Genomic DNA, 124,729 nt, shown 5'->3' with positions numbered 1-124,729 from the left:
CCAGGAAGAAGAATCCTCAACCCCGACATGTTCCTGTTCCTCCTCGGTACCGGAATCACAGGAGATCTCCATCTCCTCCATACCGAAGAGATGTCGGGTTCGCCATGTACGGAGCATTGAAGACTCCGTTCTCGGACGATATCACCCGAACTCCCCTTCCACAGAACTACCGAACTCCGTCGATGACTTATGACGGGTTGGTGGATCCTCATGACTTCCTGGGACGCTATCAGTATAACATGGCGAACCAGGGTCTCAATGAGGTCCATATGTGCAAGCTGTTCCCCGAGCTGCTTATCGGGAACGCGAGAAGGTGGTTCGATAGCCTCCCCCAAGGCAGCATTAGATCTTACCGAGATCTAATGGATGCTTTCCACAGGAGGTTCTTTCAGAAAGCGGAAGCCCGGATCACTTCGGCTCAGCTGCTTTCTATACGTCAAGGTCGCGACGAAAAGATCAGCGACTTCATGACGAGATTTTACAAGGAATGCCTACAAGTAGATGATCTCAACGATCTACTTGTCATTTCGGCATTCCAAAATGGAATCCTGCCCGGAGCTCTCTACAGAAAGCTCGTGGAATGCAGTCCGCAAACAGCTCAAGAGATGTGGGACATTGCGGACAAGTTTTCTCGTGCCGATGAGGCAGACCGTCGAAAACGGTCTTTAGACAGCTCATCTAGAGAAGACAAAAAGAAGCCCGATCATAGCGATCAGAGGCTTCCTCGCCGAACACCTTCCCCACCAAAGGAGGGATAGCGGTCATCCGAGGTGATCGAAAAAGAGCAAGTGTGTTCGCAGATTGCGCTTAAAAGTGCCGAGCAATCAGTTCGGCACCATCAAGCATAGCAATCACAGCAGCCGGAGTCAGAGGCAGGCGAAATGACCGAAGTCACACCGGAGCCGAACTCGATGGTGTACGGCACTGAAGCCGTGATTCCGGTTGAGATCGGCATACCCAGTCCCCGAACTCAATTTCTCCTCAGAAATGAATGGTGACGGACTGAGAGCCGAACTAGATCTTGCCGAAGAAAGAAGAGAATTGGCCTGCATAAAAGCAGCCAAGTACAAGGAGCAAGTAGCCCGGTATTATAACCAAAGGGTGAAAAAGCTGCAATTTCAAGTGGGAGATCTCGTCTTGAGAAACAACGAAGTAAGCCGAGCAGAAAAGCTGGGCGAACTCGAACCCACATGGGAAGGTCCATATCGGGTGTCAGAAGTCCTCGGCAAAGGGTCTTACAAATTGACCCACGTGTCAGGAGCACAAGTACCCCGAACATGGTACGTTTCCAACCTCAAAAAGTTCCATTTGTAAGAGACAGTCCGGTCAGTCAGTCTTGAGTCCTGTTCGGTCAATGTGCTTTCTTTGGTTTGCTTGGTCTTTGTTTGTCTCTGTGCGTTTTGTCTGTGTGTTTTGTCTGTCTCTGTGCGTGTCGTCTCTTACAAATGTTATTGAGGTATCTTGTTCTTCGAAGGCTGATCCCCTTCTTAGAACATATACAAGCCAACGATTGTGAGTCAAAGCTTCTAAAGAGGATACAAGACCACAATTCAGCTTAAACAAGCAGTTCGTCTGAAACGAACTGCAATAAGCCAACGATTGTGAAGTCCAAGCTTCTAAAGAGGATACAAGACCACAATTCAGCTTAAACAAGCAGTCCGTCTGAAACGAACTGCAACAAGCCAACGACTGTGAGTCCAAGCTTCCAAGGAGGATACAAGACCACAATTCAGCTTAACAAGCACTTCGTCTGAAACGAACTGCAATAAGCCAACGATTGTGAGTCCAAGCTTCTCAGGAAGATACAAGACCACAATTCGGCTTAAGAAATAAGCACTTCGTCTGAAACGAACTGCAATAAGGGAAAGTCCGATCCACGCGATAAACCTCGCCGAATTAGGACGACCAAGTTCGGTCAAAGAAGTTTACCTCATGAGACCGAGGACGACCATGTCTAGTCAAAGAGGTTTACTGCATAAGACCACTTCGGTTAACTGGGAAAGTCCGATCCACGCGATAAAACTCGCCGAATTAGGACAAGGGAAAGTTCGATCCCGGCGACAAAAATCGTCAAATTAGAACACAAACCAAGTCCGGTCAAAGAAGTTTCCTTCATAAGATCAAAGACGAGTCCGGTCAAAGAAGCTTACTTCAAAGTCCAAATACGAGTCCGATCAAAGAAGCTCACTTCATAAGACCGATGACGAGCACGATGAAATTGTTTCGCAGAGCTGTAAGTAAGCAGTGATAAAAGCGAAAGGAAAAAATTTCATTTATTAAATCTCGTTCGGCTGACAATTCAGCTCCCCTACGAGAAGGCATTACGCCATTACAAAGGACTATTCTACTGTCCTCGGTTGCTAAAGTTAAGCCACCTATCTGCAAAATCCTCTGGAAGCCGAGTTCGGTTGTTCCGAGCAGATGAAGAATAAGCAGGTCGACGAGATGTTATCCTCGACCCAACACCTCTTCCGCGAGCCCCAGAAGCTCTAACCCCTCGGCGATGAAGAGTCTCTGCAATAAGCATCTGCTGATCTTGCTCGCTCATAGTCACAACTCCTCGGCGAATTTCAGTCCGTCCCTGTCTTGACGATTCCGGTTGCTCCTGAGCCCGTTCTCGTCTTGACGTTTCCGGCTGTTCCGGAGTTCGTTGTTGACTTGGAGTAGGATTTTGAACAAGGGAACCAGAGGCTTGATCTGGAGTGCGAGCATCTGTTGGCGGGAAATGCCTAAGGAATCTCTCGATTGAGGGACGCCGGGAAAGAATGATGTCGTACCGAGAAGCCCAGCGCCGTAATGATTTCACAACTTGTTGGCAAGCCGAGCTCTCCAGCGCATTGTTCCTCCGGAGTACATGATATTCCTCCCACAGTTCGTCAACTCGACTCTGAACATCTGATATGGTCAATCCCCCGCGCACACGGATGTAATCCTCGTACGCAGTCCTCTCAGCAATGGTCGTATTCAGCTCGGCCTCCAGATCCTTCTTATCGGACTCTAAGTCCTTATTATCGGCCTCCAGCTTCACTAAACGAGCCAGAAGCTCGTCATTCTTCGTCTGATCGGCTATAGCTCTTTTCTCAGCTTCGTCTAAAGCCGAAGAGCACAGCCGTTTCCAGTGAAGTATCTCCATCTCCTTGAGTACAAAGCAGCTATATTAGTTCGGCAGCTGTACCGAGCAGATAGTAAAATACAACAGGAATAAAGGCGAGTACGAAAAGCTATACGAAGACAAGTGTAGAGAATTTTTCATTCACAAGGAAAATTTTTTACACTAGGAGGGCTTCAAGGCCATTTTACAAGGAAGAAACTAGACTAAGAGAAGGGAGACGAAATCATACTCCGCCAGCTTCGTCTCCGGCTCCTCGGTCTGGTTCAGCTTCTTTCTCCTGAGCTACCTCAGCCTCGGCCTCGCATCCTGCCGGCCTCGCCTCCGCCTCCTGATCGGCTTCCTTCTCCGGATGCCCGGCCCGCTCGACTTCGGCCCCCTGCTCCAGCGGCTCGGCCTCACCCTCTCCGTTGTAAGTCGAAGCGGGTGAAACGGGTCCCACGGAGGCAAAGATAGCCTCCAGGTTCTCGTCCCGATCAGCTCGACAACTCCGGACTCGGTCTGCAGAAAGCAGGACCGAGGATGAAGCGAGCTCCTCAAGGAGCGGCAGATTCTGAAGCCGAGCTGCTATCTCTCGGCTGTACAGAGGCAGCACGACGTCGGCCCCCTGCTCGCCCTTATCGGTAATTAGCCTTACCAGACTACCGACAAAGGCCGAGAACTGGCTGCTCAAAAAGAGTTTCTCCGTGTAAACACGGAGAGCCTCCCCCTGGGCAGCCACGGCGGCAGCCTCCTTCTGAGCCTCCCGGTGCTTCGTCTGCTCTTGCAGGATGATGAGCTGGTTTTTGGCTGACCGGGCTTCATCCTGAGCCGAGATCCTAGCAGCTCGGGCCCTCTCAAATTTGGCCTCAGCCTGTTCGGCCAGACTACGAGCAAGATGCAACTTCTTCTGCATCTCCTCGTAGTCGTGGGATGCTTTGGAGAGCTCCACGGAGACGAGCTTGGCTCTCTGAAGATGAACAAGGAAAAAACTCAACAGAATGGCCATCAAAAAATGTGGAAAAGAAGCCAAATCAGAAAGCTTACCTCCACAAAATTCGTCGGCCATTGAAAAGGCTCAGGGACGTGTTCCGGGATGTCTGCAACCACCTCGGAGATGACCAGGTCTTTCCCCGGCACTCTTGGGGACTCAGGAAATTTCCCCTTCCCTTTAGCCGAACACGACTCCGGCACTTTCGGATCCGAAGAAGAGGTTTTTTGCCTCTTCGGATTCTTCTCGGCTTCAGACGCCGAGCGAGGGGCTCTCTGCCTCTCCGGCTCCACAAGATCGGAGGACTTTCGGATAGCCTTATTCAGCAAGTTCACTGTCAAAAAACAAAAAAAAAAAAAAAAAAACAACAAAGTCAGATTTTCTTCGTTAAAGCAGTAGAGCATAAAGATAAAGAGAAATCCTCACCCTCGGCCTCTTCGTCCGAAGACGAGATGTCGAACACAACGTCGCCCTTGACGAGCTCAGACTCCGTGTATTGTTTCCTAACTATGGGAATCTTGTTGAGCTCGCCATCGAGCTCGTCCAACGGTTCAGGCCGAGGATGACGGATAACGGACTTCGGCCCTCTCCAGGGAAAACTAGGAGCCGCGGTCCTATCATAGTAGAAGAAGCGGTTTTGCCACTTCGGCCACTTCGTTTTACAAAAGGCCCTAAAGGGCTGTACAGGGATCAAGTAAAACCAAGACCCCTTCCTCTTAAATTGAAAGAATTTAAGGATCGCCTTCAAAGACAAATCCCTTCCTAAATTACGGAGTTCGGCAGCGAAGGCCGACAAGTGCCTCCAAGAGTTCGGAGTCACCTGGCCTAAAGGAAGCTGAAAAAAATCTAGTAAATCTATAAAGGCAGAAGGGAGGGGGAAACGAAGCCCGCATTCTAAGCAGGCCTCGTACACGGTGGCGTAACCCTCCGGCGGGGAGTCAGCCCTATGATCACCGTCAGGTACCACCGCCTTCCCCCCAGGAAAAAAGTATTTTTCGGGTAGGGATATCACAGTATCCTTACTCAAAATACTATGGAAATACTCTACGGTCTTCTCCCCGGACTCTTTCCGGCCAGAAGACCCCTTACCGCCTCTCCTACCGCTACCCGACTCCGAAGAAGAAGAAGAAGACATTTTTCTTACTTTTTGAAGGTGAAGAAAGTCTGAAGAAATTCTTGAAAGCGGAGAGAGAATTTTCGCAAAAAAGAGAGAGTGCAGAAGAAGCAGTCGCAAAAGTGCTTCAATGATGAAGAAAGGAGGTATTTATCAGATTCGGCGAAGATTTCAAAATCGTCGCACCGTTTCGAATCCCACCTTTTCAGGATTCAACGGCCGGATTTTACTGTCGCATTTAATGCAAGGCACGTCCCCTGACATCAGCCTCCCCCTTGCCTTTATCCAGAATGCCGAAGTGACTCACTTCGCCGAAGTGATTCACTTCGCCCTTCGGGGGGGGGGTAGTGATGGGGTGCGTACTAAACAAGCCCAACAGCAATGACGGCCCATCAGCCCAAAGCCCAAGGAAGAGTATGAGTTCGGCATTACCAAAGAGTTCGGCCTCAGCCTACAGCTCGGTAAAAGCCAACCAATCAAGCTCTGCTCTCAGGTCGGCATCAAGCTCTACTCTCAGATCGGCAACCAAAGCAGTTCGGTCTCAGTATTCGACCGAACAAGGAGTTAGTGGACCCATACAGGATTTCCACAACTTCCAACACACCCACTACCACGTGGTGTCAACTCAGGCCACGATCGTAGGCCATGACCTACGCTACATCCACGATCTTAGGCCATGACCTCCACGACATCCACAACCATCATTAGTGGTGATGCAAGCCACGATCTTAGTTCAATGTATAAATAGAACTTAGATCAGATAGAAAAGGGTTAAGCTCTCTAGAGATAAAATATCATATAGCAAGTCTGTGTTGTAAGCTGTAATCCCAGATCAAGCAATACAATCTTGCCCTCCCTTCTTCCCGTGGACGTAGATTTACTTCAGTAAATCGAACCACGTAAATCTCTGTGTCGTGATCTGTGTTTTCCTGCATTCATCACCATCAAAAATTCGCGGATTCATCATATTACTCCATTATACGAATGATCACATATATTAATAGTGATTGGAGTGTAAAGGATGAATATTTGTCATACGAGTACATAGTAACATGGAAGAAGAACGTAAAACTAGTCATAATATAAACTATCCAGATTAAATACGTAAAAATGAAGTTATTTCACTTATAGAAGAGTGAAAATGTTATTTATCATTATTTCACATGTGAAAAATGACGTGTTCCAGATTATATATGTACATTCTTTAGTCATAATTGGAACAATAATTAATCTTCTTACTCTGCATCAATGTATTACTTAGAATATTTGCATCACATTAATTAATATTGGTACATATAATTATTGGTAGATTGCGTGTGAAAGAGTGAAGAGATTATTACTGAATTGATGGTTGGATGAAGCAATGTAGCATAGTTAAATCAACCCTTATTTAAATGGAAAAACAAACCTAAGATTTTATAGATGTCGTCTATTCCAATCAGAGATATCTCAATTCGCAAGAGCTTTAAGTTCAAATACAAAAGGAACTTTTGATGAATTGTTTTTTAATTCGTAAACTATTAAATCCTATTATATGATATGAATCCCCACGAGTTGATTGAACCATTTTTTTTGCTTGACAGGCATTTTCCTTCTTACTAACCCAAATAAAATGTTAATGGTATGTTTGATAGTGTATGGATAAAGTTAGGCACTCCAATTTATGATTAATTCTTCTATTCTTACACACAAAACAATACAGTAACTCATTTTTAAAAACCCAAAAACAATTATCGTGTAAGAGACGATAATATGATCTTCTTGGATTAGATAATTTAGAACTCTTCTCAACTCAATAAATAATTCATAGTTTAGGGCTAATAATAATATAGTAGTATCTTTTTTCTCAAAAAATAATTAAAAAATAACATCATGAAACACAATTTAATGACTGTAAACACACATAATGTCGATAGAGGTGAAGGTAAGAATTCCTTTTCTCAAAATTTAGAAAACGTGGTTTGAAAAAATGGTTGTTTAGTGGGATTGAGTGGACATGATTTACATAATTAGCGGTGAAGAATAAGATATATTGCTGTCAGATAAATTGTTAATTATCTTTACTTCATCTTTACTTTTATCATATATAAAATGGTTTCCTCTGTCTACATCTGGCTTTAACCACCTATATTGCCTTCAACTTCAACCCTTTAATTCTCTATTCATTAATCGCTACTACAACCTTTTGTGCTAGTACATATTTTATGTGAAAAACGATACAACAGCACAAAATACATATGCTAAATAAATGAATAAATTAATAAACCGAGCTTTAAACTTTTGTATAATCTATAAAATTAATAATATTATACTATCACTTATTTAGATATTACTACAATCAATTTTTAATGTGTAAACCAAAAATAATAACGCTAATCATTGACGAACCAAGAACAATGTCACAAATAGTACTTATTTAGAGAGTATGTAACATACTGAAGTAACATTTATCTCTATATAAAACACTAAACTAAACTATAACTAATAGTATTTCGAAGAACGTCATAATTTCGAGTATGTATACAATGACAGAGAATAAAAGATCAACTCGAACTTTTCCATGTTATCACGATATTTTGGGTTAATAAATTTTCGGGACCCCAAACAATATGGCAAACACGATATTTATTTTGGGTAAAGAAAGTAAAATATTATGAATTTATTCAAATAGTATATAAATGGATAATATAACTCTTACATGTTCCCATTGTTTCAAAAATCTATCTAAATACCTCTATTCTATTTCATTCTCTTTTTTTCAGATGTTATAAATTATGATTAAAGGTTCCAATTTCCCTTCCATTTATTTTTATTTTTTATTTTATGGACATGAAAAATCAATAAATCCAATCTGGAAGAGTAGCTGTGGTTTACTTAGCTTTCGCTTTCATTATCCTATGGTTTCTCATGCATGCATTGTTTCTAAGTTCTAAATCAACCAGTCAGCTAAAGAGACTACATACCTGTGGCCTATTGAAGCAATGTCGACCGTCAACGGCTTCCTCACTCCACCCACGGCCAATCTATTGAGACGGGCCGCTGCATTCCAGCCTGTTGCCTCAGCGAAGCTCAGCTCCTCATCCCCTTCTCCACCGCCCAGCCTCATCCGGGACAAGCCGGTTTTCGCAGCTCCAGCTCCCATCATCCACCGCGCTCCGGTATAGTTTCCCATTTCAAGAATCAATTCAAATGCGAGAGAACTCATAAGGTGAAGAACTCATATTTTATTTTCGTGTTCTATTTTTCTGAAGCATTTGAAATTTTGATGCAGAGAGAGGACTTGGGAGAATACTCATACGAAGAAGCCATAGCTGAACTCGAAAGACTACTAAGGTTAACTTTATTTAAATGGATATTGGTACCTAAAATTACAAATTTTGGTTCATATTTGATTGCAACTTAACCCTTGTAGTAAATCTCCCACAAATTTGGTTTTTCTTTAAATTATAACCGAACTCGTGGGAAATTCACTAAAAGTCCTAAGTTCATGATTTTTACAACCAAATTTTGGTAGTGGAAATACTACATTAGGCCAAAGGTTGTGATATATGGACCTATAGTTTTATCAAAAATTTATTCTTTATCAAATCTCACACAAAGTTTCCTATTTAAAAGCTATTCATTTCATTTTTTATTTCTCATAACGTTAAGTGTGTGTAATCAAATACTTTATGTTACCATTACATTTCAGATCCAAATAATCTTCATATGATGGAATGACATTGTTCATGTAGTGTTAAGGGAGAGCTAGCACCTGCTGCAGCAGCAAAAATCGATCAAATCACGGCCGAGCTGCAGACAGAAAACGGCAGCGCCACTCTTTCACCCTCCGTTGAAAGATTGAAGACCGGTTTCCTCACCTTCAAACATAAGAAGTACAAGTAAGTTACCAAATGAAAGCATGCAAAGAACAGTCTAAAGATTATGAATTCTAACAACTTTTTGGTCTCAACATTTCAGCTTGAGACCAGGATTGTACAGCGAGCTCGCCAGAGGCCAGACTCCCAAGGTACATATTTCTCGAGTCTTGACTCAACCCATGTGGTGTAAATGATTCGTATTGATCAGTTATCCGCTGCAGTATATGATCTTTGCATGCTCGGATTCACGCGTGTGCCCATCCCATGTGCTGGACATCCAACCGGGGGAGGCGTTTGTGGTTCGTAATGTTGCTAACATGGTCCCTCCATATGACAAGGTCTTATGAATAAATAAATACTCTATAGTCTATACCAGTTTTATAAATCATAAGGTTCTTCTTTGACAGTCTGTGTAACTCTGTTTCTGCTGCTTCAGACCCAATATTCCGGAGCAGGGTCTGCTATAGAGTATGCTGTCCTGCACCTCAAGGTGAATCTACGTAAAAAAATTTCGGAATTACTTTGCCATTTCCAAGATTAGTATGAGGTTTTCAGTTGGTAGTAAACAAGGAAAACAATCTCACAGGTACAAGAGATAGTAGTGATGGGGCACAGCGCCTGCGGTGGAATCAAGGGGCTCATGTCCTTCCCATACAACGGAACATACTCAACGTTAGTAGCCTGCTTTCTTAGTTAGAATGAGCTCATTACGTTAGGCAGAGTAACAGAATAAGGACCAAGCAGAAAGAAAATACTACTTATAATTTATATGCCTCTTACTTGTATAATTTGGTGACTAATAGAATCATTTGCTTGAGTTGTTCAGCGATTTCATCGAAGACTGGGTGAAAATCGGCTTACCTGCAAAGGCCAAGGTGACAGCTGAGAATGGAGACACGGCTTTTGGTGATCAGTGCGTGCTGTGTGAGAAGGTAAAAGAACGTTGAACTTTCACCAACAATGGCAAAGATAATCTTACAGCATTGTGGAGAATCAACCTATTTACACTGCTTTCTTTCCAACTGTTTCAGGAGGCAGTGAATGTGTCGCTTGAAAACCTGTTATCGTATCCATTTGTTCGACAGGGAGTGGTGAATGGAACTCTAGCCCTCAAGGGTGCTCATTATGATTTCATCAAAGGAGGTTTGGAGCTCTGGGCACTCGATTTCAGCCTTTCCCCACCTGTATCTCTATGAACCTGTTAATATCGCCCTTGCTTTCCACAATTCGACTGGTAGTTTCTACTGCTAAATGCAAGCCCGGTGATTCCTCATTTTGTTGTACAGTGCTTCCTGCAAAGCATATTTAATCATGTAAAATTGTACATCAGTTATAAGATATTCAATTCCTCTACGAGTCCCTAACTCTTCTGGTAACAAGGCTGCTTCTCGTACTGCAGTATCTATACCCAGAAAATTATGTACACGTTGAAGTTAAACATGCAAATAAGATTGAGGATTAAATAGTTTAGTGTCAAGTAATTTAACATGAATATAATCTAGTACGACCGTAAGAAACTGAAACTATAATTCATCTCCTTCACAAGGATTATAGCTTTAGAGTACAGGGATAGTGCTTGGAACAGTAGCTTCGCTCCGTGATTATGTACAAAGTTGGGGGATAAATCAGATCAATTATTTACAATGCGTGTTACATCAGGATGAGTCAGGCTTTGGTTCAAGGATTACTGGGATCTTTTCCAATTTATCACCACGAAGAACTTCTACTTCTACCTGCAAAGTGAAACATTTGAAAATGAAGTTAGTTCTCATAGTTTTCTTACTTTTTCATCTTTATATTGCTTCTAAATGGTTCATTCCAAACACTCTGAACATTCCTACGCAGCAACCTTTTGAACTACAATATGCATACACCTTGGCAAGCTTTTAAACGATGATTGTAAAATATGGCAAAATTCAATAAATGAGATTCCGATTTCTACATATCCAGTATTAGGTAATAAAGACCACAAGTTCTCCCTGGACATGCTAAACTTTTAGACAATGCATAGTAGCAGTAACTATTAACACTTACCGTATCCCCGACTTTGCATTGGTCAAGGATTCTGTACAAATCACTACCATTTGCAACTTTCTTTCCATTAACGGATGTAATTATGTCACCTAATATAAGTCGCCCATAGGCATCGCGTTTTGTTGATTGAAGACCCTGCAGCACCAAGAATATCAGAACATGATTTTAGAGTCACCAGATTTTATAAATCTTATAAAGCATAATGAAATTTCAAACCAAAATGTATGATTTAGAAATTGGACATACTGCTTTGCCTGCTGGCCCATTTGGAGGAGCATCCAGGACAAGAACCCCACTAACTCCGAGTTGCTCCACCGACTGGTCAGGAGCAAACTTAATCCCTAAAATTGGTCCAGTGACTTTCCCAAACTTGACCAATTGATCCACAATACTGCTTACCTGAACATAGAAGGAAACATTAAAGTTAAAGCTTATATAGTAAACCATTAATATGAAATCGTGTTACAACCCAATACTTGGATGACGAGCCCAAGAAGGACAAAGTTCTAACTAAAGCAGTCACTCACTGTATCAATTGGAATAGAAAAGCCCACTCCGGATGAAGCACCAGAAGGAGAATATATAGCTGTGTTTATCCCAATAAGATTGCCTGCACTGTCAATCAACGGTCCTCCACTGTTGCCAGGATTAATCGCAGCATCTGTCTGGATGACATCCTGGATTGGACGGCCAGTTGCAGCTGAGCTGATTTCTCTCCGGAGCCCACTAAAAAATCAGAATAAATTTGTTAGAGACTCTGATTCAATACGGATACGAGATTAGCCAGTTTACTGAAGGCTGGCATTATCTAAAGGTTGGATAACAACTGATCTGATACACATTAATATATATAAGCTTCACTCGTGCTCCAGGTGTTGACAATCTTGATAAAGCAAAGTAAACAACGTAATCTGGGATACTTTGGAAGTTAACATCTACATTGAGGTGCTGTAAACAATATTAGTATAAATTTTCCAGTGTGATAACTATATGTGTAATGCTTTACAAGTACTGTTAGTACCTGATAATACCAGTTGTAAGTGTATGGTCTAGTCCAAACTGCCAAGGAGACAAAAGTGGAACACATACATATTGTCAGCGAAAGGTAAATGATAGGTACAGTACGAAAGAAGCTTTCTACTTCAGTGCCAATAAATACCATGGTGTTCCTAATTGAGTCACTCCAAGAGAATAACTATCAACAATGACAAAGCATAACAAACTGAAAGGACCACTGTGTAGTTATAAAGACATTTAAGGGGGGAACTTAATGAAAGGATAGAACGTCTATGAAAAAAAGGAATTGATTGGAATTGTGGGATCTGTAAACTTTGTCCAACAGTATCAATCAGATGAAAGCATGTCATTCAGTTTATAACAACGAGAACTATGGGCTGCTCCAGAATGGGAGATCAAGAATGGACTTAGTCAAAAGACACATTCGAAACTTTCCACTTGTCTATGATTGAATATGTATATTTAATAAGAAACCAGAAAAGGCATAACAGAATGAAGACAATTCAGTGGGAATAGCACTTACAGGATTTCCAATTGCATATACTTTTTGACCAACAAGCAAATCGGCAGATACACCAATCGGTATTGGTCTCAACTTGCCTTTTGGTGCCTCAATACTCAAAACCGCAACATCTTTATCCTGGTCAAACCCAACAACTTTTGCATCGTATGTACTCTGATCTGAAAGAGTGACCCTGAACACAACCATCACTTCATCAAAACACTTAAACAGTAGTATATCAAAATGGACATATTTTATAAAATGGCAGACAAAGACTACACTGATTCAACGGTGAACTTGGCCAACGTACTAACCATCAATATGATGGAGTACTACTATTCAACATAACAACTCTCATGTCATCATTCATCACAAACTCTTACCACAGATCACAGAAAGTAAGTTAGTAGTCCTACTTAGAGATCGCATCTTTGAGTATGAACTGTACTAGAAACTAAAGTATAAGAAACCAACCAGGTAATGCTTAACAAGCCTAGAAGGAAACAATTAATTAACTGATCCAATAACTTTGTAGTTGGAAAGAACTAAGTAATTGAATACGGGGCCATAAAACACAAGAGAGGTTAATAGTACTTGAGATCAGATGCACCACGAATCACATGATAATTTGTGACAATGCGGCCCTGCGTGTCCCATACCAAACCAGATCCTGATCCTTGCGGCACCTCCAACACATCCAACGTAAAAGCATCCTGCCTAAAACAAAACGCACACTATGAGTTCATTATATCAGCAACTCATTCCAAACTCAAAATCTGTTGCAAACATAACCTATAACATACACAAATGCTCAACACCCTAACAAGTGCAAAGTCTGCTATATTAAGCAGCGTATTTATTCTAAATCATATCGGTCATTCGAGCTGCACGAGAAATATTTAGTTGATTAATTTGTAACTTCCCTACGATCAATTTGCTTTGACTTACTAATATATTACTCCTAACTAGTTAGTTGATTAAGAACAAGCGGATGAAGTTGCAAAGATACTCCGATGATAAGGACCACAAGGTATTAAAGCACAGATAATAACCAAACAGTATTAAGTTAGTTAAAACTGACTATGCAATTAACACATCCAAATCTAGATACACATAATGTGAAAATCTGAGTACCTCGCAGCTAGATTAGTAATGTAAACAACAGAAGGAGTGTTCTCCTGAAACAGGCGAACTGTAGCCAACTCATCGGACTGCAACTTCCGCGGCGTAGTAACAACGAAAGCCGAAGCCGAATCAATATCGGCGAAGAACAGAGCCGCCGAAAGAGCGACCGATGTGCACAGCACGAACAGCGATTCAACGAGCTTCTTCACTCCATTGCCGGAATCGAGCTCCGATTCGGAATCGCTCCGTGCAAACTCGGCGCCGAGAGCGGAAACGACGATCGGAGCGATCAAAGTAGCTCGGTTGAGCTGAGGAAGAGATCTCGCGAGCGGCAATTTGCGGACTGAATTCGAGCGCGGTAGTTTTGTAGAGGTAGCGAGGAACGTGGAATCGAGTGCAGCTGAAGACATTGAGGGTGAGAGAGGGAGTTGGATTTCGGTAATTGGTCAAATTCTTCTCCCTTCCAGAATTTTATGTGGGTGAGTTTTTTCGTGGGTGATTTAACGGTTGCCATAGTTTTGAAAACTGTTGGGTATTTTATTTTCGGCCCATCTTTATGAAGTTGGGCCTGAGATAATCAATAGGTTGTAAATTGAAAATGTTCCTAAATAATTAAATATTCACCCAAATTAATCATCCCTTAACAAAAAGGAATAAAGTATAGATAAAATATTTTTATTTTTAGTAATAAGTTATTTTGGGTGAAACAAATAAAAAAGTAAAGTGGGTCATCCGGGGTCATCCTATTTTATATTGTAGTAATATAATGTATTAATCTCTACGTCGTTAAAGCCATATATACACATAAAAAAATACTTTATGCATTGTAAACCGACTTTAGTGATCAGCTCCAACGCTTTTAGAACTACTAGCCAGCTTATTTCAGATATCACGCTTTTAGCACTACAAAACCACTTCATTTCAGCTCTCACGAACCAACGGCGGAGATCTGCTGAGAATTATGGCAGATCAACGGTGCAAAACTTGATCAACTTTTTCCTTTCATAAAGCCACTTCGACGGTCTCGTCACTAGAACGAATTCGCTCGAAAAAGATCCCACTTCTCTGTTCTTGTTGCCAAGGTAATTCGAATTCTTCGATTTTGTATGTTTATTTTTGTGTATTTGTGTGAATTCTGAAATGAATTTTCGTTTTCATCAGTATTTGATCTGATAATTAGGGTTTTAATCTGTTGTTGTTTGGTTTTAGTATCGCTACTAGTGTAGAGTGTTGGTCTTATCGATTCATATCGATTCAGATAATATTTGTTATTATTCCGTTCGATTTCGATTCATCAATTTGATCAGTGATGGCTGAGTAGACTTCCAACGTGCTTTCATTTTCCTTTCTATTTTTTGTTTTTGTTTGTTGCCGATTAATCATTTGCTGGATTTTTGGTTCCGATCATGATAATACTTCCACATGTGTGTGAGTTATGCGTGGAATTTTAGCCTCTAAATGTGTTGGCTGTGGTGATTCTGATGATATTATTTTGATGAGAGCTTATGAAATTCCTCATTTTCTGGCTAATGTGGATTTTATTATTACAGGTTTTGATTTAAATGGCTGAAAAGAAAGCATCCATGAGGAAGCCAGTTTTTGTCAAGGTTGATGAGCTGCGCCCCGGCACGAATGGGCACAATCTCGTCGTGAAAGTTTTGAGTTCGAAGATGGTATTGCAGAAGGGTAGGGCAGATGGGCCTCAAGTTCATCAGATGCGGATTGCTGAGTGTCTGGTTGGGGATGAAACGGGGGTGATTTTGTTCACGGCTAGGAATGAACAAGGTATTGTGCTTTGTGCTTGAGTGATGGGAATGGTATGTGTTAGTCATTTTATAAGTGAACTCCATAAAATTGTCATCATGTTTATGCTGAGCTTAAAATGGTGGATTTGTTTGTGATTCGAATTCAATATATCGCCTCGTGATCTCGATGGTTTTCATAACAATTTGTTAGATGGTGCCAATAAAAGGATAAAGTAATCACAATTCACAACTCATGAGGTACATGAATTTATGCCTATGTGTGTTCATATTTTGCTAGGTGTTCACAAAGTTTGAATTTGACACAATGATATTTGGTATTTTACTATTAGGACATAAGATAGGAAAATTATATAACGTTAATCACCAACTGGTCTGGCTAAATAGGTTCTTGTACTTTTCTTTTCTAACCATACACATGAAAGGTTTCATAATTATTGGCCTTACCCCCTTCATTACGAATTCATTATCTTGATGTGAGCTCCAATGTGCAGTGGAAACCATGAAGCTCGAAACAACTGTTGAAATGCAAAAATTGACATGTTCAGTATCTTGTTTTGTGATCTTGATAGGGTGCTAGTAGAACATATTTTTTGAGATTAGGCTGTTGTTTTACATATCAATTTGGTCGATGGTGCCAATAAAAGGATTAAGTAATCTCAAGGTACCATGGTACATGACTGTGCGTGTGTATGTGTTCATATTTTGCTCAGTGTTCACAGAGTCTGAATGTGACAATGTTATTTGTATTTTACTATTAGGCATCAAAATATGAAGTGGATACCACGACTAATCACCGATTGGTCTGGGCTAATAGTTTGTTGGTTCTGTCCTTTCTAAACATTAAGTGCAGTTTTATCCCTACTACGTGAAATGCCTCATAGTTATTGGCCTTATCCCATTCGTTACAAATCCATGATCTTGATTTGAGCTCCAATGTGCAGTGGAAACCATGAAGCCTGAAGCAACTGTAATTCTGAGGAATGCCAAAATCGACATGTTCAAAGGCTCAATGAGACTAGCTGTGGACAAATGGGGGCGTGTGGAAGCAGCGGCTGATCCTGCCACCTTCACTGTCAAAGAAGACAATAACCTTTCGTTGGTTGAATATGAACTAGTAAACATCGAGGAGTGAAGCTGCCAGTATCCTCCTCTGCTTAGATTTATGCTCATAAAGAAATGCTGGGGAATGAAGTGTGTTTAGGAGACTGCTTGTCGTTTTGTGATGAAGTTCTGGTTTAGAAAGAAGCTCTTCTTGAAGCCGTCTGTACGAAAGAAGATCATAAGTATTACTCGATGGTAAGTTAAGCATTGCAGCTGGACGTAAAAAGCAGGTATCATCGCACGGTCCAGACTTGCTTTAGTTTGTCTATCCTAACGGCATGAATTTTCTGTAGTCAAGAAATCATGTCTTCTTTGTACGGATCAGATGAATAATTTGGCACTGCTTCATAAAACAAACTACTACTTCATAAAACAAACTACTACTACAATATGATGCTTATTCTATATATAATATTATGAATATTTTTCAAATTGTTGTCCAAGCTAGACTAGTATTGTCAATGCAGAAACCTCTGTTGATTCTTTGATCATGCCAATGAAATTCTCTTCTTCGAATAAATTCAAAGTACTGAGGGCTCCACTGAGACGTTCCTCTTTTGTACTGGATTTAAGAAAATAGTGTTTAGTGAAAGTGCAATAAGGTATGAGAGATAATAGAATCGAGAATCGAATAGTTTTTCTTTGAATAATGATTTGTTTCAATACAAACAAAATTGATGCAGAAAAGTGTTAACGGGAATACGGGATGTTCGATTTTGTTGATGCTAATGTGCGAGTAACAACGAGTCTTCCTTTCCGTGGCAAGTTGTGGCGAATTCAGGGGATATTCTAACCTTATGATTATTGTTGGAACTTAGCTCCCTAAGTTAATGCCCTATTTATTTCCCATGTATCAAGCCATGTGGTGCTATTCTGGCATGTAGCTATGTTTCATTGAATTGGGCACTGTTGCATTAGTCATTGCTCCATCTCTAGAACATGGGATCCGACATTGAAATGTGTTTCCCACACGCAACTCCAATAATAGTGGACTCAAGTAGGGTCGGGGTAGATAATCTATCATCAGCCTATAAGAATCGGAAAACTTTATTAAATTCAGTCTTTTGAGTTGTCGCTGACACACCGAGAGTCTGTTCACTTCTGTTCTTCGTTTGTCATCCGTTGTTAGCGACAGTCACAACACCGCCTCTGCATTCGACACTAGTGCACCTTGTTGTACCCAAATCGTAAGTTTTGTTTTCCTGATAAGTCATTTGCTCCAAATCTAAACTTTGCTTCTGTTTTTGTCTCAAGCATTGGACATAAAGTTTAAATCATAAGAGGACTAACTTTTCGTTTTTTCATTGAAGAGTATGGACCTTTATTATTTGTTGATACTCAAAAGGGTGGGATAATTTATCGAAAAATTTAAGTTTGACTCCTACATATTCTCCGTCTATAATTAATGGTTTCACTTTCAATTTTCAGTCATTCACAAAATTTAGTCATATTCTATTTTTTTCAACTTTTCTCGATAATAAGGTGAATTCCATTTTCATTAATAATATTTCAATTATTTTTTTCTCTACTTATTTCCTACTCCTACTTACCAATTATAAATTATGAATCGTATGGGTAGAGGGAGTATATATGATTATTAATGGATGGTTTTCATTTATTTTCTTCTGAGTTTTCAAACCTACCAATAAATGTACTTCTTTTTGTGGGTAGAATGATTAACCTTTTTGTTAAACGGATTTAATTAAGTAATATATGCGATACAGTATAATGGATGGGCTTCATTTATTTTCTTCAAATCTCAAACCTACCAAGAAATGTACTTGCTTCTTTTTGTTGGTCGAATGATTAACATTTTTGTTAAAACGGATTTAATTAGGTAATATAGTACTCCCCCGTCCCACATTTGGAGTCACTTATTGTTATGGCTCGGGTTTTAAGGAAGAGTTGGTTGGTGTACTAAATGAAGTGAGATGGTGGAATGTGTAATAAATGAAGTGAAATGGTGGAGTGTGTAATAAATGAAGTGAGTTGGTGGAAGGTGAGTCCCAATTTATTTTAAATGTTGATAATGGCATTTTGATGTAATTTTGATGAAGAATGGGGTAAAATTGTATGTCCAAATATGGAAAATTCTAAAAGTGACTCTTAAACTGGGACAGACTTTTATGGCAAAAAGTGACTCTTAATCTGGGACGGATGGAGTATGATATAACAATGATTGATTCATGAACTAAACAGCACAAAGGTCTGGTTCAAAACTGATATAACATCAATTCAAATTTGTAGCGTTGCAGCGTCACCTCAACACTATTTAAACTTTTAAGTTTGAAAACTCCATCTTTGAATATCCAATTTTTTGCCTAATCAAACTTCTACTTATGAATATCTAAGTCAAACTTTTGAGGGATAATATTTGTAATCAAGTCTCTAGATTAATTCTTAATATATGTTATACGTTAATAAGTATAACTGTAGCAAGACGATAATTACGCCAACTTAACGATATGTAAAAATAAATACAATCTTCAACATGATATTAGTGTTTAAGGAGCATTTATAATTTGGAAACATACCATTTTTTTTATCAAGGAAAACATATCATTTTTGCAATATACTGTATAAAATTAGATGAAAAAATTGCTATGTCTACTAGCACAATTATTTTTCTTATTCATTGTTTGTTTTGTTCTAACACAAATTGATAGTATTATTTTTATTTCTCTCTAAAAATAATCAGTAATAATTCTTTATTCAGCTCCTAACACAGATCATGCGACTCCAAGATTATTTAACCGGAGCAAACAAACATAAAATAATGACCGAATCAATCAATTTAAACCTGACCAATCGGGGCTAAATTTTTTTATTTCAATTATTCAATATAAAGTATTTTGTTTTCCTTGATTAAATTTTAATTGCAGAGATTTATTATTCATTTTCCTTTGATTTGTATATTTTGTACTGATTTCTTTTAAAAAAACTCAAAATTAATTTAAATTGATCCAACAGTTCAATAGATTTTATTTTCCAGACATGACGATGCTGACCTTATTTTAATACTGTGCTCAGTGTTCACTACTTCACCTGCACGAAGGGAGGCAAGGATACCGCGTCATCCTAGAGGTCGCGTGTTCGATCCCTGGGAGGCCTATCTTGGGGATTAATTTCCCTGTGGCCTAGTGGATTCACTGGCCTGACTCCAGAGCTTTGGGAGGTGATTAAGCCTGTACCCGTGCCTGGACCCAGGAGCTGAGGGAGGTGAAAAATCCTGGACCCGTTCCTGCGGGGCTGGTGGACCCATTGGGTCCCACCTGTAGGTGGGGAACCACCGTCGATCCTCCTTTAAACAAAAAAAAAACCATGCACGATAAAATAATACGGCCACAGAGATGGCAGATTTGACTATTGGGAGAAACTCAGGGGCAGACCCGTCATTTAAATACTCCGACCTCGATTTCTTTTGCAATAGAATTAGTAGCGAATTAATTACAAATTCATAAATTTCTAACTACTTTTTAAAAAAAGATAAGAGATGGATTAGAATTTTACAAAATTTTGTGATATTTTTTTTACTAATATTTAACATACGATAGTTTCGGAAGCAAATTTTGCCCTTTTAGTTTCGGGATTCTGAATTTGTTTTTAAATTCACACGCCTTTTATTTTTTTTTATAAATTCACATGCCTTGTAGGATATGAAATTGAAGAATGCCAAGTTTGTCATTTTTCTCTTCTTTTTCTCTTTTCTAACAAAATACTGGAATAGATTAAACTATCTAATGAGATATTTCATGAGGCATGCGAACTTTTCATTTTAGGAGGCTTTTACATTTTTATCTTATTTTAAAAAAATTATCACAAAATACAAGAATTGACCTAACTATTTAACAAAAAAATCAATTTTATTATTGTTTTCCTTTATAAAATACAAGAACAAACTACCCAACAAACTATTTCAGGTTTATAAAAACTGAAATTTCTTATTGAATAATTTGGTCCATTCTTATAGGAGTATTTTGCAAGAGAAAAAAACTATAAAAATTTCCCATTATAAAGAAAAAATGTTGTAAAACTTAATATAAAAAAACTACTACTACTACGAATTTAATACTGTAAAAAACTTCTACTTCTTGTAATATAATCCCAAATTCTGAAATCTTTCTTTAAACCTGCCCCTTTCCCTTTGCTGACGATATTCCACTCGTTTCACACTTGCACTCTCACAGAGAGATACACACACTGACACACACACATCTATATAGAGGGAGAGATTCCTGCTGCTGTCATTGAAGATTTAACGACTGCGGAGGTCTACAATAAATACTTTCACCATTTTCACGCCGTTGCCGCGGCCACAGTTCGATTCCTTTCCTTATTCTCGTGGTAATTACTCTCATCTACCGACGCATTTTAGGTATTGACTGCAAATTCATCGCGCAGCATTTTGAATCGGCTCCGGAACAGATCGAAATTCGAAGTTATTAAGGTTGATGGTAGTGAATGCGTGAGATCTTAACGCAATTGTACTTAATTCAGCTGTGTATCTGTTCGTTCGTACCTGCATTTTGCTGCTGTCTAATGTTTTAAATCTTCTGTGCTGGATCGCTGTGCTAATTAGAATTTGTTAGTTTGCTAGTGGCAGCATTTTCGTTGTTTGATTAGTTTCTTTGCCTTTGGCTTGGTGTGATTTTGGGGCTCGATTTTGAGCGATCTGCTTGTTTTCATTTGTCTCTGGTGACATACTGCGTAGTTTTCATTTGTTTTGATGGGCTTAGAGGAAGCTGGATGTGAATTAGGGTTTTGAGGGAGGTTTTTAATTGAGTAGCCTTCGTCCTTATACTTGAGAGTCCTGCAGCTGCAGCATGAGCTCTTTTGATCTAGTAAATTTGCTTTCTGTAGCTAGATTGTGATGAATTGTTACTAATTTGAAGATGGTATATAACTTAAGTGTTGATATGTTCACTGAATCTTCTGGAAATTTTGGGATAGGCATCATCATGTAGTAAAATTGGTGGTGAAAATTTTCTGGTTCCGAAACTTGTGTAACTGTGTTTGCATCATAGTGATTAGATTGCCTGATTATGAATTGATGTATATTCAGTTAGCTCTACCATTTGAACTTTGGTAAAACAACATCCTCTTTCAATAATTGTTAATTAGGCTTTGTTGTGCTTATCTGGTAAATAATATGGGGCGGTTGGGTATATTATCAAGAAACTGAGGAACAAAAGAATTGAACACCATTGAATTTGTAGCCTCAGTTTTAGTTGTTGCATTTGTCTCTTTGGTGCTTCTATGTAGCTCGAACGTCTTGATTACTAGTGAGCTCGTGAACAATCTGTCTATCGGAAAATAAGTCTAGAAATTAAAGTGATTCACCTGATGAACTCTGAAGAAGCAGATTTTTGCTTTACATGTCGGTCAATAGTTCCATAGTCCATACTGCTTACCACATGACCTGAATAATTATTACATTTCCACTTGCTGTACCTTTCGTCATTACTAGTTTGGATTAAAATTCCTGTTAGCAATTCAAAGTTCTGACAAAGATATCTATTGATTTTTGTTAGCACTGTCATTAAAACTTTGACTTGCCTACATATTGACGTATGATCAATCATATTTCTGATGTATACTTTTCTGAAACTCCACTGAATTCTTATTTATTATTGCTTCAGGCTTCCATAATGTCTGAGATAGCTGTCAGAGATAATAATGTACCCGACTCTCAAAGGATAAATGGAGGCTTCAGTAAAGGAAAAGTAGTAAAAGCTCAGGTTGAAGGTGTGAACGAAAACACTGAAGAAATGCAAAGGAAAGGGATGGCTGCAGTTGTTGGTACTTCAGCTAAGATAGACGAAACAGAAAACTCTGAAGCAGTGATAACCAGTATAGAGGTAGAGTACATTGAGTCTGAGGATTTGAAGGATGTAGAAGACGTGGATGATTGTCTGAAGGTAATGGTGTTCTCTACTACTCTTTACGAGCAATGTCAAAACTGTGTTTCAGTGGAAGTGAAGTACCGAGATGTCTTTATATCACGATGCCATTTTTGAATCTTGAATGTTTGTTGATACTTATCTTGCACTCTGGTTCTAGGCACTCTTGTCAGGACTTGGCTCCAAAGACTGGGTTACAGTGTGTGATGCACTCAACAATGTTCGTCGATTGTCTATATTTCACAAGGAAGCTATTGTTAGCATGCTGTAAGTATCATATTCTATTTGTTTTTTTTTTCGGAAGAAAAATGTTATCTCATCATTTTAACTGCATTTGCTGAGCTGCGTATTGTATGACATTGGTTCTTAACACCAGGGAAGAAGTCATCTCCTTAGTCGTGAAATCCCTAAAGAATCCAAGAAGTGCTGTCTGCAAAACTGCAATTATGACTGCCTCGGACCTTTTTAAAGCATATAAGGACAGCATCATTGATTCATTGGATCCTTTGGTAATACATATTCTACTCAATTTTTGTATTATATTTATGCTATTACTCTCCACCTGTGCTTCTTGTGAACCGTCCTTTTCTTAATATCATTTCTTTATAGATTTCAATTGGAGTATAAAATATCCATTTGTTCCTTTTAGCTTGTTCAACTTCTCCTCAAATCTTCACAAGACAAGAAATTCGTTTGTGAGGCAGCTGAAAGTGCATTAGTAGCCTTGACTAGCTCGGTTTCTCCTGTTCTGTTGCTACCCAAGTTGCAGCCTTATGTTACAAATAGGAATCCTCGAATTCGAGCCAAGGCTTCTATCTGTATTTCCCTAAGTGTCCCAAGGCTGGTAAGAACTCTTAGACATGTTTTTATTCTCAACTTTCCCCATAAATTTGTAAAAGTCCTTCCGTGGCACCTCAATTGTCTCGGTGTGGGATTATTTGCAGGGAATGGATGGAATTCAAGAATTCGGGATAGACAAACTGATCGTAATAGGTGCGTCCCAGCTCAGTGACCGGCTTCCCGAGTCCAGGGACGCAGCTCGTGCGCTGTTGTTAGAGTTGCAGTCTGCTTACGAAAAATCTCAAGCTCCAGAACCAACTGCTGTACCCGAGCAACCTCAAGTCCCGAAACCTACTGCTGGACCCGAGCAGCCTGCTATAGTATCTTGGGAGGACTTCTGCCAATCAAAGCTGCCGCCTTTAAGTGCTCAAGCCGTCCTTCGCGTAACCAGCTCTGCTAGGGAGGTAGGCTCATAGCATAAACGTACACGAGGTTTAGCCGGTAATATTTTCCCCGGTCCATCATTGTCGTCGTGGTGAGATCTAAAAAGTTTTATACTTGTATATACCATGAAAGTTTGCAGTGCCTTCAGAGAGGGATGAGATGAAGCACATATTTGTGCTATAGATCCTATGATTTTACGCGTGTGGCGAAATTTGAGACTAGCAATATTTCATATTATCGTGTGTTATTTTTTCTAATGATTTTTGCTTTGATTGTATATTTGTTATGTGGAGCTATTGACATATTTTTCTTTACTGTTATATTTCAAATTCTAGTATAAAAGTAAATGTTATTTTTTTAGATGAAAGTTCAGATGTTGGTTGGTGTCAATGTTACGTTAAATCTGATGATCTCTTTCTGATAAGAAGAATATTGATTATTCCATTGGCAATATTAGGTAATAAAGGAAATTATGGGAAAAAGTAGTACCTATGAAAAAACTAGAGGATAACATTCTTAGAAAGATGCATTATTTTCATTATTTTGAAGATTTTTTATTATTTCACTTATTAAATAAAAATTCTAAAAAACACGTAAATAAAAAATTTAAGAATTAAATTACTTTCAATTAACGAATGGAGTATTGTAAGCCTTCCGTGATTCTTATTTTTTTTGGATAATTTCAACTAAAGTGATTCAATTTTTTAATAAAATTAATATTTTTTAAAATCTCATGTCAAAAAAGATCGCCTCACTTGAGTCGAGGAGTAGGGATATATACCTTTTTTTTAATGATGTAAACGTAGAGAAGGATAAATATTTTAAATTTGATTTATGGTAACAAAGCATTTAAACTTTCGCCAGCAATACGACATTCCCCCTTATATAAGAACTAGTAATACCGAATTAACACAGAGAGAGCCACACAACGCGAGAAAGCGACAGCTAGACCGCATTAGGGTTTTGCGTCTTCACTTCACACCTCTCTCTCCCCCCCTCATGGCGTCGCAATTGCACGCAACCACGCTGCAATCCAACCGGAAACTCGACGTTTCACCCGACGAATCCGAGGAATCCGCATTCCTCCGGCGCCGCTGCTGCTGGCCGTGGAAATTCCGCAGCTCCAGCGCGCCGAAACCGAAGGATTGGGAGCGAATTTCGACGTCTGATCAGAGCGAGCACCGCGACGGCGGCGATCGGAGGTGGTGGAGCGGCGGAGTGGAGGCGTTTATGAAGGTGAGGGAATGGTCGGAGCTGGTGGCGGGGCCGAAGTGGAAGACGTTCATCCGGCGGTTCAATCGGTCGCCGGCGCGGGCGAAATTCAACTACGATCCGTGCAGCTACGCGCTAAATTTCGATCAAGGAGAGGGGCATAACGGCCAATTCGACGACGGCGGTGTTTTCCGGGACTTTCCGTCGCGGTATGCGGCGGTTCCGGCGCAGAGTAGCATGTTGAAGGACGGTCACTAATGTGCGCCGCTGGGAGTGTGATCGGCGCTGACGTGGCATTCTGGGTTTACCGGTTTAATCACTTGTAATCTTGTAGATATCACATACATTGAAAGATTTTATCAATTTTATTTCGGTTTTCAAATTTCATTGGTTTATTTTATTAATATTTCAAATTTTCAATCATTCAAACTTAAAAGTTTAATCAATTTTTTGTATGATTATTAAAAGATAATTAAAGTAAATATGTAGTAGTACAAAATAATGGATCATCCTATTGCAAGAGTCAACCATCAAAGTAAATTTTGATAATTAAACTTGATACAACTTTGAAAGACGAAAATAAATTGTAAAGATTGAGGTAAAATTAAAACAATAGTTGTTACTATGGATTAGATAAGTAACCAAATAGATATTTAAGTCGGTCGAATTTCTTTAAAATAATTATTCTCTCCGTCCACGATCATTAATCAATTTAACATAAAAGTTCGCATTGTTCACTACCCAAAATTATATGATGGGAGTATCTATTTTGGCAGTAATACACTTGCTTCTATGAATGAACGTATCTTCTTTTATATATAACATGCATTTTACTAGTAGTAGTATTTAGAATAATTCCTTTTTAGTGCATATTGTCGTTGCGCATGCTTCTACAATTAATTAATACTCCAAAATTGCATATTTCACTATATCACGTTTCTCCCAATTTCCCACTAATTTAAAATTTTTCCAAAACTCTATTGAAAATTGAATTAATTGATTTGATCCTTGCTGAATAAAGGTTTTTCGAGGTAAAACAAGCACCCAAATTTATTATGATAGTCAGGTTCCAAAAATTAATAAATTGCTATAAACATTGTGTCATTACAACTTTGGGCTTATCGTTGTTAACGGGCTAGTGGGCTTTCCGATGAGCTAACCAAACTTAATAGCCACTTTTAAAAAAAAATTTCTCTTTGTTAAAGATTACTAGTAATGATATTCTCGTTGTCATGAATCATGATTACTCGAATATTCGACTCATTGATCGGAGGATAAGGGCATCCACAATGGGGCGCCCTATAGTCCGTCCTATAGGGCGCCCTATAGGGTGCCCTATGCTCCGCCACATCAGCATTTCATCCCACTACCCTTCCACCTGCAGTGAGGATGCCATATAGGCCGCTATAAGCATTTTATTTATTTGAATATTTAAAACACTACAAAAATTGGAAAAAAAACTTCACTTCATTAAAATTCAGACATTACACTACGAAATAAAAAAAATTACAAATTCTCAACGGCGGTTACGGTCTCAAACTTCTTCAATCATGTCGTTCATGAGATGAGCATGGTCTTGTTGGTTGCGCATTGAGGTCTGTCTAGATAGAACCTCATTGAAGCCCATAGGTAATCCTCGAACGTGGGGCGGGGCCGCCGTGCTGGAGCTAGATTCACCTTCATGTTCGACTATCATGTTATGCAAGATGATGCACGCATACATGACATCGGCGATGACGTCCTTGTACCAGAACCGCGTCGGACCCTTCACTATTGCCCAACGCGCTTAGAGCACACCAAATGCCCGCTCCACATCCTTCTGCGCAGCCTCCTGCTTTTGCGCGAATAAAACTCTCTTCTCACCCATTGGGCAACTGATCGTCTTCAAAAAAACAGGCCACCTCGGGTATATGTCATCGGCCAAGTAGTACCCCATATGATATTGGTGTCCGTTGGCAGTGAAGTCGATGGCCGGGCTGATGCGAAGCTTATTTCCTATTCTTTACCCCGGATTTCATGTTAATTATAACTCACCAAGTCGTGCTTTGAGTGTAGTTTCGGGTGTTAGAAGCTGGAAGTTCGTCGGAAATGCATAGCTGAGATTCCAGAGAGTTCGCCCGGTCGGGCGTTTTGATGTTGCTAAACGCCCGATCGGGCGTTTCCATTTTGTGCATGCGGAGTCCAGAAAGTTCGCCCGGTCGGGCGTTCTGATTTCAACTAAACGCCCGGTCGGGCGTCTCCCGCGAAGCCATGCAGAAGCATATCGCCCGGTCGGGCGATTGGTCCTTCTAAGTTCGCCCGGTCGGGCGTTACGCATGAGGATTCCAGAAAGTTCGCCCGGTCGGGCGATTATTGACGACACAAAATGCCCGGTCGGGCGTTTCCCCACGATACCTCCAGAAGCCTTTCGCCCGGTCGGGCGATTATCCCTTCTAATTTCGCCCGGTCGGGCGTTTGGTGGTTCAACTGCATTTCAGCAGTTTTCTCGGCAGTTTTGCTGGGGAAATAAAAATAGAAAGGAATTTACAGAGAGGGGGAAGACAGAAGGGAGAAGAAGGAAGAAGAGAAGAGAAGGAGGAAAATCTACCCGACACTCCGACGATCCGACTCCGCCATCCAATTCTACTCCGAAAGAGCATGCCTTCTACGGTTTTAATCATTGAATTTATCATGTATCAAGGCTAGGCTCATTTGTTGCTCCAAGTTGTGAATTAGACTCGTTAGAATGCTTCTACACTTTTGAACTCACGTTTGATATCATTGATTGTGTTTAATGCGTAATTCTATTACTTTAGAGGCATCTGTTGTGATAGATATCTAATCCTTGTTTATTGTCTCTTTAACATAGACATGGATGGATTAATCAATTGTTATGCTATCAAATTAAAATTGTTCAGAGGATAATTTGATAGTGGATTAGGTAAGCTCGTATAGTAGTTGATGTTAGATTCCCGCGCTTCCGCAGGAGTTGAATGCCTTCGAAAATTAATTCATGGAACAAGTGTTCAGCTGACTGTGAATTATACGTCGCAAACATGTTCAGTGCAAGCGATTAGGTTGATAAGTTAATCCCAAATTTGTGTGTGATAAATGTGTAGAATGATTCGAGTCTAAGGAGCAACTTGGAGTGACCTGTTTTTCTCGTGTTTAAAATCCTTGCGTAGTTAGTTTGTTAACTTAGTGTCATTAATCATCAAAACCAAAATCGAACCTTTTTATGCTTTGTTTAGCGTTGAGTTTTAATAATCATTCCCTTCCCTGTGGATCGACACCTAAAATACTACACACGAAGCTGTATTCTTGCAGTTAGTGATAATATTTGGGTAATTAAATTGAACTTGCGTGCGAAATTGATTTGTTTTACAAACCAGTATTATCCACATCAAGTTTTGGCGCCGTTGCCGGGGAAGGCAATCGATTATTTAGCTTATAGTTTTTGTTTGTTTTTATTTTGTTTGATTTTACTTTTTGAGTTTTATAGGTACATTGTTCGTGTTCTACGGTGTGATAGCCATCTACCACGTCCGGACTTGAAGACGAAGGAGTGTATTATTTTAGGTAATATTTAGCTAACTCTTAGTTTAGTTTTAGGTAGTTTTGTTCGCACTCTAGCACACACTTTTTATAGTACTTACCCCGAAGTTGTCGAGAGGTCTCGCTTTCGGTAATAGGAATTATATTGTGCTTGTGCTTGGTGTATTTTCTGTTGTGTAGGTAAAAATAAAAAAAATAAAAATAAAAAAAGTGAATGCACACGCGATCACAGGGTACACCACCGTTTGGGTTGCTCTGTTATCAAAGAAGAAGAGTTAGAGGATCGCCTACTGAAATCTTCCCGGACTATCCGAGTCCAATCAGAGGCAACTTGTTCAGCGAGCCGAGTACAGAAAGAGATTCAGAATCAGAAAGTGAGATGGCAGATAACAATGAGATACCACCACCTGTTGTGAGGTTTGGCGATACACTGAGATCGGGAATTGAGTACCCCGGAGAGTTTGCTTATGCGAACAACAACATCAACATTCCACCTCACTATATTAGTTTGGTGAATGGGGGGAATCTTTTCCATGGACGGGATGATGAGGACCCGGTGAGCCACCTCAATGCCTTCTACGAGTTGACGAACTCTCACAGACCCCCGAATGTGGAACACAATCTAATCAAGAGGGTCTTATTCCCATTTTCTCTGAGGGAGAAAGCAAGAGCTTGGTATGACTCTATCCCGGGCTACAACATAGCAACGTTCCAAGAGTTGAAGACGTTGTTCCTCTTGGAATACAATTCTCCTATGAAGATTGAGAAGTTGAGAGAGGAGATCACCTCTTTCCGACAAAAGTATGACGAGTCCTTCGCGGAAGCATGGAAGAGATTCACGGAATTGATAAGGAAATGCCCAAGTCACGGACTAGCTCCGGGGCATGACCTTTTGAAATTCTACAAGGGACTCAATAATGAAGGCACGGGACTAGTTACTGCAGGCTCTAATGGAAACCTGGATGACTTAACGCATGAGGAGGTGAGAGCCTTATTCCAAAGGTTGGCTAACAATCAACGGAACTGGCACAACCCAAGGAGAGCAGCGGAGAAAGGAGGAGACACATTCGGTGCTACAAAGGATGCAGAGAGAGTATCTGCAATTGAAGCTCAACTGGCGGACATTAGCACTCAAATGTCGTCGATGACAAAGGCAGTTAAATCTCTTCAACTGACTCCTCAACCCCAAGCTGTGACGGTGATGAGATGTGGGTTGTGCCAAGGCGGGCATCATACTGATCAGTGCCCAAGTCTTCAAGGACCACCTGTGGAAGATGTGAACTATATTGGCAACAATCGCCAAGGGTTCAATCAAGGCAACCAATTCAACAATCAGCAAAATTGGAGACCTCAACAAACGGGATGGAATCAGGCTGGTCCTAGCAACAACTCGGGAAATCAATGGAGGAACAACACTCAACCGCTGGGTTATGAGAAGAAGCCAACCGTCGAGGATCAGTTGGGGCAGATTCTCTCTTTCATGACTAAGAGTCAAAAGGAGAACGAAAATTTCAAGGAAAGGACGGTGGAAAAGTTTGGGCAGATGGATGCGACAATGAGGAATCTTGAGACGCAGATAGGGCAGCTTGCCACGGCATCACACACGAGGATTCCTAACACCATCCCGAGCAATACCGTACCTAATCCGAGAGGCAATGAACAGTGTAAGGCAGTGGTCTTGAGAAGTGGTCGTGAGTTGGATTCGACACCATCAATGGACGGCCAAGGTACTTCCGGCATCTCACACGCAGGGGCGGATGAGATGTTAGGCTTGCATTCCTCGCACGCAGGGGCGGACGAGGCATGTAAGGGAAGTCCCGCGTTGGTGCAGGGTGCCCAACATGGTCAAGAACAGGCTGCATCCGGCAGCAAGGAAAATGGTGTAGAAGCCGAGTTAAGTGAGAAGTTTTTGGCAGAAAAGAAGGGAAAGCAGAAAGTAGAGATGGGATCAAATGGACAGCTGATGACAAGTCCGGCATTAGACCCGAAAAGCAAGTTCAACTTCCCTGATCACATTCCTCCTCCACCATATCCACCGAAGAGGAAGAACAGAGCTCCAAAGGAGAAAAGCTTCGAGTGGATGATGAACGTGATTCGAAAAGTGAATGTGGATGTATCGTTGGTGGACCTCTTCACTAATTTCCCCAAGTTCTCCAAGTTCTTTAAGGACATGATGGCAAACAAGGAGAAACTTCAAGACGAGGGAATAGTGGCATTGAGCATGAATTGCTCACAATTGATTTCGGGAATGATGCCCATGAAGAAGAGGGATCCGGGAAGTTGTGTGATTCCTTGTGAGATAGGCAACACAATTTTTACCAAATGTCTATTGGATCAAGGATCGGGGATCTCACTGATGGCATTGAAAACAGCACGTGCCATTGGACTGGAGAACAGAATGGAGCCCATCGACATTGCTCTACAACTGGCTGATCATTCCATTGTGAAGCCCACTGGAATAGTAGAGGATGTCTTGGTCAAGGTAGACAAGTTCGTCATCCCCGTTGATTTCATAGTATTGGATATGCTCGAGGACAAAGAGGTACCTATTCTGTTTGGTAGACCGTTTCTTGCCACGGGAGATGTGTTGTTAGGAGCTAAAGACAACTCTGTCACGTTTAGAATTAATGGTGAGCAAGTGACCATTAATGTGGAGAAAGCGATGAAGCATCCTAGTGATGCAAAAGCGTGCTTTAGAGTTGATGTCCTCGACAAGTGTATCTTTGACAAGATGCGTTGCTCGGCAAGTATAGAAGGAAGCGTTTATGATAAGGGGAGCTTGGAAAGAGACTTTGGTTCGACAATTAAAGTTGATTTTGATTTTGATGAAAGTGAGGATGCTCAAATTGATCAACCAAGTCTAGAGAATGAATGTGTGGTGGATACTTTCGTGGCGGATGTGCAGCCCTCAATTGAAGTACCACCAAAGCTAGAATTGAAGCCACTCCCGACAAATCTGAAATACGCATTCCTTGGTGAGGATGAATCTTTACCGGTTGTGATATCGGCGATGTTGAATGATGAAGAGGAGTTGAAGTTGATAGAGCTACTGAAGTCACACAAGAAAGCTCTAGGTTGGTCCATTGCCGACATCAAAGGAATTAGCCCCGCAATATGCATGCATAAAATCTTGATGGAAGATGGAGCTAAGCCGGTAAGAGAGAGACAAAGGAGGTTGAACCCACTTATGCAGGAAGTGGTTGAAAAAGAAGTGAAGAAATTGCTGAAATATGGGATGATCTATCCCATTTCCGATAGTGAGTGGGTTAGCCCGGTACAATGTGTACCAAAGAAAGGGGGAATAACCGTGACCGTCAATGAGAAGAATGAGGTTTTGGCAACTCGATTGGTGAACTCATGGAGAGTTTGCATGGATTATAGAAAGTTGAATACGGCGACGAGAAAAGATCACTTCCCGTTGCCATTTCTGGATCAGTTGCTCGATAGGATTGCGGGTTATTCCCATTATTGCTTTCTTGATGGATATTCGGGGTACAATCAGATTGCAATTGCCCCGGAAGATCAAGAAAAGACGACATTCACATGTCCTATTGGAACTTATGCCTTCCGCCGGATGCCTTTTGGTTTGTGTAATGCACCGGCTACATTCCAACGTTGCATGATGGCAATTTTTTCTGATATGAATGAAGACATCATGGAGATCTTCATGGATGATTTCTCCGTCTTTGGATCCTCATTTGACTTTTGCTTAGAAAACTTGAGACGGGTCCTACAAAGATGTGAAGAATCAAATCTCGTGCTCAATTGGGAAAAGTGTCAGTTCATGGTCAAGGAAGGCATAGTGTTGGGACACAAGGTGTCAGAGTTGGGGTTGGAGATGGATAAGGCGAAGATTGATGTGATCTCAAAGTTACCTCCCCCGACGAATGTGAAGGGCATCCGTAGTTTCCTTGGACACGCGGGATTCTACCGACGTTTTATAAAGGATTTTTCAAAGATTGCAAAGCCACTTTGCAACTTGCTTGAAAAGGATGCCAAGTTCGTCTTTGATGGGAAATGCCTTGAGGCATTTGAATTGCTGAAGAAAAAGCTAGTCGAAGCTCCTATTATTATCACACCCGACTGGTCAAAGCCGTTTGAGCTGATGTGTGATGCTTCGGACTATGCTGTGGGGGCCGTTCTAGGCCAAAGGAGAGACAAGGTTCTACACGCTGTCTACTATGCTAGCAAAGTACTCAACGAAGCTCAACTGAATTACACCACGACAGAGAAGGAAATGCTAGCAGTAGTGTATGCTTTTGAGAAGTTTCGTGCTTACTTACTTGGCACGAAGGTGGTAGTGTTTACGGATCATTCGGCTATCAAGTACTTGATGAACAAGAAAGATGCAAAGCCTCGGTTGGTGAGGTGGATCCTTTTACTACAAGAGTTTGATGTGGAAATCAAAGACAAAAAGGGGACCGAGAATTTGGTAGCCGATCATCTGTCTAGATTAGAGGGATTGGAAGAGACGGAAGATGAAAGAAAGAAAAGGATAAATGAGAAATTTCCCGACGAGCAAGTGTTGCAAGTGGAGGCTCGGGAAACATATGTGCCGTGGTTTGCCAATTTGGCAAACTACCTTGTCACGGGCATTATACCAGAAGGGTTGTCATCTAACCAAAAGAAGAAGTTTTTGAGTGACACCCGCACATATGTTTGGGAAGATCCGTTTCTCTTCCGGATTTGTAGTGATGGAGTGATTCGAAGGTGCGTTGGAGAGCATGAGCACCTTCAGATTTTGTCTGCATGCCATGATTCGTTGTATGGCGGCCACTTTGGAGCACGACGAACTGCTTTTAAAGTGCTTCAGTCCGGATTCTTTTGGCCATCGATCTTCAAGGATGCAAAAGCCTATGTAGAACGATGTGACAGTTGCCAAAGAGCCGGCAATATCTCGTGGAGGAATGAAATGCCGATGAATAATATTCACGAGGTAGAACTTTTCGATGTTTGGGGAATAGACTTCATGGGACCGTTTCCCAAGTCTAATGGGCAGCAATACATTCTCGTTGCTGTCGACTACGTATCTAAGTGGGTAGAGGCAGTGGCCTCGGCAACCAATGATGCCAAAGTGGTGTTGAAATTTATCAAGAATCACATCTTTAACCGCTTTGGGACACCACGAGCCATTATCAGTGATGGAGGAACTCATTTTTGCAACAAATTGTTTGAAAACCTCCTAGGAAAGTATGGTGTCCAACACAAGGTTGCTACCCCTTATCATCCCCAAACAAGTGGTCAAGTTGAAGTCTCCAATCGTGAGATAAAGCGGGTGCTTGAGAAAGTTGTAAGGCCGTCTCGGAAGGATTGGGCTCAAAAGCTAGATGATGCTTTGTGGGCCTATCGAACGGCGTATAAGACCCCGATTGGAACTTCACCATACAAATTGGTATTTGGGAAGGCTTGCCATTTGCCGGTAGAGCTTGAGCATAAAGCTTTTTGGGCTTTGCAAAAGCTTAATTTGGATTATGATGCTGCAGCCGAGAAGAGGATGTGCGATATGAATGAGATGGATGAGTTTAGGCTTCATGCATATGAGAGCGTTGATCTCTACAAAGAGCGTGCTAAGAGGGTACATGATGCAGCCATTAAGCCTCGTCAATTCCATGAGGGACAACTGGTCCTTTTGTACAACTCTCGGCTTAGACTGTTTCCGGGCAAGCTCAAGTCAAGATGGTGGGGTCCCTATGTGGTGCACAAGGTATACCCCTATGGTGCTGTGGATGTTCGGGATCAGAAGAATGGTAGCATTTGGAAGGTGAATGGCCAACGCTTGAAGGCCTATGTTGGAGTTGAAAGTGGCACGGAGACAGAAGAGGTGGTCACACTAGAGAATCCGAAAGTGTAGACCAAAGATGAAGAAGGTCGAGCCAACGACTATAAACAAAGGCGCTGATTGGGAGGCAACCCAAGTTTTTTTCTTTCTTTTATCTTTTGGTTTCATATGTTGGAGGTTTTGTTTGCTCAATTCTTTCCTCCAACATTTATTTTGAATTGAGTGTTCTTTTTGTAGTTTTTGTTTTTTTTTGTAGGAGCAACTGGGAGTTAGGATTGGAGCTTAGGAGGAAGCACACCTGCAAAGGATTTTTACACCCACCCTCCCACCCGAATGCACTATGGACGTCATGCCAAGTTTGGGGGAGTTTCCTTTCCCTTTACTTTATTTGTCTTCTTTGCATGCATTGAGGACAATGATGCATTCAAGTTTGGGGGGGTTATGATTGATTTGTGATGTATGTTTTTTGGGTGTTTTGCGTGATAAAGATGTTTTGAATCTATGTAGTTGACGGGTGCATGCTTTATCTTCGGCTTTCTGGTTGGGAAATCTTGCTTGATTTTACTTCATCTTTGAAGCTTAGGATGAATGGAATGGGTGCATGAATCTATTTGAAAAAGCATGTTGTGATTACATCCGATTTCTTAAGTTGAGGAGAGTATGAAAATCGCATGACTTGTGGAAATTATTTTGGATTGATTTGTTTTATCGAGTGAAGTGCTTGCGTTCGTTTGTGTTAACGATATGGGAGGACAAGGCACTAGGATGAACTCCATGGCCAAATGATCACATGCCTAGTCCTACACATGATCCCCTAGAAGCCACTTTGAGCTTAATTTCCTATTATTTGTGTAAACACTTAGCCAAACACTTAGCCACTGAAATAAGCCTAATTTTAGCCTCATCGAAAGACCTTGCTACTGTTTGGGTGCTAAATACTAGTTTGAGCTTGGTGGTTGAATGTTGAGTGTTGGGTGGTGTATTGCAAAAGTGTAGACATTTCTAGACTTGATAGAAGGTGAAAAGAATGAAGTTCTAAGAGAAAAAAAAAAAAACAAGAAAAAGAAAAAGACGACCTCCAAATTCACAAAAGTCGAGGTCTTTACAAAAAAAAAAAAAAAAAAAAAAAAAAAAATAAGTTGATGAAATAAAGATAGAGCTTCTATGTTTGTTTGTGTAATCTCGTCTGGAATAGATCTCAAGTTTGGGGGAGTGTGGGTTTGGTTGTAATTTTGTGTTGTTCGATCTTTGGAAGGATGTTGTAGGAGGGAAGATTTTGGCACTCAAATGTGTAGCCTTTGAGCTCACTATCCATACTTATCCTACCTCGTCCCTAGCCCCATTACAACCTTGAAATAAGACCTTGGACCTTATCGTTGATGCTTGTGGATGTTGTGTAAAGAACTTGGTAGAGTTAAAGAGGTTCGATTTGAAATCTGTGAGTCTATGTGGTTAGTATTGCTTAATGAGTCAATGATGATGGTTTGAGTTGTTTGATCGCATGCTTGGACTTATTTTGAAGTGCACCTTAACTTGACGTTCTAGGGGGATGAGTGATTGTTCTTGAGAGTGGGAAATCTCGATTGGAAATGTTGGGGGTTTAGATTTTGTCACTCACGTCCCTACATGATTCTTTGTGATGAAAATTTCTCTGCGGGGTAGACTTGCGTTGAGTTTTTGTGCTAAAAAATGTACCTTGCTCGGGGCGAGCAAGAGCTTAAGTTTGGGGGTATTTGATGCGAAGCTTATTTCCTATTCTTTACCCCGGATTTCATGTTAATTATAACTCACCAAGTCGTGCTTTGAGTGTAGTTTCGGGTGTTAGAAGCTGGAAGTTCGTCGGAAATGCATAGCTGAGATTCCAGAGAGTTCGCCCGGTCGGGCGTTTTGATGTTGCTAAACGCCCGATCGGGCGTTTCCATTTTGTGCATGCGGAGTCCAGAAAGTTCGCCCGGTCGGGCGTTCTGATTTCAACTAAACGCCCGGTCGGGCGTCTCCCGCGAAGCCATGCAGAAGCATATCGCCCGGTCGGGCGATTGGTCCTTCTAAGTTCGCCCGGTCGGGCGTTACGCATGAGGATTCCAGAAAGTTCGCCCGGTCGGGCGATTATTGACGACACAAAATGCCCGGTCGGGCGTTTCCCCACGATACCTCCAGAAGCCTTTCGCCCGGTCGGGCGATTATCCCTTCTAATTTCGCCCGGTCGGGCGTTTGGTGGTTCAACTGCATTTCAGCAGTTTTCTCGGCAGTTTTGCTGGGGAAATAAAAATAGAAAGGAATTTACAGAGAGGGGGAAGACAGAAGGGAGAAGAAGGAAGAAGAGAAGAGAAGGAGGAAAATCTACCCGACACTCCGACGATCCGACTCCGCCATCCAATTCTACTCCGAAAGAGCATGCCTTCTACGGTTTTAATCATTGAATTTATCATGTATCAAGGCTAGGCTCATTTGTTGCTCCAAGTTGTGAATTAGACTCGTTAGAATGCTTCTACACTTTTGAACTCACGTTTGATATCATTGATTGTGTTTAATGCGTAATTCTATTACTTTAGAGGCATCTGTTGTGATAGATATCTAATCCTTGTTTATTGTCTCTTTAACATAGACATGGATGGATTAATCAATTGTTATGCTATCAAATTAAAATTGTTCAGAGGATAATTTGATAGTGGATTAGGTAAGCTCGTATAGTAGTTGATGTTAGATTCCCGCGCTTCCGCAGGAGTTGAATGCCTTCGAAAATTAATTCATGGAACAAGTGTTCAGCTGACTGTGAATTATACGTCGCAAACATGTTCAGTGCAAGCGATTAGGTTGATAAGTTAATCCCAAATTTGTGTGTGATAAATGTGTAGAATGATTCGAGTCTAAGGAGCAACTTGGAGTGACCTGTTTTTCTCGTGTTTAAAATCCTTGCGTAGTTAGTTTGTTAACTTAGTGTCATTAATCATCAAAACCAAAAATCGAACCTTTTTATGCTTTGTTTAGCGTTGAGTTTTAATAATCATTCCCTTCCCTGTGGATCGACACCTAAAATACTACACACGAAGCTGTATTCTTGCAGTTAGTGATAATATTTGGGTAATTAAATTGAACTTGCGTGCGAAATTGATTTGTTTTACAAACCAGTATTATCCACATCACGGGCCGTTGCCATTGCATTGCTCGGTGAAGAGGTTGGATGAGTTGAGGACGTTAATGTCGTTGTTCGACCCCGCTACACCGAAGTAAGCATGCCAGAGTCAAGGCCCGAGTAATGCCCTCCGAGGTCTCCAGTCGTCGCCGGGTCTAATTTTTTTAGTGAGAAAGATTGAGAGTGAAATATTGGTGTGTGGGGAAGTGAGAGATGTGAGAGACTTATTGGTGTGAGAAATGGAAGAGAAATGGGGGTTTAAATAGATAAAAATATCGAAAAAAGGAAAACGCATTGCATCGTCCGTGTGACCCGCAGTGGGGCAGACGATACTGCCCCATGGATTGCTAAACCCAAAGGGTATGGATTCAAATCCCACTAAACATTAAATCCTGCCATAGGTACATCATTTAGTATGATGCATGTACATTAATGCCAATTTCCCTACATTATTTACAGTATGAAATCCTAAATACATATAAAAAACGAAATTCAATGCATGTGGTGGTACTATACCCCAGCTCTATAGATTGCTAAACCCCTAGAGGAATGATTCAAACTCCCTACCCTTGGTGATGATTTCATTTTGTGAGTGGTTACTACAACCTAGCCTCATGGATCGCTAAACCCAAACAGTATGGATTCAACTTCCACTAAACATTAAATCCTTACTTAATACATTATTTAGTATGATGCATTTACATTAAAGACCAATTTTCGTATATTATTTACTGTATGAAATCCTAAATATACATAAAAATCGAAATTCAATGCATGTGGTGGTACTATATACCCTAACCCTATGGATTACCAAACCCCAAGGGGAACAAAAGTTTAATTTAATCTCCAAGGGTTTAATGATCAATGGGGTTAGAGTGTAGTACCAACTTAGTAAAGTTATATAAGTACATTACTCACTTATTTAATGTACATAAAAAACAAATCGAATTCATATTCCAGTCAGGGAACATAATTGTAACATAGTATAAATATGTCCATGTTTAGATAATATTTAATAGTCAAGGAACATATCAAATATAAGAATTGTGGATTAAGGAATTGACGATTAATTTAATATAATATGCATGGCTCTATATCAAGTTATCAACCATAAGGTTGTCCGCACATAACTTATATAGAAAGGAGGAAATTTATGTTGTCCGCACATCAAGTTTTTTTAATAAATAAACTCATATATTAAGGAGAAATTACAAATAAATTTTATAAATAAACTCCTATATTAATGAGAAATTACAAATAAACTTCTATAGAAAGGAGAAAATAACAACTGATGTCAAGAGGGCCCGAACTCGGCACCTCATACAATAATGTCTAAGCTCTTTGCCGCTAGGACAAAGACTTTGGACTTATCCGCATATCAAGTTAGGTCTTTTGACGATGCTCAACATGACTTCTGTTTCATTATAGTAATAAGTATTTTTAAATTTTTCTGTTTATTTTATTTTCTTATTTGATTGAAATAACATTATTTTGAACATCACTGTTTGTATACAAACAAGACAATTACAAAAAATTAAAATATCATATCATAATATTTGAATTTCAAAGTTACAAATCGAACAAAATCTAACAATATTTCATTATTTAACACTCCTATTTCTATTTAATTTAGAAATAAAAAAGAAGTTGAATTAATAATGGTTAGGGTATTCATCAGTACTTCACAAAAAAAATTCACTTTCTTTGTAAAGTCTTTATCCTCCCAGTCTCAATCAAAAGCAAAACTTCAACATCTTCACAGACTGTTAATCACATGCTCTCTCTCTCTTCTCAACATCAACTCTTCACATCCTATTTTCTCCATAATTTCACTCTCCTATTTTATCTCTGCTCACTCGTGTGAATCAGCTCTCATTCTGCTTGCCTCACCTATCTTTATCTCAATTGGGTATGTGCCATTTTCGCTTATTTCAGTGAAAGATTGTTTTTTTAGGCAGTAATTCATCTCCAATTATTGAATTTTGAGTTGATTTTGGTAATCACATGTCTTGATGTTTGTGTGCTTTCTTTAATTTTTTATCTTGTAATTGTAGATCTTAATTATTGGTTAGTTAATTTATGTAGTTTTGATTCAATTTCCACTGTTTATTGGTTAACCTATGTAGTTTTGAATCATTTTCTACTGTTGATTGGTTAATTTATGTAGTTTTGAATCAGTTGTTTATCTATTGTTGTTGAATATTTCTTGATTCTTTGTCTATGTTTGTTTAGTTTGATCCTATGCTTCATTTCCCAGTGTTGTTTTGCTGAATGGTTGATTTATTTAGTGTTAAATCACTTCACTTGTTTAGCTCTCTAGTTCTGTTTTTGAAACTATATTGATTCTGTCTCATTTTATGCATATTTTAAGACAATGTCGCAAAGCTATGCGGTTGAGCTCTACTTCGATCCCGCGCTGGAGAATCAGGTCTTGAAGGCGTGGAACGTGCTGGCTCGGCGCCAAATCAGCACGCAGCTGATTGAGATCGAGTCGAGGCCGCACCTCACCTTATTCTGGAGTGACTTTGTTGATGTTACCAAGTTAGAGAATGTGCTGAGATTGATCGGTTCGAAGCAGGAGCCTCTGCCTCTGTCGTTCTCTTCGATTGGAAGCCTCCCGAACGACAACAACGTCCTGTTTCTTGGCCCCACCCCGTCTGCTTCGCTCCTCCAGTTCCACTCGCAGCTTTGTGATGCCATGAAGAAAGAGGGAGTGGAAATCGGGGAGGAGTACCGGCCGGATAAGTGGATTCCTCACTGCCTGGTGGCTCAGGAGGTGCCAAAGGCGCGTATGGCCGAGGCATTTACTCTCTTGCGGGATTTGAAGCTGCCGGTTAGTGGATATGCGATGGAGATCTCGTTGGTCGAGTATCAGCCAGTTCGTGAGCTCTTCTCGTTGACTCTGGGTACACATTATCTTAGCGAGGCTTAATGTGGTGAATTTTTCCGTGCTTTTAGAAACTTGTCGTAGATTGATTGTGACAATGGTACATATAGCGTCTGATTAGGATTTATTGCAGTTGGCGGCCGTATGATTCTCATGAACTTTATGTCAGCTCGCGCCCTTAGTCAAGAAACGTTTCGCATGTGTAGGACTCGTTTATAAATCTTAGTTAAACTCGTTTGAGAGAATGCATTTGCCATGTTTATCGATTTTTTTTGCCTCGGATATATGATGTGAACTGCAATTGCTTCTGATGTAACTTAGTTTTGAATCTTGATCTCTTAATGATGCATATATACATGTTTCTTGAAATGTTGTTGTTCTTCGCGATGGATCATCATTGTGATCAACGCGGAGAGAATTTACGAGGAATAGTTGCAGGCGAACATACACCTCAAGAGGTTCGATCAGGTAATCTATATGGATTAAAGCATGCATCTATGATTCGAGTCGTTGCAAAGTTGAGATCTTACATAATGCTAGATAGATTCATGGTGAGAGATTATGAAAGCATTTCCCACCGGCTCCCTAGCTTCGCGTTTTTGTTGTGTCTGAATTCGTGGTGAATAGAAAGGAGTTCAGTCTGAATCCATGGTTGCTTGGGAATCCATGATTGTGCACACTGTGTTTGATCTTTATCTCCCTCTGCTAACCATTTTTTTCGTACAATTGTGTTTCGTGTTTCTTGAGTCTCTGGATTCAAAACATTCCGATTTCTTGGTGGTGTTTACGCGTTGTTAACGAGAAATGATCATAGGTTATGTATATGCACTCTTGATCACAGACGAGTGAGGTTCTTCTTGAAAGGATATACATGGTCGTTTCTACGTTTTCTTGGCCCGTTGATCATAAACGACCGTTGTTCTTCTTGATCCGTTGATCGTAGTTTATGTATATGCATTCCATGAGATGTGTTCTTTCTTGATTTGCTCTTGTTCTAGAGAAAAACACCATTGTTGCTCACATCATTTAGTTTGATACTATTGTGATGTATAACCATGGCGCTTTATTTGTGGTGTGACATGTAATGTGATTTTAATCCTTTCATCTCAAATTCAAATCCGAATGTAAATTAGATGTAACAAGGCAAAGTCTGCTTAATTTTTGTGAACCAATTTTATTCATTAACAAAATTAAGCAAAACAATTTTCTCTTGCTTAATGTATGTTTTAATATATTCAAGCTCAATATTCAGTCAAATTGATCACTAATATAACCCGACGTATTACTTATTTGGAATTGAGAAGGTAATCAAATGCAAACTCTAAATATTGTACAAACTATGATCTGGATCGTCAGAAAATGTCAACAGATGACAAAATAATAATAACAACAAATATCAACACAGTTTTAGCGGTTGATGCTGTGTTGAAATCGTGTTGATATTGTGTTGACATTGTGTTGACCTCAAAATCTTAAAATTTTATATTGTCTGGGCATTGTGTTGACGTTGTGTTGAAAAGTTTGGAGTTTGTATAATATATGAGTTTGCATTTTATCTTAGAACTGAAACTAGATTAACAAATTCAATATGCCGTGTCAAAGATTTATTATTATATAATCAAATTTAAACGAAATTAATCGAGAGTTAAATATTAACCAATCATATGGAAAATAGATAACTATAAATATGGATAAAATATGAAAAAATTGACAATAACAGAAGCTTTGCTTTTGCCGCTGAATCGCCATGGCCACGAATCTCCACTCTTCTCCCCCAAACAAACGTCTCAAAACCCTATCCCCAAATTCCGAAATCCCCATCGAAAAAGGCAAAGCAAAATCCCTAGGAGACGACGAGCCTCCGCCGCCAATCTCCGGAGATGAATCCGCCGATTGCTGCGGGATTTGCTTGTCGGAAGGTGGAGCCAGCAGGGGGCAGATCGAGTGCTGCGACCATTACTACTGCTTCGTCTGCATCATGGAGTGGGCCAAGGTCGAGTCCAAATGCCCTCTCTGCAAGCGCCGCTTCTCCACCATCCGCCGCCCTCCCAAGCCGCCGGTTTTCGCCTCCGAGCGCGTCGTCCGCGTCCCTGTCCGCGATCAGGTTATTGTGTTGTCAATTTCCCTTAATTTCCGGTGGCTCCACTTGAATGAGCTAATCGTGTAAACAAACACACTGCAAAACACTAAAATGTGAATTTGTTAGTGCGTTTATTTGGGGGGAAAATTGATCGGTGTATAAGCCAGGTATGATTAGAAAGAGGTGTTTGCGGAATTAGCTGATCGTATAAACACACACTACAAAACACTGAATTAGTGAAATGTGAATTTATTAGTGCGTCTATTTGGGGGAAAGAAAGTGATTAGCATAGAAGCTAGGTATGATCAGAGAGAGGTGTTTGTTAATTGCTTCTGAATGAGCTCGTTCAATGCCACACGATGAATGAGAATATTAGCCAATTTCCCCCTCTTTTACATCTGATTGTGGGTGACTGCTACCTACTGTAAACCTTCTCTGTATGCAATGTTGATCTGAGAATTTAAGTTATTTTTGTCATTTTTTGCAGTAGCCTAAATCTTATTCTACACTTATCTGTATTTTGATTCTTTCACGACTAGTTTGGGTAAAAGAGTTGGAACATCCCAAGAAGTCCAATTGAAGTGAGACACATGTTTTTAGAGATCAGTACAAAAGTATATGTTTAGTATCCACAAAGAACATACTTTATGAGTTTATGTGCAAGATAAAATGGAAAGCATTGAGTTTGAACATCCAAATTTGACTATATTGGTTAGAGTCAAGAATCTACCTTGCAACTCCAGTTTGTTCTTTTTTCTCTTGTTCCTTTTCCAATTGAGATGCAGTAGCCCATGTTTTTGGACTAACCAGCCATAAAAACGACTCAACTATAATTTAATAGATCTAAAATAGCTAGCCCTTTTAGATGCCAAAATATTGCTTACTTTTGGATCCATTTCTGGATAGTGAAATAGTAGGTAATCGCCAAGTTTCATTAAACCAATTCATTAGTTTCTATAACTAGTTATTTGGCTTTGTATCATTGTCTTTGACTGCAACTTTAAGCATTTTGTTGCCTTGTTGGTCTAAAAGAACAAGGCCTAAGCACTTTAAGGGAATCATTGTTCCAGAACTATAACATTTTCGTGTCTTTTGAAGAATAAAGAATCTTCTTTAAAGGAAGTGTGTGATATAGTTAGGTTTAGAGTTGCTTGGTGGGCCTCAAATCACAAAGTGTGTAAGGCCCTTCTTTTTGTTTGTTATTGCTAGACTTTTAGTGTATTTGCTGTTAGGTTGATCTAACCTTTGGGGATTTCTTATATCCCCTTGTATTTTTCACCTTTTGTTTTTCTAATAAAATTCATTTCTTATTGAAAAGAAATTCTGCCCTATAAACTTCAATGCCATGTTGTACAAAGCACTTCTGTGCTAATTCCGGTTAGAATATGCTTTCAGACCTGTCTTTCGTAAGTTGTTTAGTAAAAGTGAATCCTCAATTCCCTATATTTTTGATCTTGGTGTCACAAAGAATATTTTAACATTTTTTCAAGAGAACTTCTGTTTTTACTTACATCTTGGTTCATTTCCTAAATGCTCTTTAGTGTGAGCATTGAATTGGGATTCTTGTTTTATATATAACATTCTTTCAGAAAAGAACTGCGCAACCAATGATATTTCCTTTACCAATAAATAAATAGGAGCCTCTGCTATTCATGTTCCTAATAGTTCATGTCAATCCATCTATGATCATGCAGGCTTGTCATTATTCTGGAAATTTGGCAAATGGCCCTCGAAATATGTATTCCGAAGCTAAGTGTGCCACATGTCAGGGCGTATCAGATGAAAGCCTTTTACTCTTGTGTGATCTTTGCGACTCTGCTGCTCATACATACTGTGTTGGCCTAGGTTACACAGTTCCGGAAGGTGATTGGTTTTGTCAGGATTGCGCACTTCTGAGGGAGGAACAATTGAAGAGTGAATCAAATATTGATCCTGATGTTCAAAAGAATGTGTCATCGGTCGACAGAATATCTACAGAGGAACACATTTCTATTATGGATATCGTGCGAGAATCTCCTAGCCATGCAGCTCGGAGTTCTGTAAGGGTCTCATCAAATCAGTCTGACTTGCCACTTAGTACTTCTACTGATGGAGTTGTTACGAGAAACGGCATTGAGCGATCAAGTTCAACAACCCAAGGAGTTATTGGGACGCAGGCACCAACGTCGAATGCTAGAACTCTACAACATTGTCGTAATCTTCATGACCGCATACATGCATTACGTCAAAACTGGAATGGACTTCGAAATGGCGTTTTTCATTTCTCTTCCAACCGAGGCAAGGGAAACATTTCCCAGAATTCCGTGGCTTCCAGAAGTGGAGACTGCGTAAATCAGCAATCAATGGCTCAGTGCAGTTCTCCTGATGTAAAGAATGACCGAAGAGACCATGAGATACAGAAAGCCTGGGAGATGTTTGATAAAGCAAAGTCCAAAAGACGAGACCGTGAACGGTCCAATATTGTGCCTCAAGCCTCAAAATTCCAGACAAGAAAACCCGACCCCCCTAAAAGTGCTAATTTTGTGAGCAATAGGCCAGTATCACTAGATAGCCAACCTAATGGAGCAAAGGATTGCTATGCACAACCATCTTCATCTTCTGGAAAAGGGATGCGGAAATTGCATGTGGTGAAGGAAGTCACCTATAGCCGTGACGATTCAATAACTGGTCATTCACTAGCACACCAAGAATTGGGATCTTCTAAGGAGACTCCCTCACACGTGCACAAGGCTAATACAAGAAGCAAGAAATCACCAGCTACAGAAACATTAGAAAGACCACGTTGTGTTGGATCAGATGCAGCAGGACGAGTTATTCCAAATCTCGATCAGATTAATGGGGTTAATCACATGTCTTCCTCCCATAGCAAGGTCAAACATGTGAAGGAGAAAAGGGATTCGGAGAAAATTTGTGTTGACAGCCAGCAATATAATGCTGCCAAGAGTGAGATTCAATCCCTAGTAAAGCTCAACTTAAAACTTCAGACTAAAGAGGAGAAACTAGGTATGTCAGCAAATATGTTCTGCATTTCCATTTACCAGATGCTTCATATTTATAATAGTCTTTTCACATCAACCAGCTTCTTTTGCTTGTTATCTTGTAAAATTGAGGTTTAACCTAATTATGGTTTCTTGGTATTGTTAAGAAATTAAGGAAAAATACATTCTTCAAGTAAATCTATTCCCTCTCCAAGCTCTAACCCCCCCCCCCCCAAAATAATAATAATAATAATAATAATAATAATAATAATAATAATAATAATAATAAAAAAAAAAAAAGAGTCAAGCCAATGCATTTTTCCGCATCAGCCCTGGTTTTAGAACTTGTGTTGAAAGCTTTCTTTTAGTTGCTCAAGACTAATGTGGTTAAAGAAATTATGGAATTTTAAATATACTGACATTCCCGGTTCTGGTACTTGCTCTTGACTCACTAGCATGCATAATAACTACATTCGATTCCCTTTCATATGGTTGATATATGTTGTGTGAGTTGGATACTTGGATGTATATAAAACCAGCTGTACTCTCGACAGATGTGGACGCATTCAAAGAAATCGCGAGAGTCTCCACTCATTCCATACTAGCTGCATGTGGTTTGGAGCATCCACGGCCTTGTTTGCCTTCAATTCCAGGTATCATATGCTCCCATATCAGCAGCGTCGAACAGCATCAGAAATCTAGTTTAATGCCTTGTTCTTGCCGAGAATGTTTCTATGCATTTGTGAAGGATGTTGTCAATCGTGTAGTGTTGCAGAAGAAGGAAAGAACTCGCAAAAATCCATGATATCTTCAGGTTTGTAATACTAATAATTTATCAGATGTCGTTCTTGTAAATTAGGTGTAGCTGGTAATAATGTACTTGTACTCTCTCAGTTCATGAAAAATAAGAGTAGTATTCTTTTAATTGATTTAAGTTACTTATTTAACATGAGAGCCAAGAAAATAAAAAAGGGTCAATGCTGATGTTGATGAGTGAAGGAAAAAGGCAAAGATGGGCCCACTTATTGGATTCCAATCTTGACCACCACGTGACTCCCTCACGAGATTGAGAGCGACCCACCGCCCGTAGCCTTTCAATCACGTGCTCTTATCCCCCAACCCCCTAACCCGCAAATCTTAATCTTCGACTTTGTACTATACTATCTAAATTTTCTTTATTCACCAATAAGTATTTTGGTCATAATAATTTCGTCTCTAAAAACTGTGATATTTCAGAAATCTCAATTTTCAATTTTTTTGCTTTATCCCCTATCAAAGACTTTCTTTTATAAAGACAATTTAATTAAGTACTCTCTCCGTCCACACCATTAGGAGCCTCATTTATGGGCGGCATGAGTTTTAAGAGAAATGTTAGGAAAAATGTGCAAAAAAAAGTTCGTGGAATAACGGTCTCACTTGTATATATATTAATTTTAAATAAAATGTGAGATGAATGAGTTAGTGGAAGGTGAGACCCTATTACCATTTATGATAAAAGTGAACCGGGATTCCTATTCGCGGACGAACTAACATGGAAAAACATGACTCATATTCGCTGACGGTGGGAGTATATCTTTCCTCCCCGTCTTAGTATAAGTGACACAATTTTGTGGACACATAGAATCAACGAGTGTTTAATAAATTAAGTGAGAAAATTAAGAAGAATCAGTAGATAAACAAAAATAATACTCCATCCGTCTCACAAGAATATGCACTTTCTAATTTTGGAAAGTCATTTCTCTTTAATGAGATGAGACCCATTCTCCACTAACAATACTTTAATTATTTTTTCTCTCTATATCTCTCTTACTTTACTAATTTTACATTAAAACCCATGCCGACCCGAACTAGTATGAGATTACAAAACGACCCCTCAAATTAAACACCTTGAAAAAATATGACTAAATAACAACAAGATGGATAAAGTATTATAATGAAATCAACCAAACTTGTATAAATTAAATCATATATCTAAATGAATAACCAATTCAAACATAAGTCGCAATATTTTCAAAATAAGTTGTGTGTTATAATAGTAGAAATTGGACGGGCCCTATGTTAATGGGCTCAGTCCGGGTCGGATATAGCCCAATACGTTTCTATCTCTCCATTTTCCTTATCGGACTATCTAAAGGTCTAAATCCATAGCTAGAACTCAAAGATAAGATAATTAGATAAGCGCATGGCATTTCACTTGAAGCACCACCACACATCCCCCTTCAAACACCTCCGCCCCGCCGCCCCTCCGCCGCGGAAGCGCCTCCCCGTCCATGCAGCGCTAGGCAGCCGAGCTCAGGAGCTCATCCAATCCGGCGTGGTCACCCCCATTCCGCCCAAGGATGCAGCCGCGGCACTGGAGTCCCGCGGCTACAGATTGCTGGACATCCGGCCGGAATGGGAGAGGAGCAAGGCACGTGTATCGGGATCGATGCACGTGCCGTTGTTCGTGGAGGACAAGGACAATAGCCCCGTCACGCTGTTGAAGAAGTGGGTGCATTTCGGTTACATTGGGTTGTGGACGGGGCAGTTGTTTACGATGATCAATCCTAGTTTTGTTCAGGAAGTGGAGGAGGTTGTTCCAGATAAGGATTCGAAGCTGCTCGTGGCGTGCGGGGAGGGACTAAGGTACGCGTGAGATTAAGAATCCTTGATCCGATGTTTTAATACGAAATTGATAAAATATGTACGATTGGATGAAAAAGTAGTTAAAGGTAATGTTAGGGGATAATGATTCTAAGTTGCTAGGGGAATGTGGAGAGGGAATAAGTAGTGTGTGTGAAATTTCTAATCCCGGATCAACTGCTTTAACGTACTTCTATTTCCTAAAAATAGAGACTTTGAGGACGATATGGGTTTTGATATGAAATTGATTAAGTGTTAATGAATACTAATTTTAAGTTGCTTGTGGAATTTGGGGGGCACGTGAAATTTTGAATCGAGGATCTCTGCTATTTTCAAGTACTCCATCAGTCCCCTGAAAATAGAGATTCTGGAGACATCAAGATTTAAATGCGAAATTGGTATAGTATACAGAAAAGTAGTGTTAGTTTAATTTGTGGTGAAAGGTTTTCGAAAATGGAAATTGGACTAATTATGGGGATGGATAAAATGGTAAAAAAGAAACTATTTTTTGGGATGAAGAAAAATAGTAGTACTACGGAGTAGTATATACGTAGAACGAATTTTCTCTTATTTTGGATTTTCATGTTTTCCATTCTAGAGAACACGTGATTAGTAAAGTTATGTGATCAAATTTTCAAATTTGTTCAATTTCTCATGATTTATAACGAGAAAGAGAAGATGTAGTGAAATAGTCTAGTTGTTTCCATATTTGGTAGTATGTGAGAAAACTTACTCTGATTATTGATAACATGTCATGCACATAAAGATCCTTGATGGCTGTTGCAAAACTGCATAATGGAGGATACAAGAACTTGGGGTGGCTAGCCGGAGGATTCACCCGAGCGACCGACGGCGATTTTCCGGCCGTCGAAGGTAGTGAGAAGTTGGAGTATGCCACAATTGGCGGTGCATCTTACTACTTCCTTAAATTGCTTCTTTTGTTACAAGCTGTGGGGAAGAAAACTTGAGCCCATGGAAGTATTTGGAGTTGCATATTTGAACCTTCATATCTACTTTAGGTTGAAAGGCATTTGTTCATATAATGACACTTCATCCATCAACAAATGTCGTATACTCCCCCGTCTCATGCTACTCGCACTTTTCACTTTGATAGCGTAAATTTGAACATGACAAATTAGTGTAATTAAATTAAAATTTTAAGTGCAATATGGCAACACTTGATAAAGGAAATACGAACTAACTCTGATATCTTAATTAAATACCATAATTTTTTTATCTAAAATAGAAATAATGCAAATAGTTTGGGACAGTCTGAAAATGAATGTGGGGACGGAGGGAGTAGTACTTATTAAACTGACATTAATGTTTAAGAAATTATTTAATTTCATTAAAAATGAATGAAAAGTTAAATTCTTCTTTTATATACTAATAATTTTACACTCCATAGTAAATATATTAATTAAATATGAATAATATCTATTAAAAATAAAATAAAATATGTAACTGAACATCATAAAACGAGCTGGATAAATAATCTCTCAATCTCTTCAACGCTAATAATTCGGTCACGCGTCATATTTACAACTATTAAAAACAATTTTTTGGGGGATCCATTTTATTCAATTTAAACCGAGACAGAGGGGGTGGGACCCACCGCACGCGAAGTCTTGCAGGGCATGGACGCACGTGATTCTATCCTCTCGCCTCACGTGTCTGTTATAAATCCACAAATATTTACTCCATTTTTTATGCCAATTTAATAAAGGTATAGTTTCTTTTATTATAGTACTAGAAAATTTAAGTTACTCCTATTTATTTTCTTTTTCTTCGCAAAGTGCTTTTTTTTATATGTTTTCTCCAATTTAACTCTCTGAATACCATTTTCGCCGAAAAGAAATATTCGACTAATTTGGACATAGTTTATAAAGATTAATTCAAGTAATTCACGACACATCATTAATTATTACTCTAAAATCAGACCACGAGACGACTCACGTTTTGAAATATCTTGTCAGCATTCTACCCCATTATTTCCCTGATTTTATTTAATTTTTGTTATTTTCAAAATAAACATGAATGACGATTAAATATAAAATGAAACTTGCACTTCTATAAGCTAGGATAACACACGAATTATTATTGAAAATTTGTAATAATCGATACTTGTAAATATAATAATCCTCCAACATGCCCGCAGGGGCGTAGCGCAGTTGGCAACGGAGGGGCAGATCTTGCTGCAATAATAATCCTCCAACATACTGTCCCACAACCTTCACGTAACCTTAATTGTATAACTAACCTTCGTCACATCCAATTAATTAGATGTGTGTTGGTTTACATTCGTGGAATCTGTTGTTTTTTTTAATCTCATGTCTTAGTATTTTTATTTTTATTAGTGGTGCCTTCGGCTTGTCTAGAATGTGAAGGAGGTTTTTTTGGCTTCATATATGTGGAACAATTCTTTTTTGGGTAATGCATGTTAATGGAATTTCATTTTAATGAAGAAGTTTAGTTGTATTCCGACTCAGGGAGTGACGCACAACCCTTATGCGTCGTTATTAATGAACGACGCACAACCCTTATGCGTCTTTGGTTAATGACGCACAAGGGTTATGCGTCGTTCAAAGACGCATAAGAATTATGCGTCTTACCCTATTGACGCATAACCCTTATGCGTCACACTGGTAAGCATTCCCGCCTGTCACCCGGGTGACCCGGGTTCGATCCCCGGCAAAGACGCATAAGGGTTATGCGTCACTAGGGTAAGACGCATAATTCTTATGCGTCTTTGAACGACGCATAACCCTTGTGCGTCATTAACCAAAGACGCATAAGGGTTGTGCGTCGTTCATTAATAACGACGCATAATTGTTGTGCGTCACTCCCTGAGTCGGAATACATCTAAACCTCTTCATTAAAATGGAATTCCATTACTAGACTAGAACAAAAGTAGAAAGAGCTCTCATATATGTATGGTTGGTGTTTTTGTTATTGACGATATTTGTCGACGGCTTTGGTAAACACTCACTACCAAAATACTTCGAGCATTTTATGCTACATAACAAAAATCACAAACACAGCACAACACAATAATTCTAAATTCTAACGCGTGCCAAGTGAAAAATCTTTTTTACTTGTATAATACTACTACATTTTAGTATTTACTAATCAATATCTAACTTTAATAGTTTCATTATGAGCATCAGCAGTGGCGCAGAATTCCCGATGGAATTCTCCGTGGAATTCCCAAAAACACCTCATGTCACGTCATACAGACTTCTCACTGCACTGCCACGTCATAAGGACTTCCCATTGCACAGTGGCGGACATCCCCAAGGACTTCCTGAAAGATTTTTCACAATTAAAAAAACCACAAATTCACAAATTAAACAATTTCCGGAATTAAAATTTCGACACAAATAGAGAAAAAAATTCCATTAAATAAAAAAAAAGAAAAGTACATTTCACCAAATAAAAAAAACTATTTCAATAATTAAAAACTACATCAACGACGACCCCTCCGCTGCCATACTTAAAACTATGTAAAAATGAAACATTTCAATAATTAAATTTTAAATAAAATTAATGCAATAAACGATAATTCCGCGCGGACATCCGTGAGAGTCAACGCAATGACAGACGTCTGCACGCCCGTCGTGACGGAATTCCGCGTAACGCCGCGTAACTGCGGTGTCCTCGGCGGAATTCCGTATCCATGCATACCATGAACAATGGCGGACGTCCGTCGCTGAATTCCGGCACCCCGGTCGGAATTCTGCCGGGACGAGCGCTATTGCTGATGCTCTAAGCGCCTCTAAGCCTATCTAAAACACCACAAATCTGCGAATCGAAAATGACTCTAATACCCTTATAGGAACTTTATACTAAAATAATGAATATGCGATGTAAACGGGATGGCGGGTCCCACCACATCAAGACATTAGTTGGCCACGTGATCGGGGAGTCTTAGGCAGATATCACGTGACTTTCCCGTTTTTCACGGATTTTACGCCACCTGTCCATCTACGTAAAGAATAGTTAATTGTGTTTTTGTGTTTAAATTAATTAATTAATTAATTATGTATCTTAGACAAGAAATAATTATATTTAACTGATCCCTAAGCTGATACGATAACTCTGTAATGGAAGAGAATGTCCATGTTTTAGGGTCCACTAACACCCTCCTCTATTTTTTATTTTAATATAAATAAATATGGATTTTGATTATTTTATATGGTTAACTTAAACTCTTGTTGTCACCATTTATTTAATCTGCAAATAAGAAGGGGTATTTGATTTCATCATTTTTAATAGATCACTTTTTAGTAATATTATCACTTAAAATTTTGGAGACTTTCAATATAATGAAATTGGAGTAGTTATTTAAATCACAATTTTTGTTTGGCATCTTGTCTAGTCTATAACTTTCAAATATTGCAAATTAAATCATAACTTTATTACGATATGTAATTGTTTGAAAAGAAAGTCTAAATCGTAATGCCCGAATTGAGATTTACTATAGTCGTGAATCAAAGTTACAAACTTCAAATAACGAACTCCCTCAAATTCAGATGCTAGAGATGTGAATGAACAAATATCCTCAAATTGATTAAAAAAATGGAAATGAAATCGATTCAAGTCAACCTAGACGATATCGTATTAAAGAGTCCGTATATTTTCGAAGTCGTAAAATCCAGTTTTCACGCTATCACCAATTTCATCGGAAAACTATAGTCTCATAGATCATACATGATGATGTAAAAATGTGAATTATTCGCATGATTTTAAATTAGATTGAGCAGAAGTTAGCCAAATACTTGTGATTTAAATGAAATGTAGTCTTAGTATTTATAATTGGTGATGCTCTTATTTATTTTTGTGGCAAGATTGTGACTAGCTAGTGACATGGTTGTATGGTGAAATGTACACCAATTAAGGTGGGATAGAGAATATATGCTTATTCCAATTTCGCATAGGAATGTACGAAAATGACATTACAAAAATATTTCCATCACATATAATTCGTCACGTTGCATAGTAGATGCTATTTTGCAAAATATAATTGAAATGGATGTGACTTTATAGCATGTCACAACTCACACGACACGAGTCTTGCATAAAAGTATCAGTGAGATCAAGATTGTAAACAATTGAAAATGTGTGTTTTAATTGCTTCGATTGATTTGAACCATTGATATTTTTTAAAGGTAAATATTTACATGCATTGAAAAAATATTTATTAATAGCATTTACAAATTGAAACTACAAAATTGAGAATAAGATCAAATTTTGGTATTTAATTAAAAAATAATCCCACTTTTTACCCCATACCTCGTGTATGAGACATAGTTGGATAAGTTTTATTGATTTATGTATTTTTGCTGTGGATGAAGGAAGAAAAAAAAGCAACCCATATATTATTATTATTATATAAATTAAACTATTGAATACAGTTAAATAATACTAGTACCATAATATTATGTGGATATTGGAATAACAAAGTGTTTATGAGCCATTGATGAATCCGCGAATTTCTGGTGGTGATGAATGCAGGAAAAACGCAGATCACGACACAGAGAATTTACGTGGTTCGATTTACTGAGGTAAATCTACGTCCACGGGAAGAAAAGAGGGCAGAGTTGTATTGCTTGATCTGTTTTCTACAGCTTACAATACAGACTTGCTATTTTGTATTTGATCTCTAGAAAGCGAGAGAGTCTAACCCTATCTATCTGATCTAGGTTCTATTTATACATTGAACCAAGATCGTGGCATGCAGCTATTTACTAGGTAGTGGATGTCGTGGAGATCGTGGCGATCTTGCATGGGTCCACTATCCTGCATGAGTTAATGACTGCTTGACACCACTAAATAGATCGTGGGTGTAGTGGAGGTGGAAATCCTGCATGAGTCCACTATCTCCTAGTTCGGTCGAATACTGAGACCGAACTGCTGAATTATTGCCGAGCAGCTTTTGCCGATCTGAGAGTAGAGCTTGATGCCGACCTGAGAGCAGAGTTTGATTGGTTGGCTTTTACCGAGCTGTAGGCTGGGGCCGAACTCTTTGGTTGTGCCGAACTGAACTCTTTAGTCATGCCGGACTGATACTCTTTAGTCATGCCGAACTGATACTCTTTCTTGGGCTTTAGGCTGATGGGCTTTACTGCTGTTGGGCTTGTTTAGTACGTACTCCATCACTACCCCCCCCGGAAAGCGAAGTGAATCACTTCGGCATTCTGGATAAAGGTACGGGGTAAGTTGATGTTTGTCCTCGGTCTTATGAAGTGAACTCTTCTTTGACCGAACTCGTCTTTGGTCTGATGAAATAAACACCTTTGACCGGACTAAGCTTGTGTCCTAATTTGGCGAGTTTTATCGCTCGGATCGGACTTTCCGTTGTCCTAATTTGGGGATCGGACTTTCCCTTGTCCTAATTCGGCGAGTTTTATCGCGTGGATCGGACTTTCCCTTGTCCTAATTCAGGCAAGTTTTATCGCGAGAATCGGACTTTCGTTGCAGTTCGTTTCAGACGAAGTGCTTGATTCTTAAGCCGAATTGTGGTCTTGTATCCTCTTTAGAAGCTTGGACTTCACAATCGTTGGCTTATTGCAGCTCGTTTCAGACGAACTGCTTGTTTAAGCTGAATTGTGGTCTTGTATCTTCTGTAGAAGCTTTGACTCAATCGTTGGCTTGTTGCAGCTCGTTTCAGACGAACTGCTTGTTTAAGCTGAATTGTGGTCTTGTATCTTCTGTAGAAGCTTTGACTCACAATCGTTGGCTTGTTGCAGCTCGTTTCAGACGAACTGCTTGTTTAAGCTGAATTGTGGTCTTGTATCTTCTGTAGAAGCTTTGACTCACAATCGTTGGCTTGTTGCAGCTCGTTTCAGACGAACTGCTTGTTTAAGCTGAATTGTGGTCTTGTATCTTCTGTAGAAGCTTTGACTCAATCGTTGGCTTGTTGCAGCTCGTTTCAGACGAACTGCTTGTTTAAGCTGAATTGTGGTCTTGTATCTTCTGTAGAAGCTTTGACTCACAATCGTTGGCTTGTATATGTTCTAAGAAGGGGATCAGCCTTCGAAGAACAAGATACCTCAGTAACATTTGTAAGAGACGACACGCACATAGACAGACAAAACGCATATAGATAAATAAAAAGCACATAGAGACAAAGACCAAGCAAACCAAATAAAGCACATTGACCGAACAGGACTCAAGACTGACTGACCGGACTGTCTCTTACAAATGGAACTTTTTGAGGTTGGAAATGTGCCATGTTCGGGGTACCTGTTCTCCTGACATGTGAGCCACTTTGTAAGACCCTTTGCCGAGGACTTCTGACACCCGATACGGACCTTCCCATGTGGGTTCGAGCTTGCCCAGCTTTTCTGCTCGGCTTACTTCGTTGTTTCTCAAAACGAGATCTCCCACTTGAAATTGCAGCTTCTTCACCCTTTGGTTGTAATACCGGGCTACTTGCTCCTTGTACTTGGCTGCTTTTATGCATGCCAATTCTCTTCTTTCTTCGGCAAGATCTAGCTCGGCTCTCAGTCCGTCGTCATTCATTTCTGCCGAGAAATTTAGAGTTCGGGGACTGGGTATACCGATCTCCACCGGAATCACGGCTTCAGTGCCGTACACAAGACTGTACGGAGTTTCACCGTTGGAGGTTGTGGGTGTAGTTCGGTAGGACCATAGGACTTGAGGGAGATTTTCTACCCATTGTCCTTTGGCTTGTTCTAACCGAGCTTTTAACCCTTTCACCAGGATACGATTTGTTACCTCCGTTTGTCCGTTTGCTTGTGGATGAGAGACCGAAGTGAACCGCTGTTGAATATTCAGCTCTTGGCACCAATTCTTGAACGTCTTGTCGGTGAACTGAGTCCCGTTATCCGAGATGAGGATGTGGGGTATGCCAAATCGACACACTATGTTCTTCCAGACGAAATCCAATGCCTTCGAGCTCGTTATCGTAGCTAATGGTTCAGCTTCCACCCACTTCGTAAAGTAGTCCACGGCAACGATTAGGAATTTCATTTGCCGAGGAGCTTGAGGAAGTGGTCCCACTATGTCTATGCCCCATTGCATGAAAGGCCAAGGGCTTTGCATAGTGGATAGATCGGTCTGCGGCATCCTTGGGATATTTGCATGGATTTGGCACTTCGGGCATGTCTTGACGAGCTGCACTGCTTCTTGTACCAAGGTTGGCCAATAATATCCCCATCTTAGAACTTTTTTAGCTAAAGCTCTGGCTCCGATGTGGCTACCGCACGATCCTTCATGAACTTCTCTGAGGATGTAGTCCGTCTCTTCTGGTCCTACGCACCGCAATAACGGCTGGAGGTAAGACTTTCTAAAGAGGACTCCTTCATGAAGTTCGTACCGAAGTGCTCGGCACGTGATCTTCCGAGCTTCTCTCTTATCCTCGGGCAATTGTCCTTGATCCAGATACTGCAAAATCGGCGTCATCCAGTTCGGCGAGCTGGATACTGAATGTACCTCGGCTTCATCAATGCTTCGATGCATTAATTCTTCCGCATTTGAGCTCGGATCTGAGGCCAACTTACTTAAGGTATCTGCTCGGCTATTTTCCGCTCTGGGAACGCGGATTATCCGAAAATAGGAGAAACTTCGGCTGATGCTTTGCGCTTTGTCCAAATACTTCTTCATTCTCTCGTCACGAGCTTCACTTGTACCCAACATGTGATTCACTATGACTTGTGAATCACAATGGACTTTGAGAGATTTGACGAGCAGACTTTGCGCTAACTGGAGTCCGGCCAGGAGAGCTTCGTACTCGGCTTCATTATTAGTAGTGGGGAATAGGAACCGAAGTGAGTAGGTTACCTCGTGTCCGTCGGGAGCGACAAGTAAAATACCAGCTCCACTTCCCATCTTGTTTGAAGCTCCATCTACGAATCCGCTCCAGCAGTCCGGCGGCTCTACTTCGGATTCCAAGGGCTGTGCTAGTTCGGCATTGGCAGAATTTTTCTGTTCGGCAATAACAGGGATTGTTTGATCGAACTTGGCCTCTGCAAGAAAATCTGCCAAGGCTTGTCCCTTGATGGCTTTCCGAGGTAGGTACTCGATTGAGTGTTCTCCCAGCTCTATGGCCCATTTGGCGATTCTGCCTGATGCTTCTGGCTTGGTCAAAACTTGCCGAAGAGGCAGATCGGTTAAGACGCATACCTTGTGAGCATAGAAGTATGGCCGCAGTCTCCTTGCTGCATTTACTAACGCCAGAGCAATTTTTTCCAGAGGTTGATACCTTGTTTCTGGACCTCTTAATGCTCGGCTTGTAAAGTAGATGGGAAACTGCTTTAGGCCTTCTTCTCGTACAAGCACCGCGCTGATGGTTTGATCCGATGCCGCTAAGTATAAGAATATTACTTCGGCTTCGGTTGGAGCAGAGAGAATAGGAAGCTCGGCTAGATAACTTTTGAGCTCGTCAAAGGCCTTTTTCTGCTCGGCTCCCCACTCGAACTTTGGTGCCTTTTTTAACACTTTGAAGAACGGCAGTTGCTTTTCGGCTGCTTGGGAAAGGAATCTATTCAATGCGGCTAGACATCCAGTTAGTCTTTGCACATCGTGTATGGACTTCGGCATCGCCATGTTCTGAACGACTTGAACTTTTGAGGGGTTTGCCTTGAGTCCGTCCTTTGAAACCCAACAACCCAGAAACTTTCCCGAATCTACCAAAAAGGTACATTTTTGGGGGTTGAGTTTGAGGTTGGCTTTTCGGAGCACGTTGAGAGTGGATTTGAGGTTGTCTTCGTACTCCGAAGTGCTTTTGCTTTTGACAACTATGTCGTCGACATACACTTCAACCTGTTTTCCGATTAGGTGCCGAAAAAGCTTGTCTACCATCCTTTGATAAGTGGCTCCGGCATTCTTTAAACCGAATGGCATCTTTTTATAAGCGAAAATGCCGAAATCGGTAATGAAAGCTGTTTTCGGAGCGTCACTCTCATCCATCAACACTTGGTGATATCCTTTGTATAAATCAAGAAAACAGAAAATTTCGAAGCCGATCAAAGCTTCTACTTTTTTATCTATATTCGGAAGGGGATAGCAATCTTTAGGACAGTGCTTGTTTAGATCGGTAAAATCTATGCACATCCGCCATCCTCCTTCTTTTTTCTTGATCATCACAGGATTGGCCACCCAGGAAGGATATTTCACCTCGAATAGTACATCCGCTTTTAGTAATTGGCGGACTTCGTCATGGATGACTTGGCTTCTTTCTGCCGCAAAGAGTCTTTGCTTCTGTTTTACTGGCCGGATTGAAGGATCAATATTTAACCGATGAGTGATTACCTCGGGGGGCACTCCGGTCATGTCCAACGGAGACCATGCAAAGACATCTTTGTACTCCTTGAGGAGCTGAATGGTCTTTTCCCGGAGTAGAGGCGTTCCTGCGAAGCCGATCTTGACCGTTCTGGATGGGTCATCTTCGTATAACTGAACGGTCATTGAGTTCGGCTCTGAAGTGACTTCGGTCATCTCGCTTGCCTTTGACTCCGGTTGCTGTGATTGCTATGCTTGATGGTGCCGAACTGATTGCTCGGCACTTTTAAGCGCAATCTGCAGACATTCTTTTGCTCTCTTTTGATCACCTCGGATGACCGCTATCCCACCTTTAGTGGGGATCTTGATGGTGAGGTGATAAGTAGAGCAAACGGCCCGAACTGTGTTGAGCCAGTCTCTCCCCAGGATGATGTTGTACGGGGACCGAGCTTTCACCACAAAGAACTCGATCATCGTATTGGAGCTTGTAGGCGCTTTTCCCACCGTGATCGGAAGGCTGATAATACCTTCAGGGCGGGTGTCCTCCTGGGCGAAACTTTTCAGAGGAAGTGGGGCCGGACTGAGCCGAGCTGGATCCACTTCCATTTTATCGAAACATTCTTTAAAAAGAATGCTGACTGACGCTCCTGTATCCACAAATACTCTGTGGATCAGTTTGTTTGCCACTCCGGCTTGAATGACAATAGCGTCTTGGTGAGGAGAGATGGCTGGGACGGGATCGGCATCTGAAAATGTAATCACTTCGTCTTTCTTCAGCCTTTTATGTGTTGGCTCCTCTTGATTGGAACCTCTGCGTTCTGCTTTTAGGGACGACTTAGTCTTCCCGGCAGGGAGAGCATCAATAGTCTGGATTACTCCATCATATTGCGGCTCGTCGTCGTCTTCGGGATCCTCATGCTTTTTCGGATCCTGAGGATTGCAGTTCGCACCTCTCTGCCTTTTGTTCTTTTTCGGCTGCTTGCTTTGGTATTTTTTTAACGTTCCTGTTTTCACAAGAACATCAATACCTGCAGCCAAATTTCGGCACTCCTCGGTATCGTGACCGTGGGTTTGATGGAAGGAGCAATATTGATCCTGAGGTCGCCGCGCGGCTGATTTCGTCATCCGCTTTGGTCTTTCGAACATATCGGAATGTAGTTCGAAAATTTCCGCTCTTGACTTGTTCAGCGGTACGAACTGAGCGGGCGGCTTCTCGGGATTGAGACGGGGTCCCAATCTGTCTTGCACCGGAGCCCTTTGAATTCTTTCAAATGGAGTCCGGCGAGGATGTCCCTGATCGCTATGATCGGGCTTCCTTCTGTCTCCTCGGGACGATGAGCTGTCTAACGACCGTTTGCGACGGTCTGCCTCATCGGCCCGGGAGTACTGGTCCACAATGTCCCACATTTCCTGAGCTGTCTGCGGACCGCACTCAACGAGCTTCCTGTAGAGAGCTCCGGGCAGGATTCCATTTTGGAATGCCGAGATGACAAGCAGATCGTTGAGATCGTCTACTTGCAGGCATTCCTTGTGGAATCTTGTCATAAAGTCGCTGATTCTTTCGTCGCGACCTTGACGAATGGAAAGCAGCTGAGCCGAAGTGATTCGGACTTCCGCTTTCTGAAAGAACCTCCTGTGGAAAGCATCCATTAGATCTCGGTATGATCTAATGCTGCCTTGAGGAAGGCTGTCGAACCACCTTCTGGCGTTCCCGATGAGCAGCTCGGGGAACAGCTTGCACATGTGGACCTCGTTGAGACCCTGGTTCGCCATGTTATATTGATAGCGTCCCAAGAAATCATGAGGATCCACGAGTCCGTCATAGGTTATCGACGGAGTTCGGTAGTTCCGCGGCAAAGGAGTTCGGGTGATATCGTCCGAGAACGGAGTCTTTAATGCTCCGTACATGGCGAACCCGACATCTCTTCGGTACGGAGGAGATGGAGTTCTCCTGTGGTTCCGGTACCGAGGAGGAACAGGAACATGTCGGGGTTGAGGATTCTTTCTCCTGGAAGACACGTCACTACTGCGGTAGTGACTTTCATGTCTGGATGAGGAGGGAGAATCCGCCGTTGTCTTCTCCGGCTGTTGGCTCTTCTGCAGGAAGGTTAAGAACTCCTCCTGCTTCTCGGCCAAGAACAGCTTGACAGCTTCATTTAAATCGGGCTGCTGGGAAGACTCGGTGCGATGACTCCTGGAGTGGCTTGTTCCTTCTTCGTGAGAACCGGAGGTAGATGTCTCCCGAGGCCGTTTTTCAGACCTGCGAGCTGGACTAGCTTCCTCACGGTTATCACGAACGGTATTACGGGTAGTGTGTGATCTGGTATGCATTTTTTTTTTTTTTTGGGTGGAAAAAGGGTCAAAAATCCGCTTTATCACAAATTTGGTTCTCTGATTTCCCACAGACGGCGCCAGTGATGAATCCGCGAATTTCTGGTGGTGATGAATGCAGGAAAAACGCAGATCACGACACAGAGAATTTACGTGGTTCGATTTACTGAGGTAAATCTACGTCCACGGGAAGAAAAGAGGGCAGAGTTGTATTGCTTGATCTGTTTTCTACAGCTTACAATACAGACTTGCTATTTTGTATTTGATCTCTAGAAAGCGAGAGAGTCTAACCCTATCTATCTGATCTAGGTTCTATTTATACATTGAACCAAGATCGTGGCATGCAGCTATTTACTAGGTAGTGGATGTCGTGGAGATCGTGGCGATCTTGCATGGGTCCACTATCCTGCATGAGTTAATGACTGCTTGACACCACTAAATAGATCGTGGGTGTAGTGGAGGTGGAAATCCTGCATGAGTCCACTATCTCCTAGTTCGGTCGAATACTGAGACCGAACTGCTGAATTATTGCCGAGCAGCTTTTGCCGATCTGAGAGTAGAGCTTGATGCCGACCTGAGAGCAGAGTTTGATTGGTTGGCTTTTACCGAGCTGTAGGCTGGGGCCGAACTCTTTGGTTGTGCCGAACTGAACTCTTTAGTCATGCCGGACTGATACTCTTTAGTCATGCCGAACTGATACTCTTTCTTGGGCTTTAGGCTGATGGGCTTTACTGCTGTTGGGCTTGTTTAGTACGTACTCCATCAGCCATGTTCTAGCAAACTTTGATTCCAAGAAAGTGTATTTATTTATTTATGCCAGGCTGTTCTAAGTTTCTAACCCTATTCCATTTATACCATTAATTAAATTCTAAAGTATTTGTTAATGTGAAAGCTTAGCTTTATTGTCGGAATTAAACATCCATTTCTCCACCATGCTTTTTTTTCATATAATTGCCTAATTATTGCCGCACAAGATTCCATACAAAGATTATAGTACTAGTATTATAAACATATTTCTCTTTTCAAAATTTTTATTATAAATATTACTACTATTAATAAGTAAAATAATACTTATTCCATATATATTGATTTCTTCATTTCTCGGAAATCAGGAAATAGTAGTACGTAGTAAAATGATTATTACTTAGCCAATATAGCAATATTTTTTGAACTGTAGATGGCTAGACAATTTTACTACTAAAATTTAAATAATACGGAATAATTCTTTGAGATAATGAGACATACATAAATATAGTAAGGTGTATCAATTAACCCAAAAAATGGACGGTGATGGAACATGCCACCTAATTTATTTGATTCATTTATCACCAATTTACTACACATATATTAATGGGAAGCCTAGTAAAATTTATTTGATTCATTTATCACCAATTTACTACACATATATTAATGGGAAGCCTAGTAAAATTTATTTGATTCATTTATCACCAATTTACTACACATATATTAATGGGAAGCCTAGTAAAATTTATTTGATTCATTTATCACCAATTTACTACACATATATTAATGGGAAGCCTAGTAAAATTTGGAGAGGTGTCTTTACATCTATAAATACAAAAGGTAGATAAAAGAAAGATAGAGAAGAGAGGGGAGCACGTGGGTGATGGAAGGAGGCAACACGTGACTTTTCTTCTTTCCTACCAAAATATTCCTATATTTTGCTCCCTCGCATACATAGTGGCACCTTCGTATCATTTTTTTTGTTTTGATTAATTATTTATTTTTAAATTTGTAAAATGAAATTCTAACTTATTAATCTATTGAATTAGATTTATCTGTTAGGTTTAGGGATAAAAAAGTACAATTGTTTTACAGGTTTACAGATTATGTAAATTCGTAATTCAATTGACGCTTAGTTTTTCTCGTCTAATCAGAATTTGAAATTTTCGTCTTTGTTTTCATTTCCGTGTTAATTCAGCATTTGTATTTCATTCTTAGACATGTTATGAATTGTTTTGTGTTTGGATTATTATAGACAAATATTTTGTGGGTTTTCTCCTTGTGAATCCTCTTTATTTTTCCTCAAATTTATTTTATTTTGTCTAAATAAAATGGAGTTTTGAGAGGATTTTTTTTAGAATTCATTAAAAAAAAGCATTGGTGGTTCAACTATTACAGTCAGAATGGCATCTTGTATAGAGTAAGAGGAAAATTTTAATCCCATGAATTCTGTTTCTTGGATTGGTTATAGTAAATGGTCAATTTGTTAAAATTAAATAGGATCGAATCAACTACATAGTGTTGGACTAGGTGAATTAGATATGATAATTAATCTTGAGACAATGTTAAGTAATAGTCATGATAATTTTATTCAATGTGACTAATATATTCCCTCAATTACTGATTAAATACTGTACTAAAATGCTAGATAATTTTTTGAAATATAACATCAATGAAAATAAAAAAGAAACGATCAGAAATTAGATTTATTTTAAGTTGGAAGACAAATGAATGGTACATAAGATAAGACAAGTACTTGAATTTCGAAAACTGGATTCTGAATTAAAATCATAGGATTGAGTAATAATTATGAGTTGTTATTTCTTAAACTATTGTCAGAAATTTGGATTTACTATGAAAGGCACCGACAAGAAATGGAATTAAAACTAATAAGAGTATTATTAAATTAAAAGGAAATAGGATAAATTTGTGAATTGGGATCTGTGCAGTAATGATGTTATGTTTGGGGTTTATTAATGCAAATGTTTAATGAAAGTAATTTGAGGTCAACGACGTTAAGTGTGATTGTAAGTAATTGCCGTGTGTGTAACAGCAGAGAAGTGGCGAGTCACGTGACGGCAGTTTGCACGTGCGAAGATACAAAATGATTGTAGATAATTATATTATTCATACAAAATGATTCACCGATATCTAATTTTGGAACAAAAAGTTTTCGTTTTTACATTTTTGCCATCTTTGTTTAAATATCGGAAACTTATTGCTTCAGTGGAATACAAAATATTTTTTCACCCGATAAAAAATATTGCAGCATTATTTTGTGTTAATGCTAAAATTTTCATTAATGTGTCATAGAGTTGACAATATCTAAACACATGACATAATTTTAAAATAAAATACCAATAATCCTTTTTATGTCATTTATTTAAACTTAATCTTTTGAATAGTAATATACAATAACATCACAGCATTTAATACTAAAAAGTGCAATTATCCCTAACTTTGACATGTGATTTATAAGAATATTTAAATGAAAATTGAAGAATATATAAATGATAGCATCATTAATATGGCTCAAAGTCCAACAGATTTATTTAATTAGGAAACAAAGGTAAATCGGGATCAACAAAATCCCTTACAAACCTCCATTTCCCAATAAAAAAATAATCTGCCAAACGCCGTTTACACCGCCGCAACGCCGTTAACTAAACGCCGTTTATTCCCAAAATACAAAAACGAAGACGAAGCACTATAAAGCCCCACCACCATTTTCTGCTTACATATACACACACACATATATAAATATTATGTGTGTGTTTGTGTGAAATGTGTATAATAAAACAAGGAGACTTCTCCATCTACAGATGAGAAAGTTTTTAGAGAGAGAAACGCACATCCATCTCTCTCTCTTTCTCTAAAAACTCTCTGTACCTCCTTTTGTTAGGGAATTGTGTTTGATTCGAGCTGGACCTACCACCGATCCCGCTTAAAACCACTGTTTTCCAGAATCTGGAGCTGAATTATGCGTTTCTCATCCTAATTTTTTATGTGTGCGTGAATGAATCTGGATTCAAGTTCAGCGCCTCCTCTTTTTGCTGCTTTTTTCATTGTTTTGAGCTGAATTGCGTGTGATTCAGTTGAAATTGTGTCCAGCTGCAGATTCTGTGAAGGCGGAGGAAGTCATGCTGATGATGTTCATCTGAATTGGAGCTGAATTGTCGGAGAGGATTTGTTGAGAGAGAAGCGGCGAATGCGCCTCCGATCTTCGGCGGATCTGATTCGGAGCTCGAATTTTATGCGACAGAAAAAAAGGTGCAGAAGTATACATGGAATTGCCGATTGGAGCTGAAGGTAAAACTGCGAATTCGTAGCTGAAATTCTGGGGGGAATTGGATTGGTTAGTGTGATTGTTTATATTTTGGGGATTTCTGTGATGATTCAGTTTTGTCGCCAACAGGAAGAAAGGCGACTCATGATTTTCTCTCTCTGTATTCGTCATCACCTGCACATAGCCAACAAGATCCGTCTCCCTCGCAAGGTACATACATTATTTTTTCGTCGATTTTCAATCTCAATTTCCGTGGAGAATTTTCGTATATTTTGTTTCTATTTGCATGCTGCAGTTCAAATATTAATTCAGGAAAAAACTCTGGAGATTTTTTATGAGATATTAATTCAGGAAAAAAGCTTCAAAATTAAATAAATAAATCTCGTTCCATATTATACAAAAGCTGATCGGTCCGATCTTATTCATTCTCTATCAATTAAATATATCTTCCAAATTTGACTATCAAACAGTATATTTTCTTTATATTTGAGTAAATTACAAACTTAATTATATTACTACTACTTTTTATAGGCTGATGATGATGGGCAAAACCTAGGTTGTGTGGTTTAAAATTGAAATTAATTGGAGGAAGAAAAAGATATGGAATGGAAAAGTAAAGAGAAAAAGGAATCGGAAAAAAATAAGTGAAAAATTGGTGGGGCAGTGGTAAAATAAGGGGATTAATATTGTTGGTGGGGAAAAGAAAATAGGAAATTATATTGCGAGGGCAACCACGAGTGGCGCAGTAAATGCACCCGTGACCCCATCGGCACATGTTAGATCCGGGCATTTGTCTTTAGGAGTGGGCCATCCCTTGGATTGGCTGACATTGCTAATTCCAAAAAGGCTCACGTTAGAACCTACTCCGTGATGAGCTCATCTTCCTCCCATTTTCGTCAATTCAGAATTTTACAATTTTTTTAATATTTTTTCCATTAAATCTATGTGTAGGATACGTGTATGTGTGTTGAATTGGGTCAGTGTTGTTTATTCGTAAATTTATTTAAAAAATGTGTTGCTGTGAATTTTGATCTGTATAGTTTAAACTGTGGAGTACATGTTTTTACCTTATTAATGGACCCCGATAAGGATTCAGTTTTGATTTTACTGCAGTTATAAAATATCACAGGCAAAAAGTGTAATAAATCAATTTTAAAGTTCGTGGTATTCATGTGTAGCCTTTTTTGAATTTAGTAGTACAAGAATTTAATCTGGTTATAAATAAAAGTATGAGATCATATATACTTTTTCTGTTTTTTCTTTCCATGGAAAGGGCTTTTATTTTAGTGCCATCTCCTCTTCCAAGATAATAAAAATGTGTAATAAATGAATTTAGAAATAAGGGTGTGTGAAAAGGACAGAATTTATTACTAGGCATGGCAGATGTGTTAATATCTTGTAATCTGCAAGACTTCATGGATGCATTTCTATTGATAGATTGATTATTCCAAAACTTCAGCCATTGAATCATACTACCGGTTAATACTTTCCAATCATTTATACGGAAACTGTAGGTGGCTACCTTAAAACGCACGACTTCTTGCAACCGTTGGAATGGGTAGGGAAGCATGTGACAACGACGAAAGAAGATATTAAAGCTGGGGTGGCTGCTGTCGATAGGCCTCCAGCGCCAGCTCCTCCGGCCTCAGGGGAGCATCTTCTTCCCGGTGGCATTGGGACGTACAGCATCTCTTATTTCAATCGAACGGTGTTAAAACCTGAGGGGGGCTTGTTTACTCAGCCGAGTAATACGACCAGGACTGACGAAAACTCAAACTGCAGTTCTCACTCAGGAGGTAGTTTCACTCTATGGGATGAATCTGCGGTTAAAAAGGGAAAGACAGGGAAGGAGAATAGTGTTACTGAAAGACATATTCTGCGAGGTATGTTTAGTTACATTTGGTTGGTTACATTCTTAAAATGCAGATTCAGTGACTACTTTTCAACAAGAAACTGTTAGTACATTTTTTAGTCGGGACTCTTGTGAAATTAGCTGTTTCAACTTGTACTTACTCACTAGTTAGATCATAGCAATCGTAGCGTTCCTTCTTTGGGATGAGAACTTGTTGCTTCATAATAAGGTTATCCAAGCTTGGTGCAATATGGACATGTTCATATAGATATTGGGCTTCCAATTTATGTCAGGACTTATATATGGAAATAATTTTGTTCTACCATGCTTGTAGGTGTCCCTGTCCCTCACCAGTTATAGATTAGATAGGACTCTATTTGATCATTGTGAAAACACTAGTTTGAATTTTTACTGTTGCTGGTATTGTTCATGATTAACAGAAGCAGGTGTTAATGTGGTTGGAGGGAAATGGGCGCCATTCCTCGAAAAGCCATCACAGTCCTCTTCTAACCATAAGCACGCCGCCACAAACTTCAGCTCTTTCTCATCTTCTCAGTCAGTGACTTTTTATTCCAGTTTGTCTTTTTTTTTCCTAATCTCTGGCCATCACTGTTTCGAGCAATTTTTTTCCGATCATATGATACTGTAATTTATAATTCTATCTCATTATTTGGACTTTATTGTGTCTTCTCAGGCCATCATCATCTCAGAAGAACCAGAGTTTCATGGATATGATAATGACATCAGCTAAGAATGACCAAGAAGACGACGATGATGATGAAGAAGAAGAGTTCACCATCAAGAAAGAGCCATCACCCCACTCGAAAGGTTTGTTTTTCTCATTTAAAATAACTTGTAACCTGTCTGCATTATAATAATATTCATATTTTACAGGTAATATGTCTGTGAAAGTTGAAGCAAAGACTATGGATCAGAAGCCTAATACGCCACGCTCTAAACACTCAGCTACAGAGCAACGAAGGAGGAGCAAGATTAATGACAGGCATGTTTCTCTCAGCCCTCGCCATTTCAAGTTTCACTAAATCTATTCACGTCGTCTAGAGTATTATAACAACCTATTATCTCAATGTCCTAAAATTAGACTTATTTTTAACAAAATTTATCATATCTCAGCTTAACATGATTTTCAGTTCCATTCCACATTCTCTGTTCTTATTTCTGAAACTAGGATGTCTGTTTGCTAGTTTGTTACTAAATGGAATTTGAATTCTCAAACATCTTTCTTGAGAAGTACTATTCTATGCTTTTAGGCAGAAAAAATATTTTGAATTTGTTGGAATAAAATGTTCAATCCTTTTGGAAAGTAGAAATATTCATCAGAAGTGTCTCACAAAAACAATCCTGCATCTCTGAAAACCTACATTCTAAGATAGTTTTTGGTGCTCCGCAGATTTCAGAGGCTGAGAGAGATCATTCCTAATAGTGACCAGAAGAGAGATAAGGCATCGTTCCTCTTAGAGGTAAGCGCAGATTAAAAAAAATATCCGTCTATACTAAGATGGGATTCATCAACTTTCAAAACTGAGGTTGTGTACAACGTTTACAGGTTGTCGAGTACATTCAGTTTTTACAAGAGAAAGTAACCAGATATGACAGTTCCTATAACATCTGGAATCATGAGCCATCCAAAATGATGCAATGGGTAAGTTTATATTAACAATCAGCAATTGCAATAACTAAATGGCTTCCTCCTCTCAATTTCTGTGTTTTAAAAGCAATTGCCATTCCAAAATTATAGTGTTTGCAGAGCAAAATAACATGATTGCTGACTTTCAAAACTTTGTAGCAGAGGAACGAAGGTTATGTAGAACGTGTGCGAGGAACAAGCACTGATTCAGCTCCAGCGTCAGTTTATGGCAAGAAGTTCGACGACAGCAAAGCTGCTGTCTCCCCCAGCCTGCCAACCAGCGGTCAAAACCTAGTAGACTCAGACTTAAGCACTGCCACTACTTTGAGAGAAAGAGTGGTTCAACCGCCCGAGTCAACATCCAAGGCCGCGACACTTCATTCACCAATGAACCCAAACATCTTCACTCTTGGTAGTAGGACAGCAAGCGTTCCAGCTTCCCCAATCTCACCAAAACAGGCATCCGGTGTGGAGAAAACTATGACATGGCCTCCACAGGGCATCACCATTGAAAGTGGCACGATCAACATCTCTAGTGTTTATTCCCAAGGGTGAGTGAGCGCTTGCTCTTGACATGCACGTCTTCAGGAAACGATAAATTTTTAAAATCCCGGTTTAACTTAGCATGTTCGACATGCCAGGCTGTTGAACACTCTTACACAAGCGTTACAGAGATCCGGAGTGGATCTATCCCAGGCCAGCATCTCAGTACAAATCGACCTGGGGAAGAAAGCAAACAGCATCACACATTCTTCAACCTTCATCTCCAAGGTAGTAGACGGCTTTCTTTTCTTCTCCTCACGTGTTATTTAAAACTCGAATAGCTTGATAAAACCATAATCATGGCAGGAGGATGAAGTCGATGCCACCTTACCTCGTTCTTCTTCAACCGGGAAGGAGCCAGGTCGTGCTGCGAAGAAACTAAGGACTAGCTGAAGGCCTAGCTGAAGCGGTATAGTATTATTCTTTAGTAGTTGTATTTGTTCATTTTTTTCGGTAATGCCAGATTCAGGAACCATTGTACATGTATTTTTGTTGTTTTCTACATGTTTTTCCACCAGTATCTGGGACAAGATATAATATTTACACTATTTTTCCTTTATATGAAATGAATTAAAATTGATGCATATAACATTGAGTATGGCATATAGCTCGTGGATAATTTGTTTTTTATAATAAATACAACTAGGCAATTTATCGTTGGAAAATGGTGGAGCCTATTTACTTTGAAGTGAAGGTAAAAAATCATTAATTTATTCTCCTTTATTCGAATTGTCGCAATTTTTAAATTAATTTAGCAACGATTTTCATTTCTGATCCAGCTATGGTGTACTCTCAAAGGAACCATTCTACTTAAACCTAATTTAATCATCATATCATATCTTTTTACATAAATTTATTATGATTTGTATACTCGAAGCAAATTTCTTGGATCATACTTCAAATCATAGTTGAATTTCAAGCAAAAACATTTTCTTCTTGGGATCGACCAAGTTAAATTCTCGAATAAACCCACAATCCTATTTAACTAATTTGCACAAAGTTATTTGATCGTTGAGTGGTCCACTAATTTTTTTCCATTTTCAATTAGATTATACTAGTACAGTATTTCTTAAGAATATTTGAAGTTAAAGAAATGTTATTGGTGTTCACGGATTTATCGACAAATGGCAAAGATTTAATCCAAATAATTAAAACAAGTTTTGAATTTATTTATCGACATCTTCACCACCTGTCGTCACACATCCATCTTATTTGAATAAAATTAATTTACTTAAAATTAATACGTTACTAATTCTTGATTACATGAAGAGGTTTGAAAAATCTGTTTTTTAATAATTTTTTAATTGCAAGTTGTAAAAGCCAAATCATGACAAGGATATAGGTCATAGAGCCCAATTATAAAATAATTTTAATAATAACTGAAGACTTTGATCAGCATTAATTACCGGATAAACGAGGCCAATAATTTTATAATCTAGCATCCTCAATTATTTAGCAACAATATAAAATTATATGAGCATGATATTGCACTTCTCCCCTTAACCATTTGTCCTTTCTTTTTCTTTTTATTCTAAAAAATCGTCGTCCTCACCATTCGAATATAAATATTTGGTTAATTATTTTTAGATGTTGCAATAATCAATGTATGTACATTGCACAATGTATTGATGCTTTAAAATATATACCTACACATGTTATTGAAATAGCTTCACTACTCAATATATACACATTGTGTCTATATTTTTTGAATTCTCTTGAGAGTTGTAGGCTTAATAATTATGTAGCATGATCATTATATCTACTACTATAGTATACATGTGTACATATACATAATGCACTTTATATTTATAAAATATCTTAAATATCACGATGACATTTGACATTCTTTGTTGCTTATATATTCAAATTTAATAATTGGAAAATGTCAAGCTGACTTTTTTGCATTGTTTTACATTAAATGTGATCTCATACTCGCTAGATGAAATTCCATGATGAATCATAGCAACATTCTCAAAATGATGTTGACATCATTTGAACTAAAATTATTAGTCAAACTAGAGAATAATAAAATAAATAGATGTGGTTCAGGACAAAAAACAAAAAGATCCCAGATCACAAAAATTAAACGTATAAAATATGTAACAGACACATAGTCAAATTTTACATTACAAAAGAACAAATCAAGATCTTGAAAAGAATAAGAGAATTATGAGAAAAATGAGAGGAAAGAGGGTTGAGAGTTTGGCAGTAAAATCAAATCTATATTTGCTTCTCTGTGTACAAATGCAGAGGAGTCGATATAAACCGCATTGAAATGAGAGGGTGGATTTTCTCTATACAAGAATTGTAATTATTGAGTTGGATAAAAAGAACAACTTCATCAAGTAGCACTTCCCAAACCCCCTCTTGTGGCCTTTCTGTAAGCGCCCTTCCAATCGAAACCCGCCCTTTTGAGATCGATCTTCTCGCTCCGCTCTGATCCCGATCCATCGCACAGCTCCTCATTTGTATCAAGGTTTCAAATACTAGTCAGTTCTTGTGGTTCGTCTTCACTCTGCGTTTCCAAACACTCGTAGGGGTTGGCGTAGAAGTAATCTTCTTCTTTAGGTCGGTCGGGAATCACTAATCTCCTGGTCAGGTTTCCCATGCGTTCAGCGTGAGCATCTTTAACAGCAGTAGAAAATTCATCCCAATTCAGTGACCCGGAGTTATACTTGTCTATCAATTTGACTAGCAGCTTTCTGTCGAGTAAAATGGTCTTCTTGTATCCAAGATGTCTAATACCCGAACGAGAAAACACAACAGTTTCATCAAAGAGTTCAACAGATATTCAACTATAGGCATTGTACAGAAAACAATGACAACCGATCATACCTGCGATGCCCTTCAACGACTTTAGCCATATTGCCATCGTACGTGGGAACAAAGATATCACTCTCCAGGGAAACGAGATAATCAAGAGCCGCCATCTGAGACGAGTGATTCTGGAAATACCTAAGGTCGGAAGAGTCCAACAATGTTTCCTTCCTCACCTATTATATATAGACAAAGGAGATGATGAATACATCAAACCATACAAGTAAAAAACTAATGCTTATAACAGAGCTGGTATATTTCCTCACCAGATTTGGATATGATGCTCTGAGACTAGAAAGTCTTCTTTCTCCTCGATAGATTTCCCCAGCAGCTATGTAAATCTGGATATTACGATCAATGTCCAGTGCCCGTAACGTGAGGGCAGTTTCTTCAGGTGTCAAAGGACATAGACCTTCTCTCCTTTTCATATCAGAATCTATAACCTTCTCTTTCCACCACGGGTAGGCGTATCTTTAAAATAATATGCAAGTTAGCTACGACACAATCAGTATTCCGATACTTTAAGTATGGACCAAATCATTACCTCATTTGTGTTAGTTCCTCCACCTCGTCCGCACCACAACCCTGTGTACAACCAGAGAAGGCTAGCATGTCCATCTCGTATCTCAGGTGAAGCACGATGAATGGACCATTTTGCCTAAGAATTTTAATGACTTTTCTGCCCAGTTCCTCTATCTGAGGTGTAAACCTCAAAACACCAAAATTAACTCTGCAACGGAGCCTCTGAATGTCCATAGGCTGATCGTTATTGGCAAGCCGAGCATCTGTTCTGTTCAAATGGACAACTTTATATTTCTGGATCAGTGGAAGAATCTGCAAGCAAGAAGAAGGAAAGATGAATAAACTTGTAATCTGGAAGAGCAGAAAACAAAGAGCAACACAGACCTGATTGTGATAGTACGAAATATCTGACCAACTAACAGGGGGCATGGTATAGATGATCCCCAGCTCGACCCTCCTCTTGAGCCTCGGAGGCAGCTCCTTGAGTATCCGAACTTCATCTCTCAAGGATGTAATGAAATGGTCGACATCAAATATGTCTTCGAACTCACTGCAAACACTCAAAACATCTCTATTTAGGCTGGCGAAGCATGTTTTCAAGACACGTGAATGAAATAAGCAGCTATAGAATAACTGAATGGATATTCATGTGCGTCAGCAAACAGACCTAGGATCATTCCAGAACGAAGTCTTGTCAAGTTCAGGAACCACCAATGTAACATTAAGATATCTTGCAATGGCAACCATGTCGCATATCTGCAAGCAAAAAAGACGAGGTTACACAGCCATTCGAGGTAGAAGGAACCTAAAAGCCTAAACGAGGCTCGTGGAGCTCAATCTCTATTACTGTCAAGGAAAGTTACCCACCGCAGCACGCATTTGATTAAGCCCTCCGTTGCACGAAACCATCAAGTAACCGTTGTTCTTGTAAACCCCTATAAGAAACATATGGTTTTTGAATCATTTCTGAGTCAATTCATTAGTATAAAACACAGAAAACAAGCTCACAAACTACAAGAGCATGAAGGTGATAATCAAAGCACAGAAACAACAATCAATTTCACCAATGTAAGAAGAAAATAGTTCATCATCTCTGGAAATTAATTAATGAACCAAGTTTTGTGAACTAAATCCATTGAAATTAACGACCTCCTCCATAACTACAAAATCAATAAATGAGGCACAGCAATCAATGCAGCATGGAAGAAAACACAATCAAGCTCCAAATTCATCAACAAACGCATCCACACGGAAATAGAAAACACAAAAAACAATCAAATCCACCATTAAAATCCCTAGATTCACAAAACCCCTTTCCTACCAAATCGAGATAAAACACAACCGACACTCACTCTTTGGAGGCAAAACCCTCGCTAGATGCGACTGAGCATCCAAAGCCGCCGCCGCCGCCGATTCCTGCGAGAAGCAAGACGGCCAGCCCTTCAAAACACGAAGCCCCCGAGTCTCGCTCAATGCCGTCAGCTGAACTAAGCAAGTCCACACCAAAATCGACGTAGTCGCTCTGATTATCCAAAGCTTCATCCTCGATCGCGACACGACGCCACTGTTTCTCAGCTTCTCCAGCTTGTCGCCAGCAAACGCCGCCGTTTTGAGCCCCATTATCCCCCACTTCCTCCTCCGCTTGCTCTCTGATGAGTCGGCGAATTTCTGATGTTAGTGAATGCAGGAAGATGCAGATCACGACACAATGAATTTACGTGGTTCGATTTACTGAGGTAAATCTACGTCCACGGGAAGAAAAGAGGGCAGAGTTGTATTGCTTGATCTGTTTTCTACAGCTTACAATACAGACTTGCTATTTTGTATTTTATCTCTAGAGATCGAGAGAATGTAACCCTATCTATCTGATCTAGGTTCTATTTATACAAAGGACCAAGATCGTGGCATGCAGCTATTTACTAGGTAGTGGATGTCGTGGAGATCGTGGCGATCTTGCATGGGTCCACTATCCTGCATGAGTTAATGACTGCTTGACACCACTAAATAGATCGTGGGTGTAGTGGAGGTCGTGGAGGTTCTGCATGAGTCCACTATCTCCCAGTTCGGTCGAATACTGAGACCGAACTGCTGAATTATTGCCGAGCAGCTTTTGCCGATCTGAGAGTAGAGCTTGATGCCGACCTGAGAGCAGAGTTTGATTGGTTGGCTTTTACCGAGCTGTAGGCTGGGGCCGAACTCTTTGGTTGTGCCGAACTGAACTCTTTAGTCATGCCGAACTGATACTCTTTCTTGGGCTTTACTGCTGTTGGGCTTGTTTAGTACGTACTCCATCACTACCCCCCCCCGGAAAGCGAAGTGAATTAGTTCGGCATTCTGAATAAAGGTACGGGGTAAGTTGATGTTTGTCCTCGGTCTTATGAAGTGAACTCTTCTTTGACCGGACTCGTCTTTGGTCTGATGAAATAAACATCTTTGACTGGACTTGTCTTTGGTCTGATGAAATAAACATCTTTGACTGGACTTGTCTTTGGTCTGATGAAATAAACATCTTTGACCGGACTAAGCTTGTGTCCTAATTTGGCGAGTTTTATCGCGTGGATCGGACTTTCCCTTGTCCTAATTCAGGCAAGTTTTATCGCGAGAATCGGACTTTCGTTGCAGTTCGTTTCAGACGAAGTGCTTGATTTTTAAGCCGAATTGTGGTCTTGTATCCTCTTTAGAAGCTTTGACTTCACAATCGTTGGCTTATTGCAGTTCGTTTCAGACGAAGTGTTTGTTTAAGCTGAATTGTGGTCTTGTATCCTCTTTAGAAGCTTGGACTTCACAATCGTTGGCTTATTGCAGCTCGTTTCAGACGAACTGCTTGTTTAAGCTGAATTGTGGTCATGTATCTTCTGTAGAAGCTTTGACTCACAATTGTTTAGCTTGTATATGTTCAAAGAAGGGGATCAGCCTTCGAAGAACAAGATACCTCAGTAACATTTGTAAGAGACGACACGCACAGAGACAGACAAAACGCATATAGACAAAACGCACAGAGACAAATAAAGACCAAGTAAACCAAATAAAGCACATTGACTGAACAAGACTCAAGACTGACTGACCGGACTGTCTCTTACAAATGGAACTTTTTGAGGTTGGAAATGTGCCATGTTCGGGGTACCTGTTCTCCTGACATGTGAGCCAATTTGTAAGACCCTTTGCCGAGGACTTCTGACACCCGATACGGACCTTCCCATGTGGGTTCGAGCTTGCCCAGCTTTTCTGCTCGGCTTACTTCGTTGTTTCTCAAGACGAGATCTCCCACTTGAAATTGTAGCTTCTTCACCCTTTGGTTGTAATACCGGGCTACTTGCTCCTTGTACTTGGCTGCTTTTATGCATGCCAATTCTCTTCTTTCTTCGGCAAGATCTAGCTCGGCTCTCAGTCCGTCGTCATTCATTTCTGAGGAGAAATTTAGAGTTCGGGGACTGGGTACGCCGATCTCCACCGGAATCACGGCTTCAGTGCCGTACACAAGACTGTACGGAGTTTCACCGTTGGAGGTTGTGGGTGTAGTTCGGTAGGACCATAGGACTTGAGGGAGATTTTCTACCCATTGTCCTTTGGCTTGTTCTAACCGAGCTTTTAACCCTTTCACCAGGATACGATTTGTTACCTCCGTTTGTCCGTTTGCTTGTGGATGAGAGACCGAAGTGAACCGCTGTTGAACATTCAGCTCTTGGCACCAATTCTTGAACGTCTTGTCGGTGAACTGAGTCCCGTTATCCGAGATGAGGATGTGGGGTATGCCAAATCGGCACACTATGTTCTTCCAGACGAAATCCAATGCCTTCGAGCTCGTTATCGTAGCTAATGGTTCAGCTTCCACCCACTTCGTAAAGTAGTCCACGGCAACGATTAGGAATTTCATTTGCCGAGGAGCTTGAGGAAGTGGTCCCACTATGTCTATGCCCCATTGCATGAAAGGCCAAGGGCTTTGCATAGTGAATAGATCGGTCTGCGGCATCCTTGGGATATTTGCATGGATTTGGCACTTCGGGCATGTCTTGACGAGCTGCACTGCTTCTTGTACCAAGGTTGGCCAATAATATCCCCATCTTAGAACTTTTTTAGCTAAAGCTCTAGCTCCGATGTGGCTGCCGCACGATCCTTCATGAACTTCTCTGAGGATGTAGTCCGTCTCTTCTGGTCCTACGCACCGCAATAACGGCTGGAGGTAAGACTTTCTAAAGAGGACTCCTTCATGAAGTTCGTACCGAAGTGCTCGGCATGTGATCTTCCGAGCTTCTCTCTTATCCTCGGGCAATTGTCCTTGATCCAGATACTGCAAGATCGGCGTCATCCAGTTCGGCGAGCTGGATACTGAATGTACCTCGGCTTCATCAATGCTTCGATGCATTAATTCTTCCGCCTTTGAGCTCGGATCTGAGGCCAACTTACTTAAGGTATCTGCTCGGCTATTTTCCGCTCTGGGAACACGGATTATCCGAAAATAGGAGAAACTTCGGCTGAGGTTTTGCGCTTTGTCCAAATACTTCTTCATTCTCTCGTCACGGGCTTCACTTGTACCCAACATGTGATTTACTATGACTTGTGAATCACAATGGACTTTGAGAGATTTGACGAGCAGACTTTGCGCTAACTGGAGTCCGGCCAGGAGGGCTTCGTACTCGGCTTCATTATTAGTAGTGGGGAATAGGAACCGAAGTGAGTAGGTTACCTCGTGTCCGTCGGGAGCGACGAGTAAAATACCAGCTCCACTTCCCATCTTGTTTGAAGCTCCATCTACGAATCCGCTCCAGCAGTCTGGCGGCTCTACTTCGGATTCCGAGGGCTGTGCTAGTTCGGCATTGGTAGAATTTTTCTGTTCGGCAATGACAGGGATTGCTTGATCGAACTTGGCCTCTGCAAGAAAATCTGCCAAGGCTTGTCCCTTGATGGCTTTCCGAGGTAGGTACTCGATTGAGTGTTCTCCCAGCTCTATGGCCCATTTGGCGATTCTGCCTGATGCTTCTGGCTTGGTCAAAACTTGCCGAAGAGGCAGATCGGTTAAGACGCATACCTTGTGAGCATAGAAGTATGGCCGCAGTCTCCTTGCTGCATTTACTAGCGCCAGAGCAATTTTTTCCAGAGGTTGATACCTTGTTTCTGGACCTCTTAATGCTCGGCTTGTAAAGTAGATGGGAAACTGCTTTAGGCCTTCTTCTCGTACAAGCACCGCGCTGATGGTTTGATCTGAAGCCGCTAAGTATAAGAATATTACTTCGGCTTCGGTTGGAGCAGATAGAATAGGAAGCTCGGCTAGATAACTTTTGAGCTCGTCAAAGGCCTTTTTCTGCTCGGCTCCCCACTCGAACTTTGGTGCCTTTTTCAACACCTTGAAGAACGGCAGTTGCTTTTCGGCTGCTTGGGAAAGGAATCGATTCAGTGCGGCTAGACATCCGGTTAGCCTTTGCACGTCATGTATGGACTTCGGCATTGCCATGTTCTGAACGACTTGAACTTTTGAGGGGTTTGCCTTGAGTCCGTCCTTTGAAACCCAACAACCCAGAAACTTTCCCGAATCTACCAAAAAGGTACACTTTTGGGGATTAAGTTTGAGGTTGGCTTTCTTGAGCACGTTGAGAGTGGACTTGAGGTTGTGCTCGTACTCCGAAGTGCTTTTGCTTTTGACGACGATATCGTCAACATACACTTCGACCTCCTTTCCGATCAGGTGCCGAAAAAGCTTGTCTACCATCCTTTGATAAGTGGCTCCGGCATTCTTTAAACCGAATGGCATCTTTTTATAAGCGAAAATGCCGAAATCGGTAATGAAAGCTGTTTTCGGAGCGTCACTCTCATCCATCAATACTTGGTGATATCCTTTGTATAAATCAAGAAAACAGAAAATTTCGAAGCCGATCAAAGCTTCTACTTTTTTATCTATATTCGGAAGGGGATAGCAATCTTTAGGACAGTGCTTGTTTAGATCGGTAAAATCTATGCACATCCGCCATCCTCCTTCTTTTTTCTTGATCATCACAGGATTGGCCACCCAGGAAGGATATTTCACCTCGAATAGTACATCCGCTTCTAGTAATTGGCGGACTTCGTCATGGATGACTTGGCTTCTTTCTGCCGCAAAGAGTCTTTGCTTCTGTTTTACTGGCCGGATTGAAGGATCAATATTTAACCGATGAGTGATTACCTCGGGGGGCACTCCGGTCATGTCCAACGGAGACCATGCAAAGACATCTTTGTACTCCTTGAGGAGCTGAATGGTCTTTTCCCGGAGTAGAGGCGTTCCTGCGAAGCCGATCTTGACCGTTCTGGATGGATCATCTTCGTATAACTGAACGGTCATTGAGTTCGGCTCTGAAGTGACTTCGGTCATCTCGCTTGCCTTTGACTCCGGTTGCTGTGATTGCTATGCTTGATGGTGCCGAACTGATTGCTCGGCACTTTTAAGCGCAATCTGCAGACATTCTTTTGCCCTCTTTTGATCACCTCGGATGACCGCTATCCCACTTTTAGTGGGGATCTTGATGGTGAGGTGATAAGTAGAGCAAACGGCCCGAACTGTGTTGAGCCAGTCTCTCCCCAGGATGATGTTGTACGGGGACCTAGCTTTCACCACAAAGAACTCGATCATCGTATTGGAGCTTGTAGGTGCTTTTCCCACCGTGATCGGAAGGCTGATAATACCTTCAGGGCGGGTGTCCTCCTGGGCGAAACTTTTTAGAGGAAGTGGAGCCGGACTGAGCCGAGCTGGATCCACTTCCATTTTATCGAAACATTCTTTAAAAAGAATGCTGACTGACGCTCCTGTATCCACAAATACTCTGTGGATCAGTTTGTTTGCCACTCCGGCTTGAATGACAATAGCGTCTTGGTGAGGAGAGATGGCTGGGACGGGATCGGCGTCTGAAAATGTAATCACTTCGTCTTTCTTCAGCCTTTTATGTGTTGGCTCCTCTTGATTGGAACCTCTGCGTTCTGCTTTTAGGGACGACTTAGTCTTCCCGGCAGGGAGAGCATCAATAGTCAGGATTACTCCATCATATTGCGGCTCGTCGTCGTCTTCGGGATCCTCATGTCTTTTCGGATCCTGAGGATTGCAGTTCGCACCTCTCTGCCTTTTGTTCTTTTTCGGCTGCTTGCTTTGGTATTTTTTTAACGTTCCTGTTTTCACAAGAACATCAATACCTGCAGCCAAATCTCGGCACTCCTCGGTATCGTGACCGTGGGTTTGATGGAAGGAGCAATATTGATCCTGAGGTCGCCGCGCGGCTGATTTCGTCATCCGCTTTGGTCTTTCGAACATATCGGAATGTAGTTCGAAAATTTCCGCTCTTGACTTGTTCAGCGGTACGAACTGAGCGGGCGGCTTCTCGGGATTGAGACGGGGTCCCAATCTGTCTTGCACCGGAGCCCTTTGAATTCTTTCAAATGGAGTCCGGCGAGGATGCCCCTGATCGCTATGATCGGGCTTCCTTCTGTCTCCTCGGGACGATGAGCTGTCTAACGACCGTTTGCGACGGTCTGCCTCATCGGCCCGGGAGTACTGGTCCACAATGTCCCACATTTCCTGAGCTGTCTGCGGACCGCACTCAACGAGCTTCCTGTAGAGAGCTCCAGGCAGGATTCCATTTTGGAATGCCGAGATGACAAGCAGATCGTTGAGATCGTCTACTTGCAGGCATTCCTTGTGGAATCTTGTCATAAAGTCGCTGATTTTTTCGTCGCGACCTTGACGAATAGAAAGCAGCTGAGCCGAAGTGATCCGGGCTTCCGCTTTCTGAAAGAACCTCCTGTGGAAAGCATCCATTAGATCTCGGTAGGATCTAATGCTGCCTTGAGGAAGGCTGTCGAACCACCTTCTGGCGTTCCCGATGAGCAGCTCGGGGAACAGCTTGCACATGTGGATCTCGTTGAGACCCTGGTTCGCCATGTTATATTGATAGCGCCCCAAGAAATCATGAGGATCCACGAGTCCGTCATAGGTTATCGACGGAGTTTGGTAGTTCCGCGGCAAAGGAGTTCGGGTGATATCGTCCGAGAACGGAGTTTTTAATGCTCCGTACATGGCGAACCCGACATCTCTTCGGTACGGAGGAGATGGAGTTCTCCTGTGGTTCCGGTACCGAGGAGGAACAGGAACATGTCGGGGTTGAGGATTCTTTCTCCTGGAAGACACGTCACTACTGCGGTAGTGACTTTCATGCCTAGATGAGGAGGGAGAATCCGTCGTTGTCTTCTCCGGCTGTTGGCTCTTCTGCAGGAAGGTTAAGAACTCCTCCTGCTTCTCGGCCAAGAACAGCTTGACAGCTTCATTTAAATCGGGCTGCTGGGAAGACTCGGTGCGATGACTCCTGGAGGGGCTTGTTCCTTCTTCGTGAGAACCGGAGGTAGATGTCTCCCGAGGCCGTTTTTCAGACCTGCGAGCTGGACTAGCTTCCTCACGGTTATCACGAACGGTATTATGGGTGTTATGTGATCTGGTATGCATTTTTTTTTTGGGGTGGAAAAAGGGTCAAAAATTCGCTTTATCACAAATTTGGTTCTCTGTTTCCCACAGACGGCGCCAGTGATGAGTCGGCGAATTTCTGATGTTAGTGAATGCAGGAAGATGCAGATCACGACACAATGAATTTACGTGGTTCGATTTACTGAGGTAAATCTACGTCCACGGGAAGAAAAGAGGGCAGAGTTGTATTGCTTGATCTGTTTTCTACAGCTTACAATACAGACTTGCTATTTTGTATTTTATCTCTAGAGATCGAGAGAATGTAACCCTATCTATCTGATCTAGGTTCTATTTATACAAAGGACCAAGATCGTGGCATGCAGCTATTTACTAGGTAGTGGATGTCGTGGAGATCGTGGCGATCTTGCATGGGTCCACTATCCTGCATGAGTTAATGACTGCTTGACACCACTAAATAGATCGTGGGTGTAGTGGAGGTCGTGAAGGTTCTGCATGAGTCCACTATCTCCCAGTTCGGTCGAATACTGAGACCGAACTGCTGAATTATTGCCGAGCAGCTTTTGCCGATCTGAGAGTAGAGCTTGATGCCGACCTGAGAGCAGAGTTTGATTGGTTGGCTTTTACCGAGCTGTAGGCTGGGGCCGAACTCTTTGGTTGTGCCGAACTGAACTCTTTAGTCATGCCGAACTGATACTCTTTCTTGGGCTTTACTGCTGTTGGGCTTGTTTAGTACGTACTCCATCACTCTCTTCGCAGTCCTTCAATCTACACATTCCTTCGAATAGCCTCTCTCCCTCTCTCTCTCTCACAACTGCAATTTGCCTGACCACTTCGTCTATGCACAGTTTGCACCAAAATTGGGGAAGTCTGATTAAATTGCTGGCAGATTCAACTAGATAATTGCTCCAGCCGACGGAAAATCGAGGGGAAATGGTTAAATTAAAGGTGCATTACTGAAGTATGGCGACTGATGAGTCGATCTTCACCAGTAGATCAACGAAAATTGGAGGAGGATTTAGAATAGTCGAAGGTTTTGAAGAGGATTGCAGTGAGAATCGGCGGCGGGAATGCGGCGGAGGCGCAATGGAGGTTGAAGGGAGCTGGCGGAGGAAGCTGCATCTGAAGGCAAGCTCCGAGCTGCGATATATAAGGCGAAACAATGTTGAGAGAGATATATATATATATATATGTAAGTGCGTGTATATGTCTGTGTGTGTGAGAGAGAGAGGGAGAGAGAGGGTGTTGGTGAATTAGTGTGTGGTGCAGATCAGAGGAAAATGGAAATGTTGTGTGATAGAAATGAAATGTGGGCCTTTCCCGATTTAACCTTCCACGAGGCTCTAATCTAATGTGCTAGCCTCCACACTATGTTGCTATATGACTTACATTCTGCAAATTAGAAGTTTCGTTTTGCCGTTTTTCTCCATTCGTTATTAGGAATCGGTTCATTTTTTTCGTTTAATGATAAGTATACTTTACATTCCATTCATAATTTTACTCCATATAAAATTAATATATAAAAAAGAGTCGCATTCCACTATTTTCTTTATTCAAATATACTTTATATTTCTCAAAATTAATATTTCTCAAAATATTAATTTTATAATAAAGTGTGAGTCGAATGAGTTAGTGAAAATGAAATATAATAAACTCTCATATTACACTGGATTTAGGGAGTATTTTGTAATTATATCATCTCACAAGTCTATCAAAAACTTTTTATATTTATTTTCACATTATATTGAATAAAAAATAGGTGTAGATAAAATTGTTAGGATGTTTTAAAGAAATAAGTGAATATATATGGAATGCTTATAACTTTGTTTTCATAATATAGATGAGAGATGGGAGTGAGTTGAATAAAGAATGAGACACGAAAAAAAGAAAGAATAAAATGTTGTTTTTGCGTAGAATGTTATTGACCGATGACCACTCGATGAAAACATGATGTCTAGTGTTACATAGATATATCTTCTAGTTTGTATATAATTATTTCTTACATTGTTGACATATAAATACCATATTAATTTGTTATGTGTTATTATGGCGAACTATTCAATACTATCATATAGCTTCCAGTAGTGTATGATTAATTTCAAACATAATTTGGTTGTTGACATATAAATACCATATTAATTTGTTATGTGTTATTATGGCGAACTATTCAATACTATCATTATAATTATTGATTAACTATGAATTTTTAACTAGTATTTATGTTTAAATATTCTTATGCATTAAAATCATAGTAAGCTTTGATTTCTCAAAATATGTGGTATTATGTAAAAATTAAATTTAAGATGAGCAAGATATCGATCATTTAAAGTTTAAACATAATAGTAATTAATTATCTAAAAAATTAATATCAAGCATTAGGCATTTTGTAGTAATATGGACTAGGGGAGTGTTATTCTCCTATTCATCCCTTAGATCATTTATTGTATTTGTGAATGCTGTGATATTTCCTCATTCATCTGCTTCATACTGAATTGGCTGCTACTTGTTTATTTAATACTAAGTGTGTGTATATGGGGGTGCACCATAAGGACCTGAGATTAAAGAGTTAGACAGAGGTGTTGATATTGTGGTGGCTACGCCTGGTCGATTGAATGATGTTTTGGATGTCCATCAAATTTCTTAAATACACAACCTCTCAGACCATGCGTTCGCCTCAGGTTGGCACGGCATGCTCGCTAAGAACTCCTCCGCCTCACGGAGACGCCTTGCTCGAGACAGCATGCTCACCACGCACGAGTAGTCGGCCTGATGTTGTGTATCTTCCCCATCGAGTCGAAGTAAGCAAGCACTTTTTCGGGTAGACCACAGAGACTCAGAGAGAGCAAGCAACAACACTGACAGAAATAAGAGCACATATGCAAATCCAATATTTATGAAATGAAAAAAGATTGAAAACAAATTACATGGAATCACAATAGCATAAGTAAGAAACACAATGCTTGCTCTTAAAAATTACATCTCTAATACATTCTGAGCTAGCTCGGCCTTGACGGTTTTCGGCATCTTCCAGTTACTCACATGAAGGTCTAATTGCTCTCCATATAGATCCTCATGGTTTTCTACTATCTTTTTCGCTGACACCACAACTGCTTTACTGCATTGATACAATGAAATCGATTTCAACGTTGCTATTTCTCCAACTTCAGATGGGATTTCCTCGAGTTTGAATAAACGATAGAGGCAAAGCTTCTGGAGAAGTGGAAAGTGGGAGCTGTCTGACACAATCCAATTTACTAGACCTCTACAAGCCAGAAACTTAAGAAACTTGAGCTTCTGGAACTGGCCTTCAATTGTTTCCCACTTGCCTGTTGTGAAGACACCCTCTATTAATATGAACTTCTCAAGAAGAGGTAACGAACCGATTTTAGGCAATATGTCTTCCAACTCTATGCCATGCGTGACAGAACGGGGTCGAACAACCAACTTCTTGATAGAATTGGGGAAATTAATCCTCATCCAAACGTCACCACTTTGAAAAAAGGTGGTGCAGCTTAAGCTTTCCAATTTACTGAAGCATTGAAGATAGCTTAGACATCCCTCCATTTGATCCGAATGGAATGTTAAATGCAATTTCTTCACATTGGGAATTCTTTTAACCACCTCCTCATTCAATAACAAATCCTCAACTCCTTTGAGTGTTTGCAGATTCTCCATAATGACAATCTCACTATCCTCACTAGCAGGATTTGGGAGAATCAATTTGTTTGCCACAAATTCAAGATGCCGAAGTTGATGCAGTTTCCAAATTTCATTTGGTGCATGACAATATTTCGGAATATATGAATAAATAATCAATGACTGCAGATTCCAAAGGAGATCAATTGAACTAGAGAATCTGGACTCACGATGAACACTGATAGAAAGGTACCGTGAGTTCACCAATTCAAATACATTTTCTAGGAAACAACCATTATAAAAAACATACCCCCTATAAACATATGCACTGAATGTCCTCAACAGTCGTAGAACTTTATCATCCTCACTTGCTGTCTCATCCTCACTTGCTGTTTCTTCATACTCACATATTATGGAGCGAGTATGTGACAAAGATCCTAGCAACCCTGCAGTTTTAAGAACGACTCGACGTTCGCTAATACTGGCCGGAGGATCATCTCCTATGACATGGTAAAATCTTTCCTTTTCAGCTTCTTTTAAACACAGCTCTCTCAACAAATCATGAATTTTACAATACTTAACGTTTCCAATAGACCCCAATTCATCAACTAAAACGAGATTTCTATCAACCAATTCCATTAAATACTCTCGCGCAAGTGTTTCCAAACATTTTCCACTCCTTGGTTTTAAAAATCCTTCAGAAACCCATAACTTCACAAGCATTGACACACGGATACGGTAGTCTTCCTTAAAAACACCCATATACAAAAAACATGGCTTTAAATAGTTCGGCAGAAGGATATAACTCATCCTCAATATTTTCAAGCAAAATCCATCATTACTGTTTATAACAATTGAATTTAAATTTTGCTCTATACGCTCCCAACATTCTTTTGCGCGCTCAGATTTTACCAAAAGACCTCCTATTGTAGCAATTGATAAAGGAAGTCCTTTACAATTTGCTACAATATTCTTTCCAATATTCTCCAACTCAATTGGACAACTTTCTTTCCCAAACACTGTCTTACAAAATAAATCCCAACTACTAGCCTTATCTAGAAGTTTCATGCCAATTATAGAAGACTCGTTCAACTGAGAACTCAAGTCTGACAGCCTAGTTGTTACGATTATTCGACTCCCATTTTGGTTATCAGGAAAGAAAAATTTTATCTTCTCCCACGCCTCTATGCTCCACATATCATCCATTATTACGAGATATCTCCTATCGAACAAAAACTGGTATAATTCTTGTCCCAATTTATCCTCACTCAGATCACTACTTGAATCTCGTCCACTTGCTCGAAAAAGAACTTCTCTTAGTGTTTCTCTAACATTATAAGTTCGAGAAATTGTAGTCCAAGCACGAATATCAAAATGCTCCTTAACAAGTGCATTCTCAAATAGACTCATGGCAAGAGTGGTCTTACCAATGCCACCCATCCCCGTGATGGGGATGATCTGGCGGTTGAGTTGATGACTGGTGAGCTTATCCAACACATCATGAAACACTTCGTCAGAGCCCACGAACACGCTTTCTTTCACAGTAGGAGAAGACGCCGCCAAGGCAGCAACGGGATTCTGCTTGGTCTGAGCTTCAACTGCAATGCTCTTCACCTCTTTGTTGATCTGATCCATTTCTTCTATCACTTTCTGTAAACTATGATAGAATTCATGATCTGCAACGATTGTGGATCCACTGTGAATTTGATCCACAATATGGGATTCGATAACATCCTCAGCCGCGTAAACTGCATCAGTAATGCGACGCTCCAATGGATCAGCTTCGTGGCTCTCAGCAAAAGGGGAAATATAGCAATCAAGAAAATCCTGCAAGAAGGTAATGGTTTGAGTGAGGGATTGAACTTGTTTTTCGTTGATAGAAATGGGAGGGGAAGGATGTTTCTCGAGGGTTTCGATGATATTCAACAGAGAAACCAGAGCTCCATAGGCAGCCATGATTAACAACTCTCTCTATGTGAATGAAAATAGGGTAATACTGTTTAGTAGACAACCAATCTTGTATAGTTGTATTGGCGAAGAACGCGTGTGGATACACACTAATTTATCATAGGTTAAAGTTACTTTAATTACTAGTCCAACTATTGATAATGCGAACCTAGTGGCTAGCATTATAATTATAGGTTAAAGTTAATTTAACTACGTCTGCACATGATAATGTTAGAAAATGATTGACCTAACATTTTATGATATTAATTAAATTCTAATATTATCATTTGTGATTCACCTAACATTTTTTTGAAACTCCTCAATAAAAGGCGTGCTTCCTCGGGTCACGCACCTCGGCGCGGAATGCGCTAAGAAATACTGAACGAAGCATCCTCACCTTGCACCCCCGTTCTAGGACCGTGCGGGTTGACCGGATGATGTGAAGCACAATTTACTTCGTAAGACGTTTTCTCTCCAATCTGTAGATAGGAAGTTCAAGTGGAATCTTTTAAGTCTTTAAAATCCCACCACTAATATATTTCATATATCCCAAAAATAGTCTAGTTTTGTCATTTTTTTCCGTCCCTTAAAATTAGTCAATTTCTATTTTTGAAAACTTTTTTTTAACATAGATAACACTACCAACAATACTTTAATTATCTTCTCTTTATATGTCATACTAAGCAACCTCACATTAAAATTCGTGTAGTCACTAAAGTTTCTATTGTTAGGGGATTGTGAAAGTGTATATAATACAATACATATGTGAAAGTTTATATTTCGCACCGAGGTCTTATATTCTTGGTGATTTATAAGTGAGAGTGAACTGCCTAATTAGGCCTAGACTTGTACGCTCTCACCTTTGAGGTGCCTAAACAAAATAAATATCATTAGCAGTACACACTGACACACTTGTAGCTGATCAGGTGCTTCAAGCTTTTCTCTGATATATATATATATATAGGGATGTATTCATTTCCTTTTCCTATATTTCCTCCTTTTTCCTTCTTAATATCAGCCATTAGATTAGAGAAATGGACGGTCAAGATCAACATTGGGTAATTAATCTCGTGTTGCATTATTTGTCCTATTTTGTGCATTATGATGGTACAATAATAATCTAATAATGGCTGGAAACCGCTACGAATAATGCACCACATGGTCACGAGTAATGCATATAATTGTCTAATAATGTAAAATAAACAAAAGATGCTATAGTTGTCGGATACACACTAATTTTGTGGATTTTAATTATTAGTCCAACTTCCTAGTGTAGGTAGCATATAATTATATCTGCACATAATAATGTCGTCAGAAAATGATTCACCTAACAGCTTATAATATCAATTTAATTATAATATTATCATTTGAGATTCACGTGATTCACCTAACATTTTTTTTGGAGTAATGCTGTATAGCCATAATGTGGCCAGCCACACAATGACATTTTTGTAAATAATTATAAAAGTGCAATAAATTAATAGTAATAGTTAGTGCTAAGATAATTTTACTTAATTACCCTTTTCTCAATTTTTTACTTCAAATTTAAAGTTACAATAGTCTCTCTCCATAATAATTTATGCACAATTTACGAGCCCTATCAATAATTTATGTATTAAACACTAAGGTGTATTATAATCTAATAATAATATATTATATTGTACTATGATATACGATTATTAGATTGTGAAATATTATGACAACATAATATTGAAACTTAATATTAAGTTATAACTAAATTATGAATTTATGATAGTTGTTTTCTTCATACTTAATTTATAAAAATAATAATAGTAATGATAAAAATATTTCTTAAGATTACATTATATGTCGAGTAATATTATTTTAAATAAAAATCAGAATAAAAAGCAAAAGGATATAAAGTACTCTAATAAAATGTAAGAGTAATGCTAAATGGTCATATTATGGTCAGCCATAATTTGTCTTTTAACTAAAAATTAAATGAGTTCAATTAATAATTAACTCACGTTAAAAGTATCAAAACTCTTAAGACAACTCTACCTCCTACCTTAGTTTATAAAGTAAGTACTTTATATTCATCCATCCAACAATGTTTTTGAAGTAAAAGACGTGCTCCCTCGGGTCCTCCCCTCACACCTCTTTTGCGGACTGTGCGGGCGCCCGAATGACGATGATGCATAATTTATTTGGTAAAACTTTTTTCCTCCAATCGATGAATAGGAAGTTCGAGTGGAATCTTTTTAAGTTTTTGAAATCCCACCACTAATGTACTTCGTACTTTCCAAAAAATAGTCTATTTTTTTTTACCATTTTAGTTCGCCTCTAATTATTAGTAAATTATTATTTTTAAAAACTTTTTCATCATAGATTATAAAGTAAAGTACTTCCTAAACATATGATCGGTGGAGGCGCAGTCGACCCTGAAGAGGGAGCGGGTCTTCAATTGGCACATCAAGAAAGGTGAATCCTCCATTGACGAGCTCGACCACCTCCACCGCCCAAGACTCCGGCTTTAAGCAAAATGACCTCATTTCTAACATTTCTAGCTCTTCCACCAAGCCTCCGCTCTCTGAAAATCAAATTTCGAGCTCCCCCCATCCATCTCTATAGTCCGACGCCATCGCAGACACATTCAAGTCCTTTTTCTGTTGGGCCGCGAGGCCACCTCCTTCGCTTTGTGAGTGAAATTTCTTAATTTTTTGAGTAAATGTCAATTTTGGTCCTAACATATGACCAAAATACGAATTTGGTCCAAAACATTCACTTTTAAAAAACAGGTACGTAACAAATGAAAAAGTCGCTGAAGTAGTCCTTTTTTTGACGTTTCCGTAAAAAAATCAATGGTCATGCCACTGTGTATTTGGCGTTGATAGTTAGTTTTTTACGAAAACGTAAAAAAAAAGACTACTTCGGCAATATTTTCATTTGTTATGGACGTGTTTTCAACAAGTGAACATTTTGGACTAAATTCGTATTTTGGTTATATGTTTAGGATCAAAATTGACATTTACTTTTTTTTCTATTTTAATTTATTTAATTAATTATCTAGTAATAGTATACTCCATTCGTTCTCTCATAGTTGAGGCACACATTTTAAGAAAGTAATCACTAGTGTGTTAAGTGGATAGTTATACTCCCTCCGTTCGAACTTTCTAATTTTTAAATAGTTAAACAACACATTACCGTACATGCATGTGGCTTGGACCGCTTGTGGCCCATCCATCCCCAGGTCTACGGCTTGCCTCACTCCCCTGCATTGCCATTCCATCGGCCCTGCCTTAGGTTCGACCAAGCATTTTGCTCGCCCTAACAATGAGCAGATACAAAATTAATAAAAGTGGGTCCGGGGATGCTCTTACAAATCAGGAGTCGGCTGTTTAAAAAAAGATAAAACTTGAATTACCTAAACACCCTTTATCTTTTTCCAAATCTAATTACATTTCTCAAAAACACGCTGTCTGCTTTACCTCTCTTCTCTTTTCCTCAATTGGCGACGTCCAAGGGAGTACACACGACAAGCAAGGTGAGCCTTGTTTAAGTGAATCCCTTTTTTTACGGAATCGTTGTATGAATTCAATGACATTGGTTTTCATTATTTGAGTGACATGGTTGTTCACATCACATCCCAGTGAGGAAGTTTGTGAGTTTTCTTGGAGATAGGATATGGAGGTTTTAGGGTTAATTTATTTTGAGGTGAGGGAAATTGAAACATTAATTTCAACGATATTCTTCAATTTTTTGATTCAGCAAACCATTATATATTCTCCTCATCTGCAATGTAGATTAATATCATAATCTTTTTTTTCCCTGGACAGCATTGTGGAATAAAAAAGATTGTTATGATAGCCTGATCCAACATGATCGGATATGTATTGCAATTTTATGGTTTGCTGGATTCACACTCTTCCCATGTATATTGTTCGAAGAAGGACACAACCGTTTTGCATATATTAGAAGAGATAAATATACAAACAATCATGTGTCTCAGAATAAAAAAAAGGAAGCCTTCTCAAATAGTGCTTCCTTATAGTCAGATGGCAAGGGTACACATGCAAGTAAAAGACAGCGATTGTTTAGTCAAGATTAGGATGGATAGGAATGCGTTTGGATAGAAGGTCGGTTTACATTGAAGAACAAGTGGCCATGTTCCACTGGATTTCAGTTCTGGCGTTCAAGCCAAACAGTTAGTACTTGGGGCTATCTTAAAGATGCACAGTTTGTTCATTGTGAAGCCTCACCCAATTTCCGAACACTGCATCCACTGGAGATGGAATTGTTCCAACACCTCACTGTCTTGCTCCCTTACTATGCATCTTACTCTGTTTATTTTCACATTTATTAAGTGAATATCTTTTCTTTTCTTTTCTTTTATTTTTGTTTTCAAGAATTAGGATACCGAGAATTTGATGTTGTATTTTTATAAATTGGAAAAAAATCCTTGAGCTAGAATGCTCGAAGTGAAAATTATTCTAATTACGTCTAATCGAAATTTGTATGGTTAGTTAATGATATTATTGCAATAAAGTAGTATTGTGACATCCCAACTTATCTATGTATTCTAGCCGTGCAGGATTATATTGAAGAAGACATTTGTAATAACAAATTATACTATAATTTTATTTATTAAGTATGACAAAATATATTATAGTGAGTAATCTTACTTAACGGCTTAATTTGGTCACGGCTTAATTTGGTCACGGCTTAATTTGGTCAAATCAGGATTAAAAACATTGATCATTAAAATTTGACGGAAAAGTTAGTTTTGGACCGACTATGATCCGAGTTAAAATGTTTGGGATGTGAAATTCAAAAGATAATATCTAGGATCAAAATCGTAAAATGGACATATGTTCATGACTAAAATTGGCATTTCCTCTTATTATAAAAAAAATACTACTATGATTTCTCATTTTTAACTATAGTTGCATTTACAAACATGCGTTTTTTAAAAGTGATTTCCTTTTTCCTGATATAAAGTATTCTATTTTTCATTTATTATCTATGCACTGGCTGGAGATGGAAGACGAGTCACCTACTATCGCTAGTGATCATGATTTTCATAAAAATAATACTTCCTCTGTCCCACTATAAACAAAATGTATCCTTTTTTGAGACGTCCAATCTAGAATGAATCATTTCTTTTTTTGGGCAAAATATAACACAATTATTCTCTATCATATATAACAGAGAGAGTTAGAGTTCAACAAAATATCCATTACTCATACAAAGGTATGTCAGCGTCAATGTTTTGTTCATATCACCTTCTGCATACATATTCATCAGTTTCCCGCAACCTGTAGATTTTAACTGGTTTCGCGACGCAGAATAGTGAAGCAAACACAATGCGAAGAAGTCGAGCAAATCAAATAGAATTAACAGGCCATGTTACAGAAGATCAGAAATTGTTGCTTATACATGAGCAGATGCAATTACAAAGAGCCGTACTGCAGATATCGGATCGAATATGGTTTTACGACAGAAATACGACGGTGGTATGGACAACAACACCTAGCTGGATATGAAGTAGCATTCTAGGATATAATCCAATGTATCATAAATTGAGAAACTATTCATTTATGAATATCACATGAGTCAGCTAATATGTAGAAACAATTTTAGTACTGGATAGTTGCACATTTCAAAGGCACTCTATTTAAATAAAAACTACATAAGTAGTGAATTTTGCCAAGAGAGCCTAGAATCTGAACAAGAATGAGACTATGATTATAGCAATGTATACTGCATTCCCACATGTTTATTGCAGGCCATCATAAATGCATTAGATGTTAATTTCATAACTAAGTTTTTTTAAAAATGTGATGGACTTAAGATGATTATTACTACTAGTAAATTAGGTGATGATAAACGTAGGTGCTACGAACCAGCCAAAAAATGCGGAAAATTCGACCAACGACTTTCGTATAATAGGACAAGGATGGACTTGAATTACAGATTACATCAACTATCAAATCCCAAGTTCCCCTCCCAACGATCCTTAATAATCCCAATATTATTAAGTAGAGATGTTGCGATCGAAAATACAAGTAAGAATTTTCTCAATGAATTATGTGTAGCATCGTGATTTTTCTTAGAATTTCTTCGATACTCATCTCAAAGAAGCACCAAAATTATTGTATGTATTCTTTTTCAGTGAGATTCTTTATCATTCTCCTAAAAGCAGACAATAAAAAATAACCGAGTTGGTATCAAATTAAGCTCAAAAGATGAAAGGCAAGCAAAATTATATGCAATTATGCATTATCTAATGACCAACTTTGTTGTTGAATTTGATTGTTAATGCCAAAAATAATGTTACAAACAGTGACCATTATAAATGCCTAACAATTGGGCAAAGCTAGGCAAGGTTTTTTATAATGCTTGTAGAAATTTAAAAATTACTATATCAAGTAAATGTGCTAGCTTGATTGATGGTCTAAGGATAGGATGATAACAGCCTACATCTATTTTTCACTTATTTGACAATATATTCATCTCTGAGGCTTTAGTCAGTTAATATATGATCCCTTTTGTATTATGTGATGATGAGCAAACTATACTCAAATCTATTTGAAATCAACTTTCTTTTTAGTATGCAAAGTAAAAATGATAGAGGTATTTCTCATGAAACATAGCTCTTGGAAACACAATAATAATAGAGGTAAAAGGAAAGCAACTGCAATGAGAAACAACTACTGCACTTACCTAGTTATAGTTTTTCAAAGCCATCATCATCTGAGTCATCATTCCCATCATCTGAGAAATAAAAAACACAATGAACATGCTATGGGAAGTGGGAACAACTAAAACAAATTGTCATCACTAATTAAGTTCTAACTTAGGAAAAACAGGATATCGTACCTGGACCATCATCATCACTGTCATCAAGGTCTCCAAGAAGAAATACATCCAGATCCTTGTCAATGGATGCTGACTTCTGAGCACTGCTTTTTGGGTTGGAAATCTCATCTGCTCTTTCGGATCTTACACTTGATGAAGTCCCTTCAACATCAGCATCTGTAACATTTTCAGCTGCCTTGAGCTTTCCAACTTCCATCTAGTGTTTCTCATATCTAACAAAAACAGACATGTTATATTAAGAGCATAAAAACATATATTCAAGCCACAGAAACAGACGAGAGGTGTTCCAAAACGTATGATTCATAGATTTCAGTGTTAGATTTATATAAATCCACATAGATTTATAAAATATTCTTTTGATAAAATTACAAATATAAGATCTACAAGACCTATTTAAGACACACAGAAAGTTATACTCCTACTAATCTAAAGCAGCAAGAAAAAGCTTTAGAAAAGCTCAGCTTAGCAATAGAAAAAGATACATTAGTAGGGGCCACATATAAATAGGTGAATTAAATCAAATCAATGATCAAATGAAGTCAAGAATTAAAGTGATGCAGAAAAAATAAATTACTTGCTATCGGTTATGCATCTTTGCATTTGGTTTCAAAATTGCCAAATGATTACCACTAATGTAAAATATCCTTTTACTTACGCTGCCACATGACTGTTTACCAGAATGAAATAGATCTTCCAAAACTTCCATTCCTTCATCACACATGGACATAGTTGATACCTTAGCTTTGAGATTTCCTAAAAGCAAATGCAAATAGTTATGCATATGTGATTCGAGCATGATTTTAATCTATGTTCAATTGTATTAAACAACGGCATACTAATAAGGTTGGTCAGGCCAACATGATGTATAGTAATACATCACTCCAGTCTCAACAAAGTAAAGATAGATCGATTAAATTAAAATTACGCTATAGAGACAAACAATATAGAAACAGAGACATTTATATCCCCTTAATAGTTCCACCACCAACCTGCCTTGTTATCAGGCAGAGAGTCAAAGATAGTAGTATATCATTAGTAACATCTTCATATTGTGCACTTATGGAAGATATTGCTTTAAGGATATGTGATTAACCCCCCTGAACAAGAACTCAAAGTCTTGGTTTGAAATGTCACAGGATTTCAAACGAGAGTTGAAATAAAGATCTTATCATATATCCTAAGAGGAGCTTTCTACTTCCAGGCAGATCAAACATATATGTTAGTATGCCTTGAATTTGTCTCCTAATTGGGATAGGATTATGTTTCCTAATTGGGATAGGCTTGTTTTCCTAGGATCTCATGTGTGCCACATAATTCTGTGATCGTGATCTTGGATCTGAAATCTGTAACTGCAGTCATAATACAATTTGTTCTCCGTTCTTGCCCGTGGATGTAGCCAATTGGCGAACCACGTAATCCTTACGTTCTTTCGTTTGTCGATTACACAATTACTCTATTCTGTCACAACAAATTGGTATCAGAGTCTGGTTTTCGGACTAGGGTTTTGAATTCCGCATCTGTTAGGGTTTCTGTGTTAATCGATCAAGATGTCTGCTTTGAACGTGAAGGTCGACAAATTCACGTTCTGCAGTCATAATACAATTTGTTCTCCGTTCTTGCCCGTGGATGTAGCCAATTGGCGAACCACGTAAATTTTGTGTCTCCTTACGTTCTTTCGTTTGTCGATTACACAATTACTCTATTCTGTCACAACAATATAGTTATCTAGAAGATTGATTTCTCCTCTCCGCTCTCTCCAAAACAATTGTAGATTATACACATGAAGGCTCTAACCTTCACTGTCAAAAGAACAAGCTTGGCATGCCTTTCTTGCCACTCTGTGAGATCTTGCCGAACATTTGAGATGGTATGAATATTAGATACTTTTGACTCATCTGCCATAAGAATGATACCAGATGTAAATATTTGCATTATATGCTGAGATGTGTGGGTACTGAGGAATTATTGTTGGCATCTTAAAGAGATTAAGAGTTCTAAAATTACAAAGCATGCATAATATTCCAGAAACATTTATTCTAACTGAAACAAATCTAATCCCAACAACTCAAAGAGTCATTAAAGTACCCCTATCTTCTTTTTAACTAAAAGGTTTAGAAGGTTCTTAACATAGTTTCACTCAAAGAATGCAGGGGAAAAACTAAATCTGAAGTAAGGAATATTATCTTCATTTAGGCCAATCATATATTGAGTACATAGATAGAAATCTAAAAGAATACAGAGTCACAAGGGCCTAACTATTGCTTTTCTAAGGATCTGATGCCCATCTACAGGACCACCAGTAAACTTCTCCACACCGGGGGATTATATTCTTGTGTTTTCAAAAGGGTAAAAGTTAGAAGTAGAGTTTCATTTTATTATAGAAACCTTTTGTTGGACTTCTGTTAAATTCCCCTGTTTTCTCCTGTATCCGGCTGAAAATAAATTTTAGTAGTAGTTGTCTGGTATAGGATCAGATTCTACGTTTCCAGTCAGCATTGGGCCATTTATATGGTGATTAATCTTATGATCAGTTGATTGATACTATGTATCTGTGCCCACCATCCTCCCTTCTCTCTCCATTTTCTCATCGATTCGTTATATTCACGTATATTCTCATCTTGTATAGCATTTGCATTTTGTAACAGCTATTGTTTTAGCATTTTCCAGAACACATCTCAACAAACGATAACAAGTGCAGTATAATGCGACTCAGACTGCATCATAGTATCTCGAAAACAGTAAACCACAATTCGATCACACAAAATAGAATGCGGAAAACTCAAATCAACAATCAGTAAGTAAATCAGAGAACATCACACCTTCAAGCGGGAAATCACGGAAAGTATTCGTCGTAATGCCTCTGCCAAACTCCCTCAGCTCATCAGTGACACCGAACATCTCCAGATCGGCGGGGCTGTAGGCCGCCTTCTGAGCGGAATCGACGAGATTGTTGAGAACCACGGCGGGAGGAGGAATGTGATGAATGGGCGAATTTTTGATGGTAATAAATGCGGGTAAAAAATATATAGATCACGACACAAGGAATTACGTGGTTCGATTTACTGAGGTAAATCTACGTCCACGGGAAGAAAGGAGGGCAAGATTGTATTGCTTGATCTGGTTTACAGCTTACAAATACAGACTTGCTATATGATATTTTATGTTTTGAGAGCTTCCTCCTGGTCTATCTGATCTAAGTTCTATTTATACATTGAACTAAGATCGTGGCTTGCATCACCACTAACTAGGTCGTGGCTTGCATCACCACTAACTAGGTAGTGGATGTCGTGGAGGTCATGAGATCCTGCATGGGTCCACTATCTCTTTGTTTGGTCCGCTATCCTGCCTGAGATCCTGCATGAGTTGACACCACTAAATAGATCGTGTAGTGGAGGTCGTGGAGGTTCTGCATGAGTCCACTATCTCCCAGTTCGGTCGAATACTGAGACCGAACTGCTGAACTATTGCCGAGCAGCTTTTGCCGATCTGAGAGTAGAGCTTGATTGGTCGGCTTTTACCGAGCTGTAGGCTGGAGCCGAACTCTTTGGTAATGCCGAACTGATACTCTTCCTTGGGCTTTGGGCTGATGGGCCGTCACTGCTATTGGGCTTGTTTAGTACGTACCCCATCACTACCCCCCCGAAAAGCGAAGTGAATCACTTCGGCGAAGCGAGTCACTTCGGCATTCTGGATAAAGGTACGGGGGAGGCTGACGTTAGGGGACGTGCCTTGCGCGTGACTGCATTAAATGCGACAGTAAAATCCGGCCGTTGAATCCTGAAAAGGTGGGATTCGAAACGGTGCGATGATTTTGAAATCTTCTCCGAATCTGATAAATACGTCCTTTCTTCATCATTTGAACACTTTTGCTATTGCTTCTTCTGCATTCTCTCTCTTTTGCGTAAAAATTTCCTTCCGCTTTCAAGAATTTCTTCAGAATTTCTTCAGACTTTCAAAGAGTAAGAACCATGTCTTCTTCTTCTTCTTCTGAGTCAGGTAGCGGTAGGAAAGGGGGTAAGGGGTCTTCTAGCCGGAAAGAATCCGGGGAGAAGACCGTAGAGTATTTTCACAGCATCTTGAGTAAGGATACTGTGATATCCCTACACGAAAAATATTTTTTTCCTGGGGGGAAGGTTGCGATTCCCGACGACCTTCATAGGGCTGACTCGCCGCCGGAGGGTTACGCCACCGTTTATGAAGCCGGCTTGGAATGCGGGCTTCGTTTCCCTCTTCCCCCTGCCTTTGTAGAGCTGCTTGATTTTTTCCAACTCCCTTTAGGTCAGGTGACTCCGAATTCTTGGAGGCACTTATCGGCCTTTGCTGCCGAACTGCGTAGGCTAGATAAGGATCTGTCTCTGAGGGCAATCCTTAATTTTTTCCAGTTTAAGAGAAAAGGATCTTGGTTTTACTTGATCCCTTTACAGCCTTTTAGGGCCTTCTGCAAAACCAAGTGGCCAAAGTGGCAACATCGCTTCTTTTTTTATAATAGGACAGCGGCTCCGGGCTTTCCCTGGAGAGGCCCGAAGTCCGTGATTCCTCATCCTCGGTTAGAACCGTTGAACGAGCTCGAGGGCGAGCTCAATAAGATTCCTATGATTAGGAAGCAGTACCTGGAGTCTGAGCTCGTCAAGGGCGACTTCGTGTTCGACTCTTCGTCTTCGGACGAAGAGACTGAGGGTGAGGACTTCTTTTTTGTGCCTTACTGCTTTTGTGGCGAAAACTAACCTTGCTTTCTTGCTTTTTGGCAGTGAACTTGCTAAATAAGATTAGCCGCAAATCCTCCGAGCTTAAGGAGCCGGAGAAACAGAAGGCTACCAGCTCGGCGCCTGATGCCGAGAAGAATCCGAAGAGGCAAAAGACCTCTTCTTCGGATCCAAAAAAGCCGGAGTCGACTTCGGCAAATAGGAAGGGGAAGACCCAGAAGCCCCTAAGAGCGCCGGAGAGAGACATCGTCTTGGCGCCCCCTTCGGAGCATGTCTGTGAGCCTTTTGCATGGCCAACGGACTTTGCCGAGGTAACTTCTCTTCTTGATTCTTTGGCTTTGCTTCTTTCCTATGTTTTTTTGGTGGCCCCTCTGTTGACTCTTTCCTTTTTCCATTTTCAGAGGAATAGCATGCTCAGCAAGCTCGTCGCAGTCGAACTCTCTAAAGCGTCCAGCGACTATGCTGAGATGCAGAGGAAGTTGGCGGCTGCTCGTCACCAGGCCGAACAGGCTAAGGCAGACTTTGAGAAGGCCAGAGCTGCTAGGATCTCGGCCCAGGATGAAGCCCAGTTTGCCAAAAACCAGCTCGTCATCCAGCGAGAGCAGACGAAACGGAGGGATGCTGCCGCCGTGGTTGCCCAAGGGGAGGTTCTCCGTGCTTTCGCGGAGAAACTCTTTCTGAGCAATCAATTTTCGGCCTTTGTCGGTGATCTGCTGAAACTGATGACCGATAATGCCGAGCAGGGGCCCGAAGTCGTCCTGCCGCTGTACGGCCGAGAGATAGCAGCTCGTCTCCAGAGTCTGCCGCTCCTTGAGGAGCTTGCTTCGTCCTCGGTCCTGCTTTCTGCTGACCGAGTTCGTAGTTGCCGAGCTGACCGGGACGAGAATATGGAGGCTATCTTTGCCTCCTTAGGGCCAGTTTCACCCGCTCCAATTTTCCACGGAGAGGGTGAGACCGAGCAGCTTGATCAGCAGACCGGAGACAGGCAGGCCGAGCAAGAGGTGCTGCTGATCGGTGATGGGGGCACCGAGCAGGCTGGGGGGAGCAAGGAGGCCGAGGCTGAAGCTGAGGCAGACAAGGAGAAGGAAGCTGAACCTCACCGAGGAGCCGGAGACGAAGCTGGTGGAGTATGATTTCGTCTCCCTTCTCTTAGTTTAGTTTCTTCCTTCTTGTAAAATGGCCTTGAAGCCCTCCTTGTGTAAAAATTTTTTTTTCTTATGAATGAAAAAATTCTTCTTTCTACACTTGTGTCTTCGTATAGCTTTTCGTACTCTCTTTTACTCCTGTTGTGGTTTACTACCTGCTCAGTAAACTGAAATGCCGAACTGACATAGCTGCTTTGTATTCTTAACTCTTAAGGAGCTGGAGGTACTTCACTGGAAGCGGCTGTACTCTTCCGCTTTAGACGAAGCTGAGAAAAAAGCCATAGCCGACCAGATGAAGAATGACGAACTCTTGGCTTGTTTAGTGAAGCTGGAGGCCGACAATAAGGACTTAGAGTCTGAAAAGAAGGATCTGGAGGCCGAGCTGAATACTGCCGTCGCTGAGAGGACTGCGTATGAGGATTTCATCTGCGGACGCGGGGGAATGAGCATATCTGAAGTTCAGAATCAAGTTGATGAACTGTGGGAGGAGCTTCATGTACTCCGGGGGAACAATGCGCTGGAGAGCTCGACTTGCCAACAAGTTGTGAAATCATTGCGGCGCTGGGCTTCTCGGTACGACATCGTTCTTTCCCGGCGTCCTTCAATCGAGAAATTCCTTAGGCATTTCCCGCCAACAGATGCTCATACTCCAGCTCAAACCTCTGATCCACTTGCTCAAAATCCTACTCCAAATCAGCAACGAACTCAGGAGCAACCGGAAACGTCAAGACGAGAACGGACTCAGGAGCAACCGGAAACGTCAAGACAAGGACGGACTGAAGTTCGTAGAGGAGCTGTGATTATGAGTGAGCAAGATCAACAAATGCTTCGTGAAGAGACTCTTCGCCGCCGAGGTGCCAGAACTTCCCGGACTCAAGGAAGAGGCGGTAGGTCGATCAGAGCATCTCGTCGACCTGCTTATTCTTCAGCTGCCCGGAGCGCCCGAACTCGGCTTCACGAGGATTTTTTGAATAGATGGTTCAACTTTAGCAACCATGGACAGTAGAATAGTCCTTTGTAATGGCGTAACGCCTTCTCGTAGGGCAGCAGAATTATATGCCGAACAAGTTTTAATAAATGAAATCTTCATTTCGCTTCTATCACTGCGTATTTACAGCTCAGCGAAAAAATTTCATCGTGCTCGTCCTCGGTCTTATGAAGTAAACTTCTTTGACCGGAGTCGTCCTCGGTCTTATGAAGTAAGCTTCTTTGACCGGACTCGTCTTTGGTCTTATGAAGTAAACTTCTTTGACCGGACTTGGTCCTCGGTCTTATGAAATAAACTTCTTTGACCGGACTCGTCTTTGGTCTTATGAAGTAAACTTCTTTGACCGGACTTGGTCCTCGGTCTTATGAAATAAACTTCTTTGACCGGACTCGTCTTTGGTCTTATGAAGTAAACTTCTTTGACCGGACTCGTCTTTGGTCTTATGAAGTAAATTTCTTTGACCGGACTAAGCTTGTGTCCTAATTTGGCGAGTTTTATCGCTCGGATCGGACTTTCCCTTGTCCTAATTTGGGGATCGGACTTTCCCTTGTCCTAATTCGGCGAGTTTTATCGCGTGGATCGGACTTTCCCTTTGTTGCAGTTCGTTTCAGACGAACTGCTTGTTTCTTAAGCTGAATTGTGGTCTTGTATCCTCCTTAGAAGCTTGGACTCACAATCGTTGGCTTATATATGTTCTAAAAAGGGGATCAGCCTTCGAAGAACAAGATACCTCAGTAACATTTGTAAGAGACGACACGCACATAGACAGACAAAACGCACATAGATAAACATGAAAAACAAGTAAAAAACAAAGAAAGCACATACCCCTAGGACCGAACTAGACACAAGACTGACTGACCGGACTGTCTCTTACAAATGGAACTTCTTGAGGTTGGAAATGTGCCATGTTCGGGGTACTTGTTCTCCTGACATGTGAGTCAATTTGTAAGACCCTTTGCCGAGGACTTCTGACACCCGATATGGACCTTCCCATGTGGGTTCGAGTTTGCCCAGCTTTTCTGCTCGGCTTACTTCGTTGTTTCTCAAGACGAGATCTCCCACTTGAAATTGCAGCTTTTTCACCCTTTGGTTATAATACCGGGCTACTTGCTCCTTGTACTTGGCTGCTTTTATGCAGGCCAATTCTCTTCTTTCTTCGGCCAGATCTAGTTCGGCTCTCAGTCCGTCATCATTCATTTCTGAGGAGAAATTTAGAGTTCGGGGACTGGGTACGCCGATCTCAACCGGAATCACGGCTTCAGTGCCGTACACCAGACTGTACGGAGTTTCACCGTTGGAGGTTTTGGGTGTAGTTCGGTAGGACCATAGGACTTGAGGGAGATTTTCTACCCATTGTCCTTTGGCTTGTTCTAACCGAGCTTTTAACCCTTTCACCAAGATACGGTTTGTTACCTCCGTTTGTCCGTTTGCTTGTGGGTGGGAGACCGAAGTGAACCGCTGTTGAATATTCAGCTCTTGGCACCAATTCTTGAATGTCTTGTCGGTGAACTGAGTCCCATTATCCGAAATGAGGATGTGGGGTATGCCAAATCGGCACACTATGTTCTTCCAGACGAAATCCAATGCCTTCGAGCTCGTTATCGTAGCTAATGGTTCAGCCTCTACCCACTTTGTAAAGTAATCCACGGCAACGATAAGGAATTTCATTTGCCGAGGAGCTTGTGGTAGTGGTCCTACTATGTCTATGCCCCATTGCATAAAAGGCCAAGGGCTTTGCATAGCACATAGATCGGTCTGCGGCATCCTTGGGATATTTGCATGGATTTGGCACTTCGTACATGTCTTGACGAGCTGCACTGCTTCTTGTACCAAAGTTGGCCAATAATATCCCCATCTCAGAACTTTTTTAGCTAAAGCTCTAGCTCCGATGTGGCTACCGCAAGATCCTTCATGAACTTCTCTAAGGATGTAGTCCGTCTCTTCTGGCCCTACACATCGCAATAACGGCTGAAGGTAGGACTTTCTGTATAGGACTCCTCCATGAAGTTCGTACCGAAGTGCTCGGCATGTGATTTTCCGAGCTTCTCTCTTATCCTCGGGCAGTTGTCCTTGATCTAGATACTGTAAGATCGGCGTCATCCAGTTCGGCGAGCTGGCTACTGAATGTACCTCAGCTTCATCAATGCTTCGGTGCATCAATTCCTCCACCTTTGAGCTTGGATATGAGGCTAACTTACTTAAAGTATCTGCTCGGCTGTTTTCCGCTCTGGGAATGCGGATTATCCGAAAATAAGAGAAACTTCGGCTAATGCTTTGCGCTTTGTCCAAGTATTTCCTCATCCTCTCATCACGGGCTTCACTTGTACCCAACAGGTGATTCACTATGACTTGTGAATCACAATGGATTTTGAGAGACTTGATAAATAGACTTTGCGCTAGCTGGAGTCCGGCAAGGAGAGCTTCGTATTCGGCTTCGTTATTAGTGGTTGGGAACAAGAACCGAAGTGAATAAGTTACCTCGTGTCCGTCGGGAGCGATAAGTAGAATACCAGCTCCACTTCCCGTTTTATTCGAAGCTCCATCTACGAATCCGCTCCAGCAATCCGGCGGCTCTACTTCGGATTCCATGGGCTGTGCTAGTTCGGTATTGGCAGAATTTTTCTGTTCGGCAATGACAGGGATTACTTGATCGAACTTTGCCTCTGTAAGAAAATCTGCCAAGGCTTGTCCCTTGATGGCTTTCCGAGGTAGGTATTCGATTGAGTGTTCTCCCAACTCTATCGCCCATTTGGCGATTCTGCCTGATGCTTCTGGCTTGGTCAAAACTTGCCGAAGTGGCAGATCGGTTAAGACGCATACCTTGTGAGCATAGAAGTATGGCCGCAGTCTCCTTGCTGCATTTACTAACGCCAGAGCAATTTTTTCCAGAGGTTGATACCTTGTTTCTGGACCTCTTAATGCTCGGCTTGTAAAGTATATGGGAAGCTGCTTTAGGCCTTCTTCTCGTACAAGCACCGCGCTAATGGTTTGATCTGATGCCGCTAAGTATAAGAATATCACTTCGGCATCTGTTGGAGCAGAGAGAATTGGAAGCTTGGCTAAATAACTTTTGAGCTCGTCAAAAGCCTTTTTCTGCTCGGCTCCCCACTCAAACTTTGGTGCCTTTTTCAACACTTTGAAGAACGGCAGTTGCTTTTCGGCTGCTTGGGAAAGGAACCTATTCAGTGCGGCTAGACATCCAGTTAGCCTTTGCACATCATGTATGGACTTCGGTATCGCCATGTTCTGAACAACTTGAACTTTTGAGGGATTTGCCTTGAGTCCGTCCTTTGAAACCCAACAACCCAGAAACTTTCCCGAATCTACCAAAAAGGTACATTTTTGGGGATTGAGTTTGAGGTTGGCTTTTTTGAGCACGTCGAGGGTGGATTTGAGGTTGTCTTCGTACTCCGAAGTGCTTCTGCTTTTGACGACTATGTCGTCAACATACACTTCAACCTCTTTTCCGATCAAATGCCGAAAAAGCTTATCTACCATCCTTTGATATGTGGCTCCGGCATTCTTTAAACCGAATGGCATCTTTTTATAAGCAAAGATGCCGAAGTCAGTAATGAAAGCCGTTTTTGAAGCATCATTCTCATCCATTAAAACTTGGTGGTAGCCTTTGTATAAATCAAGAAAACAGAAAATTTCGAAGCTGATCAAAGCTTCTACTTTTTTATCTATGTTCGGAAGGGGATAGCAATCTTTAGGACAGTGCTTGTTTAGATCGGTAAAATCTATGCACATCCGCCATCCTCCTTCTTTTTTCTTGATCATCACAGGATTGGCCACCCAAGAAGGATATTTCACCTCGAATAATACATCCGCTTTCAGTAATTGACGGACTTCGTCATGGATGACTTGATTTCTTTCTGCCGCAAAGAGTCTTTGCTTCTGTTTTATAGGCCGGACTGAAGGATCAATATTTAACCGATGAGTGATTACCTCAGGGGGCACTCCGGTCATGTCCAACGGAGACCATGCAAAGACATCTTTGTACTCCTTGAGGAGCTGGATGGTCTTTTCCCGGAGTAGAGGCGTTCCCGCGAAACCGATCTTGACCGTTCTGGATGGATCATCTTCGTATAACTGAACGGTCATTGAGTTCGACTCTGGTGTGACTTCGGTCATTTCGCTTGCCTCTGACTCCGGCTGCTGTGATTGCTATGCTTGATGATGCCGATCTGATTGCTCGGCACTTTTAAGCGCAATCTGCAGACACTCTTTTGCTCTCTTTTGATCACCTCGGATGACCGCTATCCCACCTTTAGTGGGGATCTTGATGGTGAGGTGATAAGTAGAGCAAACGGCCCGAACTGCGTTGAGCCAGTCTCTTCCCAAGATGATGTTGTACGGGGACCGAGCTTTTACCACAAAGAACTCGATCATCGTACTGGAGCTTGTAGGCGCTTTTCCCACCGTGATCGGAAGGCTGATAATACCTTCAGGGCGGGTGTCCTCCTGGGTGAAACTTTTCAGAGGAAGTGGAGCCGGACTGAGCCGAGCTGGATCCACTTCTAGTTTATCGAAACATTCTTTAAAAAGAATGCTGACTGACGCTCCGGTATCCACAAACACTCTGTGGATCAGTTTGTTTGCCACTCCGGCTTGGATGACAATAGCGTCTTGATGAGGAGAGATGGCCGGGACGGGATATGCATCTGAAAATGTAATCACTTCGTCCTGCTTCAGCCTTTTATGCGTTGGCTCCTCTCGATTGAAGCCTCTGCGCTCTGACTTCAGGGACGATTTAGTCTTCCCGGCAGGGAGAGCATCAATAGTCAGGATTACTCCATCATATTGCAGCTCGTCATCGTCTTCGGGGTCCTGTTGCTTTTTCGGATCCTGAGGAGCGCAGTTCGCACCTCTCTGCTTTTTGTTCTTTTTCGGCTGCTTGCTTTGATATTTTTTTAACGTCCCTGCTTTCACAAGAGCATCAATACCTGCAGCCAAATGTCGGCACTCCTCGGTATCGTGACCGTGGTCTTGATGGAAGGAGCAATATTGATCCTGAGGTCGACGCGCGGCCGATTTCGTCATCCGCTTTGGTTTTTCGAACATATCGGAATGCAGTTCGAAAATTTCCGATCTCGACTTGTTCAATGGTACGAACTGAGCGGGCGGCTTCTCAGGATTGAGACGTGGCCCCAATCGGTCTTGCACCGGAGTCCTTTGAATCCTTTCAAAAAGAGTTCGGCGAGGATGTCCCTGATCGCCAAAAGGAGTTCGGCGAGGATGTCCCTGATCGCTATGATCGGGCTTCCTCCTGTCTCCTCGGGATGAGCTGTCTAAAGACCGTTTGCGACGGTCTGCCTCATCGGCACAGGAGAACTGGTCCGCAATGTCCCACATCTCTTGAGCTGTTTGCGGACTGCATTCCACGAGCTTTCTGTAGAGAGCTCCGGGCAGGATTCCATTTTGGAATGCCGAAATGACAAGTAGATCATTGAGATCATCTACTTGTAGGCATTCCTTGTGGAATCTCGTCATAAAGTCGCTGATCTTTTCGTCGCGACCTTGACGTATAGAAAGCAGCTGAGCCGAAGTGATTCGGGCTTCCGCTTTCTGAAAGAACCTCCTGTGGAAAGCATCCATTAGATCTCGGTAAGATCTAATGCTGCCTTGGGGGAGGCTATCGAACCACCTTCTTGCGTTCCCGATAAGCAGCTCGGGAAACAGCTTACACATGTGAACCTCATTGAGACCTTGGTTCGCCATATTATACTGATAGCGTCCCAAGAAATCATGAGGATCCACTAACCCGTCATAAGTCATCGACGGAGTTCGGTAGTTCTGTGGCAAGGGAGTTCGGGTGATATCGTCCGAGAACGGAGTCTTCAATGCTCCGTACATGGCGAACCCGACATCTCTTCGGTATGGAGGAGATGGAGTTCTCCTGTGATTCCGGTACCGAGGAGGAACAGGAACATGTCGGGGTTGAGGATTCTTCTTCCTGGAAGACACGGCACTACTGCGGTAGTGACTTTCATGTCTGGATGAGGAGGGAGAATCCACCGTTTTCGTCTCCGGCTTTTGGCCCTTTTGCAGGAAAATTAATAACTCTTCCTGCTTCTCGGCCAAAAACAACTTGACAGCCTCGTTCAAATCGGGCTGCTGGGAAGACTCGGTGCGATGAGTCTTTGAGCGGCTTGTTCCTTCTCCGTGAGAACTGGAAGTAGATTTCTCCCGAGGCTGTTTTCCAGACCTGCGGGCTGGACTAGCTTCCTCATGGTTATCATGAACGGTATTATGGGTGTTACGTGATCTGGTATGCATTTTTTTGGGGTGGAAAAAGGGTCAAAAATTCGCTTTATCACAAATTTGGTTCTCTGTTTCCCACAGACGGCGCCAGTGATGAATGGGCGAATTTTTGATGGTAATAAATGCGGGTAAAAAATATATAGATCACGACACAAGGAATTACGTGGTTCGATTTACTGAGGTAAATCTACGTCCACGGGAAGAAAGGAGGGCAAGATTGTATTGCTTGATCTGGTTTACAGCTTACAAATACAGACTTGCTATATGATATTTTATGTTTTGAGAGCTTCCTCCTGGTCTATCTGATCTAAGTTCTATTTATACATTGAACTAAGATCGTGGCTTGCATCACCACTAACTAGGTCGTGGCTTGCATCACCACTAACTAGGTAGTGGATGTCGTGGAGGTCATGAGATCCTGCATGGGTCCACTATCTCTTTGTTTGGTCCGCTATCCTGCCTGAGATCCTGCATGAGTTGACACCACTAAATAGATCGTGTAGTGGAGGTCGTGGAGGTTCTGCATGAGTCCACTATCTCCCAGTTCGGTCGAATACTGAGACCGAACTGCTGAACTATTGCCGAGCAGCTTTTGCCGATCTGAGAGTAGAGCTTGATTGGTCGGCTTTTACCGAGCTGTAGGCTGGAGCCGAACTCTTTGGTAATGCCGAACTGATACTCTTCCTTGGGCTTTGGGCTGATGGGCCGTCACTGCTATTGGGCTTGTTTAGTACGTACCCCATCAGAATGTGAGCTTGATCTCGTCGGCGCGCTTCATCGCGTCCGCGGCGAACTCCTGCGACAGCTTCGACGCCTCCGCCGCCAGCTCCTTGGAGCGCCTCGACGCCTCCGACACGACGCCGGAGAAGTTGGTGGAGCCGAGCCCCTGCGTCAGCTGCTGCGATTTCCTCGCCGCCTCCTCCGCGAATGCGCGAGCTCTCAGCCAGAAATCCATGGCGAATCTGATGCGAATGTGATCGAATTGGGGATTTTGCTATTGGATTGAAGGAGAGATATGGCTATGGAGATTGCATTGCGATATTTTGATGCCCTCAATTGGTGAGTGGCGTAATTTATGGAACTCTCTATATATACGCTTCTTTTGTTCCCGGGAAATAAAAGTTTTGATTTGCTTTATTAATTTTTTATTCCATATACTAAGACATTTTACTTGCCAGCGTTTACTAGTACAAACAATTCCTTAGAGGCGGGAAAAGAAATGAAAGAAGATGTCTTCTAATTATTTTTTCAAAAGATAGAAATATATCTTTTTCAAAATTAATACTACATTCAAAAGACAAAATCTTCTCATAAACTAAAATATAGTATCTTTTTAAAAAATTAAGACATTTCAAGGAAAAAAAATATACAGAAAAGTCAATTATTTTTTAAAATAAAATAATAGTAGCACAAAATGTATAAAGGTATAATACATTCTCAAATAAAGAAGGCAAATATGATATTTATACGATTTTTACTTTTCCATTAATAAAGAAGTAAATATACATTTTCAAAATATGAAAAATGTATAATATCTTTTCAAATATCATTTTTATTAAAAAATATTTTTTATATAAAAAAGATAAATATGTTAATTATAACACTTTACCTCTCCATTTATGTCTAGATTTGCTCAAACAAAGCACTTAAAAATGTTTTTACAATTCCTCATAATAAAATAATGTTTTTTATTAGGAAGACTGAGGAATTGTACTGTTCCTTCTACTTTTTCAGATGGCGGGAAGTACGGTTCCTTCTACTTTTCTCCATATATATTCTACTCCTACTTTTTGCTCTATATTTCAGATTAGGGATATATTCTACTGTAGGGTGGCTATGTGCTAAGGACGTATTTCTTAACCTCACACGAATTTATCCGTGAAGTCGCGGAAACCTTTGCCCGACGATCAACAACGACAAGAACTAGGGTTTTGAATTATAAAAGAAAAAGAAACTAACGTGAATTCTCTTATTTCATTAATTGTCAATTATGAAATATTCCCACATATTTATAATGTGGAACCAATAAATCTAATCTAATCTTAACCAACTAAGCAAAATATACTATAGAGATATTAATTACTAATATATGGGAGATATGTCTCGTATCAACTCCCCACGGTTGAAATCCACCTTGTCCTCAAGGTGGAAACCACGAAGTAACGACGAGAGTTGAAAGACAAAAATTGTTGAGAGACGTCTCCTCATGGATCAAACGCACAACGAACAGCTGATCGTGTCCCTTCATCATCTCCATCATCAATCAACAAAGGATACCCAATGTGGTCGGCAAAATTCCCTCCCAAAACGAAAAGCTTGTCCACGCTTCCAAGAATGCTCAAACATGACCTGTCATAGTGCGGAGGGATCAACCTCGCATCGGTGTCGAGAGATGTTGATCGTGGATTCAAACGTGTAGGATCCCTAACATGCAAATCCCCACAGATAAAGACAATCTCCTTCAAAGGTATTGGAAAGGGCTGTGCAACTTTATATCCAACTAATGCACATAGGTACCACAATTTTCACTCAAACAATTCTCTACAACATCGTGAGATGTTATTCGAGCAGCCTCGAGAGATACGACGACCTTCTTCACTTCCACAATGGAATCAAACTCCTCGCCATCATCTAACAATGTTTCTTCCTCTCCACTGATATAGGGGTTGCACGGTGGAGAGAACGCGACTGGGGGAAGTGGGACAACAGACATTGTTGTTGTTGTTGGTGGATGCAACGACCGGTCAGCCGGCCCATTTGATCGCGACGGAAGGTGTTCCGACTGCCCAGGACAATTTCTTGGTTGAGTGGCTGGAATACTCCTATGTTATGCCCCATTCTCATCGTCACTTCTCATATAGCTAACATCAACATCGTCTTCATATTCATCAGACCCCCAATAATCATTAGGGCAATAAACAGATTGACTCTTTCCATCACCGATAGTTGCCAAATCAGAAATCATGTCATCAACTTCTAATTTCTGTTGCCGGGGCGTCCAGCCGGGAGAGAGCGGATGATCATATGTAGGCGGTTGTGGTGGAGGTGGATACCAGGAATTCGCCGGTGGATAGGAGGGCTGCACCATTGGTTGCCAGTTTTGGTGGCTGAATTGATGAGAGTTCGGTGGAGTTATGTAGACTGGGGTTGTGTAAGGCTGATCGTCGAACCTATGCGCGGGGTTATCCCATGCAGTCGTTCGTCGACCCTGCAATCCGTCGTTATCTGCGCCGTACCCATCCCACTCCGTCGCAAGACCCCCCGGCTGACCGTCGAGCCTATGCGCGGGGTTATCCCAGGCAGTGGATCGGCGTCTCCGAAAACCCTCGACACCCGCGCCGTTTCGATCCCACGGCTGCTGCTCAATTCTCGGCCGCTGAATCGCGCTCCTGGCTGAAGGGCCGACGAACTATAGTTGCTGATGTGAAGCGATGGTTTCTCCGGATCGGTCCCACGGCGACGCACCAGGTGGGGCAGCGTGCAGCGGTCCAAGTGAAGGGCTTCCGCCGCCAAACCCTAATCTGTCCCTCGTCGAAGTTGCTGTTGCCGACGTGAAGATTGCAGTCTGTCGTCCAGGGTCAGGTCTCTCCAGATGCCAATTCTCATCCGGCGGGTCTGGATCTGGTCACGCCGGATGTTGCGCGATCGCTGCGCGTTGCTCCGACTCATCGATTCTTGCTTCCAATCTAGACAACGACGCTAGCACATGCTCGAACGCCAGCGTCGGTGAATTCATCGCCAGGGACGACGCAGATTGCGCCTCTCCCCCGACAATTGCACCAGCGGCAGTCGCCGCAATTGGTTCCGTCCGATTTGCCGCTCGATTCTCCATGAAAGGTGAGTTCGACAATGAAAGCGCCAGTTGTTAAGGACGTACTCCTTAACCTCGCACGAATTCGTCCGTGAAGTCGTGGGAACCTTTGCCAGACGATCAACAACGACAAGAACTAGGGTTTTGAATTGTAAAAGAAAAAGAAACTAACTTGAATTCTCTTATTTCATTAATTGTCAATTATGAAATATTCCCACATATTTATAATGTGGAACCAATAAATATAATCTAATCTTAACCAACTAAGCAAAATATACTATAGAGATATTAATTACTATCACTATGCCTTAAATGATTAGCCTTACCTTTTTGACTTAGGCATAGCAGCTTTGTCTTCTGAAGATTATGGCTCCTTATTTCTTGCTGAAATGCAAGTCATATATGTGGGGATTTGTGAGTGTGTAAGTGATATTTTTGGAGCACACATTGTGGACTTTCTCTTCAACCATCTTGCCTATAAAAGGAGCATGGGAAAATGCCTTTGGTGCAGCACCACTACTACTTCAGAACAAGCTTCAAAGCTTCTTCCTTCTTCTCTTTTGTAGCTTAGGCTTTCCAATTCCATTATCCTAAAATATTGGTGTTAGCCTTTTGTAATCATCCTCACATTTAGTGAAATTTTCTCCTCCGGCCGTGGACGTAGGTCGCATTGACCGAACCACGTAAATTCTTGTGTCCACTGTCCAATTTATCTTTCTTTCTCTTGTCTTTGCTATTACAATTTTTGGGTTATTAGATTTAACCGGAACTCCGATTCCTAACATCTACTCCTACTTTTTGCTCTGTATTTCAGATTAGGGTTTTCTTTTCCAGGTATGACGCTTCATTTTCTCTCCTCTTTCCTTGAAATTATCACGTTTTCGACAAACATTTGGAGCATTAGTTTTGATAATTTTTGTGTTGCTTGAGTTATAGCTCTGTTTATCCTTGGCATCATTAATGGCTGGAAAGGGCGAAGGACGTGCTATTGGGATCGATTTGGGGACGACATATTCGTGCGTAGCGGTGTGGAGGCACGACTGCATTGAGATAATAGTAAACGATCAGGGCAACCGCACCACACCGTCCTACGTTGCTTTCACCGACACTGAGCGTCTAGTCGGCGACGCCGCCAACAATCAAGCCGCTAGTAATCCAATTAACACTGTTTTCGGTGAGTTTTCTCTTCTGTCATTATCGTTAGCATTTCATATTTTGGTGTACATGTACTTCGTGTTATGTGTGTGAGAGATGGATACTGAGGAAAATATGGAAAACTTCAAACATTGCTTTTGAATGTAATCATACTTAATTGTTTACGTATGGTATTTATAAAAAAATATTAATGTTGATCAATTTGAACTTGTGTATGTGTGAGTAAGGGTAGTTTTTTATCCAAGTTAAATCAGGATCAACTGTTGATGAAGTGGGGAGAGGACTAATTACTGTAAAATGTGATTGGAGCAGGCGCTATTAGCTCCATTGAGGAGATGAATATTGCTTATGCACTCCAAGTCTCTAACTAGTTGAATTATATGTTACATAGATGCAAAGAGGTTGATCGGCCGCAAATTTAGTAACCCAACGATTCAAGATGACATGACGTTCTGGCCATTCAAGGTCATATCCGGCGCTGCCGACAAGCCTATGATCATGGTAAATTACAAAGGGGAGGAGAAACAGTTTTCAGCTGAGGAGATCTCTTCAATGGTGCTCTCCAAGATGAAGGATATCTCTGAGAAATATCTTGGATCAACCGTCAAGGATGCTGTCGTGACTGTGCCTGCTTATTTTAACGACTCTCAGCGCATGGCGACCAAGGATGCTGGAGCTATTGCTGGCCTTAATGTTATGAGGATCATCAATGAGCCTACTGCTGCAGCCATTGCATACGGTCTGTTTGAAGGGAATACGTCTGTTGCAAAGAATGTGCTCCTTTTTGACCTTGGTGGTGGCACGTTTGATGTGTCACTGGTGACGATTAAGGCAGGCATCATAGAAGTGAAGGCTATTGCTGGTGATACTCATCTTGGAGGCCAGGACTTGGACAATGGGATGGTGAATCACTTCATAAAAGAGTTCAAGCGCAAGTATGGTAAAGATATAAGTGGAAGCCAAAGAGCTGTTAGGAGATTGAGGACTGCCTGCGAGAGGGCAAAGAGGATCCTCTCCTCCACTTTCCAGACCACAATTGAGATTGAAGCATTGTTTGAGGGGATTGATTTCTTTACAACTATCAGTCGTGCTAAATTTGATGAACTTAACGCGGGTTTATTCAGCAAGTGTGTGGAGCAGGTGGAGATGTGCTTGCAGGATGCAAAGATGGAGAAGAGCTGCGTCCACGACGTAGTGCTAGTTGGAGGGTCGAGTAGAATTCCCAAGGTTCAGCAGCTGTTGCGGGACTTGTTCAATGGAAAGGAGCTGTGCAATAGCATTAATCCGGACGAAGCTGTGGCATATGGTGCTGCTGTGCTAGCTGCCAAGATGAGCGGTGATGGCAATGACATGGTGCGGAATCTGATTGTTTTGGATGTTACTCCTTTGTCCCTTGGTACTGACGTCGATGGAGATATCATGAGCATAATTATTCCGAGGAATACAACTATCCCAACCAGGAGAACACAAGGTTTCTGCACAGTGAAGGACAATCAGACTAGGGTGCGGGTTGAAGTGTACGAGGGTGAAAGAAGCAGGACAACAGACAACAATCTGCTTGGGGAATTTACGCTCGATAACATTCCAGCAGCACCTAGTGGTTTTGCTGATATCCAAGTGTGCTTCGACATTGATGTGAATGGTATCATGAATGTGTCAGCGGAAGTAACGGGGACTGAATTGAAGAAGAACATCACCATCACTAACGACAAAGGTAGGCTGCCCATGGTAGAAATTGAGAAAATGATTATGGATGCCAAGAAGTACAAGGAGGAGGACGAGGAGCATAAGAAAAATGTGAAGGCGAAGAATGCTGTGGAGGACTACGCCTACAGCTCGAGGGACACCATCAGAAGTGCAGCCAGACTCTCACCAGTTCACAAGAATAAGATGGAAGATGCTTTTGAGTCTTTTATGCAGTGGTTGGAGTCAAATAAACATGCAAAGGCTCATGATTTTGAAGACAAGATGAAGGAGCTTCAGACCATTTTCGACCCGATTATTGACAAGATGTAGCAAGAATCAATGCACTATTTAGAGTTGTTTGGCAGGATCGTGTGGTTGTTTTTGTTCCCTTTTGCTGGTAAGGCCAAAACTTGCTATGAAATTATATGTCAATAAACAAATCTTGCTTATTGTAAAATTGCAATGTATTAATGATTTCAAGTGCTTATGTATTCTGACAGTGTCATATATCTAGCTTAGTAAAATCTGGCTTAGTAGTGTCTTATTTCAAAATTCTAAATTCATTAATCAAACTCCTTTCCTCTTAAATTTTACATGACGTCTTGGAGTTGTGTTTCCAAACGTCAATTTTTAATAGAAACTTAAACATTCAATTGCATGCATGGAAACTGGTCGGTTAATACATAAATACAGTATATAATTTATATACTTTATTTATTTGTCTATTTCATTGACATTAACTCATTTAAAATTTATAAACTCATGTCCATTCAATTAATTTCTGTTAGTAATTACAAATGTTAGTAATTTTAATTCACTAATTATAGCAAATGAATTATTATTTGGAAAAAAAGTTAGTGGAATAAGGGTCCAACTTGTATATATTAGTTTTATATGAAATTGTATATATTAGTTTCATATGAAATGTGAGTGGAATGAGTTAGTGAAAGATTGAATCATATTACTCCCTCCGTTCGCGAATAGAAGTCTCGTTTTTTCATTTTAATCCGTCCGCGAATAGGAGTCCCGGTTCACTTTTTCCATAAATGGTAATAGGGACTCATCTTCCATTAACTCATTACACTCACATTTAATTTAAAAACAATATATACAAGTGAAACCCCTATTCCACTAACTTTTTTTCACCCACTTTTCTTAACGTTTCTTAAAACCCGTGTCGCCAAGAAATGAGACTCCTAATGACGGACGGAGGACGGAGGGAGTACCATTTATGGTGAAAGTGAATCAAAACTCGTATTCGCGGACGGACTAAAATGGAAAAACGGGACCTCTATTCGCGGGCGGATGGGTTATTGATTATATCTTGAAGCAATAGCTCACCAAACATTCTTTGATAATATATAATCTTTCACTAAAACATATTCCAAAAGTTAAGTATTTTAATTACAATGTCCATATTTACTATAGTATATCCTACCCTGTCAAAAAATTGTTGGAAACCACTAAATTTGGTCAATTTATAGCTAATCACACAACTTAAAAAGATAGTTATTGCTATAATAATTTGGACAATTTTTTCAACTGTCCCATTGCAAAAAAGACTAATGTCATACATATAAATATTTTTTTATGAATAGTTTATTTTTAGACGTTTTTTCAATTAAAGCGTCTAAAAATCAACTTATGAAGCAATTAAAAAAAATGCTAAAGTACATTAAAAATAAAGACACGAATGACATATGAATTTTGGCATTGAGATAATAGAGAAAATGTCAAAGTTATACTAATATGTTATAATCGGTTATTTTTAAAAGTTGAAGATATTGACTAATCTTAGTAGTTTTTTTTTTGCAATTTACCATTTTAAAAATGACTAATGATCAATTTTGTGTTAACCGAGTCCCTATTCTTTTTTTTTTTACTTTGATAAACTGACGTATCTCGAATTGGTAGTGTCATTTCTACAATTCAAAATATACTTTTTTCCTACAAATTAATTAAATAAGTGTACAATGTAACAATCCGACTAGTCAACATGATTGAAAAGGAAAATCTTTAATAGTTAAGGACGTACAATTAATAATTAATATCAAACAATTTGAAGTTTAAGTGATGGTATATTAAAAAATATCTATAAATAAAATATTCCCGCGGTGAATAAAATTATTTTCGTTAAAGATTTTTAGCCCCAAAAAGAAATTCAAAATTCAAGCCTTCGCTTTCATTCCCCAGCTTCATCTTCTGCTTGAAGAAAGTGGAAATTGCACTGATCGATCCATCTCCATTTCGAAATCAATGGAGGGGAGGATGTACGAATCTCAACCGCAGCATTTGTTGGATTTGCAGGACAGCACTGGTTTCGACCTCAGCCGCACGTTCTCCTCTCTCTCCGCCGCCGCAGCCGCCTCCTCCGCCACCGGAGGCGTCGATCCGGTTCTTTTCAACGACCTCGTGGAGATGGTCCCTCTCGTCCAGTCGCTAATTGTAACAAACCACGCCTATTTCACTTTGTTCCTCTTTTTTTTTGTTGTTGCTAATTTGATGTTTTTTTGCAACGGTAGGATCAGAAATCGAATTCATCGTTTACACGGCGGGGTTCTGTGATCTACACAAAGAGGCCTTCTAGAGAAGCCCTCTATAAAAAGGTAAAATACTCCCCCTCTACTGCGTGTGTGTGTGAACTTGCTGTAGCTGTGCCTTTTTGTTGAATTTGCTAATTGAAATTGCTTGTAAATTGATGCAATTTCCAATTCAGTATGTATTAAGTTTGAACAGTTATGCTATAATCTATTCCTGAACTCTTTAAATGAATTTCCAAATACTTACCCACAAAATGGAAGTGTGCTTGACTGAATTAGCTAAAATTAGTAGGTTGCTTAACTAATTAAGTGGAATCTATATGAGCATCTATTCACATTTAGTACAAACCAGCTACTTAGTACTCATGTCTCTGTGAAATAGCTAAAATTACTAGGTTGATTGACTTACAAAGTGGAGTCTTTTTGTAGTATAAACCAGCTACTTAGTACTCATGCCACTGTGAATTAGCTAAAATAAGTTGGTTGCTTAACTAAGTGTGGAATAGATATGAGCATCTATTCATATTTTGTATATAAACCAGCTACTTAGTGCTTGTGTTTCTGTGAATTTGGAATCAGTGTGGTTTTAGCAGCTTCATCTCCGTATTGGTGTAGGCAATGTGGTGTAGGAGATTTCTTAGTTTTCGATGCAGTGCTCATCATGGCAAGAAGTGTTATGACTTATATACTACTCCATACTTAGTTATGGAATGACTGATTTATTGGTATCAATATATCCAACTATACTTAATTGATGATAGATGGTTGGTATTGTTTAAGACATAGCTTTTGGACGTAGGTGATGCTAGGTGGTTGGTATCCTTATTTTTGTTCAGATGTGGCGTCTATAATACTCTTATAATGGCTTCCTTGAAGCTGAGGTGGTGCAGACGCCATATCTGCCGTGCAAAGTAAAAACAATGGAAATGTGAGTAAAACTAGCAGGGAGGAACCACTAAAAGCAAGAAAACAAAAGGAAATAAAGAAAAAAGTTGAATTCAGTAGTTTAGATGCTGCGAAGTAGTTTTGGCAGTGCTATTGGCTGCTACAGGCACAGTTGGAAGAGAGAAAAGAAATGTAAGATGAAACAAGATAAAAATCTGAAGAAAAAACATTCAGAGAAGACATAAGGAAAAGATAAAGAGTGGAGGGAAAAATTTAAAGGAAAAGGATGAAAAGAAATACTGGAAAGAAAATAGAAAAGGCTGTAGTAATATCTATTTCTCTTTTGGCTTCTACCGAAAAAGAACAACATGGTTTTCCACTATTCTGATGGACCTCAGTGCTTGAATAAACATAAGAAACTTCTGAGATTCAGTATCTAACTATTTCAGGAAGTGAACTTAGATCTTCTGCACATTTTTTCCTTATTGACTTCAGTTACTGATTTCGCCTAAAGAGTAAATTTATTTGCTGGTGTTTATATATGTTGCAGACAGCTGGAAGGGGTGCCACTCTTTCTACAAAAAAGCCCAGGGACCAGGGAGACAGGAATGCAGCCAACAGCGAAGATACGGAAGACTTATCAGTTTCCTCGAGGTCGCTGCTCTCTGGAAAGGATAGAGAAGAACTGGTGGCATTGAGGGACCAAGTAGAGGATCTAAAGAGGCAGTTATCAGAAAAAGATGAACTTTTGGAATCAGCGGAACATGTAAAGAATGAGATGGCTTCAGTTCAGACCAAATATGAAGAACTTAAAAGTGAGGCTGCAGAAAAGGACTCACTACTTAAGTCCACTCAACTCCTGCTTTCCGATGCAAAGGTATGGCCTTTCTTTTAAGTTATAAAGTTACTGTTAACAGATAGTAGTACATATTATTGTGTTCTGTACCTTGCTGAGTTTATTTATTTGAACTGGTTTTCCAAATTATCCTTCATTATGGTGTCTTGGATGGCCGTCCATTAACCCTACACTCTCTCTTCTTTTTGGCTTTACGATATTCATCAAATCTTATATCTCCAAACACTGAGCCTACTGTATACCTCTAGTAATTTTCAATCATATATATGGACTTGAAAGAAAGAAGAAAATTAGCAGCATATAAAGATGCTTCATCCCTCCCATGAAAAATACCAACTTCTTGATTTCTATTTAACTCGAGCTTCTTCATGGAAGTTGAATGTGATTAGGGTTAACATCACAAAATGTGATAGGCTTGCCCACAATATCTCTCTTTCTCTCTCTGAATCTTCTGTTGCAAAATTGATTTTTATTCTTTTATTTTTGAATTCTGAGGGGAAATTTCTGTTCACAGGTTAAGCTTGCCGACAAACAAGCAGCTTTGGAGAAGTTACAATGGGAGGCAATGACTTCCAACAAGAAAGGGGAGAGGCTCCAGGAAGATCTAGATAAGGTGCAAGGAGAGATATCATCTTTTTTGTTATTAATCGAAGGCTTGACAAGGAACGCTTCTGCCATTTCTGCTGGAGATTACGAGGACGACTTCCTCTATCCCGTTGATCAGAATTGCGAAATTGTAAGTCAATCATCACTATGAACTTCGAACTGGAAATTTTGTTTCTTCTTAAAAAACTTTAGATGCACTCATGTTGCTACGTCTGTAGTTTATGATGCCGATTTCCTGCCATATCAACACTAATCTTCTCATATAATTTTGCAGGATGATGAAATGGATATGCAGGAACTGGAAGATGCAAGGGCAGCTTATATCACTGCTGTGGCAGCTACGAAAGAATTGCGAAACGAAGAATCTATTTTAGCTGCCGCGAGAGCAAGGTTGCATCTGCAGTCACTAGAGTCTCAACAATCTTAATATATCTAAATGAGTGATGATATTTATATTGAATATATATTTCAAGAAACTGTATTGCTGTATGTTGAGATGGTACTGTAATTGAACAATACATGGTTTTGTTAGTTTTTTCTTTAATGAAGAAGTGATTCTAATAGCATACTTCTTCCACCTATTCATTAAGTTGGCTATATTTAATATCTTCATTATTTCACTTTATTATTCTTCTTTCATGGTGTATACACTAATGAATGTATCTGGAGTATAATTTTTATAGTTAACTAATCGATATAATTATAATTTTAAAAATATCATTACAAAATAATGTGTACAAGTTTTGCTAACATAACTCGAAATTAATAAAGTAAAATTAATTAAATTATGTAATTAATTAGTTTATCTAATTATAGAGTGACTATGATCGATAAAAGACCCAATACACAGTTGCTTAATACTCCCTTACCAATATATCCAGCTAAATAACAACATTCTTAGAATTCAATGTTATTAAATTCATCAAAATATTCAAAACCACGACTTTTTTTTTCAAAAAAAATTATGTAAATGGGAATTTTTAAGTGATTAGTATGCGATGTAATGTCATCGACATTATCCTGCAAATAGTATAATAAAATCTCCAATAAATATTGAAATGAGGCGCGAATTCGAGCAATAAAATTAGTGTACACTTTTTTATTTTAATTTTTTATTCTCCATTTGTTTTTATATGACAAAACCACATAGAATCAAAAGATAATTAAAAACTGGAAAAATGGACAAAATTTGAAGCTTGAAGAATCGACGAACAGAATCTACTTCGCAAGACCTTTGCCCCAAGTAAAAATCCTCCCCTTTCATTTGCTTTTCCATTTTTATTTTGTTTTTCTGTTCATGTATATGCATTTTTTATTTCATTCTGATTTTAAGCTTCCATTTTACGAAATCATGGATGTTCTTCCGGTAATAATTGAATGATTTTTCAATGGTGAATCTGCTAATTGGATTAGGATATGAAGAGTTACTGAGAAATATTTTGAGACAACGTGAATGGATTGGTGTAACCACCAGCGAAAATATTTGATTTTGCTCGAGAGTTTCGCAAACAAATTTAATCGTTTCTGAGCAACGAAGTAATAAGCTAATTTCATAGCTGCATAGATGAAAATCATGAAATGACGTTAGAGATATTTTGCAATCTGTTTTTCTGTATTTCGTTGAAAACACTAGATAAACTCGGGGAGTCAGCTCGAGATCTTTTGCAATCTGTTTTTTTATCTGATTACTTCTAATGTTGGGGTAGACTAGAAATGCAATTTTAGTTCTAATTTCCTCAATGTTGCCGAAAACATTGAAATCTGGAGCTTTCCAATGTCAATGTTGCGATTCAGTAGACTTTTACAAACATAATCGTAAATTGTTAAACACTTTGGTTGATTTATAAGTGTTCCTATCATCCTATGTGACCACACCAAGTTTCTTTTCCAGATTATTATTTTTTTTAATAGATATCAGATTCAATTAGCAACCCCCTCAAATTTCTAAGTGTACATAAACTATTGATTCCACCTTGTTATGAGATGAAAAAGGATTTTACGTATAATTGGCTGTTTTAGAGTTTGAATGCTGTTCTCTGGAGATCTAATATCCTATATGCACTCATATCGTATTACGATCCTCCTTTGTGTTACCTTGTCTTAGTTTCTTGGTGCAGTGAAGAGATCCATTTTCTATATTTTGAATGTCGAGTACACTTCAAAGCAGACAATTCACTTGTTTCTTCTGCTTAAGATACTTGCCACCTTTCAGTTTTGGAGTATCAAGTTACTATGCCACCACAGTTTAAGGAATTTCCTTTTCCTTTTCTTCGAACTTTATATAAAAATTTCTATGAACAGTCATGAAATAGACCGATAAAGTAGAAAGCTATACATGTGTAGTTATGATGTGTGCTTGTGTTCTCTCAGGGCTGAAACTAAAAAGGGGGGAATGGTCTGCTATGGCGAAAAACTCTGAGAAGTTCTCAGTAGATTTCGTCCTAGGAGGGACTGCAGCTATAACAGCAAAATCTGCTGCTGCGCCGATTGAGAGAGTGAAGCTTTTGCTGCAGAACCAAGGAGAGTTAGTGAAGAGAGGACACCTTCAAAGACCTTATGGGGGTGTTGGTAATTGCTTCAAGAGGGTCTACAGGGAGGAAGGTGTCTTGTCCTTCTGGAGGGGTAATCAGGCTAACGTTATAAGATATTTCCCCACACAGGTATGCTTTTACTTCCTTTTTTTAATAGAAAGGTACTCCATAATATTAGTTTATGGTGTTGTAGTTTTCGGAAAGCTTTGGTACATTTTTCTTTAATGAATGAATTGGTTAGAGTATCACTGCTAATTGTTTCATGTCTGTAATATACATATTATTAAAGAATCTGGCAATTTCTTTAATTGGCCTCCAGTTAGGTGCTCTAAATTTTGCAGTAATTGAATCATTAAGAGTTTTTTTGGATTCCTTGGGGATAATTTCTTCCACTGCATTGTTCTATTCTTGTATAATCTATCAGTTAATATCCTTTGTTCAAAAATGCGTTCAGATATTTTATGTAATCACCCCCCTCTACCCGTTTTCCATTAATCATTTGTGCATATGCAGACTGTTTGATTTCAGCCTTGCCTTTTTTTAGGTTAAGAAAACTAATGTGTTAAAAATTCGTAAGAAAAACTAATGTCTTTCTCCAAATTTTCTGCAGGCCTTCAACTTTGCATTTAAAGGCTACTTCAAAGGCCTATTTGGATGCTCAAAAGAGAAAGATGGATACTTAAAGTGGTTTGCTGGAAATGTTGCTTCGGGGAGTGCTGCAGGAGCTACCACTTCTTTGTTTCTTTATCACCTAGATTATGCAAGGACTCGATTGGCCACAGATGCTAGGGAGTGCCATATCAATGGAAAACACCAATTTAATGGGCTATTGGATGTTTATCGTAAAACCTTGTCAAGTGATGGAATGGCAGGTCTCTATCGAGGATTTGGGGTTTCGATATTGGGAATTACTCTTTATCGTGGAATGTATTTTGGGATCTATGACACCATGAAACCTATAGTTTTGGTTGGACCTTTTCAGGTGTGTGAATCTTACTTGTACTTGAATTTCTCCCTGGTGGGATTTGATTGCATTTGATTAAGAATGATTAGTATGAAGATACTTGTTTCTTCTTTCAGCTATAGAGTTTGAGATAAAAAAAATCCGTGAAGTTTTCTGTATGCATGATTTTTTTCCCTTTTTGGGCGAACTCTTGTAAATTGAATAAATAATCAAATAACCCAAAACTTCTCTGAACAATATATTTTGAGCTGTAATGTGAAATCATAAATTCTCTGCTTTACCTTGGTTCTTATAAACTTGTAAATAAAAACTGAACATAATCCGAACATTGCAGGACAATTTTGTTGCTAGCTTCTTCTTGGGCTGGAGTGTCACCACTGTTTCTGGGGCATGTGCATACCCATTTGACACTCTACGACGGAGAATGATGCTCACGTCTGGACAATCAATGAAGTACCACAGCGCCAAGCAAGCGTTTGTTGAAATTGTTCGGGTTGAAGGTTTTTCAGCACTGTATAGAGGAGTCACAGCGAACATGCTACTAGGTGTTGCTGGGGCTGGAGTACTTGCTGGATATGATAAGCTGTACAGAATTGTAAATAGACCTAATTATAGCCTCAGCTCTCAGAAAGCCTTCAAATGAACCCCATATGAGGACTCTTATAGTAATTAATTCTCACCAGTGTTACTCAACTTGGAGGCCGTTGTTGCAAATATGTTGGTAGTTACAAAAGTTGAGCAAAATACGTTGGATGCAGCTCTCAGCCATTGGATTTCTGATTGGAAGCAGGATTTATCTCCTTGGCTGCTCCCTATTACATTAACTTGGTTCATTATTGCTGAAGTATAGATGAATATATAGCTTGTAGCGATTCCCTGGGCAATCTTTGTTTTCAATGTACAGTCTTATGATGCAAAAGAATATTGATTTATCCGGCCATTCTTTGTTTATCGTCAGTTCTCTTATTCCATTGTGTGGACATTATACTGTAGGAAGCTTTGTGGCATAAGATATTTAAATTGCAAAACCATTCCTCCCCTTTTCTTTTGCAATTTTGCGTTTTTACAGTTTGAGTTTCCTTACTACAAGCAAGCATGGTGCAGACACTTTCATAATATGAAAATGGCGCTGTTATTTATCTTGCTATTATTACACACACTTAATTATTGACTGATACCGATGGCATGGTGTGTTTACAAGCGTGGACTGAGAGGGTTCACAGCTTATGGATAGCTCAACAGCTTGGAGATAACTTCAAGTTGTTTATCTCTATCCTTAATTTGTTAGTTATCTTTTGAAGAGTCCCTTGTTTCAGTCTTCTAGTTTATCTTTTTCCTTTCGATTAGCATATGTTTAGGAGTATTGTGCTATATTTTTAAATAGTTGTAAGCGGTTAGTCTGTGGCCTCGCGAGAGAATTATTGTTTCTTTCGATTTGTGTTCAAATCTAGTTTATTCCGTTTATGTCTTGCAATTATCGATAGTTTGTGTTCACCCGCCTGTATTCCTCTCAACACTTGTGCTATCACTAAACATGCTCAGATTAGGTGTAGTTTCAATTCCTCTTCTGCTTTTCACTTTACTTAAATATCTCTCTTTTTGCAGGACTTCGTAAACTTCCAGTATGGACTTCGACCTTTATATGAGGTATGAGTACGATAATGTAATCCGATTTAATTAAACATTGCATTGTTCATCCTTGGAAATTATATGACAGAAATATAGTACACTATGAAATGAAATAAGTTGTCATTCTGTTTTATACAGTTGGTTGCATTTGGCATTAAAAGCTCTTTCCTTCTATGGTGCACACATAATTCGTTGAAGCTCCAAATATGAATGTGATATTGAGTGAAGGAAGGAAGAGAATAACTTGGATTTAGAATTGGACTCGATATAAATTGAAGCTGAATACAGAGTATTGCACTCTTAAGTATTCGACAAAATAACCTGAAAGACTGAAACAAATGAATGAAACCAGTTCTCTGGAGAAGCCAAATGATCCTCTCACCGAGGCCTTGATTCTACACCACCAACTACTTGATCCCTCTTTGATGCTTTCTTCCAATACTCCACAGAATATATATAGGAGTTTATATATCATTTATTGATTCTAATTTATTCCTAATTATTAGTTCCAATCCCATGAAATCCTACTTAAACTAGGAGTAAATAATGCATTACAATATTTCATAGTCAACACTTATGCTTGATTTTGTTCCTAATATTTCATAACAATAATTTGCTGCTGAATTTATTCCTAGTATAATTAAATCATTTCACTTGAAATCTTCTTCTTTCCAAGCATGGTGATTTATATCGCTGTATTTCGTTGAAGCTCCAAATATGAATGTACTGATATCCTAGGCCAGAAGCCAAAAGTTCTTGAGATGTTTGGTATTAATAATAAATCCTCCGATTTTTCTGTTTCTCCTTCTTACTGAGAATGTTTTACATTCAGCATTCTGGATGCTGTAGTCAACAAACCCACTCTCGTTTCTCTTGCATGCCCAAATCATCCGTAGCCGCCCTAGAAATGATTTCTTTCTTTGTCCAAGAACCAAAATCGAGACCCTTTCCCGTTTTGCTTCTTCAACAATGGTCGCCCCCATGTCATCCCCTTCCCTGACTGTCATCACCACACGCACCTGTTTCATTGTGAACGAAAGAAGCTTATGGTTATGAGTAAATGCTTCAGCGTCTGATACATTTTTGTGTAATGAACCGAATGCAGATTTCATCATTATAATCTGAATAGCTTGACTGCATGAGTGAAAAAATCATTTGGTTTACTTTCTACACTTACCTCAGGTTTTTTTTGTTGACATATATTTTTGCTAGTGTTCAGAAGATCGTACACCTTTGGATCAATCTCCCTGTTCGTATTCTCATCTGCACACGGTATATTCATCGCTCAGTTAAACACTGTCTAAGGTTCAATTTGGAAGGAAAAAAAATACCCGGTGTCGTACTTATTCTGGCAACATGTAACAGAACAATCGTGTCGTTTCTCTGGATCCCCTGGGACAGTGCATACTCGAGCGCCACTCTTGCTTCACGGCTTTTATCGACAACGACCATCACCTTGTTCCCAGACTCGTTTTCGGGGTTGAAGCTGAACTCACTGAACAAATCTGTCTTACCTTGTGCTTCGATGAAGCTTGCGGTTCTCTTGTCCTGCTGAGATGGCGAACGGGCAGGGGTACACGTCGCGGCAGGGTCCATGCCGAAGCCAGGTACCTCTCCTCTCTCAGTTTAGTTCATCTCTCTCTCAACTCTTTTCTGTTTCTGTTCTGCTCAAACTTGTGTGTGGAGAGTCTCCTTTAGTCTTATATACATAATTAATTGTGTTGGTAACTATGTTTTCACACACTAATTATTTTATGTTAAAAACTACCTCCATTCACGAAAAATAATCTGTTTTTTCTATATCATCCCTCTCTTATTTTATCAATTTGGCTTTAAAATGCTCGATATTCACTATCAATTATCAATACTATATTTCGTGGACAGAGGTAGTAAAACACAAAATCTTTGTGCGTGTGCGAGGAAGATGAGTAAGATTACAATTTGTTTTTTGATTTTCTACAATATTTTGCACAAATTCATTGTTGCTCTTATCGAAGGTTTGCTAAATGATGTGTGAAATTGCATACATAATGTAGAACGAATTTAATTTTGTAGCAAAGTCGAGTTACCTAATTAATTGTTGGGTAGACGTGCACATAGTCATCACTCATTTAGTATTTCATTTGTCCCAATCAAGCTTGGTATTTCATTTAGTATTAAGGCTATATATTTTGATG

The 124,729-nt window shown here is 40.1% G+C and overlaps 17 protein-coding genes, 1 long non-coding RNA gene and 1 other non-coding gene across 29 annotated transcripts; 13 read left to right on the top strand and 6 right to left on the bottom strand.

The window, feature by feature from the left end:
• Positions 1-7,711: 7,711 nt before the first annotated feature.
• On the top strand, positions 7,712-10,417 carry LOC121782426 (carbonic anhydrase 2-like). Its single transcript, XM_042180272.1, has 9 exons — positions 7,712-8,351; positions 8,465-8,526; positions 8,928-9,074; positions 9,154-9,202; positions 9,275-9,391; positions 9,490-9,543; positions 9,640-9,725; positions 9,880-9,985; positions 10,085-10,417. The coding sequence occupies exons 1-9, from the start codon at positions 8,175-8,177 to the stop codon at positions 10,247-10,249; spliced, it is 963 nt and encodes a 320-aa protein (XP_042036206.1). The 5' UTR covers positions 7,712-8,174; the 3' UTR covers positions 10,250-10,417.
• Positions 10,418-10,563: 146 nt separating this feature from the next.
• LOC121782425 (protease Do-like 1, chloroplastic) lies at positions 10,564-14,198 on the bottom strand. The gene is made up of 8 exons (XM_042180271.1): positions 13,741-14,198; positions 13,201-13,323; positions 12,628-12,799; positions 12,109-12,146; positions 11,615-11,813; positions 11,334-11,486; positions 11,088-11,222; positions 10,564-10,786 (listed from the first exon to the last, which is right to left on the bottom strand). The coding sequence occupies exons 1-8, from the start codon at positions 14,139-14,141 to the stop codon at positions 10,709-10,711; spliced, it is 1,299 nt and encodes a 432-aa protein (XP_042036205.1). The 5' UTR covers positions 14,142-14,198; the 3' UTR covers positions 10,564-10,708.
• A 466-nt stretch (positions 14,199-14,664) lies between these two features.
• Positions 14,665-17,030, top strand: LOC121782895 (uncharacterized protein At4g28440-like). Its single transcript, XM_042180885.1, has 3 exons — positions 14,665-14,813; positions 15,282-15,516; positions 16,439-17,030. The coding sequence occupies exons 2-3, from the start codon at positions 15,294-15,296 to the stop codon at positions 16,627-16,629; spliced, it is 414 nt and encodes a 137-aa protein (XP_042036819.1). The 5' UTR covers positions 14,665-14,813; positions 15,282-15,293; the 3' UTR covers positions 16,630-17,030.
• Positions 17,031-20,722: 3,692 nt separating this feature from the next.
• On the top strand, positions 20,723-24,082 carry LOC121782900. 3 transcript variants are annotated; one of them, XM_042180891.1, is made up of 6 exons: positions 20,723-20,942; positions 22,238-22,516; positions 22,659-22,765; positions 22,875-23,007; positions 23,148-23,342; positions 23,443-24,082. In XM_042180891.1, the coding sequence occupies exons 2-6, from the start codon at positions 22,247-22,249 to the stop codon at positions 23,752-23,754; spliced, it is 1,017 nt and encodes a 338-aa protein (XP_042036825.1). In that variant the 5' UTR covers positions 20,723-20,942; positions 22,238-22,246; the 3' UTR covers positions 23,755-24,082. The 3 variants fall into 3 exon arrangements, with proteins under 3 accessions (XP_042036825.1, XP_042036827.1, XP_042036824.1); XM_042180893.1 differs by having other exon boundaries at positions 20,723-21,045; XM_042180890.1 differs by having other exon boundaries at positions 20,723-21,052.
• A 515-nt stretch (positions 24,083-24,597) lies between these two features.
• On the top strand, positions 24,598-25,302 carry LOC121781799. Its single transcript, XM_042179495.1, has one exon. The coding sequence runs from the start codon at positions 24,722-24,724 to the stop codon at positions 25,190-25,192; it is 471 nt and encodes a 156-aa protein (XP_042035429.1). The 5' UTR covers positions 24,598-24,721; the 3' UTR covers positions 25,193-25,302.
• Positions 25,303-28,847: 3,545 nt separating this feature from the next.
• LOC121781760 lies at positions 28,848-34,412 on the top strand. The gene is made up of 2 exons (XM_042179450.1): positions 28,848-30,195; positions 30,385-34,412. Exons 1-2 carry the CDS (start codon positions 28,848-28,850, stop codon positions 34,317-34,319), a joined length of 5,283 nt encoding a protein of 1,760 aa, XP_042035384.1. The 3' UTR covers positions 34,320-34,412.
• On the bottom strand, positions 29,235-29,341 carry LOC121783124. The gene has a single exon (XR_006046539.1). It is a non-coding gene; the product is annotated as a small nucleolar RNA R71 (small nucleolar RNA).
• A 4,687-nt stretch (positions 34,413-39,099) lies between the features above and the next one.
• On the top strand, positions 39,100-40,535 carry LOC121780629. The gene is made up of 2 exons (XM_042178243.1): positions 39,100-39,289; positions 39,752-40,535. The coding sequence occupies exon 2, from the start codon at positions 39,755-39,757 to the stop codon at positions 40,310-40,312; it is 558 nt and encodes a 185-aa protein (XP_042034177.1). The 5' UTR covers positions 39,100-39,289; positions 39,752-39,754; the 3' UTR covers positions 40,313-40,535.
• Positions 40,536-41,974: 1,439 nt separating this feature from the next.
• LOC121781113 (PHD and RING finger domain-containing protein C126.07c-like) lies at positions 41,975-46,250 on the top strand. The gene is made up of 3 exons (XM_042178811.1): positions 41,975-42,371; positions 44,042-45,350; positions 45,880-46,250. The coding sequence occupies exons 1-3, from the start codon at positions 42,015-42,017 to the stop codon at positions 46,128-46,130; spliced, it is 1,917 nt and encodes a 638-aa protein (XP_042034745.1). The 5' UTR covers positions 41,975-42,014; the 3' UTR covers positions 46,131-46,250.
• A 1,220-nt stretch (positions 46,251-47,470) lies between these two features.
• LOC121780986 (rhodanese-like domain-containing protein 10) lies at positions 47,471-49,034 on the top strand. The gene is made up of 2 exons (XM_042178654.1): positions 47,471-47,950; positions 48,714-49,034. Exons 1-2 carry the CDS (start codon positions 47,508-47,510, stop codon positions 48,913-48,915), a joined length of 645 nt encoding a protein of 214 aa, XP_042034588.1. The 5' UTR covers positions 47,471-47,507; the 3' UTR covers positions 48,916-49,034.
• A 14,994-nt stretch (positions 49,035-64,028) lies between these two features.
• Positions 64,029-69,182, top strand: LOC121780541 (transcription factor BIM1-like). 5 transcript variants are annotated; one of them, XM_042178124.1, is made up of 12 exons: positions 64,029-64,275; positions 64,385-64,576; positions 64,683-64,763; positions 66,068-66,436; positions 66,846-66,960; positions 67,100-67,233; positions 67,300-67,408; positions 67,817-67,886; positions 67,973-68,068; positions 68,213-68,604; positions 68,695-68,824; positions 68,903-69,182. In XM_042178124.1, the coding sequence occupies exons 2-12, from the start codon at positions 64,552-64,554 to the stop codon at positions 68,987-68,989; spliced, it is 1,608 nt and encodes a 535-aa protein (XP_042034058.1). In that variant the 5' UTR covers positions 64,029-64,275; positions 64,385-64,551; the 3' UTR covers positions 68,990-69,182. The 5 variants fall into 5 exon arrangements, with proteins under 5 accessions (XP_042034058.1, XP_042034055.1, XP_042034057.1 ...); XM_042178121.1 differs by having other exon boundaries at positions 64,379-64,576; XM_042178123.1 differs by having other exon boundaries at positions 64,029-64,299.
• Positions 69,183-70,669: 1,487 nt separating this feature from the next.
• LOC121782936 (rhamnogalacturonan I rhamnosyltransferase 1-like) lies at positions 70,670-81,547 on the bottom strand. The gene is made up of 9 exons (XM_042180945.1): positions 81,120-81,547; positions 73,288-73,586; positions 72,803-72,870; positions 72,603-72,691; positions 72,320-72,485; positions 71,958-72,247; positions 71,680-71,884; positions 71,432-71,589; positions 70,670-71,334 (listed from the first exon to the last, which is right to left on the bottom strand). The coding sequence occupies exons 1-9, from the start codon at positions 81,140-81,142 to the stop codon at positions 71,076-71,078; spliced, it is 1,557 nt and encodes a 518-aa protein (XP_042036879.1). The 5' UTR covers positions 81,143-81,547; the 3' UTR covers positions 70,670-71,075.
• A 1,694-nt stretch (positions 81,548-83,241) lies between these two features.
• On the bottom strand, positions 83,242-86,019 carry LOC121780960 (putative late blight resistance protein homolog R1B-16). Its single transcript, XM_042178625.1, has one exon. It carries the CDS (start codon positions 85,956-85,958, stop codon positions 83,340-83,342), a length of 2,619 nt encoding a protein of 872 aa, XP_042034559.1. The 5' UTR covers positions 85,959-86,019; the 3' UTR covers positions 83,242-83,339.
• Positions 86,020-89,376: 3,357 nt separating this feature from the next.
• LOC121781813 lies at positions 89,377-90,475 on the top strand. The gene is made up of 2 exons (XR_006046189.1): positions 89,377-89,624; positions 89,747-90,475. It is a non-coding gene; the product is annotated as an uncharacterized LOC121781813 (long non-coding RNA).
• Positions 90,476-91,274: 799 nt separating this feature from the next.
• Positions 91,275-106,844, bottom strand: LOC121781759. The gene is made up of 7 exons (XM_042179449.1): positions 106,671-106,844; positions 102,134-102,145; positions 95,609-95,705; positions 94,584-94,684; positions 93,445-93,542; positions 92,790-93,001; positions 91,275-92,684 (listed from the first exon to the last, which is right to left on the bottom strand). Exons 1-6 carry the CDS (start codon positions 106,842-106,844, stop codon positions 92,986-92,988), a joined length of 498 nt encoding a protein of 165 aa, XP_042035383.1. The 3' UTR covers positions 91,275-92,684; positions 92,790-92,985.
• A 3,235-nt stretch (positions 106,845-110,079) lies between these two features.
• LOC121783037 (heat shock cognate 70 kDa protein 2-like) lies at positions 110,080-113,032 on the top strand. The gene is made up of 3 exons (XM_042181074.1): positions 110,080-110,534; positions 110,637-110,874; positions 111,247-113,032. Exons 2-3 carry the CDS (start codon positions 110,661-110,663, stop codon positions 112,869-112,871), a joined length of 1,839 nt encoding a protein of 612 aa, XP_042037008.1. The 5' UTR covers positions 110,080-110,534; positions 110,637-110,660; the 3' UTR covers positions 112,872-113,032.
• A 1,652-nt stretch (positions 113,033-114,684) lies between these two features.
• On the top strand, positions 114,685-117,994 carry LOC121782878 (protein MICROTUBULE BINDING PROTEIN 2C-like). Its single transcript, XM_042180863.1, has 5 exons — positions 114,685-114,986; positions 115,064-115,147; positions 116,517-116,843; positions 117,337-117,558; positions 117,703-117,994. The coding sequence occupies exons 1-5, from the start codon at positions 114,798-114,800 to the stop codon at positions 117,853-117,855; spliced, it is 975 nt and encodes a 324-aa protein (XP_042036797.1). The 5' UTR covers positions 114,685-114,797; the 3' UTR covers positions 117,856-117,994.
• Positions 117,995-118,519: 525 nt separating this feature from the next.
• LOC121781155 (ADP,ATP carrier protein ER-ANT1-like) lies at positions 118,520-121,880 on the top strand. 5 transcript variants are annotated; one of them, XM_042178862.1, is made up of 4 exons: positions 118,520-118,671; positions 119,546-120,088; positions 120,570-120,941; positions 121,258-121,880. In XM_042178862.1, the coding sequence occupies exons 2-4, from the start codon at positions 119,774-119,776 to the stop codon at positions 121,564-121,566; spliced, it is 996 nt and encodes a 331-aa protein (XP_042034796.1). In that variant the 5' UTR covers positions 118,520-118,671; positions 119,546-119,773; the 3' UTR covers positions 121,567-121,880. The 5 variants fall into 5 exon arrangements, with proteins under 5 accessions (XP_042034796.1, XP_042034797.1, XP_042034798.1 ...); XM_042178863.1 differs by having other exon boundaries at positions 118,540-118,671; positions 119,533-120,088; XM_042178864.1 differs by having other exon boundaries at positions 118,541-118,671; positions 119,799-120,088.
• A 1,053-nt stretch (positions 121,881-122,933) lies between these two features.
• On the bottom strand, positions 122,934-124,676 carry LOC121781800. The gene is made up of 3 exons (XM_042179496.1): positions 123,896-124,676; positions 123,730-123,815; positions 122,934-123,571 (listed from the first exon to the last, which is right to left on the bottom strand). Exons 1-3 carry the CDS (start codon positions 124,146-124,148, stop codon positions 123,287-123,289), a joined length of 624 nt encoding a protein of 207 aa, XP_042035430.1. The 5' UTR covers positions 124,149-124,676; the 3' UTR covers positions 122,934-123,286.
• Between the last annotated feature and the right edge of the window lie 53 nt (positions 124,677-124,729).

Source organism: Salvia splendens, chromosome 20 (assembly GCF_004379255.2).
Source record: "Salvia splendens isolate huo1 chromosome 20, SspV2, whole genome shotgun sequence".
Lineage (NCBI taxonomy): Eukaryota > Viridiplantae > Streptophyta > Magnoliopsida > Lamiales > Lamiaceae > Salvia > Salvia splendens.
The sequence above is the reverse complement of the archived record's forward strand: the minus strand, read 5'-3'. Positions and strand labels throughout refer to the sequence as shown.

What these genes read in the sequence shown, in the direction of transcription:
- LOC121782426 (XM_042180272.1), top strand. Translation starts at nt 8,175, where the DNA reads ATGTCGACCGTCAACGGCTTCCTCACTCCACCCACGGCCAATCTATTG. An exon ending in TTCAAACATAAGAAGTACAA is followed by an intron (nt 9,075 to 9,153) that starts GTAAGTTACCAA and finishes TCAACATTTCAG; the next exon opens with CTTGAGACCAGGATTGTACA. An exon ending in AGTGCGTGCTGTGTGAGAAG is followed by an intron (nt 9,986 to 10,084) that starts GTAAAAGAACGT and finishes CAACTGTTTCAG; the next exon opens with GAGGCAGTGAATGTGTCGCT.
- LOC121782425 (XM_042180271.1), bottom strand. Translation starts at nt 14,141, where the DNA reads ATGTCTTCAGCTGCACTCGATTCCACGTTCCTCGCTACCTCTACAAAA. An exon ending in ATTACTAATCTAGCTGCGAG is followed by an intron (nt 13,324 to 13,740) that starts GTACTCAGATTT and finishes GTTTTGTTTTAG; the next exon opens with GCAGGATGCTTTTACGTTGG. An exon ending in TATATGCAATTGGAAATCCT is followed by an intron (nt 12,147 to 12,627) that starts GTAAGTGCTATT and finishes TCTCCTTGGCAG; the next exon opens with TTTGGACTAGACCATACACT.
- LOC121782895 (XM_042180885.1), top strand. Translation starts at nt 15,294, where the DNA reads ATGGCTGAAAAGAAAGCATCCATGAGGAAGCCAGTTTTTGTCAAGGTT. An exon ending in CACGGCTAGGAATGAACAAG is followed by an intron (nt 15,517 to 16,438) that starts GTATTGTGCTTT and finishes TCCAATGTGCAG; the next exon opens with TGGAAACCATGAAGCCTGAA.
- LOC121782900 (XM_042180890.1), top strand. An exon ending in ACGTGGATGATTGTCTGAAG is followed by an intron (nt 22,517 to 22,658) that starts GTAATGGTGTTC and finishes CTCTGGTTCTAG; the next exon opens with GCACTCTTGTCAGGACTTGG. An exon ending in TTGATTCATTGGATCCTTTG is followed by an intron (nt 23,008 to 23,147) that starts GTAATACATATT and finishes TGTTCCTTTTAG; the next exon opens with CTTGTTCAACTTCTCCTCAA.
- LOC121781799 (XM_042179495.1), top strand. Translation starts at nt 24,722, where the DNA reads ATGGCGTCGCAATTGCACGCAACCACGCTGCAATCCAACCGGAAACTC.
- LOC121781760 (XM_042179450.1), top strand. Translation starts at nt 28,848, where the DNA reads ATGGCAGATAACAATGAGATACCACCACCTGTTGTGAGGTTTGGCGAT. An exon ending in ACCATCAATGGACGGCCAAG is followed by an intron (nt 30,196 to 30,384) that starts GTACTTCCGGCA and finishes AGTTTTTGGCAG; the next exon opens with AAAAGAAGGGAAAGCAGAAA.
- LOC121780629 (XM_042178243.1), top strand. Translation starts at nt 39,755, where the DNA reads ATGTCGCAAAGCTATGCGGTTGAGCTCTACTTCGATCCCGCGCTGGAG.
- LOC121781113 (XM_042178811.1), top strand. Translation starts at nt 42,015, where the DNA reads ATGGCCACGAATCTCCACTCTTCTCCCCCAAACAAACGTCTCAAAACC. An exon ending in GCGTCCCTGTCCGCGATCAG is followed by an intron (nt 42,372 to 44,041) that starts GTTATTGTGTTG and finishes ATGATCATGCAG; the next exon opens with GCTTGTCATTATTCTGGAAA. An exon ending in GACTAAAGAGGAGAAACTAG is followed by an intron (nt 45,351 to 45,879) that starts GTATGTCAGCAA and finishes TACTCTCGACAG; the next exon opens with ATGTGGACGCATTCAAAGAA.
- LOC121780986 (XM_042178654.1), top strand. Translation starts at nt 47,508, where the DNA reads ATGGCATTTCACTTGAAGCACCACCACACATCCCCCTTCAAACACCTC. An exon ending in GCGTGCGGGGAGGGACTAAG is followed by an intron (nt 47,951 to 48,713) that starts GTACGCGTGAGA and finishes ATGCACATAAAG; the next exon opens with ATCCTTGATGGCTGTTGCAA.
- LOC121780541 (XM_042178124.1), top strand. Translation starts at nt 64,552, where the DNA reads ATGGAATTGCCGATTGGAGCTGAAG. An exon ending in AGCTCTTTCTCATCTTCTCA is followed by an intron (nt 66,961 to 67,099) that starts GTCAGTGACTTT and finishes GTGTCTTCTCAG; the next exon opens with GCCATCATCATCTCAGAAGA. An exon ending in GCCATCACCCCACTCGAAAG is followed by an intron (nt 67,234 to 67,299) that starts GTTTGTTTTTCT and finishes CATATTTTACAG; the next exon opens with GTAATATGTCTGTGAAAGTT.
- LOC121782936 (XM_042180945.1), bottom strand. Translation starts at nt 81,142, where the DNA reads ATGTGTAGATTGAAGGACTGCGA. An exon ending in TCGTTCTGGAATGATCCTAG is followed by an intron (nt 72,486 to 72,602) that starts GTCTGTTTGCTG and finishes GAGTGTTTGCAG; the next exon opens with TGAGTTCGAAGACATATTTG. An exon ending in GAGCATCATATCCAAATCTG is followed by an intron (nt 71,590 to 71,679) that starts GTGAGGAAATAT and finishes TATATATAATAG; the next exon opens with GTGAGGAAGGAAACATTGTT.
- LOC121780960 (XM_042178625.1), bottom strand. Translation starts at nt 85,958, where the DNA reads ATGGCTGCCTATGGAGCTCTGGTTTCTCTGTTGAATATCATCGAAACC.
- LOC121781759 (XM_042179449.1), bottom strand. Translation starts at nt 106,844, where the DNA reads ATGGATTTCTGGCTGAGAGCTCGCGCATTCGCGGAGGAGGCGGCGAGG. An exon ending in CCGTGATTTCCCGCTTGAAG is followed by an intron (nt 94,685 to 95,608) that starts GTGTGATGTTCT and finishes TTCTTATGGCAG; the next exon opens with ATGAGTCAAAAGTATCTAAT. An exon ending in TTGTTCTTTTGACAGTGAAG is followed by an intron (nt 93,543 to 94,583) that starts GTTAGAGCCTTC and finishes ATTTGCTTTTAG; the next exon opens with GAAATCTCAAAGCTAAGGTA.
- LOC121783037 (XM_042181074.1), top strand. Translation starts at nt 110,661, where the DNA reads ATGGCTGGAAAGGGCGAAGGACGTGCTATTGGGATCGATTTGGGGACG. An exon ending in TCCAATTAACACTGTTTTCG is followed by an intron (nt 110,875 to 111,246) that starts GTGAGTTTTCTC and finishes TATGTTACATAG; the next exon opens with ATGCAAAGAGGTTGATCGGC.
- LOC121782878 (XM_042180863.1), top strand. Translation starts at nt 114,798, where the DNA reads ATGGAGGGGAGGATGTACGAATCTCAACCGCAGCATTTGTTGGATTTG. An exon ending in CTCTCGTCCAGTCGCTAATT is followed by an intron (nt 114,987 to 115,063) that starts GTAACAAACCAC and finishes TTGCAACGGTAG; the next exon opens with GATCAGAAATCGAATTCATC. An exon ending in GAGAAGCCCTCTATAAAAAG is followed by an intron (nt 115,148 to 116,516) that starts GTAAAATACTCC and finishes TATATGTTGCAG; the next exon opens with ACAGCTGGAAGGGGTGCCAC.
- LOC121781155 (XM_042178862.1), top strand. Translation starts at nt 119,774, where the DNA reads ATGATGTGTGCTTGTGTTCTCTCAGGGCTGAAACTAAAAAGGGGGGAA. An exon ending in TAAGATATTTCCCCACACAG is followed by an intron (nt 120,089 to 120,569) that starts GTATGCTTTTAC and finishes AATTTTCTGCAG; the next exon opens with GCCTTCAACTTTGCATTTAA. An exon ending in TTTTGGTTGGACCTTTTCAG is followed by an intron (nt 120,942 to 121,257) that starts GTGTGTGAATCT and finishes CGAACATTGCAG; the next exon opens with GACAATTTTGTTGCTAGCTT.
- LOC121781800 (XM_042179496.1), bottom strand. Translation starts at nt 124,148, where the DNA reads ATGGACCCTGCCGCGACGTGTACCCCTGCCCGTTCGCCATCTCAGCAG. An exon ending in GTTACATGTTGCCAGAATAA is followed by an intron (nt 123,816 to 123,895) that starts GTACGACACCGG and finishes TACCGTGTGCAG; the next exon opens with ATGAGAATACGAACAGGGAG. An exon ending in GTCAACAAAAAAAACCTGAG is followed by an intron (nt 123,572 to 123,729) that starts GTAAGTGTAGAA and finishes ACAATGAAACAG; the next exon opens with GTGCGTGTGGTGATGACAGT.